The 144,179-nt window shown below is 35.0% G+C and overlaps 6 protein-coding genes across 8 annotated transcripts; 4 read left to right on the top strand and 2 right to left on the bottom strand.

Annotated features, from left to right (window-relative positions):
- The first annotated feature begins 30,042 nt into the window (after positions 1-30,042).
- On the top strand, positions 30,043-39,238 carry LOC131950662 (uncharacterized). 2 transcript variants are annotated; one of them, XM_059312878.1, is made up of 3 exons: positions 30,043-30,087; positions 33,145-34,468; positions 34,855-39,238. In XM_059312878.1, exons 2-3 carry the CDS (start codon positions 33,185-33,187, stop codon positions 38,287-38,289), a joined length of 4,719 nt encoding a protein of 1,572 aa, XP_059168861.1. In that variant the 5' UTR covers positions 30,043-30,087; positions 33,145-33,184; the 3' UTR covers positions 38,290-39,238. The 2 variants fall into 2 exon arrangements, with proteins under 2 accessions (XP_059168861.1, XP_059168860.1); XM_059312877.1 differs by having other exon boundaries at positions 30,060-30,149.
- Positions 39,239-43,704: 4,466 nt separating this feature from the next.
- Positions 43,705-56,413, top strand: LOC131950665 (E3 ubiquitin-protein ligase AMFR). Its single transcript, XM_059312882.1, has 16 exons — positions 43,705-43,831; positions 47,331-47,622; positions 47,831-47,923; positions 48,179-48,343; positions 49,273-49,425; positions 49,628-49,668; positions 49,904-50,036; positions 50,409-50,542; positions 50,665-50,775; positions 50,957-51,135; positions 51,298-51,407; positions 51,566-51,691; positions 52,255-52,326; positions 52,608-52,720; positions 53,155-53,259; positions 53,901-56,413. Exons 2-16 carry the CDS (start codon positions 47,347-47,349, stop codon positions 54,106-54,108), a joined length of 2,019 nt encoding a protein of 672 aa, XP_059168865.1. The 5' UTR covers positions 43,705-43,831; positions 47,331-47,346; the 3' UTR covers positions 54,109-56,413.
- Positions 56,414-58,796: 2,383 nt separating this feature from the next.
- Positions 58,797-59,675, bottom strand: LOC131950655 (male abnormal protein mab-31). Its single transcript, XM_059312870.1, has one exon. The coding sequence runs from the start codon at positions 59,673-59,675 to the stop codon at positions 58,797-58,799; it is 879 nt and encodes a 292-aa protein (XP_059168853.1).
- A 379-nt stretch (positions 59,676-60,054) lies between these two features.
- On the top strand, positions 60,055-62,782 carry LOC131950661 (cytochrome b-c1 complex subunit Rieske, mitochondrial-like). The gene is made up of 4 exons (XM_059312876.1): positions 60,055-60,322; positions 61,387-61,530; positions 61,668-61,970; positions 62,337-62,782. The coding sequence occupies exons 1-4, from the start codon at positions 60,124-60,126 to the stop codon at positions 62,498-62,500; spliced, it is 810 nt and encodes a 269-aa protein (XP_059168859.1). The 5' UTR covers positions 60,055-60,123; the 3' UTR covers positions 62,501-62,782.
- An 88-nt stretch (positions 62,783-62,870) lies between these two features.
- Positions 62,871-71,664, bottom strand: LOC131950659 (beta-catenin-like protein 1). Of its 2 annotated transcripts, none has more exons than XM_059312875.1 (17): positions 71,646-71,664; positions 71,426-71,497; positions 67,533-67,703; positions 67,319-67,425; positions 66,885-67,024; positions 66,620-66,717; positions 66,299-66,392; positions 65,910-66,001; positions 65,655-65,727; positions 65,157-65,215; positions 64,868-65,016; positions 64,181-64,359; positions 63,821-63,918; positions 63,651-63,731; positions 63,379-63,516; positions 63,105-63,177; positions 62,871-63,018 (listed from the first exon to the last, which is right to left on the bottom strand). In XM_059312875.1, the coding sequence occupies exons 2-17, from the start codon at positions 71,453-71,455 to the stop codon at positions 62,930-62,932; spliced, it is 1,671 nt and encodes a 556-aa protein (XP_059168858.1). In that variant the 5' UTR covers positions 71,456-71,497; positions 71,646-71,664; the 3' UTR covers positions 62,871-62,929. The 2 variants fall into 2 exon arrangements, with proteins under 2 accessions (XP_059168858.1, XP_059168857.1); XM_059312874.1 differs by lacking the exon at positions 71,646-71,664 and adding an exon at positions 71,617-71,635.
- A 79-nt stretch (positions 71,665-71,743) lies between these two features.
- LOC131950658 (zinc finger CCCH domain-containing protein 18) lies at positions 71,744-84,833 on the top strand. The gene is made up of 18 exons (XM_059312873.1): positions 71,744-71,777; positions 74,901-76,719; positions 77,076-77,111; positions 77,392-77,533; positions 77,867-77,949; positions 78,194-78,289; positions 78,376-78,527; positions 78,917-79,028; positions 79,122-79,183; positions 79,556-79,681; positions 80,077-80,172; positions 80,543-80,614; positions 81,578-81,646; positions 81,774-82,055; positions 82,196-82,419; positions 82,556-82,815; positions 82,916-83,078; positions 83,171-84,833. The coding sequence occupies exons 2-18, from the start codon at positions 74,908-74,910 to the stop codon at positions 83,491-83,493; spliced, it is 4,110 nt and encodes a 1,369-aa protein (XP_059168856.1). The 5' UTR covers positions 71,744-71,777; positions 74,901-74,907; the 3' UTR covers positions 83,494-84,833.
- The last annotated feature ends 59,346 nt before the right edge of the window (positions 84,834-144,179 follow it).

The following is a 144,179-nucleotide window of genomic DNA, read 5'->3' as shown; positions in this document are numbered from 1 at the left end:
CAATGAACAATTAAGTGAACTAAGTAATTGCTGTGTATTAATATCATACAGCACTTTAAAGCGTCCACAAACTAAAGAGGTGACATTACTGACAAGATAGACACGTGGGATTAAGCCCAAAACCAACATCTCTACAAAAATCTACGTAACGAGTCATACTATATATAGTTGGGTGGGGGGGGGGGGATAAACCTTTCATTTACTTGGGATCGCCAGTGCAGTAGATTCACACTCCTTGCCTCTTTAGTGACGTCATTATTGAAGTGAGTGTAGCATGCCACACTTGAACTTTGCCAGGTGCCACTTAGCGTGGACAGGCTATTTCTAATTCAGACGTAGAAACCAGACCGTTTTTGGGGAAATTCGCATTAGCCTTTTAGGGCAGTTGTGACGTGTTGCGCGAAATGTTGTATGTTTGATACAATATAAATCTATGACTTTAAAACACAGTTTGGAATAGTAAATAAAACAATGCATTATGTTAATTTTATATAATAACTGTATTGAAAAAAAATGACAAAAATATGGATAGATTTTACAATATTGAATATAACAAACTTAAGTAAGCAATAATAATGACTAAAAAATAATAATAACTACAGTAAATAACGAGCTCATATACAAGTTATATAGGCCCTATATATATATATATATATATATATATATATATATATATATATATATATATATATATATATATAAAGATATATATGTATATATATATATGTATGTATATATATATATATATATATATATGTGTGTGTGTGTGTATGTATGTATATATGTATAAGAATCAAGACTTTACAAGCTGCGAGAATAGCTAAGCATGCTTCTATGTTATTTATATAAAGGGGCTGGGCGCAATACACACTATAGAAAAAGTTGTAATTCCCACGACATGGTTCATGTAATGAAATTTAGTTTTTAGAAAGTCACACTTGATAAAATGTTAAGAGCCGGCAGTTTTTGGTGAATAACAAGATGCAAGTTCAACGTGCGGTGGGGGAGAGGTCATAAGCAAGAGGTCAAAGGAGAGAGGTCAGATGTAAGAGCCGGAACAAATTAAACCACTCATGAGTTTAAGGTTTGCAAATAGAGGCGTGCTGACCCTTTTAGGTGCCCGGGGTTAACTATCAATTTTGCGCCACTCCACCCAACTTGTATATTATTATTCAGGTTGACAAAAAAAGCGCCCCCTCTCCCTACTTTGGAAAGGTTGGGACGCTTTTACCTGTCTGTTATGAATGGTATCTTAGGTATTGCAAGGGTATGAGAGTATGTGTGCTGTAAAATGATTTATATCAGTAAACGTTGAAACTGTGTGATGCAGTACGTAAGGATGTGACGTGTGAGAGTCACCGAGGGAAATGATTGGATCAGTCTTCTTCATGTTTTGTTAGCGTCTAGAAGTACTTGTCTGTCGTCGTGGATATAGTCTTTGTACACGTTGTGAAAATTATCGTCCGTGTGTATTTAGCCGTGCAATAAACGATTGAAGGAACCAATGTGGTCCTGTTCAGTCATTCGTATCAGATCGTCATTGTCTATCGATCCACATTATCATACAAGGTCGACCCCGTCCTCATCTCACATCGTAAAACTGCCGTCGTCTCTGTTTTCATTTTGATGTTATACAATTGATTGGGAAAATAGTCCATAATAAGTCTATTTTCTTAATTTGACTGTGTATAGTAAGCTTTTATTTTTTTTCAACCCCGTTTGACGCCCATCCCCTAAGACCGGCGCCGAGGCTGCTGCTCCGACTGCCCTCCCCTAGCTACGCCTCTTCTAGCAGATGAGATGCCCTCTCGGCTGAGGTCATGTGATCAGATGCTATCCTTGATCCTGAAGTGGACACCATTGAGATTTAATTGATGTTCGAGGCTTACTCGTCTCTCTAGATTTATGCTGAAATTCATAAGACCACTTTTCCAAGAGATCTTTACACCATGTTCTAAGTTCAATAGTCAATTACTGATCCGGTGGATTGATAGGGTCAGGTCTGAAGAGTAGATTAATTAGTGGATTTAAAATGTCAAACCATGACTACAAAAAAAAAATAAGTTAAAAACTTTTAATCCCGTTTCCGAATTTTGACACGATAATGATGATTAATTCAAGGGTCATCCGAACGAATACTTAAATGCTTAATTAATTTTTATCCAACATAGTTAATGAAAGAAATGTATTTATTGATTATTAAAATTGTAACACATTTTAAACAATTTCGATTTTTTAGGTTACGATATATATATATATATATATATATATATATATATATATATATGTATATATATATATATATATATATATATATATATATATATATATATATATATATATTAAAATAAAATCAATGGGATTGTACTCAATACCCAAAATTTGCCATTTGTACAGACGTTTCCTAGCCTGCACACACAAGGCCTATTTTCAAACACACTTTTGCTCGAAACAGCCAACACAGTTACATTTAGTACCGTCAAATCTATGGTGAATCTAAATTTACTGACTTGTTTCTATAAATAAAGACGCCTGCTCGCAGCTTTTATTTTTACTTCTGCACTTGTCGTTCAGAATGAACGCAACAAGTAAACGAACCGGAAGTGGCTAAATCCCCCAGCTTAGACCCCAACCGTCTGCCCCCCAAGTCGGTCTTTCATGTTTGTTTACTTGGGCTGTGTGCTTTTTTTTTTTGTTTACTTTTTTTAAAAAACGAGCTCGCTGCATTTTTTAGCGTTTTGAAGACAAATGACATACAACACGACACTTTAAGGAGCATAATGTAAGGTGTCAGTCGGGGTGAGGATGGGAGGGGGGGGGTGAGGGGAGATGTAAGCAGCATCGAGGAGAACTTGCAAATAATGTAACGATGATCACATTTGTAAAGATGGTGGAAATTATGGAAAAATGTTTCACACACACACGCACACACACGCACACACACACATACATACAAAACATACTGCTACTCCCACTACAATGACCGTACAAATACTCTCTTTAATGATGTTGCGTCACAAGGGGGAAGGGGGAGTGCGGTCCCTGTCGGGTGACTCCATTTAAGGGGTGACACCAAATAGGAAAAAAACGTATAATTTTTTAACAAAAAACAGTGTTTAATCGAGGTTAAAAAATTTAAAGTATAGCGAGAGGGGTGAACACAAACCCAGAGGCGTAGCGAGGGGGGGGGCGGGGGGGGGACATATGTCCCCGGGCGCCGACCTTAGGGGGGGCGCCAAATTGAAAGTTTGAGGGGGGGGGGGTGCAAATGAAAAGTCCGAGGGGGGGGGGTGCAAATCGAAAGTTTGAGGGGGGGGGTGCAAATGAAAAGTTCGAGGGGGGGGGGGTGCAAATCGAAAGTTCGAGGGGGGGTGCAAATGAAAAGTTCGAGGGGGGGGTGCAAATCGAAAATTTGCTCCCGAGGGGGGCGCCAAATTGAAAGTATGTCCCCGGGCGCCGGGAAGGGTCGCTACGCCTCTGCACAAACCAAAAATTTCAAGTGCCCCCCCCCCCCCACCGGAGAAAAAAGTCTGAAAGAAACACTGGGTGACACCCAACCTAATGACGCCACTACTTTAACCTATTGAAAATACAAATGAAAGTAGATACACGAGCTACAAATTCTCATTATGTTTGTTGTAGTCATAACGATTTCATGTTACTTCATGATTAAGAATAAGTAAAATATGTTGGTGTAGCTTGTCATTTTTATTTATTTTAAAATCTTGGTAGACATTGAGGATTCATGCAGTGCCGGCGCCAGGTTATTTAGCGCCCTAGGCAAAACTTATTAAAACGCCCCATTTCACACAAATTAATTACTTAAACATATGTATAAGAAAACAATTAATTTAAAGTGTTATATTAATTTATTATCAATTGCATACACGTTTAAAGTAGACATCAAAATCAAATTTTACTTGCCTCCTTGGACGCAAAAGTTTGTACTAATTCCTTCAATTCCAGTTTGCAAGCGTAATCACATTTTATTGAAATTGTAGCTAATCTACACAAGTACTCCCCCCCCCCCCTCCCGGTAAAAAAAAGTCTGGGGGAAAAAATGAAAAAAAAAAAACTACAGTTCTTGTACTGTTGGCTCTCTGCAAACCTCACAAGGTGAGTTCCAGAACGGAACTTACCCGTTTTAAGCTTGACTGTCTTTAGTTAGAATTGCAAAATGTCTGTATTGTGTGATTATGTAACGATTTAAAAAAAAAAGGTTATAAATGTTCTAGATTCCAGCCTACAATTTTTTATATATGAATCCTTTAGGAGAGGGTGAAAAATATGAATAAAGACACTTAATTAGATGATTAATTTGCGACAGAAAATTTTAGACGCATTTGTTGCACGATCTCATACTAACATTAAGTTTCATTAAGTATTGCAATCAACAACGGCTACTGATGTATTTTGTTTTTCAACTTGATAATGCTGAAAACACCTACCAAAACTATTTTGTTTAGAACTTCTGCTCTACATAATTTTTACAATTGCAAATAATAACTTGAAGCTGTATGTATAAGTAAGCGGTCTACCTAAGGTGCAGGAATTTGAATGAATGTAAAGTTAAGCATCGAATTATCTCCCATTTGGAAATCCAAATACCAAATTTTTTTTCAAGGGAAATAACTTTCACAAGAATAGCAAAATTAACCAAGTGTAACTAAGACATGCTTGAAAAACACAATAAAACGCTTTAAATTTCATTACGCAATAATTATAACAAATACTTTATATTAGCTATGTAAACCTGTCAAAAGAATATATTTTACTAATTGACTACTTAACAGTAGGCTTTGTTTGAAAGTCAAACATGTTAGCTTTATTATAACTTATTTCTATTCAATATTGATGACATACAATTAATTGCAGTCTTCATTCAGTGGGAATAATTACAAAATTTTGGATCCCCTAAAAAGGGACGCCTTTAAAAAAATCAAGTTTTAATACTGGTAACTGTATGAGATATTGCTATAATTATTGATTAAATAATCTTAAAAATGTATAATTTGAAAAAAACAAAGTTTACAGTTAGTTTAAAATCCCAGCCTATATACTATTATATATTAATACTTTAAGAGTGGTAATATTGATTCCTAAAAAAACTAAACTTCGATACCTAAACTCGATGCTTCAGAACTACGTCACCACCTTACCAAACTTCATCAAGCTCTACAAACGATACTCCCTATAAATAACGATCTAACTGGACCTACTACTACACAGGGGCGTAGCGAGGGGGGGGGCGGGGTGCGGGACCGCACCGGGTGACACCATTTAGGGGTGACACCAAGGCAAAAAATAGCAAAATATATGGAGAAAAACTTGAGGGGGGGTGCAAATCGAAAGTTTGAGGGGGGTGCAAATTGAAAATTTGAAAGTTTGTCCCCGGAAAGGGTCGCTACGCCTCGGGGGGGGGGGGGGGGGGGGTGACACCATTAAGTGCCGCACCGGGTGACACCCGACCTCGCTACGCCACTGCTACTACATATTAACAGTTAACTTCGATACCTTAATAAAAAAGACTCGATAGTCCCGAACTCCTGAACTACGATACCTAAGTCCTAATCCCCTACATTCTCATTTCTCTATTACCAATCAGGACAGATTGCACTAGACCTTCAACACCACAACAGACAAGTAAAAAATACGATACTTTGAACACCCCGTCATTACAAAACTCTATACACCAGAACAGATTTCTAATTCAAAGTCAGAGAAAACGAGACTTACAAGCCGTATTAAAAACCAAAATTGCACGTGTTTTGGAACGCCCCGTCATGCGCTGAAGCGATTCCTAAATCAACCTTAAAATTAGATAACCGTTTGAAACGTTCGACATTTAAATTACGAACTTATTTAATCGTTTTCTACATCAATTATGTGACACGAAACTAAAAAGGCAAATGACTGGCAAAAAGCGCCCCGACCTTTCCAAATTAGGGAGGTGGGGGGTGCATTTTCACCATCGCGATTAAATATAGACCTACTTTTGGGGTGGGGTGCAAAAGTTGATAGTTCGTCTTGGGCGCAGAAATAGATCGCTACTCCTTTGTATATTACCATCTATCGTTTATAAAGATAATCAAAGTTATTAATTATTAGGTACTTTTTGATAATAGCAATTAAACCTTTTCGCACCCCCCCCCCATAGGGATGGCGCCCTAGGCGACCGCCTAGTTCGCCTTATAGGTAGCGCCGGCCCTCGATTCATGCCATATAGGCCCACATAAACAGCCGTGTGTTGTAAAAGATTCAGAAGTTAAATGGATAATAAATCTCACTGACTACACACACAAAGTTTGAATACATGAGTACTGAAAACTGGTAGACTATACTTGACATCTGTAAATAGGTTCAGGTAATTTGTTATGCTCAGCCCCTCCCTCCCCTTTTCAACCGTCACGTTTTTTTTCTACAAAATATCAAGACCCCCCCCCCCCCTTCACCACCACCGCCATCACCATAAGAATGTAAATTTATGAGTGAGACCCTAAAGTTGAAGTGGACATGGTACAGGCTAGGTTTGGAGCAACCAACTAACATGGGTGTCGTCTCTTGAAGAATGCTCCACTCGGCATCTCCTTAATAGAAACAGAATGACAAGGGGTGCAGGGTTTCTCCGGGGCGGAGGGGCGGCATTTAAAACTTTATGGGGCACTCTAATTTTCCAAGGGGGGGGGGCGACATTTGTTAAAGTTTAAATTTTCTATATAATCTATACACTTTTAATATTTTTATTTCATGAGGAGGGAGAAGGTGGTAGAAGTGGTAGAAGTGCTCCGGAGGGGCACTTCCTCCCCCCCCCCCCATCCACAAAATATACGTGTTGTTAGTAATTCTGCAACGGTGCACATCGAAGAAAAGAAATTAATTACTGCTATAAAAGTCGTTTCTTTCTCCAAAATCATTTCTCACATACCTTTTTCCAATGTTGAAAAATGAAAGAATGTTTTGGTAAAGAAATGTATTGGACCTGCTGGTAAAAAAAAAATGCTTCTTCTTAGACAGCGGCAGCCATCTTTGTTGCCGATGGCAACGTTTGATGCGATGGTATCTAGCTAAGACAGGACAAATTTTTTCTGTCCCACAACCATCTATCACACTGACATATTCACACGTTCACTTCAGCGGATGCAACTCGGATGCTTTAAGGCGAGATTAAATTAGAGCACGTTTAAAAAAAAAGCAAAGATTTTTTATTTTATTTTCAGACTTGTGCTTTTAATTTAGGGTCGTCCATAAATGACACTTGAACCTACAACCCCCCCCCCCCCCCCACCACACACACACACCACTGACACCACTGCAATTTTTTTAACAGCTATTTCTTTCTAGGGTATTTATAGACGGTCCATTGGCAGATGAGGATAGATAATGATAAGATTATCACCATGTATATATTATAAGAAAGTGTACCCCCCCCCCCCCCCCCGAACGAAATGGAATTTATATATAAATATATACTTTTAACAGTGACCGTTTTGTCCGACCCTCCGAAAATTTCAAATGCCCCCCCCCCCCCCCCCCCCCAGAAAAAAGTCTGGAAAAAACACTGTTTCACCTCCACCCGTTTATAGTCAACATACCTCCTAATTGAACAGTTTGTGTGTATGATCAATTGATCAAACTGATCGTTATTCCAATATTTAACTAAGCCATTCTGTACATTAATCGCCCTTTGATGTCCCAACTCAACTAGTTTAACATAAATCTTATCAATGACATTCCGATTAAAACCAGCGATAATTCTTTTTCTTTTGCGATTCGCTGAAGTGCTGTTTTTAAATTCTTGAAATTAGTAATATTTTACTGTCTCGCCAATCGCATACATCTTTAAAATTATCCAATATCCACATCATCAGTTAATGTGAAAATTTGAAGTGCTTTGTTACCCTTTAACAATGTTTGGAAACTCGTTTAGTTTTCTACATCTTAAAAACTTTTCCGTGCAGTGAAAGTTGGGTTGATGTAATTAAAAACTGATGCCGCTCACCTAAGGAAGAAAACATTTTATGACAATAAGTTACGATGAGGAGAGATACTAACATATGTAAAGTAAATTTACATCTTCATATTTCTTTAAAAAAAAATTAAGTGAAGATTTGCGGTGGGTAAATGTTCAACTGTAGAGTTCTATGGTTGTTTGGGTGCGAGGGAGGGGTGGAATTTTGTGTGAGTATTAAGATGGCTATTGTTAGGGGTCTTGGTTTATAGATAATATGTATATATATATATATATATATATATATATATATATATATATATATATATATATATATATATATATATATATATATATATATATACATATATATATATATAAATATATATATATATATATATATATATATATATATATATATATATATATATATATATATATATATATATATATATATGTATATATATAGGCTATATATATACAGAGAGAGAGAGGCTATAATAATATAGGCTATATATATATATATATATATATATATATATATATATATATATATATATATATATATATATATATATATATGTGTGACCGAGCGTAGTTGCATCTTCTGCTCGACAACGCCAAATGTAACGAGTCTATTTGCCTGTAGTGCCAAATGTTAACGAGTCTAACCACTCATTCTACACAACATCGACCACAGTATAGATACTCGAAGATGCAGGTTCGCTATTGATCCTTTTATTACATGAATCAAAGAAATGCTTCACAATAATATGATGAATCAAAAGAAATGCTTCACAATAATAGTCTGAATCAACTGACCCCCAACAGTCCTCACTAGTCTTCACATAACTGAATGCACATGTCTATCGTCCTTATTAACACAATACGGCTAACCCGTTCAATAACCAACTTGATACTGATCCTGTCACTGTCTCTGATACTCCTCTTACTGACTGACTGATCCCCCACTCTCAGCCGTCGCCTTCCTATATATCCCTTCGTATTCGTAATCGTATTCGGTTCTATCATAGTTATGTTCAATCCGAATATCTCGCCTTCCGATTACTACGCAGTTGTCTCATCAGTCCGATCAATAGAACACCTGCACTGTTACATCAGCCAAGTCGTGTCAAAGTTGACAGCGCTTGTCGTATCTTTCCCAAAATACGCCGTGGCTTTATGATCGTTATCAGTTGCATCAGACTGTAATACGTTGTTACCCATAGTATGGTAACTACCCTAGTTACATCCAACCCCGCCTTTTTTTTGTGTGTTTTCAACCACAAACAACGCTTGGCAGGTGCACTCCTTCAAAGTCAAAAGCACCGCCGTAAAAAAAAATTATTGTTCCACTCATTGTCAATGTCGTCACATTCGTAAAAGATTGACAGTTATCACTATTTCACATGTCAAATGTGTCTTCATCATATTCCTCAGACACAAAGCAGTTCTAGAATTCACATCCACCTTTTATCGTTTGGTGCCTTCACCAGTTCACTTTTATAACTTTTTGAACAGTCTGTTCTCATACCAGCGCGACCATGAAAGAATTGATGGTTGCTGACGAAAAATTTCGTATTCTTTCTGTTTCTCACACTTCTCCGCGGACCACTTATCTGATGGTCTACTGTCTCTCTGCTTCTGGGAGGAACGGGATCCTCTTTGTTGCCGTTATCCTCCACTTGTGTATCGCTGTTGTGCTGTTGATGGTGACATGGTTCCGGGATGGGTATGAGAATTTCCGTGTAAGTTTCCGGTTCCCTAATTGTCTTAGGTTTCCTTGTGTGTAACTGCTCTTCTTGACTATGACAATATTTCTTTAATTGAGCAATATTCGCCCACCGATCCGGTTTGGTGTGATTGATGGGTCTTATCTTAAAGGGGCCACCTGCTACTTTAGGCATCTCCACGACTTGCCATATCTCCTGTCCCCAGAGGTCGTGGATTTTGTTTCTGCCTAACGGGTGGCTACGCAGTAATACCCTGTCGTTCAGTTTGAGTGGCGGGTCCTTTGTCTGTACCGGCGGTTCCCTTCGCCGTGCTTCATGTTCTAGTCTTTCCTGTACTACCCTGTACATTTCTCTAATTCGTCTCATGTGTTCATTCACATATTCTAGTGCGGTGTATGAGCCAGTCATACTTTCCTATTTTCCTAGGAACAAGTCAAGAGGGAGTCGAGCCTCCCGTCCGAACAGTAACATGTGTGGCGAAAAACCGGTTGTGGCATGGGGGGTGCAGTTGTATAGATATACCAACTCTGGGAGAAAATCAGGCCAACGTTTTTTCTGTTCAGGTTCTAGAGTACGCAGCAAATCATGCATGCTGCGGTTGAACCGCTCGCACTGTCCGTTTCCTTTCGGATTAAATGTGGTTGTTCTAGATTTGTTGATCCCGTAGTGGCTGCACAGTTGGTTAATTACTTCTGACTCAAAGGCCCTTCCTTGGTCAGAGTGTAATTGTCTTGGTATGCCATATTTGGTGAACCGGTGTTCTATTAAGACCTTTGCCACTGTTTTGGCCGTCTGATCTCGTGTGGGCACCGCAACAGTCCATTTGGTGAATACATCAGTCATTACCAACACATGTTCCGTCCCATCCGATGATTGCTCCAACGACGTAAAGTCCATAGCCACAATCTCTAGTGGTTTTGTCGCCAGTAAGTGTCCTGATGGCTGTCTCATTTTGACAACTGGCATTTTCGCATGCTGACACCTAACACAAGCCTCACAATGGCGTTTGACCTCCATCTCCATATTGGGCCAGTAACACCTCCGTCGTAATATTTTGTGCGTCCTGTCCTGACCCTGGTGTCCTGCCCTGTCATGTGCCAACCTTAGCACTTCTTCTCGTAACTGTCCAGGCACCACCACCTGGTGTATTGTCCCATCTATTTGGTCATGAATTCTCCGCATGAGAACACCATCCTTTATACTGAGACGGTCCCACTGACTCAGTAGTTTCTTTGTTTCCCGACCAAACTGTTCTCTTTCCCTTCTTCTTGGGAATTTTTGTTCCTGGACGTGTTTCAACAGCGGCTGTAAGCCACTATCCGTTCTCTGGGCATCTCTTATCTCTTTGTGATTAAGGCAATTAAAATCACTAATGTCCATATGTCCGGGCTCTGTGGATATGTGCTCCACCACAGTCTGCCCGTTTTGCATCACTTGCACCCCGTGAGGGATATCTGTTGACGCTCTGACCTCACATATTCCTGTCAGCGTTTCTTCCTCATCGCCCGGTCTCTCGTAAGGATTCCTTGATAAGGCGTCCGCATTGCCATTGGACCGCCCCGGGCGATATTTTATCTCCAGGTCAAAGAGTGCCAATTCTGCTGCCCATCGCTGTTCGATGGATCCCAACTTTGCTGTCTTTAGGTGACTGAGGGGGTTATTGTCAGTGTATACCACACATTTAGCACCTAATAGATAGTCCCTGAATTTTTCAGTCACAGCCCATTTTAATGTCAAAAGTTCTAGTTTCATGGCGCTGTAATTTGTCATGTTCTTCTCTGATTCCTTCAGAGCTCGACTGGCATACGCAATAACCCTGAAACCTTGCTCTTGTTGTTGTGATAGCACAGCTCCCAGACCTTTAGAGCTGGCGTCAATTTCTAGCCGAAATGGTTTGTCAAAGTCCGCGTATCCTAATATCGGCGCCTCTGTCAAAGCCTTTTTCAATAGCTTAAACGAGTTCAGGCATTCATCAGTCCATAATTCACCTATCAGTTGTGTTTTACCTTTCTTTTTCTCCTTACTGTGTTTCTTTGTCATTTTGTTTACCAAGTCATGCAACGGTGCGGCAATTTTTGCAAAACCAGGCACAAATTTTCTATAATAGGAAGCAAAGCCCAAGAATGATCTGACCTCTACCGTAGTTGTTGGCTGTTTCCATTCTTTAACAGCTGCAATTTTATCTGGGTCAGTGGCGATGCCATCCGACGAAATCACATAACCCAAAAAACGTACCGATTTCAGACCGAAGCAGCATTTGTCTGGGTTCAGCTTTACTCCTATGTCTCTAAGACGGAGAAACACTTGTTCTAATCTTTCTAGATGGTCCTCCCAAGTTTTTGAGTAAACTAGTATATCATCCAAGTACACCAACATTATTTGAAATAGAAAGTCACTCATAGCACTCTGCATTACTCGCTGGAATGTAGCAGGCGCATTAGTTAGACCAAACGGCATACGGGTCCACTCGTACAGTCCCAGTGGAGAAATAAATGCAGTCTTATGTTGATCGTTGGGGTGCATGGCCACTTGGTGGTAGCCGCTAGCCAAATCCAAGGTAGAAAAAAATCTTGCTCCCCCCAACGCATCAAGACATTCATCAATACGAGGCAAGGGGAATGCATCCCTTCTTGTGATATTGTTCAATTTCCGGTAATCACAACACAGTCTTATCTCCCCTGACTTCTTTTTTACCACTACTATCGGTGCCGCATACGGGCTCGTGCTGGTTGTAATAATTCCCTTTTTTAGTAGATCGTTCAGGTGTGCTTTCACCGCAGAGTAGTGACTTGGTGGTAATCTTCGATAAGGTTGCGCCACCGGCTTGTCTTGTAGTAAGGGTATCTGGTGTTTTATTACTTCCGTGTAACCCAAATCACCCTCGTACGAGGCAAATATATCCCTGTACTTATTCAGCAATTCATTTAGTTTTGGGTCCTCCGTTTCCGGGAATGTATATGATCGGCCATCCTCTTTCTTCACCTCGGCCGTCACATTGACCGACCTAATTGTTACTTCATTACTGCTGGTATTGCTCAGTTCGATGCACTGTGCCGACCTTTGTACCTCGACGTTCTGTGGTACTCCTACCAGAGTGTTAGGCGGTATAAAAATTTCCTCATCCAAAACATTTGCCACTAATCCTTGAACTAGTCCATTTTCCGCTGATGTGTATGTCCGCAGTAACACGACGCCTGCCCTCAGTGCGGCGCCACATGGTTCTATCATCACATCACCATTCACGCTTCTATCACCAATTTGTAATGTGATTGCCTTGACCGTGCTTGCCGGGACTGATATCCTTCCTCTGGTCTTGGCAAACCTGGCCAACTTGGATCCCCGACCTGGTGTGGTCGATCCGACAATATTTGTAAGAAATTCTGGCAACTGGCCAAGAATATTCATGACCAACAGGCAAGGTATATTTGACACATTTGTCTCTAGGTTGTGTTTCGTAACGAACACCCCAACCTGCTTCAACCTATGTCCCGCCACCACGACATCCGCCAGAAAATAACCACAGTATGGAATGGTTAGTCCATTAGCTGCCGTTAGGCGCATGCATGTGTCAGACCTCAACCTATGGTCTTTTCCTTTCATCCATTTGGTGTAAAAATTTTCCGTAATTGTCGTCACCTGGGAGCCTGTATCCACAATTGCCTTCACCGCGATGTCCCCGATCGTAATCATCATTTCGGGACAGACTCCCATCATTTTGTTTCTTGGGCCATAACCTCGCCCCTCTGTAGCCTGACCCTGCCTTACAGAGGACGACCGTTTCCCCTGACAGTACCGTGCCATATGTCCGGGTTGTGAGCAGGACAGGCAAATTGGTCTACCGTCAGCTGTCCACTGGAGTGATGGCTTAGCAGGTCGCGGCCGTCCAACCTGTCTATGTTTTGTCCCGTTTTTGTCCTGATTCTCTGCTGTTGGCCTGCTTTCTAACCTCTCCAATCGTTGGTCAACCTTATCCAGGTGGGCCAACAGTTGAGCCATCATGGTTTCCATCGTGCCGGTCCCTGTGGGTGGGGATTGTTTCTGTTCCGGCACAGAGACTTTGTCTACCGAACAGTTCGATTGGTCCTCATCCTCGGACCTGCGGATCGCTGAGTTCCTGACCTGAAGGAAGGTCAACTGTGGGTCTTTGTAGACCTCTTCTTTCAACTCTCTCCTTAAGATCGGGGTTGCTAGCCCCTCGATGAAATGGTCCCTCAGTAGGCGCACTTCAATGTCGGGTATTTTGCCCTTTACCGCATCAAAGGCCCTGTTCATTCGGTGTGAATATTCCATCACACCCTCCGCCATTCTCTGCTTTAATCCTACGAAACCCGATAGCAGTTGCGATCCCGACCGTCTCTCCCCATAGGTCTCCATAATTAGATCCAGCACCTTATCTGGATCTGATTGGATGGTTTTATCGTGGCATTTGACCTCTGCCCTAACCGTCTCCCCTATACTGCCCATCAGCAGTCTTAATCTTTCCTCTGGTGACATGTGTCTCGAGGCCCAGGCCGCTTTGACCTCTTCACTGAACCTGTTGGTTAAAGCTGGATCACCGTCCCCGTAAAATTTGTTAATGTGGGACTCTCTGGGCAGGACCACAATATGGGTCTGCTTCTCGTCCAGAGTAGACATTATAATTTTTATTCCTTGAGTAAAAAAAGAAAAGACCTTTCTTACCGTGTGTGTATGAAAAATTTTCCTCGTTCCTCAATTTTCACTGTTCCTGAATGTCCGAATTCACACACACACGAACCACAGTTATGAACTGAATCTAGGTTGATAATGGGTGCCTAAAGCGGCTGGTCTAATTGAATCACCCTGCTCGCAGCGCCAAATGTGACCGAGCGTAGTTGCATCTTCTGCTCGACAACGCCAAATGTAACGAGTCTATTTGCCTGTAGTGCCAAATGTTAACGAGTCTAACCACTCATTCTACACAACATCGACCACAGTATAGATACTCGAAGATGCAGGTTCGCTATTGATCCTTTTATTACATGAATCAAAGAAATGCTTCACAATAATATGATGAATCAAAAGAAATGCTTCACAATAATAGTCTGAATCAACTGACCCCCAACAGTCCTCACTAGTCTTCACATAACTGAATGCACATGTCTATCGTCCTTATTAACACAATACGGCTAACCCGTTCAATAACCAACTTGATACTGATCCTGTCACTGTCTCTGATACTCCTCTTACTGACTGACTGATCCCCCACTCTCAGCCGTCGCCTTCCTATATATACCTTCGTATTCGTAATCGTATTCGGTTCTATCATAGTTATGTTCAATCCGAATATCTCGCCTTCCGATTACTACGCAGTTGTCTCATCAGTCCGATCAATAGAACACCTGCACTGTTACATCAGCCAAGTCGTGTCAAAGTTGACAGCGCTTGTCGTATCTTTCCCAAAATACGCCGTGGCTTTATGATCGTTATCAGTTGCATCAGACTGTAATACGTTGTTACCCATAGTATGGTAACTACCCTAGTTACATATATATATATATATATATATATATATATATATATATATATATATATATATATATATATAATATATATATATATATATATATATATATTTTATATATATAGGCTATATTTATATATAGGATATATATATATATATATATATATATATATATATATATATATATATATATATATATATATATATATATATATATATATATATATATGTGTATATATATAGTCTGTAAACAGTTTATAACATTTTTTTGTAAGTAAATTAAACGCATTTTCAATGAAATACTAGTTTCTCTCAGATGATTACCAAGCTAACACTAACAGTAAGAGAAGCTTGACCCGCCCTTGTGTGCTGACCTTCTAATGGCCTCACTTTAAAAAAAAAACCATAGTGCTCCGTATTTGATGAATTTGTTAGGCGTCGGATGAGTTGCGCAACAGACAGCTGAGAAGGGCGGGCGAATGTGTGTCAATAAGGGAGGCTACTCTACAAGTCTTTTTAAAAAACGATTAGCGACAAACAACAAAGTGCGTCATAGATTACGGTTGTTTGGTTTTATAAATCGTCATTTTTAATCATTCTTGTGTTTTTGGTTTGAACTTCTGTTTCTTAGTAAGGCATTTTAAACAAAATACGATCAGTGTTTCTTCCAGACTTTTTTCTCCAGTGGGGCACTTGAAATTTTCGAGGGGGGTGGGTAGACTTTCTTCGGTGGGGAGGGGGGGGGCGGACACTATTAAAAATATTTTCTATCTAAATTTCATTTCGTTCAGGGGGGGGGGGGGGGGGAGGGGGCAGTAGACTTTCTTCGGGAAAGTAGAGATGCCTGGAAGAAACTGAATATGATGCAGGTGAAGTAGATGGGATAGTGTGGACAGCACAAGGACAAACCGTTTTTACTTTCTTTTATTGGGTGGACTAAAGCCCGGGATCCAAACTCGAGACTTTCCAGTTAGCAGGGGGGGGGGGGGGACATGGGTTGGAAAAACAAATTGAAAGGTTGAGGGGGGTGCAAGTTGAAAGTTTGAGGGGGGGGGGGTGCAAATCGAAAAGTTTGTCCCCGGACGCCGGGAAGGGTCGCTACGCCTCTGGTTGTCACAGATAGATTTTGTGTTTGAGATAATTTGTTGTTCCATTGTAGCATGATTTTAAAATCCTAAATTTTTCCTATGGTTATATGTATTAGATATACACTAGTACTACATAAATAGGCACTAACTCAAAAATAAAAAAACTGGACATCTGTGGTTTATCCCGTGTGGTCTTCAAATGCTATTTTTTGGGTTTGTGATTATAAGTGACATATCTAAGTCTACTAAAAATATAAGCACGTCTATATCTAGAATCTACGCACAAGTGTTTTCTAACGACCCCCCCCCCCCCCCCCACCGCCCCCGCTCCCTTTTCAAATTTAATGAATTTTATAATTACAACAATCTTGCCTTTTTATTGCTGAAAACTAGATCAAGTTCAGAACAAATTGTCTGGATTTACCGACCCAACGGATTTGTATTAACAAGGCGGCCTTCGGCAACGAAAGACCGAATTTACAGAACTCTTGAGGCCCCGGATGTTCGCTAAAAGTCAAGGCTCTCGGCTGCAAGTGTCCACAGAGGTCTGGCCTTGAAATGAGGTCATTAGCGCGACTGTGTGGGTCATCAAGCAGCAGACAAATATGAGACGGTTTCAATGAGAGATTTGTAATGGCGGTGCAGAAGGGAAAAAATATCAATATTTGTCTTGTAGGCCTGTAGAAGAATAATGGTAAGGTATCCTTTTGGTAACCGTACGAAAATGGTTTTTATTATTTTTAAAAGTGTATTTCTACAAAATATATGACAGAGGACTGGAAGTGCCCCGTCCAATCGCTATTATTTTATAGAGATGCACCCCCCCCCTCCAGTGTTTCTTCCAGACTTTTTTCTCCGGGGGGGGGGGCATTTGAAATTTTCGGGGGGGGGGGGGGGGGAGGGCGGACTGAAGTTTTCGGGGGGCGGACACTGTTAATAGTATATAATTTCTATATAAATTCCATTTCGTTCGGGGGGGGGGGGGGAGTGCGGTAGACTTTCTTCTGGGGTGGGGGGCAAAGGCCCCGATGAGATGCCTGGAAGAAACTCTGCACCCCCCCCCCCCCCCCACCAACAATATGGGTAATACCTTTCTCTTGGATCCATAAACTGTGTGGAGAGAAGGTGACCTGATCAGTTATACATGGACAATATATTTCTTTGGACCTGTGCTTGGATTTGCAAGGCACAACCATCCAATGATCTATTATACAACGAAGCCATATTATATGAGCCCATTGATAATAAACCAATATTCATGATATAAAAGCTTAGACTATGGGGCCATCAGAGTTTATTTCAGGCATTCCCCCTCCTATGCAATAAATAAAAAATATTTTATATATACGATATATTCTTTAACCAGTGCCAAGCCTCCGAAAAAAAATATCTGAGTTAACCACTGAGGGCCATATTTAATAAGCCCAGTGATAATAAAAACAATGCTGAATGCGCATGATGTTAAAATCATCCTATTGTCTTTTAGTAATAGACTATGGAGCCATATTATATAAGCCAAGTGATAGTAAAAATAGTGTGCACGCTATAGGTCCTACTTACTAGGATGCTACATTTGTATCCACACAGTAGTTCCAAAAGTGAAGGTCACTTTTAACAGGCCTTAGAAGTTTGCATGAACTTTAAGACCAGATGAAAAACGAATTCGACGACCTTGAACCATCTCAACAGTATTTTGCTTTAAGGAACAATCTTTAGTGTTGGCATTATTTTCCTCAGCTTTTGTTTATTTCATGTACACAATATAATGTAAACATGTGTATATAATTCGTAAATAAATATTTTCTGTATGCCTAGAGGGCGATCTTTAGATGGAATTCCGGGTGTTGTTGTTCATCACGTTGACACTTGGAGCATACTTGAAAACCTTGTAATAATTGATTGCATGATGTATGCTGATATGTCGCGGGATATGGAAGATGAGTCGCTGGGTACAATACATGTTTTAATAAATAGACAATCCCAACCCCCCCCCCCCCCCCCAATCCATTCTCCCAGGCCAATTACCCGCACCCTTTAAATAGTAAATATTACAATTATACATCAACTGTTCCTTAATTTTATCGTTATGTTACAGGGTGCCTATAAGGCACATATTGTCTTGAGTAAAAATGGGTTCATATTTATTATCTCAACATTGATGTAACTGGAAATTGTAAGATGGATTAAAGTCTTAATTATAAATACGGTTTATTATCAAAGAAACGGTTATGATGGACTATAGGAAAAGTCAGGGAGGTAATCTTGGTTTAGGAAGAGGGAAAAATATATGATCTCCCTTTTCGCAAAGGAATTCCAAATTAAGCAAAGGGAAAGAACTGTTAATTTAATGTGAAAAAAAAGTATGATTAAAAAATCCAGCCAAGTTGAATCTACTACTACAAGTGCAACAGCTTAGTTTAAATGCGTCCATGAAGTGATACTGTCAAAAAGGACTTGGGTGAATGTGTGATGTCACACTTTTGCCATCTGAAAGACAATTCTTGAATCAGAATTTTAGCAGTACTTCAATTTTATGCATAAATTTGTTCTACATGGTTACAACAATTATAAGTATACCGAACAATGGTGATGATACATTTAAGTGTGATGTCATAGGAGGGAGGGGAGAAGTAGGGAAGTTAAAAATTAGCATTTTTCTCATCTGCAATGCTATCGCTAAAGACCAGGTTAGTTTCAACCAGGCTTCTGCTTCCTCTGCACCCTGTGTTGAGTGTAGCAATCAGTTTGGTGAGAGGAGAATCTAATACACATGACAATGTTTTATGGTTAGCAGGTTTATAACAATTCTAGGCAGTGTATATAACAAATTGCAAAATTTTGTGAAGATAGGAGTGTTTTTACCTCTGATTTTATCATTATGCCATAGTAATAAAGATAAAAAACCCACATGACAAACTTGACATAGCTATAGCACAACAACAAAAAACAATGAAGTAAAACCAAACTATTTTTATTAATTAAATAAACAATATTTAGACAGTTATAACATCAAGCTCCATGAAATCAATGACATTCATACACCTCCTCTTTTTGACATCACCCAATCAATCTGAAAAAAAAAACCATCAGAAAATTATCAAACGAATTAACTACAAATTTCTCATTAAACTGTAGCAAGCTGTAATACTTTGTTCAATAGTTCAATACATTGCCTATACATTTTTCCCCAAAAGCTATGTATAGTTTTCTAACAAAAATACTGCTTAAAACTATTTATATTAATTATATTAAAAATTCACTTTTTAACAATGTAAGCTTTTATTATAGCTGATGATACACATAGAATGAGCTTCCAAAAACTTACCTAACACTAAAAAAACTTACCTAACAAAAAAAAATCTGTTTTAGCCAATGAAATTCATGACAACTAAGTGAAGAATAACATGTGCAAATATGAAATCTGCAAATGACCTTTCAGGGCTTATGCCTGTAAATTCTGATTTGTTTTGAGGGTTAGACTGCAGCCTCAGGCACACTGTAAATACAAAATGAATGTTTTAATATAACTTTTTAACAATGGATTTATGACATTCATAGACCAATAAAAAGAAACAAAACATCTAAAGGAAAGATTTTAATATTTGAGTACTCAGGAAATAATGGAAAAAGTCAAGTGCAAAAAAGAATCATAAAAAGTCATTTTATTGAATGATTTCCTGACTTTTGGTTTTTTTTACTTTAAACAACCTGATTTTTTTTTCAATTTTTTACATCACTCAGTACAACATTATAAAATACCAGGCTGAAAATGTTCAGCACATTAAAACATTTTAACTGGACATAAGCAAATAGCAAGTCGAAGCTTTTCAAAAGGATGTTAAATAAAAAAAAAAATACTAGAAAATTCACAAGACTAATGTCACAAAAAAATAAAAATAATATCAATGCATAAAAGGTCTACATAGAAGTAATGTGTAACTAAACCAAAGTAAATAGCTGGTCTGAATAGAGAGCCATTGCTATCAGACACAGGTTTACAAAACATCAGCCAAATATTAAGTCTTTCATAGTTATCTTACAATTGATGTACATCAAGATCCATCTCACATATTACCACTTCAATAGATCTATCTAATAGTTTTATTTATCAATTCCCACATATTTGTAAAAATATTACTGACAAAGAAATAAACACTGAAACAATTTAATAATATAAAGCCATTATTAATTCTTTAATTTTCAGCTACTCCCTGGTGCAAGATATTTATTTTAACCAATGGGTTTCTTTGAACTTTAAGAGGTAGGCTTACTTGATCTACCTAATATTTGAAGTCCTTTTAGAAAATATACATCTAGATTCCAAAACAGTTTACTATGTTCATTGATGAACTGGCTGTGCTCAAGATTTTTAGAGGCGTATCCCCAACCACGGATTGAAATTTTTATTCTGCATTTATTCTTCACCAAAACCTAATTTTACCACCTTAGTAATACTGTGAAGGAATGGTATTATGAAGACTATGAATGAAGGAATGGTATAGGGCCTAATAGTAATACCAACAATTAATAAAAACAAAATCAAATCATTAGGTCATTAGGCCTCTAATAGGACTATAACTTTACAGTATTACAGCTCTGTTCCTGGGAACCCACTGAGATTATTTTATGGGGGCCCACTGGGATATTTCCTAGTAGATTAGCTGGCCAGTCCACCCCTGCTTATGTTTGGTAATTTTTACTGAAAACTGTAAACTGAGTAGTTCAGTAGTAATCATAAGAGAGGTTTTAAGTATCATTTTATATCTGACAGTCCAAGGACACATTAAGTAGAGTTTCAGTTCACCTATTTCTGTAAATAGGCATAAGAAAAGATAGTGATCAGTGATAGTGTGGTAAGAACTATGCCCAGCCACCTTTACTTTCTCAAAGAAAGTAAGTCAGATACTAGGGTTGTCGGCATCTGCCGAGTTCGCGGTAAAAACATGACCCGAAATCGCCCATTACTTTTTGATACCGGACCCACGAGATTTGGTTTTGCATACTAATAAGTTTTTAATTTATGGTAATTAATTAAGTTTAAAAGGTCATTTCCTAAGGTTAATTAAAAAGTAGAGTGGTTGTCCCTTAGTTTTAATGGCTTTGCGACCTGATTGCATGCTGTCTCTGCTTTGGTCTTCCCTCTGTATCAAGGTTAGTTTCAAATACATTGGAATCTCGATTTTTTAAAAGATTCCTCTAGATGAGAGTAGATTACTGATCAGACATATCTTAAGTAATTGGAAATGAAATTTGTTTTTGGATATTTTGACTCCGACATTAGTTATACCCCTCCGAACGTAGTCACTGTATGTAGGTCACGCTGCCACCATTGTTATATTTTTTCATCCCGATCTTCCTGCCTTTAAGTTTGATCAACTAATAACAGCATTCTTATGGCATGTGCAAACAAATCTAATTTTTTATTTCAAAATATATTTACATACCCATCTTTAATTTTTTCAGCTCTAGTTCTAGTTTTGCAGAATATGTTTTTCCTAAAAATCCAATTTTGTCAGACTAGACTCTAGACTGACAAGAGTCAGACCTAGATCTAGGTTACCTGTCTGTTGCTATACACTAGCATTGTGCTAACTGTAATTTTAAGTATTCAAGTTCTACTTACCCTTAGATATAGTTATATGCTGAAAATCAGAATCCATACACAATTCACACATAAAAACATTGATCTGATAACTTCATTTCACTTATTACAAAATGGCTTTTATATGGACTCTACTTCACCTGCCCAAAATAACAAGGCAGTTAAAGACACATTACAGTGTTCAAGTCATTTACTTTAGATTTCTGACTATGGAGTTCTTTCATTCACTGTATTTATATAAAATATTGCTTTAGAAACATTTTCATATTTGCGCAGCAGTTTTATAACAAAATGGCTTAAAGATGGACTCTACTTCACCTGCCCAAAATAATGAGGCAATTATATGCACATAACAGTGTTCAAGTCATTTACTTTAGATTTCTAACTTTGTAGTTCTTTCATTTGCTGTATTTATATAAAATATGGCTTTAGAAACATTTTCATATTTGCGCAGCACACAGTTTTTTGGGGTTATGGGTGGAAGCCAACACAAAAATATAAGTTCTGTATTGTTTTTATTAATTTCAACAGTATTTACAAGTTCTATATATCATTCTAGTTAAACTCTGCAAATATGAACAAAATACAACTGCAAGTAAAATAACTATGCTCAATTTATTCAGGTATACCATGACTTGTCACAATTGGCCAATGCAAAAGCAAGGGGATTCCACCCCTCACAAAAAAATTCGCCAAAAAAAACTATTTGAGCTAGACAGAAAATCTTTTTTGTTTTGTTTTCATATAGTTGAGCTCTACAAGAATATGTAATTTTTATATGATGATTAGTGTTTTTTTACCAAAATCCCTACAGATACTATTCAGAGGTAATCTATCGTTTTAGCGTAATCAATTCGGCTGCAATAGTAATGTGCGGGAGAGGTAGCTGATGAATATATTTGTTTAAATAAGTTTATTTAAGTCAAATTTTACAATATATCACAGATAATTGATTTAAAATAACAAACAGTGACCAAAACAATTTAAATAACATGAAACTAACTTTAATCTAGGTGTTTGAGATAAATATTAGTAGAAAAAAACAGCGGCCATCTTTCCAAATAAAATTTAGAGTAGTTTCCCTGGATAAAAATGTCTATTCGTATGTATATTGTGTTGACTTTGTTGTTTAATATACATACCTGTCTTGTTTAATATAAGTAAGACTTTAATTTCATTTTCAAGTGAAATGAAGGCTATTTATGTATGTACATCCAAGATCTCAAAAATTTTTGGGAGGTCCAACATTTACTAAACCCTTTTGTACTGATTAGGGGTCGTCCATAAATGACGTCACAATCGTAGGGGGAGGGGGGGTCGGTAATTTTGTGACGATGTGTGATGACGGGGAGGGGGGGTTCAGATGGTGCTACGTCACACTTCTGCTTTATACATAAGAAATGTTAGAAAACGAATTTTAGACATTATTTAGCTTTTTAAAAAACAGTTTTAATAAATTATAATAGGAATTGATTAAAATACTATATTTTGACATATTTCAGACAAGATTTTGGAAAAAATATCGATGTTTTAAAAAAACATCAACTGCAATTTTGAGGGGGGTTGAATTAAGATTATTGTGTTTTTTAAAATAGGTTCAAATTTTAATTAGTTACATTTGAATACCACATTGGGTTTTTTTTCTTCGCCTTCTGCTGTCATCAGTTTTTGATTTCTTCAGTAGTCAATGTTTACCCCTCCCCACCATCCATTATTACCAAAACAAAAACACCCACTATATGTGTCATAGCGTAGATATATAGAATTAGACTAGACGAGTAGAGGTTACTAAGGACGGTATGAACTTGACGGTAGACGATTTGGTGCGAGAGTATTGTGCGCGTGTTCAATAAAATATGTGTGGCGTGAGTGTGACGTGAGCATGGTGCGACAATGTACCGATGACGTAAGACGCAGCAGTGAAGTTAGTTGGGGGTTAGATATAGTAGAAGACGGACGTATTATTTGATATTGTGAAAATGATCTATAAGTGTGTGTTAATTAAGTTCATGTTATTTCATAAACTAAGTTGTGATATCCCACTCTAGAAAAAAAAAACTAGATCAACGTATAGTTCGTAGGAAAATTAGAATCTATCACTTATTCGTCTGTTAAAAAAAAAAAAAGAAATACGTCATTTTTCTCAACCACGTCGTTTCATCCCCCACTAAGCACAACGTCACAAAGTTCGCGGCGCGCGTGACGTCATTTGTCATTAGGCTAATGTTTAAGAAAGATACCGCGTAATTAAAAGAAAATCAAAACAGGCCCTAAATCACTATGGCGATGAGACTTTAACGACGTTTAGCCTGACAAATAGATCTAAATAACTTTAGTTCGGTGAATTATATTGGTGTTTAATTTATTACAGTGGCATGATGTTCTCCCTCTACTATACAAATTCACGTGCTTTTAATTTCTGTAACCTGCTGCCCTGAGACATTGGCTCTAAAATGCCCGTGACACAGCGGCTTCGGTAAATGCATTTAGGCTCCCGGTCCCACCTATAAACGTCTGTCCATTAAGCTCCACGCAAAACGTGTGATTAATATGTGGACATGCGCTAGTGGTGGTGTCAACAGGGGCCAAGCTCAGGTCTTAAAGGTGCCCCGCACTTCATAAAAGACAAAATTGATGTTCAGATATCGTCGGACTCTGGCGTTTTGCCGACGGCCGTACTCCTAATGCACAGTCTTGGAGGCTGTCCACTGCTAACACTATTTTATGTTAAATTCAAGCCTATACTGAGCTGTGGCTTTACATTAGCTCAGTGGCGTAGCGAGGTCGAGTGTCACCCGGTGCGGCACTTAATGGTGTCACCCCCCAGAGGCGACAAACTTTCAATTTTCGATTTGTCCCATTTTACCTGCTAGTCAATACTTGTCGAATATTGTTGACAGGAGCTACTTGGTTTGAGTAGGTAGTCCAAACTGAAATTAACTATTGATTGCAGACTTCTGGAGTGAGTATGTCATGAAAGAACTTTTAATTGTAAGGTCTATGCCACAAATTTTATAAAAATATCTCAATAAATAAAAAAGTTATGCGATTTTTAAAAAAGCAAAATTTGGTAAAAAACTGATTTTCAAAAAGTGCCATTTTTGAGAACCCATATTTTTTAAACTAAATAACATAGAAGTGTGGAAATTGGTAAAGTTGCTGCAAAGTTTGTAATATATATGCCCAATTTTTTTCAGTCATCTAAAATGAGTCTTTCTAAGGTAAAAAAATAATTGAAAATGACAAAAATGCGTTTTGGTCACTTTTATTTTCATTAAAAAAAAAATTCAATTTTTTTTTGCTTTGGAATAACTCTAAAATTATTGTGTTGGTAACATCGACGTGGAAAAATGTGTTAATTATTTTTAAAAATCACATGAGTTAAAATATTATTTTAAAAAATACCACAGTTATCTAGTGCAGGAGAAACAGAATCAAAATTTAGTAGAGTAAATGTAATGTAATGTAGTTTAATAAAGACGTGATGCCTACAAGTGATGCAGCAGTTGATGCCACATGCTTTGGTTTCTTTTCAAACCTGATAACTGCTTTGGGGGAACAGTTTTGGGGGAACATCTTTGTACGTCTTGTTTCCCTCAACCTTGATCTTGTGGAGCATCAAGAGTAAGTAATATGTTTTGGGAATTGTAGGGGGGAGGGGGGAGTGGGGTCTTTGCCTTCTTCCCTTCCCTTGTAAGTAAAGTTCTGGATAGGCCACCGTAAATGTCTCCAGCTATGGAACGAACAATTGATTTAGTGATTAATAAAATATAATTAAATTTACTACTAGCCTATTGTGTAGGCCTACTATTTGTCCTATGACTATAACTGGAAACATATGAAAAAGCCTGAAAACACCTTTTTGTTAAAAGTAATTTATATTTTATATATATTTTTAAGAGTAATTCTACTGAATGAAATTTGAAATAATCGTTGCTTGTCCCACAATGATTGAGATATCCAATGATGAAAATGCCATACTGTGGTTCTCAACATCCTATAGGACAACTTAACTGTCCTTCATTGTTACTATTATATGCATATAAAATAAATAAATAATGAGAAATACTACTAGTACTAAATCTACTTACACTTACAACTAATATAACATTTAAAACTAAGTCACAACATGTAGAATCTTAATAAATTGCACCACCATCTAAAAATTGATCTGGTATATTTTATTACGGAGACTGGCGCAGACCATTTCACATTATTTAGCAGGGGAATCAGAATCATAGTGCACAACAGAAAATAAAAAAAAATTAATCACATTAGTCCTTAAAATTTAGTGTCTTCTGATTTAAATAAATCAATAAAAATGTGTAGTTATTTTAATTATACATTTCTTTTGTGTTTCATTAATACTTTATAAGTATTTAACCTTCGTTCCCTGTAAATAATTGAGTTTGTCCACATAGTTACCAGGATTGTCTGGTGGCCATTTTGAATTTGTCGATTCATAATTTTGACGTGATAGTCCAAATAAACTGTAGTAATACGACCCTATCATTAATCCCGTTCGATAGATTTTAAAGAATTAGTAAACACTAGCATCTAATAGTTAAGTGCATCCATATTTTAAGTCCCTAGAATGTCCTGAATTAAATAGCTTCACGTCTAAACACACCCTGTGTACAAGCGTAGTTCACACGCAAGAAACCGTGGACTAGTAGAGTTCAAATTTACATTAATAACGTGTACTAATTAAACCAAACTGACATTCAAACATAAAATTCATTTATTAAAATGGAAATGAAACTTTAAAAATGGTACTTACAACTTGTTTGAAGGCTCTAGCAATGGTAAAATCCGTTTAGCATCATCGGTCGTCAACCTTTAAAACCGTTCGGCGAGCAACTTACTCGGGGCTGAAAGTCGACTCGAGGGTTATATGTTTATTGGGGGTACGGCTTCGCGACCGTAAATCAGAAATACTTGAATTTACAACACAAAGTAGTTATAAAACTGAACTTTACATCGGTGTAAAAATTGAAACAGAATTAGTTTTTTCCGTATATATATCGTCATTTAAAGTTTAAAATCTGTATTTTTTAAATGAAATAAACAAGTTTTTTTTTTCAATTTATACATCAAACGATAGCCTAGAATTCGATCTTTAAAATGACATTAAAATTATGCTTCTACGATGCTTCGTCGCGAAGCCGCGACCAAATAAAACAGTGTGGGGTCGATCGGTACACGCAAAACGGTGAAATTTGTTGACGTAACTGATACTTTTCAAACAAATATAAAACAAATTCAAACATGTGTTACACATATAAAAATACCAGATTACGACAGATAAAGACTTAAACTTTATTGACATATAATTTTTATTCTTATAGGACAACTAGAAGTAGTGAATTTTTTTTTTTGAAAACCGCAAAAACTGACCCTAAAACGCACTTTTTCGCCAGTTTGGACTACCTAGTTTGAGCCTTGTTGTCAGAAGTTATTTCATTTGGAGTCAATATAGTGCGGCCTATTTTCGTCGGTAGGCATTTAGTGGCAGGCCCTTTTTGGCGGGGATGATGTGCTGAGGTTGTTTAACACCGCTTAGTACAACAGGCTTGCAATAGTTATGAACAAATGTATGCATGAAAACGAACGCTTTATGTTCCTCATTTTCACTGAGCACAGCTTTATAGAAGATTCCAAAATAGACGTCACGCATCCCCCCCCCCCCGACCACCCTGCGTAAGTTGACGTCACATTAGCATTGCATATGTGACATCGTTTATGGGCAACCCCATATAACTCATTTTGGGTATTTGGTATCAACATTTTGACAACAAAGGTTATTCAAAATGTATATAGGACTTGACATCTACCCTAAATGACATCGCACACTTAAGGGGTGGAGTAACTGGTTTTGAGACGACGTTTTACGCGGGAAGTGGGAGGGGTAAGAAACGTGAAACGTTATGTATTTCGCCTAATACAAAAATGCTAAAAATATTTTTCATTAGAATTATGGCTTGACTTTTTAATAGACAGGGCAAAAAGGTAATTTTCGACATTACGACTATTTCGTGACGGCAAAAATGGGGGTGGGGGGGGGGGTTAAGGTGAAGAGAGGTCAAAAACGGGACGCCATTTGTGATTAAATCACTAATTAAAGGAAAAAAGCATGAAAATATTAAATGAAAATAGGAAACAAACAATAACACAAATAATAAGAATGAACTCAAACTAATATTTAAATAAACATTAGATATGTAGTGGTAGCTCTATAAAAATAGGGAGTATCTTAATGTATAAAAATTGCATCTCATAATAATAATTATAGAACTGATGTTTATTGTCAGTCAATTAAATTGTTTAAAGGGCAGAATTTAAAAAAAAAACGCATGCTTTGTATTTAAACACAAGACTAACCTATTTAACAGCAAACATCAATACATTTCCATACAAATAGAAATTAAAGGGAAATGACTCAAAATAATATTTTCTTAAGATGGCCGCTGTTTTTAATAGCAAATTTAGTATCTGTAACATCGTTGTTAAACTTTAATTTCCTGACATTTTTATTGATTTAAACCTTAAATGTGGTTTAATATTCAATTATCTTTAGTATTTTAGTAAAATATGCAAAAATATATCCATATTTAAGCCATATTTATTAGTTACCTTATCCCTACATTGCTAGTGACGGCCGAATTGATTACGCTAAAGCGATAGATTACCCTATTCAGATACTCATCAAATCAGAGCTGGGATGATGTTCTACTTTTCTTACTCAAAGTCTGATTACACAAAACCGGGATTTAAACTTTTTGCTTAGTGTAGAATTACAATTAAAAGTTAATCTAAATCTGGAATCATTCAAGTAAATAAATAATGACCTGCTAAAATAAATGATCCAACTGTAGAAATAAATCCTGATAGAAAAGAGTTGAATGGAAAGGTCCCAACCATGGCACAATAAACAAATTGGACAACGCCGGTCAACAGAACATAGACCAAGTATGCATCTATGATCTTAAGCTTTTTAGGCGTTGTGTGCATATACTCATCATAAAACTTTTTGACAACGTTTACTAATTTTTCCGGCATTGTGTAGCTTCACAATCTAAAGTGAGTAAAATTTACGGTAAGAAAGACGTGGCAGCTAACGTTTGATGTTTAGATTAGTACGGAAATGTCCGTTCTGGCAACCGAAATTTTAGGTCAATTTAATGCCAAATTCTATTAATTTTTTTCATTTGATGGAAACGAACCTATTTTACCATGAAAGGTTGATATTGTTTGCTCTTGCTTATTTATATTTTGAAACACGCGTTATACAAATTATATCACACAAGTCTATATAAGCTGGAAAGCTTAGTTACCGTTTGAATTACTGTAAACAATGTTGGATCTTAAAAGTTACTTCTATTTTTGACCGTGGGCAATAATTATTTAATTAAGTAATGCAAACTAAATTCTCTTTGTCAGAAATAAAACTACTTTAAAATAAAGCGGAAAATAAAAGTTCCACTGGAATTCTTAGAAACTTATCGTTGAAATTTTTTTAATGCATAATTTTATATTATAAGGTTCGAGCTATAACAAACAATAGTATTTCAATAAACAAAAGTTAAAAAATAAAATATAATGACCAAAATGTTTAAAAAGCACTAAACCATAAATAAAGTTTAATTGTATACGTTTTTATTGACTTTTAAAAAATAGTTTTTAGGTCCGTCGCGTCAAATGAAATGCCAGCAACACTACTAAATCTACTCCGAAAGAGAAAAAGAAACGGGAGGGCTGAGACATGTAGACTACACAGCTACAACTACAACTGGCAAGAAGCAGACTGTTTTTGAGAGGTCTGTCAAGAAATGGAAACAACTTTCTATGACTACCCTGTGTCCTGTTACTAGATCGAGCAGGAAAAAATGTAATGATGAAAACAAAATCAGATTGCTTGTCTAAAAACAAAAAATAATGTATTTCATTTTCAAAGTCTATTCATAATAAACTAATAGTTTTCAAAAGTTTTCATTTATTAAGTTGTTAATCTTTGAAACATTTGCTATTTGCAATGGTATATATGTCTATTTCTTTTAGGCATTTGCATTACAACCTCTTTACAACTTAAATGCATGAATTTAAGTGCTGCTATAGCTGGATACAACTTGCACAATGTCCAATATTGGCAATGTTAGTGGGTAACCACGTGACGCGCTCTGGCGTACGAAGTAGATCACGTGATAACAAACTTCGCCATCTTGGCCGTTCAACCAGTTAGCGCTTTTTCTGTTACAATTATTATTAATTATTAATTATAATCACTGCATTACAGTTGGTAAATATCATCCTTAAAGAAAATAACACATACTGTGGCATACATTCTTTATTTAATATTTTATTCAAAATATTTATTCGTGGTAGCCAATATTTAGAATTCTTAGTTCTCACAGTGTGTCACGAGTGGAGTATTCCCGCATGTGTGTTTTTGTACATTGTTGGTAACGGCAGGACTTAACCTTAACTCACACCTTAATAAAATAAGTTATTGAAATCTAGATCTAGATGCTAAAGCTAGTATTTATAATACAAGTTTTATAATATACAATTTGAATTTTAAACTGAAATTTATTTTAATGACTACCACTAGGACACTAGGATTTGTAACTTGTTAAAAAAAGAACAAGTCTTACAAGTCCTTCTTGCCAGACTTGAACTAGAGTCTAGATCTAGATTAGATTCAAGGCTTGATCTATCACTTACTCAATCTACTCAGATGAATGATTTAGTGAATGGCACAATAATAAATAAATAACAGGTAAAACCTTAGTTTAGCGTCGGAAATTATCGGGTAATGTTTGTTGAGTTTCGGTAACTAGAGTTACGGTAAACCATGGTTTATTTGACCATTGAAATATAAATAAATTGAAAGTTGATTGTAGTAAATTAATGTTTTAATTTTTTAAGTTTAATCGACAAAAGGAAACAAGAATAAATATAATATTAGATTTTATTTAGTACATCTATAAATTAAAAAACATATATTAATATAAATAATGAAGTCAAATGTAATAATTTAATGTTTTTGGCTTGCAGCGGATTTGCGACCATTAATTAATTAGATCTAGCTAGCTGCTAGGCCAAGTAAAAAAATCTAGATTACGAAACTAGTAAAAATGATTACAAAGATGTAAAAATGATTACAAAAAGAGTAAGAGTGACTGGAAACAGGGTTCGTACACTATTTTGAAAATGAAACAAGACCTTTGTAACCACACCATTATTTGTGCTTATAGTTATAGCTGAGAAACTTGGATGATATTTCGAGTCGTCCCTTTGAATCCCGGTCAGAACGCCCCCCCCCCCCCCCCCCCCCCCCCAACAAGAAGAGACGGTGGAGGGCTCACTGTGAGGTCACAGTAGCCCTGTCTAATAGGTTATATCATGAACTGTACAGTAACTTCTATTCCCCCCTCCTCCCTCACCTAGCCAAACAGCACCACCTACGTACTTGGGGTCACCGTGAGTTCATACAAGTTTAGATATCAGTGACCTTGGTTGCAATGAGGGGCGGGTTAGTCTAGCCCTAAACTTTTTCACGGTCAGTCAAGCAACAACAACAAAAAAGACAGGTCTTACACTCTTCCCCCCCCCCCCTCCCCCAACGACGTAGTAACTGAGAAATCAGGTTTCATCTGCGATACCCAGCGAAAAATGTCATACCACAGTCCAGACTTTTTAAAGTCGACTTTTTCCAGACTGTGTACGAACCCTGTTAAACAATGTTTAGTAGCAGAAATATTTAGAAATCTAGCTGAAACACTTAAAAATAACTAGTTATACAAAATGAGTAATAAAGCAGTATTTAACACGCAATTAAAATAAATCTATCCAAATTTTAAGCGTTCTGTATTAAAAATAAAAGATGACGCCAAATAACGTATGGTTTACAGTACTTCCGGTGAATTCCGGAAGTGTGTGACAGACTTTAGCATTGTTTTACTGTTTTTTACTGCTATATGATTCCGGAATAATAACCGACGCTAAACTAAGGTTTTACCAAATAACATAATCTTAGGTACTTAGATCTAGTACTCTTTGGTAGTTCATTATGATTAGGGGGGATTTTGGTAATCTATCGTTTTGGGTACGTAAAATCGCCCGCGGCTATTAATGTACGAAAACGTTACCTCATTGTCAAGGCTGTAATAGAAGTATATTGTGAAATTTTTGTGTCAAATATTATAGATAAATGAATAATAAACCTAAATCAATAGCTAAATATATCAATATAGGCCAGAAATTAACTTTAAACTGCAGTGTCTGCAAGCAAGATTTCCTATATAAACAGCAGCCATTTGTAAAATAGAGTGACTTCCGCCTGAATCGTGCGCTTTAAGTCTATAAAAATAAAACTTTAACAAGATGGCTGCTATAGTAAATGAGCATGGTTGCATCTGTTGGAAACATCGCTAGTCTTCATTTATTACTGAAAAGTTTTGATTCAATTGTTTAAAAACAGGTACATAAATGAAACAAGGAAACATTTTTGTATTTTTAAAACATAAATCCTCCTCAAAATGTGAAATAATTATTAAAATGTAAGGAGTCACCTGTTTTTCACATTACTAGTCGCGGGCGATTTTACGTACCCAAAACGATAGATTACCGGGATTTTTTATACCTGTGTCTGATAATAGATTAATAGAATCTTCTTAAAAAAGGGGTGTTAGGTTACTGGTACTTAATTAAAATACACACATGGCTTAATATTAATAATGTTGTCAATGGTAACCCTAATCCTACCATACTCCTAACCCTAATTTCTAACCACAAAACTAGACTTGAGATTACACTAATAGATTTAGATCAACTAACAACCTAACACACCTATTTTTGGAAGAGTCTATTATTGGGCATCATTTTACCCAAATGCTTTGGAACATCAGTATTACCAGTGTCCAATAATAGACTCTTCTGAAAATAGGTGAGCTGTAAGGTTGTTTGTAGCTTTATAATGTGAAGTGTAGGGCTATGGTCAAAATCAGGGTTGGGGCTTAGACTGGTTTAGAGCTATGTTAGGACTATCCAGGACTATTGGGTATACTGATGACATTGTCCCTAAACCTTTTTCTGGGTGTGTGTTTTAATGGCTGGTGTTATTATATATATAACTAGCTGGATAATGGTACAATACATTAATTAACCGGCTAAACTGATTTCATGAATCAAGTTATGTATTGCTGGGTCTTTATTTCTTTTTTTTTTTAACCATGCCATACTACTTTTAAAATATATAATTTTTGTTTAAAGTGTTCATTTTATATTTGCAGGCTGATCAGAATGTGAAAGTAATTCCACACAAGTTAATCAATGGCTCTAACAAATAAAATTGACTGTGACAGCAAAGTAGGAGAAAAAACAATAACTATTACTAAAGATCCAAAAGAAAGAATTTCAACTGTCAATGAAATTGATGGCAGCTCTAAAAATGACCTTCAGCAAAATATAATTATAGTTCAAAACTCAAATGAGCTAAATATTGATGAGCTTGATCCATCTCTGTTGAAGTACGTTAAGCAGGTTCTTGCAGATGTTGAAAGTCAGCATAACAACAGCACAGAAGATGGTGCTGAAAAACAACCAACAACATACATTATTGACTTAAACACTTTTACCAGGCCAATTAATACCACTCAAGATTGTTCATCAGGTTTGTCTGAAACAGTGTCACTTGATGAAAACCAAGCTCTTGTTTCTGATGACCAACCTGAAAATTCTGCCCCAGCCATTTCCAATGCCTTGGATTTGGACTGCCAGCAAGAAATTGAGATATCATTCGTTTCATGTGTAACAGATCTGAAAAATCATGAATCTCATGGGAGTGTAGAAACCGTACCTTCTGAAAGCCATCATGTTGTGCCCTCAGTATCAACCGCAATTGATTCTCAAGCTATTTCAAAGAATCTCTCATCAGATGGATTTACTAGTTCACAACAATCAACAGCTAAAAGCTTAAAAGTACCTACTTTTAAACTAAGTGCTGGTAATAATTTTGAATCTAAAGCATCTACTTCAGGTGAACACCTAAATATTGCAAAGAAGATTATAAATGATAGTAGGAAACTGTTGCCAGGAGGCAAGGTAAATTTGAATCAGGAAGTGGAAATAACTGAGGAGAAATGTGGATCTGATTCTGTAATAACTATGTACTTGTCTTCCCCAAATGAATTAAAGGATAAAATTAAAAATCTTAAGACTGATTCCCCTGTGCTTGTTATGCAAGCTGGTGAATCCTCCTCTACAATAGGAAAAGAATTAGAAGTAGACTTGCATACAAATGATCAATCTTTAATAACACAGGTACAAAATGCTAAACCTGGTACGTCATCTCTTAGTAATGATGCCAGCAATTCATCTGATGGTTCAACGAGTGATGTTGTGGCTTACCACTGTATAGAGTGTGGCTATTCAAGCCATAACAAACATTACTATAAGCAACATGTTGACCTTGTGCACAATGAAGATAGACCTTATAAGTGTCCACACTGTGACTATGCAGGCAAGAGACGACATGCTCTTTTGGAACACCTAGTCGTTCATTCAAATCAGAGACCTTTTACTTGTGACCACTGCAATGCAAGTTTCAGGAAAAAGGTAATTTTATCAATTTACTGTTATATTAATTCATTTTTTTTTCTATTTATATTTATTGCATTAATATTTAGAGGTCAACCATTTGGGACTTCGAATGGAATGGATGGGAGGTTAAATTTTAAATGGTCATTTGTTATAACTAACTTAAATGCTGCATACAACTACCAAAAATGTTACTTTTATACTTCTTTCTTACACAAAATTATGATATTATTTATATAATATAAAATCCTTTTTTTTTAAATTTTGGATTTTGTAAATGTATGATCAATCGGTTAACTTCAGGTTGTTCTAGATAAGTATTTTTTCCAAAAGGATCGATAATAAAATTTGATTTTATATTGTTTAAACATGGTGATCAACTACTTTATCTATCTTCTCAACAGGGTCACCTAACAAATCACATCAAGCTACATACAAGCCAAAAACTAATTCACTGTGGAGTTTGTAACATTCAACTGCCTGATTCTGAGGCTTTTGAAGCCCATTTACACAAGATACACAACACGGATAAACTCTACAAATGTAAACTATGTGAGCACACTGTTGTGGATAGAGAAACTATGTTGAAACATTTACATACACACAATGAATCAGCTACTTATTCTTGCCCCAAGTGCAGCGCACTTTTAAATAGTGATGAAAGCTTGATTAATCACTTGAAAACTGTGCACGATATCTTGCTTGTTGACAGCCAAATAGCTAAAGGTTGTAATGCCAATGCTGTAAACATAAATCCAGTTAAGATTGAACCTGAAAGTGTGCTGAAGCCATACACTCCTAGTATCATCTGTTCTGAGTGTGGATTTGTTTGTTCTAACAATGAGGTGATGCAAAAACACATGTGGGCACATATTAATGGACATGACAAGCACAGTAAGATTAAAATAAATCCTGATATGAAAGATCAAGACACTAGTGTGAACAACACTATGGGTGTTTTAAAGATGAATGTTGACTTAGGGCAGAAAACTTTACCCAACAATGTAGTTTACCAGTGTACTGGCTGTAGTTTTACCTCAAGTGACAATTCTGTTTTTATAAAGCACATGTTGGCCCATAAAACACAAGAAAAAAGACGCGTAGTTACCTCAGAGCCAACCAAGTTTAACCAGGCTACTTCCATTAATTCACAAACCACTCAGAAATCAAAATTATCTAGTTCTTTCACAGAAAATGTGAAAGAAAAAAGAAGTGATTCTATTGTTCCATTTATATACGATGAAGCATCTGCTAGATTTCGCTGTATTATTTGTGGGTACCACTGTGAATTTCAAAGAACAATCAAAGCTCATATTTGGAAGCATTCTGGACATCAGAGCATTGAGTATCCGACTTTTGATCAGTCAAGTAGCTCCAAATCTACATCACAATTAGCTTCAAATGAATCTGGCCCCAGGAGAGTTGGTGAACCAGAATCATCTCAAGACAATCATTACACCATTGCTCAACCACTGACATCTCATTCAGTTCCTCAGCTTCATCAGGCCAGAAATAGTGAACTTGTTCAATCAGCACAACCAGTTTCCCACACTGCCAACAGCAGCCCAGGAGAAAGCATTCATGCCATAGATAGCAACAGTGCAGCACAAGAGAAATCAACAGCAGCAAGTAGACTCCTGGAGACTATTGCCTATTCAGCTGCTCAGTCTAGAAGTAACACAGCAGCCAAAAAAAATCCTGGCTTGTTATCTCACTTAGCTTTAACAGATACTAAATTTTCCACCTCCGTAGATAATACAATTACTAATACACCTTCACTACCTTTGAAAAGCATTGAAGATCAAAATAACTCTTTGATCACCAGTTCTGATCATAACATTACTTCAAAGGTACTTTTCACCACTTTGCTTAATAATATGCAGACAAGTTACATTAAAAAAGAGAACATGCTTGATGTTGATGAAGGTTGTACAGAGCCTAGTGTGGTGGTTGAAGTTATGGACACTGTCTCTTCAGAATCTGATTTGACAGGCTTGTCTAGCCAGCATGGGAGCCCTAGAATCCTGGAACTAGACAGTGCTGGAGATATTAGGTTGTCAAATCCTTTTACATCTCATGAGAAAATGGGCAAGAATTTTGAGGCAAGTTTAAATGCTTCAGAAAGTAATCAATCAGACTCGGAAGTTCGGCCAGCTGACCCATCTAAAAACCATCACAGCTATTCTGTTAGACTAAGATGTCCCATTTGTGATCGCCAGCTGAGAGAGGATTTCAAATCCCACCTTATGATGTGTCAGAAAAAGTCAGACGATGATAAATCAAAGTCACTTAAAGTTAAGTCTAAAGGACTTAAAACATCTACGGTCAGTCAGAGATTATATGACAATGATAACCTTCCAACTGAAGATACAGACTCCACAGAGTCTTCAGATGAGCTGACTTTATCTGGAGATTCCAGTGGATTTTCACAACAAAAATCTGGTATTTGTTCTTCTCTCTTAGCTGTGATAGAACAACTAAGGGAGCGCTCACGATCTGAGAGCGAAGAAGATAAACATGGGAGTAATCTTTTCAAAAAAGGAAAAAAGAAACAACAAAATGATGAGGATAGTAATGTCGAATCTGTGGATGATCTCCAGAACATTGAAAAGATATCTGATAGTGGTAATGAGAAGTATCGTTGCAGTCTTTGTCACTACTCAAGTCAAAGAATTTGTAATATAAAGCTCCACATGAAAACACATAGGCAGAAAAAACCATCAGAATGCTCTCTTTGTGATTTTTCATCTACCTCTCCGGAAGCTCTACAAGATCATATGCTCAAGCACTGTAAAGTACGAACATATGCCTGCAAATTTTGTCCTCAGAGCTTTAACCACAAAAGTACTCTTAGAGCCCATCTGAGAGCACATAAAGATCAAGAACCTTTTCTTTGTGCTTATTGTGTGTTTGAAACAACAAACCCAATGGAATACAGAGAACACATGCAAGTGCATTCAGGTTGCTCATCCAGGCTGCGCTGCCCAGGTTGTGATCTGATTCTAAACAACAAAGAAGAATTAACCACTCATTTGCTGAAGTGTAAGGGGACCTCTAAAAAAGTCAAACCTTTAGTGAGCAGTCATGAAAAATCAGCAGTGCACAAACAGATAGCAAAGCTAGAGGAACAAATAACCTCCAACTCAGGCAGCACAAATCATGCCTGTGTTGTCAGCGGGTGCAGTTTCTCCAGCACCAGCCTAATGCGCCTCCAGGATCATCTTTCTGTACACTGCAACCCCTCGTTACTGGTTTGTAATCTGTGTGATTTCAAAGCCTTACACATTCGCAGTCTTAAGTCCCACATGAAAAGACATTCAAACGATCAAAGGTATGTGCAGCAGCCCTTAGAACAGTACAAATGTAACTTGTGTGGGTATGTGTGCCATCACCTGCCGTCTCTCAAGTCCCACATGTGGAGGCATGCCAGTGACCAGAGCTACAGCTATGAGTTTACAAATGATGTCATTAATGCAGCCATTGATCATGACACTCGGGTTGAAGCTGATGGAGAGCCTGATGACCCTGAATTATTAGACCGGGTCATTAATTCAGAGAGGCGGATACTAGAAGGAGAACTTACAAAGTGTAACAAAGGTGATGGACAGCGTCCCATATGTTGGGTTACTTTTAGGTGTTGTAGTTGTGGGTTTGAAACAATAAACAAAGCAAAACTCAACATACATATGAGGTCCCATTCTGATATCATACAGCAGGCTTTAGATCTGCAACGGAAATCCCAACCAAGTTATAAAACATCTGGTAAAAGGTTGCATACAATAGAAAATATTGCAACTGGTCTCAATATGAAGGTTGCAAGAATAAGTGAAACTATCTAAGACAGTATTTGTTGCTTCTCACATTTTTACATAATGAAAACCATTAAAAATGATGAACTTAGTCCTGGTAAATTGTGGCCAGTAAATTTTCCAAGCATCCTAAGTTAACAGTACATTGTAAATACAGCAGATGTTTATATGTATTGTATGCCTAAGCTGTTGTATAAGTATTTCAGTATTGTGTATTTAAATATTTAAAAAAATTGTTTCTCTAGTAATAGTATATGTGCAGAATCATAAGGGCCATTCATTTTTATCCTAAACAAACATGATCTTCTCCACATTTAAATGTTTTACTTACTTGTGTATGAGTATTGTATGTATTTTAAATATGTTGCTGGGATGGTATTGATCTAGTCTCAAGTTTTAAAAAGACTATTGACATCGTAAATAGGTCGAATCCTCATTTAAACTTACTGTAAGGTGTAAGCTAGAACTTCTAAAATGAAATAATGAATTATGCATTTAAAAAAAACTTGTCCCACATTGGTTGTTATATCCAGATGGATATACTACACTAATTTGACAGCTTTATTTATAATTGTTAATATTTAAGAACATTCCACTGGTTTCAATGTGGACATAATTCTTCTTAACTGTGCATATGTAGCATATATTTTTAAAAGCATTTTTCATTCAAAATACTTTTTGGAGTTGTGGGGGGTGTTCAAAATCTGCCCATTGGCATACTAAATGTACATTGAAATGTCAATTAATGTTACATGTTTCAAGAGTTTCCTAGTTATATTTGTTTAATTTCATATGATTAACTGAATAACCCAGCCCTATGTATTGGTTAATATGAAGAGTTTCTTTTTTTTTCTGTTACAATAAAATTATAATTCTACTTCTCTACTGAACATTATCTAATGCATCGATATCCTAGATTTGTCAAAGCCTGCAATCTACCCATTATGTCTTATTGGAAACATATTTTTTAAAGTTTTTTTTTTAAATATTTCCACAATAAGTATTTACTTACATTAAAAAAAATCCACAGCATTTATCTGATCTAAGATTGGCATTTTTTAATTAATTTTTTTCAACCATCACCCAAAATTTGAGCTTGATACATTTAAAAATTGTATTCACAGCTACATAAAAAATGTCTAACTTACATGCTATTTGTAAAGCCATCAACATAAAGTCATAAATATAAAAATATCTTAAGTGAAAGTGTATGCATTAAGTTTCAGTTAACTATTTGAGTTTTAATAATTCTACATTCATTTTTATCCTTTTCATTTCTGCCATTGTGTATATATAGATCTGCATTTATTTTAATTACTGCAATGAGTAATCATCTAGGAATTATATTTTACTTTTCTTTTTAGAGCTATTGAAATCCTCAAGTAATTTTTTAACAAATAAATCTGTTTTCCACTGTTTAATTTTTTAGGGTGTTTGAGGAATATTTTGTTTTTAAGAGTATAATTATCTCCCTACTTTTTAAAAACCTTAATTTGACTATATTTACGTGTGCAATGATTTTCAAAAAGTTTTTTTGTGTGCATAATACTAATAAACCAGACATTACTTCAACTTTAAAACTGAAAGCATGACTGAATTATAAAAACTATATACCTCTACTTTTTACTGTTTACTACTTAAATTTTGAAGTAATCAGAATATCTAGCATAAAGAAATATTAGTGATCCACCTAAATTTTTAGAAGTATGTATAGTTTTTTTATAACCTTTTTAAAATAAACGCTTGTGTTAATTTTTAAAGAAAAGTTTGATTTTTATTATATACTAAAATATTTATCTAAAACTGGTAAATTTACTTTAAACATTGAATTTATTTTATCATTGACTTTGACTAAATATTTAGATCTTCACCTGTTAGAATTTTATGTTTGGAAAATATTTTTTGAAAAAATATCCCATACTTGAAATGTGAAAGTGTATGTTCACAATTTTTTTTAACAGTGTAATATTTTAAAAAAATTCTTTCTTTTTTTCAGATCTGAAATATTTTTTTTACTCACTATGTGTGGTGTTATAATTAACGTATTGCTTGATGATTATGCTTTGCACTTTAAATAATTCATTTTGGATTTCAACACATTTTTTTGTAAATACCATTTGCTTTAAAAAAAATTATAGTCTTCATTTGTCTGAATTGTTTGTGCAATTTACATATATTGGTTTATACTTAACCATAGCATTAAAATTTTCAAAAAATTTAAGGTACATTTAAATGGCCTGAAGCATATGCAAATTGTATAGAATTGTGTCATCTGTCTGTATTTTAAATATAATCTCATTATTAAAAATGTTTATTCATTAGAAATAGTAGGTACTTGTTTGTTTTTCAACTAACATAAATTTCTATACATGTTTTTAATTTCAGTATCCTGGTATTTATAAAAGAAATCTCATAGTCATACTTGTTTACATACTTTTGTAGTGATAATAATCAAGATGCCTAGATACAGTAAAATATTTTCAAAGTTTTATCTATTATTTCAGTGTTTAGAAAATTAGACAATTTTATTGTTCTTATAAGTAGAATGGACAGTTATATTAACAAGAACATTGCATTGTCATTTTTTTTTTATTATGGGCTGACACTTAAAATTGATCCAGTGCTTATGTATTATCTTGTTTGAATTAACTACCTTTGGGCTATAATATAGTGTTGTGATTTAAGCATTAAATTTTAACTATAACCTTCTTGGCCGATCTTTTTCAGTTTTTTTTCAGTTTTTTTTACTTACTGATGTGATGTGTTTTGTATTGTTAAATTTGTTACAAGGGTAATAGTATTAAAAACTAACAACTTTAACCAAGTTATGCAGAGAATTTAAATGCCAATAATAACTAACTAATTTTAAGTTACAGTAACTTTACGAATCATCTGAATTTCTAGCTGAAAACTCATTTTGAAAATTTGGCTACTTACCATTTTTCAAAATGTAACCCCACCCCCCCCCCCCCCCCCCGGACGAAATGAAATTTATATAATTTATATAGAAAATATATACTTTTAAGTGTCCCCCCCCCCCCTCGAAGAAAGTCTACAGCCCCCTAAAATTAAGTGCCCCCCCCGGAGAAAAAAGTCTGGAAGAAACACTGGTCGTACCCCGTCGGGCCGATAGAGCTCACCAAACCGAACCGTCTCGCGCACGATTGTAGGAAAAAAAGTCACAGGAAAAAAAAACACAGGAAAAAAAAACACAGAAAAAAAGTCACAGGAAAAAAAGTCACAAATATATATTTGCATGATATTTGTTAATACTTTTATGTATTAAATATTTAGAGAGTGCAAATTAACTTAGTATTAATTTTAAAAAATGTAATGTGTGTAGGCTGTATACGCATTGGAATTTTTATAATTCATCTAAAAATATTTATTATGAAGTATGTAGATTGTAATTATTTTAAACTTAAGATTAGTAGCATTTAATAGAATGCTCCAAAGTCCACGTTTTTCATCGTGTTTTTTAAAAAATACCAATATTAAATTACCGTGAAATCGTAAGTTCATCTGACTTGCTGCCCTCAACTCATGGCAACAATAGTTATGCTTAGTTCAACCACCTTTACTGCCCACATTTATCACGCTCATTACATAACAAAACTTAGCATCCAAACAGAAAGCCGACAAGGTTCAAAGGCTGTCGATGACGCATAACGTCAACAACACAAAATATGTTCGGACAATGCCTTCTGAGGAGAGGCCGACCAGAGAATAGCCTACGGCAAAATGTGCCTAAATTTCTTTTATAATTAACTTTCTACCGCGTATTTAACTAAATACGTAACAAATGTTGAGATTGTTGTGTTAATTGTCTTAGACTATTTTTACTTACAATTATTATAAATCATAATGCTTTTAACGTCTATAAATAATTTATGCCATAAAAAATACAACCCACAACAATAAACATAGGGCCTACAAAATTTTACAATTTTTATCAAATTAATAAAAATATTTCTAAAAAGATTTTTGTGACTTTTTTTCTGTGACTTAATTTCTGTGACTTTTTTTCCGATAAAATTTTTCCACTGTGACTTTTTTTCTGTGACTTTTTTTCCCAGCAAAAACTGTGACTTTTTTTCTGTGTTTTTTTTTCCTGTGACTTTTTTTCCGTTCACCCTCGCGCACGATCCCCGGGGCAAGTGAGGCTCGACAGCTGGGGGACAGCAACCCATCTAGGAGGAGAGAAATTTCTAAAATCATACAACTGCTGCATTGTGTAGATTGTTCGTGGATGGACAAAAAGAAATTCAGGCTGAAATCTAAGTCAACGGCCTATACGTAGTAGGATCGACCGTGATACGATGAACAAGCTAAGGAATATGTTGCATTGCTTCCTATTCTTCAACAACAGCAGCTAGGCCCTATTTGTGTCGCAAACATTATTGAAGAAATATTGAATATTTTAAAAGCCTGCAGAGGCGCACGCACACACATACCCTCCGCATGGGTGTAGGACAAAAGGCCGACTGGACATAAGGCCGACAAACCTAAAGGGGGGTGGGGTGTTCAGAGTGTTCACGTGTTTGCAATTATTTCGTTTTTAAAAAAGCTTTTTAATTGTAATACAAATTGATCAGTATATGCCCTACCTCATCTCGAACCACTTCAATAACAACTCTAGAAAAAAAACAACGGTTTCAACAAAACTTGCAACGAAAAAATAATAATGGTGAGGGGTAAAAATCGTCCAAAAAGAAAGACGTCATTAATATGGACAATCCATTTTCTCATCTGTAAATTAAAAAACAATATATTTGTGTGTGTATATATATATATATATATATATATATATATATATATATATATATATATATGTATATATATATATATATATATATATATATATATATATATATATATATATAAACAGACCTTTTTTCTCCTGGGGAGGGGAGGATTTGATGTTTGCGTAGGGGGGGGGGGGGGCGGACTAAATTTCCAAGGGGGGAGGGGACCAGAGGCGTAGCGATCCTTCCCGGGGACAAACTTTTCGATTTGCACCCCCCTCAACCTTTCAATTTATTTTTCCAACCCATTTTGGCGCCCCCTAAGGTCGGCGCCCGGGGACACATGTCCCCCCCCCCCCCCCCTCTCGCTACGCTACTGGAGGGGACGGACACTGGTAAAAGTTATTATTTTCTATATAAAATTCCATTTTATCGAAGAGATGCCTGGAAGAAACTCGGCTCATACTTGTACCTATATTTATAAATATCAATTTATAAATATAAGTGCATCTCAAGCATGGTTTATATTTCTTAAGATTATGTAAAAATTGTTTTAAAATTAAATTCTAGTCTAACTAACAAAAAATATGGTAGCTTTTAAAGCCAAACACATTTTGGTTTTAAAAATGGAAATTTTTCCGTTTTCCCCAGATTTCTGTGATCACACGTACGACTAAAAATAAGCAAATCTGGCCAACATTATAAATCTTGAAGTTCCGGGTACTCTTATTTTTGTCAACAAAGCTTTTCGCAAGTAGTTAGACCTAGAGTCTAGACCTAGACCTAGAAGAAGCTTTTAATGCCGAGATTCTCTACTGAACAATAAGGTGCCTACCATATGTTTAAAATATCATTTATGCATGATTTAGTAGGCCTAGGCTTATACTTATTTATTCAAGTTAAAGGCCCTAGTAATTATTCGCATTTTAGAAAAATAAAATTCCTAAGGCAAGGTTTAGTTTTAGACCTTAGGCCTTAGGGCAGTTTACTGAGTTTAGTTAGTTACTTTTAGTAGTTTAGGCCTACCACTTACTTTTAATTACTTTACGTTACACGGCAAAGTTACGTTATGGTTTTCTTCGTCTTCCGTCTTACAACTCTCACATATTACATACATCATACTCATAGTAATAGTATACAACTTAGTACTAAGTACTTATACTACTTAGGGGGCCTACTACTACTACTACAGATTACACAGTTTACCTGAGTTTACCCTGCCCTATGCAATGGTCATAAGTTTAAACAAAATAGTTGAAAGTTCAGTTTGTTCACTCATGAAATGATATTAATACAATTATGGTAAAACCTTAGTTTAATGTCTGATTTTTTAAATGCTAGAATGGTATAAATAGGTATAGCAGTAAAAAACAGTAAAACAATGGCAAAGTCTGTCACACAGTTTGGAATCAACCAGACAGAAGTATTGTAATCCATACTTTATTTGGCGTCATCTTTTATTTTTAATACAGAACGTTTAAAATTTGGATAGATTTATTTTAATTGCCTGTTAAATACTGCTTTATTAATCATTTTGTATTACTAGCTATTTTTAAGTATTTCTGCTACTAAACATTGTTTAACAGGGTTCTAAGCAGTCTGGGAAAAGTCCCAAATTTAGAAAAGTGAATTTCAGACTTTAAAAAGTCTGGGTGGGTCTACACTGTTGTATGACGTTTTTTGCTGGATTGCAGAAGAAACTAGATTAACTAGATTTCTCAGTTACTACGTCATTGGGGGAGGGGGAAGAAAGAGTGTTAGACCTGTCTTTTTTTTTGTTGTTGTTGTGTGACTGACCGTGTAAATGTGTTACAAGTATTTAAAATTGTTATTTAATGAAAGAATGATCGGCCATACAAATCTTGACCTCTTTTTACTTTCTCGTATATACGAAGTATAGAGAAAGTATTGTAATCGTGCACAAAAATCAGTTGAAATTTTTACAATTTTCACCGTATTACACCTCAGTCCTTCATCACATCCGAAGAATAGAGGACTTATTTTAATCGAGCAAAAATTATCAACCCAGATTTATCAAAATTAAGAGGTTTTATGCGTAATCCAGTTTGAAGAACTGGGCTTTGCAATTCTGTCCGTATGTCTGTGTGTCTGTCTGTGTGTCTGTCTGTCTGTGTGTAAACACGATAACTTGAGTACCGTTACAGCTAGGTTGATGAAATTTCATATATAAGTATTTTATCAAAATCGTAGATCCTTATCAACTTTTGAGCGATTTCCGATAACCAGAAGTGGTACTTTTTCTACTTTGAATTTTTCAAAAGCCTATAACTTGAGTACTATTTTAGATAGATAAATGAAATTTCACATGTTAGTAAAAAATCTAATTCTCTACCTTCTGTCAAATTTTGAGTAATTTCTGTTGCCCGAAAGTACTAATTTACGCTACTTCCGATTTCTCAAAAAACTAATGTAAATTTTTAAAGTACTAATAATATTGCGCACTATTATGCACTTTTTTATTTGGCGTTCACTTGGTGTGCAATCTTTTGTCTACGAGATTTTATTCTATTTTTAAAACTTTAAGTATTTAAAATGGATTAAAAATCATGTCTATAGCCTGAGTTCTCATCCCCTGTTGTTTTATATAAGAATATTCGAGAAAGTTTAGGGGAGATCACTCCCGGTTTATTTTTTACACCCGCTATTGTTCCTTAAGTTTGTCTGAGGTTGCAGGCAGGCAGTCTTATAAAAAAATTTTGAGGTAAGCTGTAAGTGGTAGTCTACGTATAATTAAACTACCTGTATTTTCAATTCACTCTCCAAACTGTTTTTGAAATCTTTGCAAAAGCTTACGATTGGGGCTAGACTAACCCGCCCCTCCTAGAAGCTACGGTCACTGATATCTTAGCTTGTATGAACTCACTGTGAGCCCAAGTTGGTTCTGTTTGGCTGGGATGCGGGTGGGGGGGGGGGGGGGGGGGGGAAATACAGTTCATGCTATGGTGTATTTGATTGGACTACTGTGACCCCTCCACCGTCTTTTGTTGTGTGTGTGGGGGGGGGGGGGGTTCCAGTAGTTTTAATAGCAGACAAAAGTTTCTCAGCTATGAGCACAAATAATGGTTTGGTTACAAAGGTCTGGTTTCATTTTCAAAAATAGGGTACGAACCCTGTTTCAAGTAACTTTTACTATTTTTGTAATCATTTTTACTTGGCCTAGCAGCTTGCTAGATCCAATTAATTAATGGTCGCAAATCCGCTGCACGCCAAAAACATTAAACAAATTATTACATTTGACATTTTTAGATCTACTAATTTAAAACTACTATTATATTTATTCCTGTTTCCTTTCGTTGATTGAACTTAAAAAATTAAAACATTAATTTATTACAATTGACTTTCACTTTATTTATATTTCAATGGTCAAATAAACCATGGTTTACCGTAACTTTAGTTACCGAAACTCACCTACGCTAGACTAAGGTTTTACCACAATTATAATTGATTGATCATCAATGACAATAATGATAATCATTAATCACATTAACCAGGTTCTTGGTGAAATGCAGATGCAAAACTCTAACTGGTGAGGTGTTAAAATTAAGAAGAAAATGCTAAATATTAAACATAGGGCCTACCTGCAAAATTATTAGCCCCTACACAGTGTATCCACTTGTGACTTACAACGTATAATATTATACTACCTATGCAAGTGTTATACAATACATGTCTAAAAAAAAAATAGCAACAAATTAATTATGTAGGCCTATACTAATTGTTGTATAAATCTATAGGCCTAATAGTAATTAATATTCAATATCAACCGAAATAAATCAAAATTATCTTATAGGTCTGCTTGGAATACTCTCTCAATGTTTTATATCCAGACGTAATACTTTACTCACAATTTTGACCACCTCTACATAACTGATTTCTTTTAAATTTTTCACTTAGGTCAAAACTTAATGAAAATGCATTGACTTAATTAGCTATTTAGCCTAATCATCTTTAAAAAAATTAATCAATGTGTTGTTTATAAAAAAACTAATTTTCCACTCTATTAACATACATTGTTTGCTTTAATTTGGTACACAATTCTATTTTCTACTCAATTTTATTCAATTTAAAAAAAATTTTTTGAGAAAGTTTAGAGGAGCTCACTCCTGCTTTATTTAATTCACTGCATTCATCTACTAGACATAAAAAGGGCAAAACATTGCAATGATTTATACAAGTAGGCCTACAAGTGATATAAGTAGGCTACTTAAGTACTTGACTTTAAATAGTTTTTTATCAATAATGTTAAAATTGGTTTTTAGATTGCATGATTGCCAGTTATTATTCAAATAAATTTTCATTTTTCAGTTATTCAAACATTTGAATGAGTTTAGCCGTCACCATGCCTACAATATTGCTGGAAAGGATTCCACTACCCAGTCTGCATACCTACATTTCTTTTTCGGTTTTGATCCTAGCTTTGGCTTCATTTTATGCACACCAAACAGTCAATGCTAAGTTAAATTTCAATCCTGAGAAGCAGATAGTGGAAGAACTAGGTTTACCACCTGAGTTGACGAATGTTACGCTGCCATTTGCTAGAGATGAGCATTTTTATAACATGCTCTATATTATGAGAATAGAAACATGGTGTATTTGGGTTTGTATTGTTTTTACTAAAATTATTAGAATCTTTTATAATAATATTTAACTTAAGTTTCTTATATTCAATTCATAGAGTATTTTTAAGTTAGTATAACAGAATTGTAATTTTGGCCTCTGTCTGCAGAATTATTTTCTATCACATATATTGACATTTAAATTTCAGTGGCAAAATTTTATCTTTTATTTTCTCTTTTATATTTCAGACTCTTGTAAATAGCTGTTACTGTTTGCTTATTTTGTTGGGAAAACTAATTCAAAATGTTGTATTTGGCGAACTTAGAGTAATAGAAAAGCAGGTAATTTTCTTAAGAGTAGTCTTCTTAAACATCACTTTACTTTGGTATTTCCATTTTATGCATGTCATCATTTTTTAAATTATTGCATTTTTTTTTTCAATACTTAAGTGAATATCACTAGTGAACTAAATCAATTTTTTACAAATTCAACATGAGAAAATAAGGTAATTCTAAAAACAATCTCCTTTTAATAATGAAATGTAAGTTAGCCTTTGGTTAAAAATTTTTAATACTTTGCTTTTAATTATATTTCAGCATTTAAAAGACAAGTTCTGGAATTTCATTTTTTACAAGTTTATTTTCATCTTTGGAGTTATGAATGTACAGAGTATGGATGAAGTAGTAGCATGGGTGGCTTGGTTTTCCTGCTTGGGTGCCCTTCATCTCCTCACACAACTGTCTAAAGACAGATTTGAATATGTAAGGCTATGAATAGATTTTTTTTATATATATTCTAGAGTGGTGGTGTGAACATCATTCTTAGGGTCCCAGTTTTTAAAAAGTCAACTTGTTAAAAGTTAGAAATTGAGTGAAAATTAAATCTACTTTATTTTAAAGATGAATATGATATTGGTTTTTTTTTAACTCATTTCCTTCTTATGTGCATCACGAAATACTATTAAAAAAATATATTAAATTATATATTTTCTTGAGATAATAATTTCTTTATTGGATAAATATATTTTGTGCCTTTTCAATAATTAAATAAACCATAGACTTATTTTAAAGCTATATCAAAGAAAGTTGATGAAAGCTACCTCCCTTAGCTTAGGGACTGGGGAATGGTTTGAAATAGGCTTTTGTAGTTAAAGAAAAATTTATATCTAACGATTATAAAGGATATGTATTCAGGCAGCTTTTTTCTAACCAAGGTGTGTTTGTTTTCTTAATTGTTTAGGCCTACAAAATGCCCCTGTCGAAAACATGCATTTGTTTTTCAGGCCATTCATAGAGATCCCACTGCATGTGGGTATTTAGCTGAATGAATATTAATTATTTGGAAACCGCTACAAATCAAAATAAGTTTGGTTTTTAAATTTTAAATAATATCTGTTTAAAAAATAATTTGATTGTCAATACACAATTATACAATTAATTATACAATTAAAGCTCCCCATTCAGACCTAAAGATCTATAGTGCAGTCCTCGGAATATGAGGGGATAAGGACATTCAGTCTGAACTCAAGATCTTTGGGCTAGTAGCTGAACACTACCATTTGACCACACCATTCCTTCAGTATACATTCTAATGTATTATCCATTGTCACAACAAGGATTCACTGTTCAAATTATGTCATTTTTAACAGACACTTCAGTTATGATATCTTTACAATAAATTTTTTCCCCAGTTGTCATTCTCTCCAGCAACATCGAGGTCAGCTCATGTAAAACTGCTGTCGTTACTGCTGATTATATTCCTGTCATGCTGCTTGTTGTTAGCAGGCTGTGTGTGGGTGGGAATCAACATTAGTCTCACCATCTTTGCATTCATGGCAGCAGAAGTAAGAAAAGGGCACACGTTTTGCTAACTAACCTTTAAAATAAACTTACAATAACAAATATTACTTTGGAAGTTATTTGGGTAACTTAAACGTCTGAAATGTTTTACAAATTGCAATGTTTTTTTGTGTTCATTTAAATTTTTATAATGGGATAAAAAATGTATTATGATATTAATTATTCTCTTTTAATTATTTTTATCAGGGCCTTCTTCTGATGTTGCAGTGCTTGTATGTTATCATTAGGTAATATTTTTAGTTAATCTTTTAATGATAGTTTAATAGCAAGCAGGTTGGCGGATATGGATTAATGAAATCCTAGTTTGTTAAAAAAACATAACTGTGTATGCTAGAATTAGAATAAAGTAAGCATTTAGCTACTTCCAGTTTCCGCTATCTGTTTCAGTCGGTCTGGTTAATAACAAGTAAAGTCACAATTTTATAAGTTGACTATAAGTGAGATTTTACCAAATTATTTCAGGTATATCCTACAATTGTGGGACTTGAGCCTAGAAGGTGTTTGGGAAGCTAGGTCCATTTATGTGTACTACACTGAACTTGTGTTTGAGCTGGTAGCTTTGAGTGTAGACTTTGGACACCATCTTCACATGCTTGTAAGTTAATTTTGATATTGTTATAATGCAATTGTTAGGTAGTTTGTGGTAATGAGCAGAATTAGCTGTTTAAGATTATTTGAGGCAGAAATGCTTAATGTTTGTTCTACTTCTTTTGTGCTTAAATTAGTCAATATGACATGACACGATTTAAGATTTAGTACATGTCAGTTAACCATATGTTAATATTCATATAGCTGATATCACAGATAATATAGCCTAAGACTGTCCTAATGCTTACTCTAACTTCTTATAAAAGTACTGACTTCAGATTAGCTAGATAGATATGTTTGTCAATTTGATATTTATGTAAAAAATTACTTTTGTTTGATGTACACATGCTGATTTCCCTTTTCCCCCATAACATTTCAGCTTTATGGAAACATCTTTTTGAGTATGGCCAGCCTAGTCATTTGCATGCAGCTGCGATTTCTTTTCTATGAATTTCAGCGACGAGTCAGAAGGCATAAAAATTATTTAAAAGTCGTAAAGGAAATGGAATCTAAGTGAGCATTGAAATCTTTTGTAATCAGCAATTTTTAAAATATGTTGTATTTAATCACTGATTAGAAAATTATTATCATGTATGGTAATAGTTGGTTAAAGAAGTTTTATACATTTATTTCAGGTTTTGTATGGCAACCCAGGAAGATTTAGAGCAGAATGCTGATGATTGTGCCATCTGTTGGGAAAGAATGGATTCTGCCAGGAAACTGCCATGTGGCCATCTTTTCCACAAGTCAGTTAAAAAAATGAAATTCTTTTTTTATACAAAAATGTACAAATCAAATCAGGTTTTTGTTAATTTTGAAGGTAGTTTAAAAAAAAAAATAAAGTTTCCATAAGGTTAGAAGTTTTGATTAAATATGTATTAATAAAGTTAATATATTATTTAGAAATTAAATATTTTTTTTTTACAGTTCATGTTTGCGTTCATGGCTAGAGCAAGACTCATCTTGCCCTACCTGTCGTACAACACTGAGTGAATCCAGTGGCAGAGAGGGCAGAAATGTCAATGGACAGGTGGCTGCCAACTTAGCTGAAGGAATTGTAGCGCAACCCAATCAAGCAACAACTAACCATTTTTTCCACTTTGATGGTAATTTTTATGTGTTGTTATATTCTTTCATATATTGTAAATCTTGTGGAAAATATGTATTTTCACATACACTTTGTTAATAGCTTTAAAAAAACGACAACTTGTACATTTTTATTACAATGTGTTGGTCAATACAATGCCGTTATTTATAAAAAAAATTAGGATCACGCTATGTGAGCTGGCTACCAAGCTTCTCAGTTGAAGTGACACATACCAATCTCTTAACTGGTCAACAGGCCCACGCCACTCAGACTTCACAGCTTGATAACATGGTATGATAAAAATCATTAACATTGATTTTAAAATTATTGGATTGGATGTGCATTTTTTTAAGAATCAGGTTGCTTGAATTGTAAAGATTTCTTGATTTCTCACTTCTAGTTTGTTTACATACTGTTAATGATAATCAAAGTAATCAATTTTTTTTCAGGCTCGTGAAGTTCAGGTTGTATTTCCTAACATTCCACAGTCTGTAATAATGGAAGATTTGCGAGTAACTCGATCTGTGGATCTTACAATAGATAACATCCTAGAGGGCAGAGTTGCCATTCCAGCAGTAAGATTGTTTTTTTTAAATATTATTTTGTGTTTCTTACAGTGTGGTAGAGCATTCTATTACTAAAGTCCTTAAGACATTCCTGAGCTCACCTTTTGGTGATTTAAATATATATAATGGGATGGCCTGGTCAAATGATAGAGCATTTAGCTACTAGCCTGAAGGTCTCGAGTTTGGATCTCGGTTGAGACTTGTGACTGTAAGACAACACTGAGTCCACCCAGCTCTGATGAATATCTGACTTACATTGGGGAAAGTAAAGGAGCTGGGACATTCTGCTGACCACACCATTACTTCATATGGCGAGGTCAAACATCTTTCCAATGGATTACTAGGTCTAAAGAGGAACATTACTTTTTAAATACATGTAATGAGCATTCCTCAAAATTATTATAATTATAAACTAAAAAAAATGAAATTCCCTTTGATATAGGCTATTATTAAATTAAAACATTTATTTATACTAAGCAAAAAGTTAAAATATTTTTGTCTTGTTAATTTTTAAAGGCTTTATGTAAATTGTAATTATCTGGGAGTAAAAATTATATTTAAAAAAATTACAGCTCCCAAACACTGCAGGGCATCAGAGAAATGACAGCCATGGTAGCATTAGCAATTCCTCTACATCATCTGAGGTGAGTACAGCTATCTAGATTTTCTACAGTGATTTGATTTTTTTTCTAAAGCCTATATTTAGTATTTCTCTTTTATTAGTTATCATATCTCAAGAAAAGCATCTGAACTTTTACAACTGTAGAAGCCAGATAACATAAAAATTATTAGTTTGTTTTTCTAACCTACAAGGGAAGTAAGCTGCATAAAATAGAAACACTACAAAATATGAAATAATCATCTCAGGATTTTTCCAAATCTATTGATAGAATTATAAACTTTTTGAAATTTATTTACTACCCAGTTGGTAACTGCCCCAAATGAAACACCCAAACAAGCTGCCGATTCACCTGTTTCTACTGAACAAAATCTGCAACTTGATCCGAGCCCAACCACCTCAAAAACTAGTGAAGCACAGTAAGTTTCACACAGATAAATTCTTTATAATTGATCTTTTAATAAAAACTATTAAGTGAAAAATAATTTTAAAATATTTTTAAGCATTTGTTACATTTCTCATTAATTTACCCTATAAATTGTTATTTTCTTACTATAATAAAAAAGTTTCTCTGTTGAACATAGTTGCAGAATTTCAACAACCAAAATTTTAAAGATTTTTATAATTTATGCAAAAATTTTGTTTCCTATATTTCAAGTTTTTCCATTTGCTTATGAAATATGTGGGAAAATGTTTTGCTCAATCCTAATAATAATTCATGCATTATAGGGTTTAATGTAATATTAATATTGTCAGTAATTTCTTAACAAAATATTATTTTTAATTATGGATTGCCTTCTAATAAATAAAAACCTCAAGGAAACTTAATTAACCTGACTGTGCTGTTCTTTAGTGTATCCTCTCACACAACAACTGGAAGTAGGTTCTCTAAATCCGCTTCAGAGAGAATGCATATGCTGGAGAATCGTAAAACTGCTATGTTGGAAATGGCACGAAAGTGAGTACTTGATTCCCCTCTGACAGATCTTCTTTTAGTAAACACTGTTATAGTGTACATTTTTTCTTACTGAATAGATCAGCTTTGTTTATTATTTTATGTTTTGAAGATACACATGTTTTAAAATGTAGGAATTTAATAGTATAAATTTTCTTTTCCTGTTCATGCTCAAGACACCTGGGGCAGATAAAGTAGAGTTCATGTTTCAATGACCTCGGCATGTGAAGGGATAGTGTGGTCAGCACTATGCCCAGCCGCCTTTATTTTCCGTAACGAGAGTTAGGTACCCATCAGCGCCGGGTGAACTCAAAGACATTCTACTGACTCGAACCTGGATTTGAACTCGAGATTTTTGGGTTAGCAGTCAAGCGCTCTACCGCTAGGCCTCGCCTATCAACAATTATGTATATAGATAAAAATATTATACATTTCAGGCCTATATCTCTCTTAATATCAACTAACAAAGCACGCTATATTTCCATCTCTGTTACTGCAAATAGATTCACTTGCTGGTGTTTGGTTAGGTGCATTGACACTAAATACATAAATTTGTAAGGAGAGACCCAAATATTACATTAACATTTACACCAGCAGGCCTATATTTTCGTAAAAAAAAAATATATATTTTTTGTATTTGACAGAAAATATCAGGTTAAACAGGAAAAGCTGGAATCTGCATCTGATACCTCTCAGGATCTGAGTACAGGCGTACTAGATACTGATTACACAGAGGACAGTTTGTATCTGCCTGAAGCAGCAGCTTTTGAAACCATGGATAACACTCAGGCTGAGAGAAGGGCTCGTCTTTTGCAAGCAACCGAAAGGAGATTAGAAAGGCCACCAGAATGAAGCTTTCAAACAGAAATATTAATTTTGAAATACTTGGTTTGCATCTATCAACTATCAATATACAGCATTAGAAAGAGTATGCCCAACTGACTTGGACAAACCTTTGCACACCATTTTTTTTTTATGGAAAAAAAAGTGATTTGTATGTACTTGGTGAAGTACATTTGTTTAGTTCTGCTGATGTTGCTTCTACACATAGCCTACAACTAAGCATAACTTCAATTATCCAAAAAAAAAGTTTTAAAATTTGTTCTCACATATTTTAGCCAACCGGCTTGATAATTTATTTCAACTGGTTCAGCATCGTCTGTTATTCTTTAGCCCCAATAATATTCATTTAAAATATTTTTTTGGTTACATCTGCTGAAAGGTTTTGATTTCTGATCCATCTTTTTTATTTGTTAGCTAGATTTCTCACTAGAATTATTAGAAAGTGATAGTGCAATTTCTTTTTTGTTTTGTTCTATTGTCTGTGTTATAAAAATATCTTCCAAAATTATGCAGTGATTTGGGACTGTACTCTAATGTAAGTTTCCCAAAAAGTATAAACAATGCTTCAGATGTTGAATTAATATTCTGACATTGTAACATTGTATGGACAATAGATTAGCTGTGCAGAAATAAGTCAGTGTTATCTTGGAATATTTATTTCTTTAAATTAATTGTATTTGGTCATCTGTAAATTAGTTATTAAAATACCCTTTTGTTAATTTAAGTTTTCATATAACTGATTTTTTAATAATTTTAGTTCTCTAATTGATATTATGATATTAATTAATAAAAAGGCCACTTTTTTCATAGTCCCTAGTAATGTTTTAAAAAACACTTTTCAAGCTTAAACATTTTTAATACCTTTTTAAGCTAAAATAATCTCTTTGCTAATATTTTTTTAAAGTTTTAAATGTGCAATACTGATTTCAATTTATTTCAAACCAAGATTTCTTTAAAATCTTTACAGAATATTTTATTTTTAAATTGGTCTGGATATTCAGACATTAAAAACCAACAAAAGATAACATTTTAAACAAAATTTCTAATCCACTATTGCAATTTTAAAAAGCAGGCTTTTCTGTATCTATTTAAATTTTTTATTTATTTTAATAGTTTTTATTCTTGGTCCCATGGATTATCTTTTATTTTACCAGTTAGGAGATTATTAAATACAAATGATGTTAAAAAAAAAAAGTCATATTCTTATTCTCAATTCATTGAAAATCTCTTTATATCATATAAAATAGGAAAATAATTTTTAAAAAGTAGGGAAGTAATACCATCATGCAGAGTTTAAATAAAATATGTTAATCTATATATCGATTTCTACTTACAAAGGGATAATTTTTAGAATTTAAAAAAACCTTTCATGTTTCCAAGCTGCTCATGTTTCATTTTTTAAATTGTATATATTTCAAATTTCAGCTAAAATTTGATTTATTCAGTTCAAAAATATATGATTTATTATATTTTGTTATGCCATGATGATGAATTTTTGAGTTTGTAAGCTAATACCCAAGATTTAGACTTATTCTTTGTGTTATTTATTAAGTAATGTTCCATCAAAAGAGCATGATACATCAATTTGAAAAAAAAAAAAAAAACTCGTTGTACATTAAAAGGGAATCTGAATTAAAATTTAAGTTAAACAGGGTTATTTTCTGTTTTGAGATTCACTTTTATTCATCCTTTTTATGTTGAAAAATTAATGTGTTGAGACAGTTATATTAGCCCATATTTGTACACTTTAAATTTAGCAACCATTATTAAACCTTTTTTTATAAGGGGAGGTCATCAATAAATGAAGTTATGCAATTTGAGCACAAATGTACAGCAGTATCTAAAAAAGCCAGACAATACTCCCATGAAATGACCTCAAAAGGTTGGAATAAAAATTGCTATATTTTTCAGTTATTTTGCCCTTAAGAAATACAAATTAGAAATGCATGCGCTATTTTCTACCATACATCACCCACATAGCACATTGTCACACATGTATGACTTCTCTCCCATTGGAATTAGGGGCATGTGATGTCATTTATTGACACCCCCTAAACATATAAAAATCCCAATGGTGTGTTGTTTGCTGTGTAAGTAGCCACCTCTGGCCATACAAAGTCTGTGATCACAAGGCATTTTACTTTGGTTTTGGTGTAGGATTTTTATTACTTGATTTTTCTTTCATTTATTTTTGTTATCAGGTTATTTAATTTCTTTGTTCTAAAACAAATGAATAAAACTGATAATGAAGAATAGTGCCATTTAAAAGATATACTGTTGAGTTCCTTGGTAATAAAGCTGTCTTAAAAATGACTTAGATTTGAATTCTTTTTTAATATTTGTAAAATAATTAGTTTTTGCCCCTTATTTTTAATTGTAATACTCAGAACTAATAAGGAAGAAGCCACATTTTCAACATAGCTTATACAATTTTTAGAATATCACATCATTAATTTAAACCAATTTTGTACTGGTATTGCTAACATTTATAGCCCACCTGATAAAACTTAGCATTAAACTGTTCTTTTTTACTATCATCAGATGTTAACTATACAATCTAGCAAGAGTTTAGGACAATTAAGACAAACTAAAATGTACTACTAAATCCTACACATAGTGAGCAGAACATTATCCTCAACCCCTCTTCCATACATTTCCATTACACTATTTATGCCCTTTACATGGGCTGCTTTCATTAGGCTTAGGCTTTGGGTCCCATGTCCAACCTAAAGCTATCTGGCTTAATTGAGCTATTCTCATTTATAAATTATACGCCTCACATTTAGAGCATACAGGCGAGTCAAAAATAAGTTACTATGTACTAAAAGCAATATTAATAAAGATTGGCATAGAAAAAAAGCTAGCTTCTGTTGCTACTGACCATTAATATCATATTTGCTTGATGGTGAGCTTTATTTTCAGAAAGTAATAATCACCCAGCAACTTGATGAACACCCAGTCAAACCAAAGCAGAAAAAAATACACAACCTAGACAGCCTGTGATTCAATATTAACATAATGTGTTATAACTTCTCAACAGTTTGAGAATGACATCTAGTTTCGGGTTATATTTGTAATTATTTATGAAGGCTCATACCTGAATACACCAGGTTCTGAGGCACCCCTAATTTACAACCCCTCACCCCCAAACAATGGGGATAAAGTAGAGCTATATTAATTTTCATTCCGATATGACTATATAAGTAGAAAGAAGGCACTGCAAAAAACAAAATAACCAGTTAAAAATCTTTTTATTACAGGTTTTGTCTTATTATAACACTTGTATAAAAACAAAAAGAATATGTAATTTCATATTTTTAAAGCAGATAACTTTAAAGAAAGAAAGATGTTTTTACTTTTGTTAGATAAAGTAATTCTGGATTTTCAAAGTATTTAATTAATATTTCAAATACGTACAGAATTATAAGCCAATTAAAAAAAAAACCAACACTATACACACACTATACTATTATCATAAAGTTCCCTTTTTGAACCTGACAGCCCATGGGGCAAGTGATGTTGAGTTCCCATATTTCTGTTATCTGCATATTGAAAGGATTACTTAAATTTTTTTCATTATGCTGTTGCTAGTGCTAGAAAATTTTGAAAGCTTGGATTAAAAAGTTTACACAGCTGAAGTTTTAAAATAATTTTTTTAAGTTTCTTGTGATGTGTGTTTCTTAAAAAGAGTACAGTACACCAGTTTCAAAAAAGCATAACTTGAAATCTAATTTGCACAAGATGCAGCAGCTAGCATGTTCATGATGAATTCATTCTTACCATATGGCACAGTTGTTTATTATAAATAGTAAAGAATAATAAACTTCAAACACCTAGATTTTTAAAAATTAATTAAGCTAAAATGTTTGCTTGCAGTTTATCAGCCTGTTACAAAATGTATGTATAATTATTAATTAATTTGAAGATAGAAAATGATTGTGCAGTGTCTGATGTTTTTTCTTTCTCTGTTGATATTTAACTTACAATTCACTTTTGCAATTTCACAAGCTTTACTATACAGGTCTATATACCTACTTGATATTATTTTTATTACAAATAAATGTTTGAGCTGTGTCATGACATTATAACATTAACATGTCGCATACATATACATTTATACAAGGCTACAAGTTATAAATATTTTTAAAAATCTGGACACAATCAATAGTTTTTCAATCAGCTATAACAACATACTCCAAGTAAATCAATATCACAGATAATGACACTTTAACCCAAACAATAACACTAAAGGTACAAAATTTATTAGTGATACCAGTGTATGTAAAGCAGGACAAAGTGCCGAACTTGGAACTATGGAGGAAAGCTAGGCAGGAGCCTATAGGTGTGCAAATAAGAAGGAGGAAGTGGCGCTGGGTGGGTCACACACTGCAAAAGGCTCACACAAATGTTACACGCCAAGTGCTTGAGTGGAACCCCCAGGGAAAGCGGAAGAGAGGGCGCCCAAGACAGACCTGGAGGCGGAGTCTTCTTGAAGAACTGAAGCCAACAGGGATGTCTTGGGAGATGTCAAAATTAATAGCCGAGGATAGGAAGAAATGGAAGGAAATGGTGGAAGCCCTATGCTCCATAAGGAGCAAAGAGGACTAAGTCAAGTAAGTCAAGTGTATGTAAAATATGGCTAATCGCTGAGAGACATTTAAAATTGTATATTTATGATAATAGAGTGAAAATAAAATTTAAAAAGCAGGCATAAAATTAAATATATCCTTGAGAATTGCTGAAAACTGCTCAGTTTTTGGATACAAACTCCGCCACATGAATTCAACAAAATATGAACCTAACTGGTTGCGAGCAGTGCCACGCTGTCTTTTATTACGTTGTTTTGCACTGCCCCATAACTCATCAACTGTTTGAGAGTGACATCTACTGTCAGGGTCAACAAAATTATATTTGTGATTGTTTATGAAATGTTCATAACCAGCATCTCGTAATTCAATTGTCTCATACGCTTTCCAGCAATCAGAAGAAATAGTACTTTCATCTGCAACATTTTCCACAATAGCAGCCATTAAAGTTTTAACTGAACAATCAGGAATTACAATAAGAAAACACTCCTTCGTTTCTCGACATAGTCCACCAAAAACATTCTGTGGCATAAGATCACGTTCAACATTTTTTCCTTGGGGGAAAATTATTTCGTCTATTTCAACAACTTTGCTGCTTCCACCAATTTTAACTTTAGGACGTGATATCAAGGCATTAGCACATATTTCACGCATATATTTGTTCCAGTCCACAGTTGAATTATGGTTCATTTGCAACTGCAGTTCACAAAAATCAACTGATGTTAATTCTTGGCACCACAAGTAAATAAATCGAACTGCTGTAAGAAATGGAATTCGTGATCCATCAAACCAAGTGTTAGTGCGTAATCCTTTTTTTTGCCTACATTTTCTACAGCGCCAAGAAGGGGCTTTGGTACCTGTTGTATTTAAGCTTAATTTCATCTGATGATTATTTGTACAAAGCCTTTCTTTATGGATAATTCCTTTATCTTGAAAAAATTTAATGGCAGCCTCTTCATCAACTGGTAACTGCCAGATTGTAAAATCCATCTCAATGTTATTCTTACTTAGAGTAGTTCTAGCTTTAGATATCTAGATCTACTTGTGTAAAGTACTAAAATAACATCAACAAAAACAGCTGTAGGCTACTGCTGACTGTCAGTCACTGTTGTACTGCTACATTCAACATTCGCTAAGAGTAAAGAAAGAGTAACAGTAAAGAGTAAAGAAAGACTAAGTCACTAATGACTAAAGTTTACAAAGCATCACAACAATAATGAATGTATCGATTATAGAATATTTGAAGGGGATCTAGAATCTAGATCTAGACTACATGTTTGTAAAAATGGAGCTATCCTAAATATTACTAAATAATAATATCGTAGGTCTAGTAATGAGAAATGAAACAACGAATAGATAATACTACTTCCGCTACAAACCGGAAGGTTCGTCATTCGTCCTTTACCATTCAGCTCTGAACATAACAAACGTTTAAGAAATGATTTCGTTGCCCAAAAATACGATTGTTCAAGCTGTAACCAAAGCTGTTCCTAGAGGTAACCTAGCGTCTGTTGGTTTACCAGCAATTACAGCACAGCCTAAAATAACTGTTGAACAGCCCCCCAAAAAGCTCACAAGTTATACTCTTTCAAAATGTTTGTCATGGAATCCCACCAGTGCGAGCGTTTCTATGGGAGGTGAGTTTCTTGCACTAGCTGGATCTAGTCAACTAGTACTAGTGTACTGCACTATGTCACTATACTATACTAGTTACTATAGTATTAAGACTAAGTAAATGCTATTTTGTAACCAAGTTTCTTCCAGGCGTCTTTTTTTTTTTGGGGGGGGGGGGGGGGGGGGAGGGGCTTGAGGCTCTGCCCAAAATGAATTTTAGATAGGCCTAGAAAATGTGTATTTTATTATTTTTTACCAGTGTCCCGTCCCCCTGAAAATTTCAAGTGTTGTGTCTGCCGATGTCACACAAGAGAATAGTCCCTAAACCTGCTCCACCCAGCATTTCATTTAATTTGCTGGGAAACATGTTAATTGTTATGGGTGCCACTTTTCAGGGATATTCCGGATTAGCCAAATTTGAGCTATTTCTCAGTTCTTGGTTTGCAGTTTAAAAAAAATAATTTAGGGCCATTTTGAATTCGAAAATTTTGGCATTCTAGAAATCATTTCTATTATCAAGACTCAGCTGGATTTTTAAAGCTCTTTCCAGCATTCACACAATATTCACTGCAGTGTAAAGCTAGAATTAAATTAATCATTGTTGTAACATCATTTGTTGCACTGTTACTTTCATTTTCTTGATAAACAGAATCAGCGTAATATAAAATTTAACATTTGAATGCTGTAAACTATGCACTACAATGTACATTTCTACCACTTTTTACGGTTCAGGCCTACTAAAATAAATTTTAATATATTTCTATTACTATTTTCTATATTTCCTGAGATTACTGTCACTATATAACAAAATATTCGCAACATTAGTTTTATGACTCAAAAGAAAGATTGTAAATATGACTTCATGACATTGGAGGATGGGAATTTTAGAAAAAGAGAATCAGTATATCTTGCCAGAGTAGTTGTGTTTTCATTCATAGTGTTAAGTGAAGATCTTAAAAAAGCTTAAACAAAAAATTCTTGAGCTTGTATTCTTTGGATCTGAGTTAATTTTCACTCTGCTGCTGTATATCATACACTAGTTATTTACAATGTATTCATTTTATATATGTAATATTATTCTTTTTAGGCACCCAACAAGTTCGTTTGGCTCATACAGATGTGAAAGTCCCAGATTTTTCTGCCTACAGACGAGAACAGGTTAAAAGAGCTGATGTGAAAACTGAGGATTCTGATGCAACTCGCAAACTGACATCTTATTTGGTTGTTGGAGGTAGTTCTTTATTTGAATTTATGCTCAATGATTATACTTGCAGAAACTAATAAAAGTATAATAAATTTTATGTATAAATTCTTAATTAGCTAATTTGGGGCATTATTTTAATTATACTTTTTCTTTTTTACTTTCAGCTGGTGCAGTTACATGTGTATACAGTGCCAAGGCCATTGTCCGTGGTATTGTATCTAACCTTAGTCCAGCAGCTGATGTTGTAGCCATGTCAAAGGTGGAGATCAAACTTGGAGACATACCAGAAGGACGTAATGTCACAATGAAATGGAGAGGCAAACCCCTGTTTGTGAGACACAGAACTGATGAAGAAATTGAAAAGGAAGCAGCTGTTAATATTTCTGAGCTTCGAGATCCCCAGGCTGATTCAGAAAGGACAAAAAATCCCAAGTTCCTTATTCTTGTTGGTGTTTGCACACACTTAGGTAACTATTTTAAATTTTCAATGTAGAGCATAAAATAGCTTGTTACTTTTTAGTTGAGATAGTTAGGGATAATACATGGGAAGCATTTATGACAAAAGGGAAAGGGTTTTTTTAAACTGTTTATGTAAAATAACTAAGATTTTGTAATTTTTTAAAGCTTACTTTAAAGTTGTATATTTTGTTAAATTATTTTCTTTAAGCATCTTAAATTATTAAAAATTTTGCCTATATATAACCCACAAGTCTCAACTCCACCTCATTATACATGTAACTATTTCCAGACAGACAAAAATTTTCATTTTTAAGTGGCCAATTAATGTGTTTTATATTTGTAGCCTATTCTTCAACATATCTGATCCATTTTAGGTTGTGTACCAATTGCTGATGCTGGGGACTATGGAGGCTACTATTGCCCATGTCATGGTTCTCACTATGATGGCTCTGGAAGAATCAGGAAAGGCCCAGCTCCTTTAAATTTAGAAGTTCCTTATTATGAGTTCTTAGATGATACCACTGTTGTTGTAGGTTGATTGTTGTACAGATTCATTAGATTGAGGTATCTCAAGATAAATGTTCAAAATCACCCAAAAACAGATATTGTAATGTAAAAATAGAATAAACTACTTCAAAAATTAATAATTTAAAATTTGACAGCTGATCGTGGCATGTGTGTCAAGATGCAATGTACGGGGCAAAGTTATACCTTGTTTAAGAACTCTTGACATAAAGGTGTGGTAAACATGAAGTTTATTTAATTGAATACCTGTATACAAAATTTAATGTGCTTGGATTAAATAAATGATACATGAATATTTTCTTCTTTATTTTTCATTCATCTCTTATAGTAATTCAATAGCAACATAAACTTTTGATATACAATTACAATAACAAAAAACAATATAATACAAGTAAAATTTTAATGAGCTTATATTACAGATGAGATCATTACAAATTAAGTGTTAAAATTTTTCAACTAGAGCTAGTATCCTTTCTCTCTCAGCTTCTTTAGCTGTGGGATCTTTAGCATCGCCTATGTTTCCTGCATACTCTGGAGATAAGAGAAACAACCAAGTAAATGCTCTGCTGGTAAAAAATCTAATATTTTATGCCAGAGAAATTCGGAAAACAATTCACCTCTCATTATGCCCTTTATAACTTTAACAGAACCACCTCGCATGTTGAGAATCTGCATTATTCTTGTGTGAACCTTTAGGGCAAGAGTAACGAATTAGCAAAATAAAGCAAACAATATATTGCAGAAATGTATGCTTAATAACTCAGAAAATAAAGTAGTGCTTGCCATAATCCACCATTAATTATTTAGCGAGCAAATTGACACTATTTTGCTCTCGAATCATTAGTTGAAATAATTTCATGGGTTTGCAGAGGACATAAGCAATACACTTACAGATGGTGCTCCACTAGCTGAGGCCTCCAACATAATATAGTCAATCAGCTGCAGAGTAAACAAGCCAGAGTCCAAACGTTTCAGATAGAACTCGTCTTCCATGTCCTCATCCAAATTGTCTCCACTTTGTTTTAATCTCTGTTGAGATTCATCAGAAATTGTATCAACGTTGACGTAAACTTAACCAATAAGTTAAAATTATTAAAAAAAAGTTCCATCACTCATGTAAAATCAAAGGTTATCCTTCTAAGAATAGTATAAAAATATCTCACCATTTTCTCACGTTCTATTTGATCATCACATTGACGCACTTTATCCAAATACTTGAAGTGCAATTCCAAAAGTCTTTCAACCTGAAGATTATTTTTAGTATTAGCTCGATTTAAGCATTAGCATAACACTTTAGGAAGAAGTAAAAGTGATTAAAAAAAAAAGACGTCACCTTTTCATGATCATTTTCAGTAAATTTTAACAAAAGCCTCTGTCGTGGTGTACTCTGGCAATTTCTAAGCATGGATGCTATTATGGAACATATGTGCTCTGAAAAACAGATTAAAGAAAGTAAAATTTTGAAAAGAAATTTTTTTCCCCTTTAAATTGTAAAAACATTGGTAGCTCAAATGCCAACCCTTTTACTAAGTCTAAGGAATGAAATTGGTTTAATTTAAATACAAAAATTAAGAGAATTTTTAGTTTTCAGCAGTAGTAAAATATAATGGTATATTGATGATATACAAGTTTTAATTTTCACATTATACCAAGAGAATTTCTCAACAGAATGCCATAAAAACACACTTCATACCTTCCAACTCATCAGGTGCTGGGCCAGTTCTAGTCTGTTTTGGTGTTTTCATAAATAATGGAAATACACTCCGAAGCCCTAATATTTCAACAAATTTTTGACAGTTATCTAACCCTTCAATACCAGTCATTGCATGGTTTAATACTTTGATGGCACTGTTGCGTGACAACTTTTTCTCTCTGTTAGGAGTAATAATTTAAATATTTGGAATGAAATTTTAAATATTAATATTACAATCAAAAACATTTTAAAATTATCTCTTCAAAGTATTGGCACTGCTCTTTATCTCTGACAATGAAGACCAGGTGAAACAGATGAAGTAGTCTTGACTTTTTCTGATATATCAGAAAATAAGTCAGATGCCTATAATAGCTGAGTGGACAGGGATGTATTATATTGTTGAGCTCATTTACTGAATTCAATACTTTCAGTCATGACCTCTGCCATCCCACAAAGACATGAAACGCTAACATTAAATGACCCAGATATTTCATATTCTGTTTTAATGCTAAAAGTTAGAATCAATGTTTTCACAGGTATTCACATGTGGGGGCATTTTAAAAACTCTAAAAAAAAAAAAAGCAAAATATGCCCAGTCCTTGAGATGTACAAAGAGTTCTGGGTTTTTCTTTTGTTCAATAAATTTACATTCTATTACAATGTTAATATTCTGTATCAATGCTATACCTTAGCATCAAGTTCATCAGCTGCAGCCCTTCTCCTCGGAGGAATCTTGCTCTGTTTGCAGGATATGCCAGTGCAGAGCACATCGAATTAAACAAGTTCTCCATAAGCTCAATTTCATCTTTATTACTAGGGTCATGCTTCTTAAATGTCTGCAAAACCACAATAAAATGTTATGTTCATTCATTTACATTTTGTTTAATGAGCATGTTACAATTTTATTTTTTTTGGAAAAAAAAAGCGTAAACTTCTATTTGAATTTAATATTTAAAAATTAGGGAAAAGATCTTACAGCAAGCTGTTGCAACAAAATGTCAATACCGTCAAGCTCTCCTAAAAGCTGTCTGTTTTCTGCAATATTCAAAAATTATAAAACATATTATAAAACAACAAAAGAAGCTTATGTAAGTAAATTGTTAACCATTGTAGATTTACACTAGCTATAGTAAAATATAATTTATAACTATTTGAGCTGTAACTGACCACCTAAAAAAAAAAAATCAGAATTTTTTCCCCTTGCCGGTATACAAAACAAAGGTAGATTTAAGTAAAAATAATAAATTTAAAAGAAATAGGCCTACTGTAAATTAAAATTGAATTTTTTAAATCATTACAATTTTACATATCTGACTATGAAATCTATTTTAATCCCTTTTACTGTGACATAGTTAAGTCAAAATATCAATTAGCAATAAATGTATTTAAGTGAAAAAAATCAATTAAAATTCATTTCATGGATAAGATTCTAAATTAGAATAGATGATTCTAATTTGAAAATGCTTATTCCAACCTTCAGTGTCTTGCAATAATATAGCAATAATTTCACTACTGTACAACTTGTTCTGATCAAAAGGACGTTTCATCTAGAAAAACAAAAAAAAAATTAAAATGATTGTTCTTATAAAGGTAAAAAGATTTGTCAAAGAAAACAGCAATCATTTAAAAAATGCTTTTTAATCATAAGATTTGTAATATATAAAATAATAAATCAGTTCCTTAAATAATCATAAAACAGTTGATAAAGAATAAAAATTATTTTATTTACTCTCAGTCTTTTTAGGAGCCATTGCAGCAAGCCCTGCTGTGCAGCTTCTGAACACATCTCTGGCTTAAAATCTGTCATATTCTCAATGATTGCTGAACACAAATAATTAATATATGAATTTAACAGGGGCTAACAGCAAATATGAAACAAGATGTACTACTATTATGTGCAGATTAACTAATTTCTATGCAAACACTAAATGTAATTAATGCATACAGTACACACAAAAAAACTTAGATAACCAACTAACCAAATTTTTTATGATTATTAGATTTAAAATAGAAAGTTAATTGTGAAATTATATACACTTGCAACTAATAAAATATACATGATATCAGTCTATAGAATAAAATTAGCTTTTAACTGCATGAAAATGAGCTCTCCCTCACCAAGGCTGTTATGTACTCCTTCAAATTCCTCCTTCACATTCTCATCCAGTCTCTCCAAGTTATTTACTAGTACAGCAACCACTTGACCTTCAAGCTATAAATTAAACACAGAAATCTATCTACCTAGCTCATGTTATATTGGAACTGCTTGCAAGACACATTTTACATTTTGCTATGTTAAATTAGAATACTTTACTAGGAATAAACAAAACAACACAGAGACCATGTTTATAATAATAAAACTTTATCATTGATAAATATTGATAAACTAAAAACAAACGATATTAATAAACCTAAGAACACTAAAATTTAATAACTTACTAAAGCATCAATTAAAACAGAGGCAGTATCTTCATTTTCATTCAGTATGTCAGGGTCAGTTAGTTCTTGTAACAGGTCTATTACAGCAATAGAAATGTCTAAAACAAAAAATTAAAACCATTTCAAAGTTAAGTTTGCTGAAGTACTCCAATACCTTCAGTAATTTTGTATTATAAAACAGAAAGTGTTAATACATTTATTATGTCATTAAAAAAATGTCACTTTGAATTTAAGAATGATTTACAGTAGCTAAAACTGACTTTACCAGTATTTTCATGAGCAATTAATTGCAGCAAAGACTGAATACAGCGTAAATCAACCAGAATTTGATAATACTCAGGGACTGTTGCCATGACATGCATTTCATGAATTGTCTCATTAAGTTCAATTTCTGACTCCATGAATCTGCAAACACAGTAAATAGTGATTAATGTGATGAGATGCCAGGAAAGCTCTTGTCAGAAGCTTATGTCCCAGGAGAGGAGACAGGCTAACCTAACCTAATGTTTGAATTGTTTCATTTTTCAAATATATTAATAGTAAAGTCTGACGTGAAAAACAATAATAATAATAAACATTAATATATGTTCCAAAATCTGTTATTTACTAGCTCCCTAATCTAGTTGTTGGAGTGACCACACATTGTACTAGCAGCAAGTTTAAATAAACACCATAAAAAATATTATGAAATAATCTAACTTTTCTGGTAAATCTGGGAACTTAATTCTCATCTCTTGATTTTTATACACACGTTTCTCAAACTGTAGCAGCAGCTTTTTAAAACTTGTTTCATCCATAGCCTCAGCCTATAAAATAAATAAAAAGCAATTGATTAGACTTTTTCCTAATCAATAAAATAATCATGTCAACTTTAACTTTTGAGGGTTTTATTTAAAAAAAAACTTAATCTTACATCCGGTTCAGCCTCTATCATTTGTCTGATTTTCTCTTTTTCTTCCTCTGTCATTTGATCTTTGTCCAAATTAGAATTGTATGGATCAGCCCGTCTTTTCTTTCTTCTGTAGTCATCATCATCATCATCTTTTAATCTTTTGTGCTTCGAATCAAATGTTGGCTTTTCTGGCTAAAAAAAAGAAGCTTAATCTTTAAATACAAGCACTAGATGATAACTACATTATTAAACAGCAAGTCTGTAGTTGAGAAATAAAGAAATTACAGGAAGGGTAGGGGAAGGAAGAGGAGGGGAGAGAAGTGCAAAACTTTAATATTTTTTTAAGGCATGGGGGTAAATGTAAAAAAAAAACGTTATCAGAAAGTGTAGGTTTGGTTCCCCTGAGTAAGATGCTACCTGGTCCATCCAGCTAGTGGTGAGAATGTCAAAGCAACTTGGCTAATGCTAACAATGCAATACATTCATATACAAAATATATAAATATAAAAGGTTTGTATAGGAAAAGAAGTTCCAGGACTAACTCTAATAAAAATCTGAAAATTAACAGCTTGCTAAAAAATACTTGTCTATTTATTGGCACCAATGGGTTGGACTCTTAAAATATTTTTAAAACCCTGTTCATTATTATAAAAACAAGCCATTATAAAAACGATTATGGTGTGGTTTTGTATGACTTAAGTCCAAAAACCCCCAAATAATGTGTGTCTTCTAGTGTCCCAAGGCAAATGCAAACTAAGTCAGAAAATTGGGGTCAACATAAATGAAATCATACCATCAATCTTCTATTCCATTAAGTACTTGATGGTTAAAAGAAAAGATTTATAGTAGTTAACTAATTCAGTAACAGAAACTGCCAGTCTATAACATATTTAGTTAATCCAACTTATTTTCAAAAGGGCAGTATCTTTGGTAAGACCATTCTCCATTGCATGTGGTCCAAGGCAAAATGACTATAAGTGGTTGTGTTTAGAATGAACTAGATTTATAATTTATTTTATCGAGTATTAGGCCTAATAAAACAAAAGAGCAATTTAAAAAATTATTATCAATGCATGAATATCAGTAAGATTTTCAGGAGAGAAAGACCTTGAAATTCTTCACTTACTAGCCATTGAAATAAAATAATCAATTGACTAAACCAAAAAGAGTCAAGGGAAAGGTATGCACATAGGAAGCAATATATGATAAGACTATCAGCAAAATAACATAAAGTTTAAAGCATACTTTTAATATGATTTCATTTTGTTAAGATGCTTATCAATCCTAGTAACTTTTAGAGATAATATGTCAAGTTATATTAACAATTTAAAAAAAAAAAAATGACAAATTCACTTATGAAAAACTAAACACATGCCTAGTATTCTTTTTTTTAATCTATGCTGATGAAAATAGGCTGACTTTAACTTGGGAGTTCTTTTATTTTTTAGTAAAAATTACTTTGGACAGAAAGTAAATATGTGTGTAACTGACTATGCATACTAGAATCTAGATCTATATAATAATTGTTTTTGGGTACTTTATTGCACCAGTTTTAAATTTTCATCAAGAGGGGTTGGAAGCAAGTGTTTTTACTGATATGGCAATATTGAGATAAGAGCCATTTTAAAACCAAAGGTAAACATAACAATGGACCAAACAAGTGACACATACACACATGCACGATGATAGAGACAAAATGTAGCTTCCTAATTCCTTGAATAAATAAGCTACGACTATTCACAGTTCACTATGAATAGCCCTCAGAAGGTTATTTGTACACAGACTGATCAGTGTAAAGTATTTTTTCTGTGATTCTGTAAGTCTACTATTTATGCAATATGTATTGTTATGTAGGTCTAATGGGTTCAGATCTAACCTAATCCCCAAAACTATACCTAACCTCTAAACCTAAAAAAGTTCAACAAACAGTCTTTTATTTACAAGTAAAATAGAAACAAAAAAGCAAAATAAAAACTCTGAGCCAAAAGGATTAGAACCCACACTGTGAAAGCAGTATGCCTGAAGCACAACCACCAGAGTTATATGTCAGCTTTTGTTATTTGTATGAGGTTTGAGCTTAGAAAATAATATAGAAAGGAAATCGATGCTTTCAAAAGACAAAAACATGTAAGCTGATGTGTCACTTCTTTTTAGACTCTCTGACCTGGCGGGACTCTGGGCAGGTGAAGTAGAATTCACCTGTTTCTCTGACCTTAGCATAAGGGATAGTGTGGTCAGCATCATGCTCTGCCAAATTTTTTTTTTTATAAGACAAAAAAAATGTTGACTGAGGTGTGAAGTCTTTTTAGATGTGGTGGTCTCCCTTTTTGTGATGATGTGTGACATTGGGGAGAGGGAGGGGGAAAAATAAAAATCATGACATCATTTATGAATGACACCTAAACCCATGGTTATCCAAAGGATGATTGGTGGTCTAGTAAATTAAAAAAAAATAATATGATTGAATTGTTGGTTGCCTAAAAATAGCAAACTGGGAATAGAGTGTAAAGGCTATCTGTATTGAATTGCAAATATTAATTATTAATAGACTCTCAATGGATTTTTGAAAGCTGTTGACTACTGAAAATGATTATGTAATATGTGTAAAGTATGTGTTATTTCTTTGAGTCTAGTAAAACAAGTAACTAGTTGAACTAGTTGCTAAGTCCTAGTAATACTAAAGTCGTCTAAAGTACTAAGTAAGTAGGTCTTACTAAGTAGGCCTATATACTATATTTATAATATAGGCCTAATAATTATATTAAGGCTAGGCCTATATGATAGCCTATATATATTATATTTGTACATAATAGCAATAGCTAGGCTACTCTTTTTATATTTATTTTATAACTTAATCATTAACTTATTATATAGGCCTAATTTGAAGAAATTTGAATTTTTATGAGACTAACTACTATGGTTAATTTAAGTTAATAGTTTTATGTTTAGAAGTTAAGACTATTGTAGGACTGGGAGTAAAAGCACGATATAGCGTCGGTTATTATTCCGGAACTGTACAGCAGTAAAAAACAGTAAAACCATGGCGTAGTCTGACGAGCCGTTCCGGAAACCACCGGAAATACTGTAAACCATAATTTATTTGCCGCCATATTATTTTTAATTCACAAGACAATGTTTAAAAATGTGCAAGGATTGATTTTAGTTGCATTTTAAACACTGTTTTTCTAATTATTTTGTATTTCTAATTATTTTAAGTGTATGTGCTAATTATTGCTGCTACTAAACGTTATTCTACCTCTTCTTACTACTTTTATCTTTACTAACAGAACTAGAGCTAGATCTAGTTGTCGCAAATCTTCTGCAGGTTTTTTCTGTGTTTCTTAAAAAAACGTTAATTACCACACTCGGCTTTATTAATAATATTTAGATTTACTAATTGTTGCTAATTTTTTTGTCAGTTAAACATTAAATTTATAAATTAAGTTAAAACTTTAATTTAATGCACTTGACTTTATTTTTCTTTCAACTGTCAAATAAACTATGGTTTAAGTAAAGTTTAAGTTACAACAGTAACGAATGTTACCGAAACTCAACAAACATTAGCCTACTTTACATTACCCAATAATTTCCGACGCTATATCGTGATTTTACAGGACTTGGGTTGGGATAGGATTATTAACAATTGACAGAGCGTAGATGCTAGAGAGGCAGAGGAGATTAGGATTCTAGCAGGGGAGAGGGGGGGGGGGATGACTACTCGACAACTTGGGTTTTGAAAAATGTTTAGAAAATTGTATAAAGCTGCACTAGTTTAGTATAGTGTTACGTCCTTTGCAGAAAACTAACGAAAATCTAGTAAGTGAATTTGTGATACGGTAGATAGATTCTATATTAAATATTAAAATGGTAAAAGTATGGGTTTAGTTAATTTAAGTGTTCTTGTAAATTAAAACCTTAAACGAAAGTAGCTCTTCGACATCCATGTTGACAAACGTTCTATGGAAGCAGTTCCAGCACTTTTTAATCTGCGAAATATAAAGCCAAAATATTTTTTGCAATTAAAAAAAATGTTGATTAATTGCAATAAATAAATAAGATATTCACATGCGTGTTAAAATTAATAGATATAGTTTTTATATCTGACTTAATATTTCCCCCAACATGTAAGAGTACATTAGTTTAGCTTATAAAACTAAGGCGTAGGCCATTGTGGTATTCAACAACCATGCACAGGTCTATCAAGTCACATGAACAAACTTAACCAATCACAGGCTTGCAATGGCTGCCTCTACATAGAGTGGAAAGGTGTTGATTTTCATTATTTAATTTGTTTATTTTACACGATTTAGCGACTGTAAAACTAAAATAATTTGCTGGGTGAAATTTCAAGGTATGCCTTTAGCTGCTAATAAAGTCCTGCTTTAGGAAAAATCTAAGGTGATAGATTATTTGATAAGATATTAAAAACAATTTTACCCTTTTTTAAAAATGAAAATCAAAAAAGTTCTTAAAAACATTTCTGATTCTGGAAAAGTGGAAACCGTAGAATTTAAATCTAAAGTCTAGGTTCTAGATCTCTAATTTAGTAATTATTTCTAAATCTGTGCCTCAATTGTAGAACAAGTAATTCGAGATCTAGACTAGTTTATTTTTTAAAAGTTTCTAGACTAGAGTAAAGTTCCTCGTGGGATCACACATAGCAAAAAATTCCGAACTCCCGATTTTCATCAGGCGCTATTTTGTAACCGTTTCACACAGAAACAAACCGAAAGTACTTTATTACTCCACTGCCATTCTACTCTAATATGCATGAGTTATTTTGTATTCATACGCATAGTATTTGAGATATTCATGTTTTAGTGACGAACCTCCTTGGGATCAACTTTTCCCCCTTTTTTTTTTGCCTGAGATCACCTGTCCCTGCTTGGGATCACTAGCGTATTTTTTACGTTTTGATCCAATTTTAATAATTGAAATAAACATTTTACTCATTTAAACGTGTTGTTGATTGTATAATTAATTAATAGATTTGCAAAAACCAAATAAAAACACGTTAATAAATTTATTAACTACAAATTACGGATGACCCAGTGATGACTCAAGGGACGCAACTATAATAATCATAACAAAGGGACGTAACAATCACTAACAAGACAAAACGTAACATTTGCTTCGATTGGATTGTTTGTAGAGACACAAACTAGATTTAGAAGAAGTAGACGATCTAAATAATTAAAACAACAGCAAAAAAATAGAAATTATATAGGTTCTAGACTTAGCTTGAAATATAGAGCATCTAGATCTAGGCTAGTCTAGCTCAAGTCGTTGATGATCCCAACGAGGTGAAACCACCCTAATTGTTACCCCAGCTGGGATCACCCCCATTTCACATCTAAGATTATTTTATTAGCCTTATCTATCGTATGTACAGTGTCCCGCACATAAATAGAAGCTATTTATAGTTAACCTAGTTATAAAAAGCTTTGATTGGTTGGTTTTATTCATCTTATCCGGGACCTAGTGCTTTTCATACCGGGGAACTAGAATCGCCTACGACGTCATACCTCGAAACTTGAAAATTTAAAAACTCGTCTTTCAGAAGGAATAAAACAAAAGAATTTGACCTGGATATATTTAGAAATGGACATGTTTACAGCAGATATTGGTAGTTTCGTATAAAACATCCAAACAAATATTATACGAAGCGATAAACATGAATGTGATCCCACCGAGGTTTTGATCCCACGAGGAACTTTACTCTAGATCTAGAATCTAGCAGTAGAGTTTACTTAGTTTACTTGTCTATGTGCTACAACTAGAAGACAAAGTTACGAAAGTATTAGCCTGCCTTAGTAATTAAATTAGTTAGCCCAAATAAATTAGATATTCTGAGTCAACAGTCAATTCTCACTGATCTTACACTAAATCTAAAATTTAGTCTAGATCTAGATCTTCTTGAGTTTCAATTTAAACATGACTACTGAAGTGAATAGGCCTACTAAAGAGTAAAGACTAAAGACCCACATTTAATCCATCAAGCACTAATTTTGACTTTTAAGGGTGTTAGCTTGTTTTAGATACTTAGGCCTATAGGCCCTACTTATTTTATAATTTGTGACATGGCAGGCCGAAGAGGTATAGGGCCTACATTTTAAAAAATTAGTCCAAGGTTACTGGAACTAAAATAAAATTTGCCATATTGTTGTTAGCAATGGGCCTACCCTGAGGTTTAGTTTATATGTAATGCCAACAACTGTTTGGGTATTTTTTTATACTAGTGTTTGATAACGAAATCTTCTTAAAAAGGGGGTGTTAGGTAATGGGTAGTTAACTTAAATACACACATGGCTTGCTAATATCAATGCTAACCCCATCTCTAGTCCTACCATATGCCTAACCCTAATTTCTAACCACAAACTAGTCGAGATTACTATACTATTAACAACTATTTAATAAATCTAAAATATAGGCCTAATATTTTTTACGAAGTGACTCTGAAAAAGATTTTTCACCTCAACGTCTCCACCTAATTGACAAAAGATAGTTCTGCGCATGCGCAGTGACTTAGGGCTAGGGTTCTGCGATTGTAAACACATGCATGCGCAGTACCATCGAAAACATTGCCGCGAAGACATCGTAGGTTCTCTCCATTGCGCATGCGTATCTTTTTCCGGCTAGCATCACCCTATTCTTTAATAAGGCCTAATTAAAAATAAATTTGTTAGCCCAATGTTTCGAATAGGTCTATTGATCTAGACTCTGTAGTCACAGGCAATTGTCTTTGTATCTATTTGATATGGAAAATAGTAAAATGCAGAGTACTTTTGCTTGCTCTGTTCTTCTCTGCTGACTAATTCTAGATTTAAATCTATCTACAAGAACCTTATTTCAGGTAGAACTATTAATCATAGTAGGTAGTAACCAGTAGTAGAATAGGAAAGTAGCTAGACTAACTCATTGCTGATTGATGAAGAGATTATGCCTAAAATAAATGGCATACTATTAGGCTTATTGGTATCAGCCATGCTTGCAGTAGAAAGTAACCAGAGTATGCCCAATACTTTCAATTTGGTTTTGCATATTAAATAGTTATTAGGCCTAATTTATAGTAAATTAAACATTTTTCAGTGTAAAAAATGTGTTAAATAAGCCAAATTAAAATTTTCTACAGCTTCATAGAAACAATTGAGTAGTCTTAACTTAAGTGTAGCCCTTTTTGCTAAGAGTAATATAAAAAAGAAGCAATAAGAGTAATGAATGTTTCTTGTTAATGAAAACTCTTGAATAGTGATGTGTTTGCAAATGATTGCTAAGTTAGTGTTGAATAATAAACAGAAAGAGCATACTTTTTAAATGTAAAATTTAGGTCTAATGTTAAACTATTAATTGTAGTCCAAAGTTAACATTTCCTTCTTTTTGGTATTTCAGACTTTTAATGGAGAGAAGTGTGGATGAAGGTACTAGAGTGGAAGCTGGCGGAGACAGTGAGGAAAACGAATCGAGTGAAAATGTTAATTCATCCAATATAAATTTTCTTAAGGAAAATGAAGATTCTATTGAAGGGTCTCTATCCATAGATCCAAGTGACATAAAACTCAGTGATGGTACAAATAAAAATGTTGACGATACAGAAAAATTGTCCCAAAAAGATTTGGGGACTGAACTATCTACTTGTAGTCATGATGAGCTAGCAGAAGATGTAAAAAATACCTCTGACTTAGACAAAGCTGCATCTATTAGTGAACAACATGCTACTGTTGAAGATTCTTCTAGATCATCACCTCTCAGTAATAGCAATAGTGAGTCATCTGAAAGGGAGATTAATCTGGAATCATCAAGCCCTAATACTGAAGAATCTGGTCCTAGTATAGATGCTTCCCTATCTGAGCCCTTACAAAAAAGTTCTGTTGCTGGGTTTGACTCAGAAGTACCAGTGCTGCATGCAGCACCTGCTGGACCTTCAAATGACAGAGAAGACATCAGTGAGGATGAGCTGGATATTGATTCTACTGGGAGCGTAGATCAAGAGGTTACCCAGCCCCAAAATGTTGCCCCTGTTGACACCTTAGATATTCAGGGTCCTACTAATGTTGAGGTTTCAATGGAATTGTCTAGAGATACTGGTGGTACTCTTCCTGAGACACAATTGATCAATGATGATACTAGGGGCACCATATCAAGTGATGATAGAGAAATAATTGACCTGAAGCTAGAAGATGCTGTGGGTAAAAGTGACGACGACGATGATTTTAATCGTGAATCTAAAGGAGCTAGCGAAGATTTAGAAGCTGTCTCTGATGATGAGTTACCAGAAGCGGCACAAGTTGCTCCGACTTTATCAGAACCTAGCAGTTCTACAATGATTGGAGATGTAGTGAGTTCAGAAGATGAAGGGGCTTTAAGTCTAGAGAACGTGTATGGAGCTTTACATGACACCGAGCACAATTCAGTACATCGGATATCCTCCAACCTTGATATTTCTGAGGCTTCTAATAGCTATGTTAGCTCAACAGATTTACATAGGGCATTAGATAAAGAAGATTCTTTGTCACAACAAAATTCTGAGCCACTTAACACTAATATACCAAGTCTGCCTCCTTTGGAGGCTGAACCTATATCAGATGAGGAAGACATGGAGCAAGGAGATGACAATCCATCTGGCTGTGATGGTGATGGGGAAGCAGGCGAGATTAAAAGTCCAGTTCGTTCTCCTATTTCCGAACAAGGTGGACTTTTGGGTGAGGTTGAGCCTATTTCTGCAGATGAAACTAGTGATACTGATGGAGAATTACATAGCGGAGATGATGACTCCAGGCCTGGGGAGAGCGGACTAAAATCTGGCAATAACTTTGAATCTATAGAATCTGATGAAGATGGTGATTTAGAGGCCAATTCATCTAATAAACCTTCTTTAAGATCTCATTCTTCTGGTATGTTAAATGTTGAGGAAAAAAAGATTAGTAGTGATTATATGGAGAATATTTCTGATGAAGAAAACTTAGAGCAAGGGGATGGCTATAGAAAGTCTGGTAAAGTTTCTCTTAGACTCTCAGAAGAAAATTTACAACTTAGCAATTCACTTAATAAGGATATAGAATCTGAAAAAAAGCCTTTAGCTACAAACTTTAATGAACATCAAGTAGAACTTGATTATGAAGAGAATGAGGGAGAAGAAGGTGTTGGTAAAATAGAGGAATTACCTGAGCCTAAAACTAAAGATGATGGTGAAGAAGGAGAACTTGCAGAGGTAAAAAAAAAATTTCTTGTGTATCGAATTTTTGTTTCAAAATAAGATAATTTTTTCCTTTTATATATATCATTGAACCTGAACTCTTAAATATATGTACCTGTACTTTTTAGTCCTCCTTAATTAATTTAAAAATTTGTTTGGAAATAGCATATCACTTTCTGAATTATAATTATTTTTTACATAGAAAGCAGTCATTTAATCTAGCTTCAATGAGTATATAGAATAGCATTTGCTTCTTTGCTGTTTGTTTTTGTTTTTTGAATTGGTTTCATTTTGCATTCTGAGAGATCTGCCAGGATTTGTACAATATTTATTGAAAATATTAATTTAAAACTTTTACTGACATTTTTTAGGCTGCCGGCTCTGATAAAGATGAAGGGGAATTAAGTGTAAGATATTAATTTATATTAACATAGATAATCCACTTGTTTTGTCTGTAATATAATGCAGCACTAATAGTTATGGATAAAAAAAATCAGACTTATAATGTTTTAAATTTAATAGTCATTTTAAAAACACAACCTGTAATTTGCATTTATTTTAAGTTGATAAAAATATGTTTTTTTCTACCTTACACACAGGCTACACAAGAAAATTTAATTTTAAAAATCTACTTAGTATTATGGTACTAATTTGAATTTGTTTAAAATGTAATTCATTTATTTTTAGGATGATGATTGTGAGGAAGGTGAAATTAAAGAACCTGGCAGCAAAAAGCCTTTTGTTACACCAATGTGCAGGTTCTTCCAAAAAGGCAATTGCACTTGGGGCATCAACTGTAGATTTTTGCATCCAGGTGTAAATGATAAAGGTAAGCTGCTCTTTAATTTGTTTGATTTAAGTGACAAAACCTATTCAACACACACTGTCTGACTACAACAGTATTACAATTAAATTATTCTCTGATTAATACATCTTTGCAAGAGTTTATCATGAAGTGTTAGATCTTTGTTTGTACACTAGATTAACATTTTTTCCGGATTTTATTTTTAAAAGGCAGTAAAAAAGTGTTAATGTAAAATAATATAGATGCCTACAAATTGGCTTTAATTTAAAATAAATATTTTATCTTCAAATGAAAGATTCTGCTAAATTAATCGACCATGTTTTAAATTATATGAATTCAATTATTTGTATTGATCAGGTAACTACCAGATGATAGAAATACCTGGTTTCAAACCTCTTGGGATCAGATCTCGAATAGGGGTTCCAGGACCATGGCCTCAGGTTAATTTATTTTTTAATTTCATTTTTATTGTCTAACGATAATTGAACAATTGGTTAACTTAGCAATGAAATACAAATTTAAAAAAAATTGTTTTTAATTGTGGCTTGTTTTTAAATTTTCCATTCCTTTAAAAGTATTAGTTTATCTTATTAAGAAGTTTTATGTAGTTTTCAAAGCGCTATTTGAATATTGATTTATGTATTGAACTAGTTCAATAATACATTTGACTTTTTTCTGTTGTAGCAACCTGAAGTACCCATAGAACTCCCACCTCCTCCAATTCCAGACATTCCACCTGTTGAAACAGCTTGGGAAAGAGGCCTCAGGATTGCTAAAGAGGTTTGGGAGTTTCTGATTTTCCAAACATTCAAATAGTATCAAATCTCTTTCAAAACAATTGTATTATAATTTTTTTTCAATTTCAGCAAAGAAAAAAAGCAAATGAAAGAAAAGAGCTTGAACCCGATTTTGAAGAAAAATGTTTAAATTTATCAGTTGATGAGGAGAGAGAATTGAACAAGGAGAACGAACGAATGCCCAAAATCATTCCTAAAGACCCTTACTATGACCAGCAAGCGTAAGTATATATTTCAGTATTTTATAACAAAACATTGAACAAAAAAAGCCAATACCATGGGGCTGTACTCCCCTCTTTTTTTTTAAAATGGTGGTAGACTGATTAGTTTCCCTTTGTCTATGTAATACAATTTTGAAATACATTTTGCTTATGTATAATTCAAACAGGCCAATTTGAAATTTAAAATTATTTCATGTAAAATTATTTTTAAAAAAATCAATAGCAAGTTAGATTGAAATATACATTTTAGTGACAGTTAAGTTCTCAGGAGGTTTTTTTTATACGATTAGGTTGAATCATTTATAGGTTAACACATTGCATAGTCTTGCTAATGCAAATAACTTACTAGAATCAATTTGTTATAAAAAAAAATATCTTTAACCTCCCAGATTTGAAGAGGATGAATATTATAAAATACCAAGAGATCCTTGGCAGACTGGCCACTATGAAAATTTTGAAGTGAGATACCACAGAGAAAGCTCTTTTTCTCCACCATATCGGGTAAAATAATTTTCTTAAAAATTATTGCATTGTTACTTCAATAAGATGTTCAAAATAATAAAATGTTCATCTTGTTTGTGGTTGTAAATTTAGGATAAAACTATGATGATGCCACCATCAAGATACAGCCGGCCTTACAGTCCACCAGTTGATAAGTAAGTCTTGTTGATATTATTGAAGGTTAAAAATTATTTGAATAGAGCTATTAATTTATTTTAAGATCCATCTTTTGTCTTAATAGATTTTTTGCATTTTATTTTTAAAAAAATTTAAATGAAGTAATTTCATAAAACAGGTGAACTCTACTTTATCTTCCACTTGGGCCGCCAGGTCCAAAAAGGGAAATTTACCTACTTCTGAGTCATAATAATTGTAGTTGATAAAAAAGTTAACAGTTTAGGGCCATCTCTAAAGTAAAGATTTTAAGCTACAAAAATAAAAAGTTTACTGATTGTTACTTAGTATTAAGAAACTTTTTTGCTCTTTGGTTGAACTGTACACTTTACAAAAGAAATTTGTAATTCTAGATTTGGAAGAGAGAGACTAGAAAGAAGAGAACCATTTAGACCTGAACCCCCTCCAGTACCTATTACATCCCATGATTATCCATCTCCCATTAAAAGACCAGATGAATGGACTGATCCATGGCGAAGGTAAAAAAATATGTTCAAACTATTGTTATCTCTCAACACCCATTGGTGCATGTGGTATCAACAAGTTCTAGCTATAACCTCTGCCTGTTGGAAAGTTAGGCTTCTTTCTTCATGTTTTTTTTGTCATCCTTTGTTTTCTCTTGCCCTTGGTGTTCACCTGAAAGCAGTCCTAGCTAATACATCTGCTCTCAATCATAGCACATGGCCCAACCATTTCCACCTTCTGTGTCTGATAACTACTGTTAATGGTTGAATGAGTGTTCTTTTTAACTCCTCATTTGAGGTAGTGTTTTGACAGAAGATTAGAAGATTCTCAATATTTGTGTTAAGCACTTCATGATTATGTAGCTTTAGTATGAGGTTTGGATGGTTTACATGTTAAATGTATATTGCAGGTCCAAGTCTCCTCAAGCACACAAGCCCAAACCTAGAAATCACTCGCGTGGTAGAAGGGCACATAGATCTGTCAGTGATTCCTCAAACTCATCCAGGTATTTAATTTGCATTAATATACATATGTATTTATCAACTATTTAAGAATTTCATTGAAAGGGTGATAGCACATGAGCTGATTATTAAATGATTTAACCTACTCATTTTCTTTCATAAAGCTAGTCACAGGTTCATTTTCTGACACTTAGCTCCAAAAACAATATTTAAACCTTTGTTTTTTACCTCATGTTTTTTGCATTTTATTATATAGATATTCAAAGATATTGATAGCTGTATAAAATATCTGAGTAAAAATCTGGAAAATTTTGAATTTGACTTTTTAGAAAGCAGTCTAAACCTTGTACATGTAATTTCTCAAACAAGTTCAATGAATCTTTACTAAAATTTATGTGATCTAATTAATTCTAGGTCAAGTTCAGGATCATCTTCAGGATCATCGCGTAGTAGTCGTTCTTTCAGTGGCTCATCTGGCAGTTCTAGGTATTTATACTCTTACCCTTTTTGTACAGTATATTAAGCTACATGGTAAGATAAAATTTGAGCTTGGATACTGTTGAAGTTTTAAAAAATAATATTAAACTTTTGGGTAATAATGACGTTTTAAATAGCCTGCAACCGGTCCTTAATGTTTTGTAAAATTGGATAAGTTATTTTAATTATCTTACTCTTGATAAAATTATAGCTCTTAGGCCTTTAACACAATTCAATTTTCTTTTCTTGTAATTTTTAAGCAATAAATAGATACTTATCCTTTGGATATAAAATTAGTTTTGAGCGTGCTCATAAATGTACTTCTCATTCAAACAGAGTTTGGAAGCAAAACATTTCTAAAGTAATAACTTTTGTGCCAAAGAAAAAACGGTATACCTGAAAAGAGCACTGTTAAACTTTATTCATTGCTAGCTTTTTAATACAAAGTTCAATGTCAGTAGTTCAAAGTTATTGTAAAACATGCTTTGCCCCTTTGGCATTTTGTTGAAATTTATGTTAACATTTTGATCTACTCACAGTTGAGAAATGTTATTAGAGTTGTAAAACAATTGTGTATTTACTTAAGTATAACAGAAAATCAATCATGCATTATTATGTTGTTTTCAGCAACAATCTAAAAAAGATTTATTTAAAGTCTTAGTGAATTATTCTTACAACATTATCACTATTTTAAAATTTAAATTAATTTAATTTAAAAAAATGTGTTTACTTTCTAACTTTAAAAAAATATGAAATTTTTATCTATTTCTAACACAGAAACACAGTCATATAAAAAATGAATGACCCCCATTAACAATTTTTAAACCTATAATTATTAATATATAGCCTACCTTAAAAAGAACTTTTACCTTTACTGGTTAAAATGGAAATGTACAAATACTTACAATAGGGCCAAAAGAGCTTAATGTTAAAAAAGACAAAATTTTAATAACACGCATGTTTTGTCATCAGCCATTCACGATCTCCAGAGCCTGCTCCCCCTGGTGTAGATAGACATGATCATTATTTTTCTCCATCACGGTAATTATTATAATTTTTAAACATTATCATTTTAGAAGTACTTTATATTTCTGTATAGTCATGAAAATATTATTTTTTTTCTAGCTGTTATGGTTAAGTTCTATTAAAAAGTCTGAATTATTTACAGTGACCAACCCAGAAGTGCAGTTGCAGTTCGGGGTCGTGGTGGCTACAACAATTATGATCAAAACTACAGGAGAGGTAGTCGAGGCTATGATAGGTCTAGGGTTGGCAACAGTGGATACCAGCAGCGAGGAAACTATCGTGGTGGTGGTGGCGGAGGCTACTATAATAATTATGGTGGGGGAGGTGGTGGTTACCCAGAAAGAGACATGAGAGACAGGGGTAGGGATGAGAGATTAGGAAGAAGAGGTCGATCACCCCCTGACAGACCACTACCATATGTTAGGTATGTACTTTTTAAACTTGTCCATGTTACATATTTAAACTTTAATGTAGCATTTTGTAGTAACTGTAGTTACCTTTAAAATATGTTTAAAAATAAGGATGCAATGGGAAAGCTTTATGATCTTAAACCTTTTATTCTAGACCTAGGCCAAAAAGTGCTAGTAGTCGTTCAAGTTCCAGTAGATCACGCTCAAGGAGTCGTGGCAGATTCACATCTTCACACTCTAGATCCAGTTCTGGAAGTTCACGATCTAGCAGCTCCTCAAGTTCATCTGCTGGTAGTGCTGATTCTGAACATTTGTATAGAGACTTGGGACCACCAGCAAAGAACCCAAGAGGGCAACCTGTAGCCAAAAAGAAAAGGAGTAAGCAAAAGTTATTGTCCTAGAATACTAAAAAATAAAATTATTTTTTTTTTAAAATATATTTTTTCAACATTGCTTAAAAAACTTATTACATTTAAAAAAATCATTAACTGTTATTTTAAAATCAATTTTTCAGCCAATAGTCATAAAGAACATACCAAAAACATACCCATGCCTCCTCAATCTGGTCCAATGATGGGTCAACCCCACTCTCCAAAAAATCTCGACCGTATACCACACCCTCGTGATCCCAAAAATATGCCCCCTGGCCCAGTTCCAGGCAGAAATGAATCAAAATATGCAAGTCGCAATGCGCCCCAGGCACCCATTAAAGCTAAAGATCCTCTCAAAGTTGTTGGACAGAAGTCAAATATCAAGCTCACATTACTACCAAAGGTAAGTATTAGAGCTATTGTACTGTCTAATGTTACACTGAAAAATTTAAACCAGCTGTATCATGTTTTATTGTTTAAAAATATCTATTCAATCATTGTAGCAGCAGCAGTCATCTTTAGGCAACAGGCCGAATCCTCTGGACTCTCCACCTCACAATAAACGCAGATTGTCAGAGAGAGATACCTCACCTGTCCCTGCACCACCAGCCAAACGCTTGAACCTGCCACTACCTCAGGCATCATCTGCTTTGAGACTAGCTACAGGTACTTGGTTAATTCTGATCAGATACACAAGCATTATTTTTTAATCTCAGTTTAATGCAAAAATTACTCAACAATTTATTTTTTTTGTACAGAAAAAGCTTCAAAGTTACAGTTGCGTCAAGAAAGAGGCAAGTCCCCTCCTCCTGTTCCTGTACCCCAGCCTCCGCTACCACCAAACGCCCCGAGGACCAAGGCACCAATCTCCCCTCAGAAACAACCAAGTAGCTCTAAATCTCGTATCCCAGAGCCCACAGTAGCCAAAGCTGTCCCGAAAGCTCCATCAGCGAATGCCCCCACAGCAACAGCCACAGGGGCGAAGGCTAAGAAAAGCATGTCATCTCGCAGAGAGGAGCTGCTCAAACAACTGAAAGCTGTGGAAGATGCTATTGCCAGGAAAAAGTCCAAGCTTCAGTGATGTCGTTCTTGTCTGCACTCTTGTTTTAGTATGCAAGGTATGAGAGTCTATTGAATAGTGTGAAAATGGTGCGCATGTGTGAGAATAGGTCAGTGTATATATTATAATTCAGTCATTTTATGATATATTTAAGTGTTCACCGATTATTCTTTTTCCAAATTAATTTAAAAAACTTAAGTATTGTCATAACTTTTAGACAACAGTGCCTTTGTTGGCTGCTAAAGCAACTCGTTGATTATTTTATTTCAATTAAATATCTAACAGTTATGACAGTTCTTTACAATGGATGTTCTAGAAATTTGCCCCAATATGAACATCATTGGTTAGATAAAAAAATTCATTGTATATAAGTACATAAGTGTTTTGTAAGACGTATTACATTTCAGTGAGTTGGTCACTTCTGAAATGTATTGCCATTAAAATAATTATTTTCTTTTATTTAGAAAATATTTATAATGCACATAGTAGGAAACATTGATTTGTTTTATATTTTATGATTGTGACAGAATTTTAATTTACAAATTATTCAGTTCTGATTGATCTAGAATACATTTTTCTAGAATAATAGATGTAAAATTTTGCTTTTGGTCTAATACCAACCTCAAATGTACCTTGGGTTAAGGTGATTTAAATTTTCTTTTTTGACTATAGCACATTAAATTTCTGTTGCAGAGAAGTGTTTGTGTACATTGTTCCACAATATAAATAGTAGTTGAGTTATTTTCTCTTACATGTGCAGTATTTGGTGGTCCACTTGACAAAAAAAGCCATCAGTGCATTTAGTGGGCTTTACTTGTACAAAGACCTGTTCATTGTTTCTGATGCACTAGTATTATTGATTTCACCTGAAGTTTTTTTTTTTTATGGGAGCTATGCTCCCACTTAACTGGTGAATGAATGTATATGATGTGTGATTTCACCCCGGTATATGATTCATCTAGTAAATTGCACTCACACCTTTTGAGTGAACATTAGCATGAAGATCAGAAGAATGTTGAGCTCTAGTTTGTTGTTAGCTACTAAGTCACAGTTGTCCCCCTTGGGATAAGGTACAGTTTTTTTAGAAGAAAAAAAAAGCAATAGACTTTTTTAATGTTTACAAAAACCATGACCATCAATTGGTGCACCCCATCACAAAAGTGATGTAACATAAGGAACATTGCATTGTTAGGTAAAATAATTTGATTTCAAGTTAAATGTACACATTAATCTTAGAAGTTATTTATCTTAACTTATTAATTTTGGTTGTCAATAGATGTTTCTAAAATAGGTGAGAAGATGAAATTTCCAACATTTTCTTAATCTTTGTGTGATATCTTCCTGTTTCTATCTAAGAAAAATTTTAAGGAGCAACTCTAGAACTTTGTTTAACTATGATGCTTGACTATGATCTTCAGTCACCAGTCTGTATTTTGGTCTCACAAAATTGTGTAAATATAATTCATCAGACAAGTCACAAGCCACTTATGTGGCATTTTGTAGTAATAATTGTGTCCTGTGTTGAGATCTTACCTTATTGTTATAATGTTACTTACATTTCTTATGAAAAGAAACTGCAATTGTATGTTGTCATTATTTTTTTTTTTGCACCAATTTGATTTTCTCCATCTGGAAATCTCATTGTTTTAGTGTTAGTTAATGGTTGGTAGGGAGTATAGAGTTAATGGTAAATAGTGCTTGAATTGGTTTGCCCTACTCCGTTTTAGTCACCTTGTTTAAGTATTGTGAATTTTATTTTTGTGATTAGAGAGAAAAAAATTATCAAATAATTGGTTGGCAACTGGTGTTTGGGTTTTATATTATGGTTGTGTCGGCATTTGATTCAATAGTGTGCTGATGCAAATTGTTTTTGTATCAGTTTTCAAATTCTATTCTTGATAAAGATTTGACTGTAAAAATAAAAAACTAAATAAAAAAGATTTCTCAAGCTTGTGTGTGACAGTGTGTGCAAGGGGTGGAGTCGAGTGGGGAACTGTAGGGCAATTATTCTTGTAAATAGCACTTGAATTAGATCTAGTTTTTTTGTGTTATGTCATTTTAAGCATATTTTCAACAAAAAAAAATCATATGAATAAAATGTGGGCAATGCCCAGACATGAACATTCAAAATTATTTCTTTCTTAAATTAGTTAACCTTTCTGACTGGGTTCAATTTAAAGCTACTTTTTAAGAACCAAGACATTACAATTAATGGAAATTTTATCCAATTTGTAAACATTTGTTCCCCCTGACATTGAGTTAGTTGGTCATCTAAATGCACAATACTGGACAGTTCCGGTGATATCTTCGCTAAAATGCAACTTTACCAGTTAGTGCATGCTATGATCCAATGTGAGATAACCCCTTTTTTTGTATAAAAAATATTTTATTTCCGGAAATGACCCGCTTGATTTCGTCCCGAATTGTGTCGGGCATGAAACGCCCCTGAGTACTCTCCACGGTCGGGCCAACAAAGCACTTAACGATGTTGTTGGGTTGTCCCCCCTTGTCCCCTTCTCCCTGTCTGAAAAAAACAACCCCGCTTTATTTTGTTTTTAAATCTCTTCTCTGAAAAACCTGGCCAGTTTGAAGCTATCCAATTTGCCGGTGCTGAAACACAACAATAGATTCATCTTAGCCTGTCACGCTGTGTATACTTTTAATTAGGAGCTAACGCAAGCTGTGGCTGAAAGGACCTCTCTCCTTTAATTCAAATATTATCAAGTGTTTTCTTTTTTTATGGCCCACAAGCTACACAGCAAACCTCGGTGCTCAATTCTATGTTTGTTGTCGTTGTCTCTCAAAGCGAGTTTAAAGGTATGCTTTGTGTCCATGGCAACCATGCGTGGTATTTTTTTTTTACTTGCACATGTTATACACTGCCCTTCCCACATCCCCCCTCCCCCTTTAAACCACAAACCGCGAAGACAAACTAAGCTTATAGAAATAATATTTAAAAAATATTTAGATTACAAAACTGCGCTCTGCTGAGAGAGAACTTCGTATTTCTCTGCTGTTACGATCATCACGTAGCGCTTGTCAGAAATTGCGTAAACGCCCTTTGATGTGAAACTCTTCAAGCAGAAAAATAAATACGAGCTCAAAACGTGTCGAGATTTGTTTTGAACCCTTAAGACAATACTTGTTCCGTGTTTTTACAGCGCTAATCGAACAATGGTTTATTTTTTTCTCAGTGACCGTGATCGACACTCGACCAAAGACATATGCTTATACATATTACGAATCGGCTCCCTTGGGTCCATCACTTGTGGGAAGGGGGGGGGGGGGGCTCATACATGGGGAAACATCCGGCTACAAAAGTGAAGGTTTTGTGAGAAAGATGTTAACTGTAAAACTAATTTTCTGGCCAGATAGCCTACCATCTAATGTTGTCTACAAACGAATGTTTTGTGAGCAATATGTTCCCTGCAAAAATAATCTTAAGACCATATGGCCCACGACGTACCGGCAAAGATGTTCGCCGTTACACAACGTATGATTTTCTTAATGATATACCAAGAAAGATATTGCCTACACAGCTAACACTTCGGCTGAATGTTAATGACATATACCGAGAAGAAAGCCCTAAATAATTTCAAGTACAAGACTTGTGAATTTGTTAAACCACACCATTTTGAAACCTTTATTAACATACCGCTCTAGTCTAAAGCAGCTTCTCTTTTTAGAACGTTTTCTTGACTTAGTGAATCAACATAAATGACTTACAATAATAGTGACAGCAGAGCTAGATCAATATAGAATACAAAGCATATTCTTTTGAGATCTGCATTCTGTTACTTGTCTGTTATGTAAGAAATATTTACTTTTCGAATAACTTGATTATAAAATATTGCTTTGTTTTAGATTTTTAGAGTGTAACATTAAATTGATTAATTAAAAATTACCCACAACTGAAGATGACGACGAATGGAGCTAGTCTAGATTCTCTAAGCCGATCTATGATGAAAGCTACATGACAGTGAAGAGTCTAGACAAGAATCTAGTAACACACATTGCAAAATTTTAACTTTCCGGGGAAGCTACTCTAAGCGATGTGAACACGGGGTTTCCCCGCATGAAACCCGAGCCCCTGTTTTGTCCTACAGTAGCCTGCTGTTAGAGTGGATTGATTCCCTTTATTTTTCGTTTGATCAAAGTTAGTCTCTCTCCCTTGGGAAAAAATAAGATCTGGATTCACAAAAGTTAAACCCCTCGACCGATTCATAAATCTGAAGTGTTATGTTTAAAAAAATGTTTCTTGAAAGAGCTTTGCCTCTAAGGATGCGTCTCTGCACTCAATAAATACCCACTCGCCACTGGCTTATAATGTTACCCTCCCCTGTTCAATGTTTGCCGCCGTTGCACTATAATATTAGCCTCACCTGTTTAATGTAACCATCCAGTCCCTCCGTCACAAACCCCACCCCCATTAAATGCTTCTGAGCGAATGGCTGATATATATATATATATATATATATATATATATATATATATATATATATATATATATATATATATATATATATATATATATATATATATATATATATATATATATATATAAATAAATAAAAATAAAAACAAGTGTTAAATGTACCGGCTTCAAGGGGTCATCCACAAATGACGTAACGCTTTTTTGACGATTTTACCCCCCTCCCCCCCCCCCTCCGTCACACGTCGTCACAAAAAGCGAGACCCCCCTCCCCTAAAATGACGTTACACCTCAGCCTACAACCCCCCCCCCCCTCAAAATTGCTGTTGAATTTTTCTTAAAACATCGATATTTTCCCAAAATCTTGTCTGAACTCTCTCAACATAGAGTATTTTAATCAATTCCTATTACAATTTATTAAGACCGTTTTCTAAAACGCGAAATAACTGCTAAAACTCGTTTTCTAACATTGCCTTTTTACAATGCAAAAACGTGACGTCACACCATCTGACCCCCCCCCCCCCCCCAGTCACACACCGTCACAAAATTACGGACCCCCCTCCCCCCTCCGAGTGTGACGTCATTTATGGACGTCCCCCAAACATCAAACTGATGAATGCAGCTCCAAAACCTCCGTAAGAAAATCTAGTATTAGGAAATCTGGAAATTGCAATATATTTTGGCGAATAGGTTGTAAAATATTCCTGTCCCGTTTTTGAAGCATCGTCAGCCCGTCTTCACAATTTTTCTTCTACATAGATATACTAGCTTGTGGTTCCGTTCTACTCTTCGGTGGGGAGCAAATAACTCCTCGTTTTTTTTTTAAAACATAGAATGGTGCGTTAATAAACTGGATGTAGAGATTTTTTCCAAGGTTCAGTCAGAAAATGTGTTTCCCCGGCCTTCCATGTTTGATCAAACCCATGACATTCAGCACTGATCTCTGCACCGACGAAGCCCCAATGCCTATACAGATGAAAGAATGACGGAGTGACACACTACCGAGCGGGTTATATTAGACAAGGGTACGCTAGATTTAAGAATTTGTCTTCTTAATAAATGCACGACTGAGTTCGGTACTTCTTGCTTCATCCGGATGGAACTCGTTAGTTTTATTATGACTGCTTAAAATTGTTTTTTATAATTACATACTCAAGCATTTTTTTAAAAGTAATCATGATATTTTTTTTTATAGATCAATCAATCATGATAAAATATGTCACATTTTACTGGATCGAAGAAAAAACATTCGACTGTTTTACTGTGGTTGTTGTCCTGAAATGTCACCATGCCCTCGAACACCCCCCCCCCCCCCTCTCGCAGCACCTTTCCTCCACAATTATTCTTTGAACTATGGGCCAATCCCACTCGAGAATACCCAGGCATTTATTTTATATCGCATTTTATGTTCGCCTACCTGTGATTTTTACATTTAAAAATAACTTTTTAATGGTATTTGTTTTTAAAAGGAAGAAAAGAAAAGAAACTTGACAGCTAGTAGGACAGGTTAAACGAAGGAATTCACGACTGGCATTGTTTTATCTGCTTTACAATTTTTTTTAATTTTTAAATTTTTAAAATTTTAAAATTTTATTTTTATTTTTTAACATCTGTAATTTTAATTTTATTTTTTAACATTTGTAATTTTAATTTTAATTTAAAAAAAAAATTTAGTCCTATTTTTATATTTTATTTTTATTTTTGCGTTTAGACGAAGATTGTGGACTGCTCACCTGAAATTCCATGCTCAAGTCCATATAACACGTCCCTGAGTCCACTCAGCTCTTATGGGTACCTGACTCACGTTAGGGAACATAAAAGCGGCTGGGCATAGTGCTGACCACATTATCACTTCATATGCCGAGGTCACTGAATCAGGTGAACTCTACTTCACCTACCACATGAACTGCAAGGGTCGAATTGGTACTTTACAATTTTGTTTATTAGAAAGACCAGACTATCTAGACTTTTTTCCCCCCGTAAGCAGATCTTATGAAGGACGTCAAATGCAACACATTTGTCATTTTTTTTTTCAAAACACTTTTATACTTTACAAAAAAAATTAAAAAAAATATTTTTAAAGAAAAGAATAGTGTTTAATCTCTTTGTGCACTGGTTGTGCAGGGGAATTTACTAGAGATATTTAAAGCCTTTGAGCTGCTTGATTTAATACTTAAAAAACAAAACAAAAACAACTACAACAAGGGGAGGATAATAAGAATTTATGTCCCCTGGCATGTATTAGCTAGGCTTGCCTGATTGGCTTGTAGCAAGTAGAGCTGTGGAACGAGGGGTTGGGGGGGGGGGGGAGCTATCAAACGCCCACTGGATTCATACAGTGGAAAGGAGGAGGGGGTGGGTGGTAGGGGGTAGGGGGTAGGTAGTGGGTGGTAGGGGGTAGGGGGTATTCTAGGGAATTCAAAACCGTACAAAAATCCCAGTAACAGAATTGTTGCTGGTCTGCTTTGATGCTTAGAAGTTCTTGGCGAAAGATAGATCTATATTCAAAACCGAAGGGGGGGGGGGGGGGGGTGGAGGAAGGAGAAAAAAAGATTACAAAACAAAAACTGTCAAGATTTGCCAGGTGTGATGTACAGGGAAATACATTTTTTTATTTCCCCTCTCTACTCGTGATAGCATCTCAACACACATGCTTTCTTTATACCTGTGTTAGCACATAGATTAGTACCTACGTGTCTTCATTGTACATGTGTTAGCCTATAGACTAGCAACTACCTCTCTTTTTTATACTTGTGTTAGCACACACACACTAGGGCCTACATGTCTACTTTATACTTGTGCTAGCCTTCTTTAAAACCGGTGCTAGCACATCAATTAGCACCTACCTGTCTTCTTAAACCTGTGCTAGCACATCAATAGCACATATCTGTTGACATTCTCTCATACGTTCTCTTTATTTTTCTCTCATACGTTCTCTTTATTTTGTCTTGAACTTTCAGGACTGTAAACAACATAAACTTTTGGTTACCCAAAACCTGTTCAATACAAATGCTATACAAATGATTAATCTAGAATTGTTAAAGGGAGCTATGAACATCCTGGGAATGATACAAAAATTATATCAAGTGCATAGGAAACTAAGAAACATATAGTAGTAAAGTTCCCTTTTCAAACCTGACCCATGGGGCAAGTGAAGTATAGTTCACCTGTTTCTGTGAACTCTGCATATGAGGTCAGCACTATGCCCAGCCGCCTTAACTTTTTCTAACGTGAGTTAGATACTCATTATGGTGGATTCAGGGATGTTCTACTGACTTGAACCTAGATTCGAACTCAAGACTTTCGGGTAAGCCGCCTAGCGCTCTACAACTAGGCCATGTCGCCACATAAGAACCATTATATACCAGACACAAATGTTCTTAATTACAAACGTAAGCTATATTCGGTTGAATACGACACTCACTTTGGAACGTGGTTTGGAGTTGGATTCGCTTGTAGTCTGAACTTTAATCCATCTTTTGTGTTTTTGTTGTTAAATGTGTATTTATGTGTAGCATCATTAATCCTTAAAGTGAACTAACGGATCGGGTTAGTGAGGAGAAGTCCTACAAAGGGATTGTGTGAGTTACTGGAGCATTTTTTTTTACACTAAAGGTGCTAGAAATATGTGAAAGATTGGAGCTTTATATTTATTCAAGTATTGTGAGAAATATGTAGGAGATCGGACATTTAATCAAGGGGTTTCTAGAAATATATGGGGGATTAGAACTTTTTACCAGTGGTTCTAGAAATATGTGGGAGATTGGAACTTTTTATCAGTGGTTCTAGAAATATGTGGGAGATTAGAACTTTATATCAGTGGTTCTAGAAATAATAGGGAGATTGGAACTGTTTACCAGTGGTTCTAGAAATATGAGGGAGATTGGAACTTTTTACCAGTGGTTGTAGAAATATGAGGGAGATTGGACATTTAATCAAGTGGTTCTAGAAATATGAGGGAGATTAGAACTTTATATCAGTGGTTCTAGAAATATGAGGGAGATTGGAACTTTTTACCAGTGGTTCTAGAAATATGAGGGAGATTGGAACTTTATATCAGTGGTTCTAGAAATATGAGGGAGATTAGAACTTTATATCAGTGGTTGTAGAAATATGAGGGAGATTGGAACTTTTTATCAGTGGTTCTAGAAATATGAGGGAGATTGGAACTTTAATCAAGTGGTTCTAGAAATATGTGGGAGATTAGAACTTTATATCAGTGGTTCTAGAAATATGAGGGAGATTGGAACTGTTTACCAGTGGTTCTAGAAATATGAGGGAGATTGGAACTTTATATCAGTGGTTCTAGAAAATATGAGGGAGATTGGAACTTTATATCAGTGGTTCTAGAAATATGAGGGAGATTGGAACTTTTTATCAGTGGTTCTAGAAATATGAGGGAGATTGGACATTTAATCAAGTGGTTCTAGAAATATGAGGGAGATTGGAACTTTAATCAAGTGGTTCTAGAAATATGAGGGAGATTGGAACTTTTTATCAGTGGTTCTAGAAATATGAGGGAGATTGGACATTTAATCAAGTGGTTCTAGAAATATGTGGGAGATTAGAACTTTATATCAGTGGTTGTAGAAATATGTGGAGGATTGGAATTTTTACCACTGGTGCTAGAATTATTTAGGACATTGGAACTTATATTGAATATTTACACACGTTGTTCTAAAAAATTGTGTTTGTTATTGATGCCAAATATTAACACAAGTAGTTTAAAAACATGTTAATCGGAGTTAAGTATTTATATGTAATATGTAAGAGGGCATTTAACTCTTGCAGTTAGAGGTCAGTTAAGTCTTGCAGTAAGAGGTCATTTAACTCTTGCAGTAAGAGGTCGTTTAACTCTTGCAGTAAGAGGTCATTTAACTCTTGCAGTAAGAGGTCATTTAACTCTTGCAGTAAGAGGTCATTTAACTCTTGCAGTAAGAGGTCATTTAACTCTTGCAGTAAGAGGTCATTTAACTCTTGCAGTAAGAGGTCATTTGCAGTAAACATTAGACCACGCAACACTGCCGTAAAGATATTGTCGTGTGCCTTTGATGAATCTATTGTCTGATTTAAGTTTTAAACATCGCAACTAGTAGTCCTAGCCTAAAACATCCTTGGACATTCATCATAGTTAGAACCTGATTTTTTTTAATGAGAAAAAAAATCGATAAAATAACACTTTAATTGTAATTACGTTAATCTGAGCAGTTTGCGTGCGTGTGTTTGTGTGTGTGGAACGGACACGAAAACTATCAAACAAAAACAAACTAGATTTTGTGGATGTGTGTGGGGAGGGGGAGGGGTATGAGCCGTAAAAGAAAAGAAGGGAGGTTAGGACACGATATCAACACGGGGTACATGAGGGGGGTGGGGGTGGGAGGGGAGAGAAAAACTCCCGAAGCCTCTCAACCTCTAGCGACAGACAAAACTAGGGGCGTTCCAATTTCCCTTCATTTTCTGCATTATTCGGTCTAAAACCCTGGCCCCCGTATGTGGGGGTGATGTGGGGGTGATGTGGCGGTCCCGGGGCTCTCCACGTCTGCGGGGATTAGTTCGAGTTTTCGCGCCGCTGGGCATAAACACCGCTAATCCGCTCAGGCCGCCATTGTTGTGTGATCGCGGACAGTCCATTGTCGTCTGTCGTTTTTTCTCCCCCCCCCCCTCCCCACTCCCCCAGCCAACGACAGACGTTGCTACGGTTAGGTTATGCCTTCATTCTATTCCACGTGTACATCACCCCATCCCCCCCCCCTTACACCATCCAATCATTCAAACGATATGCCTTCATCAAACGGAAGATAGAACAGAGACGCCTGCAACGTTTAAGCCCTCGCTGATTGGTTGGCCGTGATGACGCTATTGTATGACTCATCGATCTGCCCACAGCCAGATTGCTATTCTAACGTGTGAGCAGCGGCGTATCTTCGGCAGGGAGGGAGGGGGGGGGGGGTTGCCGAGCGAAGCAGAATTTTACGGCGCAAATATATCGGCCTCCTGTAATGTCCTTTCTAGTAGAAGTTTATGAGCCTTCTGTAATGTCCTCTTTCGAGTAGAAGTATATCGGCCTTCTGTAAAGGCCTTTAAAGTAGAAGTATATAAGCCTTCTGTAAAGGCCTTTAGAAGTATATGGGCCTTCTGTAATGCTATGTTTCTAGTAAAAGCATATGAGTCTTCTGTAGTGCTCTCTTGCTGTAAGAATATATGGGCCAACTTTAGTGTTCTCTTGCTGGTAGAACTCCACGAGTCTTCTCTTTCTATGAGAAGTATATTAGTTTTTGTAACATTCTCTTTCTAACAGATCTGTATGATACCTGTATCAGCCTACTGTATGATACCTGTATCAGCCTACTGTATGATACCTGTATCAGCCTACTGTATGATACCTGTATCAGCCTACTGTATGATACCTGTATCAGCCTACTGTATGATACCTGTATCAGCCTACTGTATGATACCTGTATCAGCCTACAGTATGATACCTGTATCAGCCTACTGTATGGTACCTGTATCAGCCTACTGTATGGTACCTGTATCAGCCTACTGTATGGTACCTGTATCAGCCTACTGTATGATACCTGTATCAGCCTACTGTATGATACCTGTATCAGCCTACTGTATGATACCTGTATCAGCCTACTGTATGATACCTGTATCAGCCTACTGTATGATACCTGTATCAGCTGTATCAGCCTACTGTATGATACCTGTATCAGCCTACTGTATGATACCTGTATCAGCCTACTGTATGATACCTGTATCAGCCTACTGTATGATACCTGTATCAGCCTACTGTATGATACCTGTATCAGCCTACTGTATGATACCTGTATCAGCCTACTGTATGATACCTGTATCAGCCTACTGTATGATACCTGTATCAGCCTACTGTATGGTACCTGTATCAGCCTACTATATGATACCTGTATCAGCCTACAGTATGATACCTGTATCAGCCTACTGTATGATACCTGTATTAGTCTACTGTATGATACCTGTATCAGCCTACTGTATGATACCTGTATCAGCTGTATCAGCCTACTGTATGATACCTGTATCAGCCTACTGTATGATACCTGTATCAGCCTACTGTATGATACCTGTATCAGCCTACTGTATGATACCTGTATCAGCCTACTGTATGATACCTGTATCAGCCTACTGTATGATACCTGTATCAGCCTACTGTATGTTACCTGTATCAGCCTACTGTATGATACCTGTATCAGCCTACTGTATGGTACCTGTATCAGCCTACTATATGATACCTGTATCAGCCTACAGTATGATACCTGTATCAGCCTACTGTATGATACCTGTATTAGTCTACTGTATGATACCTGTATCAGCCTACTGTATGGTACCTGTATCAGCCTACTCTATGATAGGGTCCCTACCTGTATCAGCCTACTGTATGGTACCTGTATCAGCCTACTGTATGGTACCTGTATCAGCCTACTGTATGATACCTGTATCAGCCTACTGTATGATACCTGTATCAGCCTACTGTATGATACCTGTATCAGCCTACTGTATGATACCTGTATCAGCCTACTGTATGATACCTGTATCAGCTGTATCAGCCTACTGTATGATACCTGTATCAGCCTACTGTATGATACCTGTATCAGCCTACTGTATGATACCTGTATCAGCCTACTGTATGATACCTGTATCAGCCTACTGTATGATACCTGTATCAGCCTACTGTATGATACCTGTATCAGCCTACTGTATGATACCTGTATCAGCCTACTGTATGATACCTGTATCAGCCTACTGTATGGTACCTGTATCAGCCTACTATATGATACCTGTATCAGCCTACAGTATGATACCTGTATCAGCCTACTGTATGATACCTGTATTAGTCTACTGTATGATACCTGTATCAGCCTACTGTATGATACCTGTATCAGCTGTATCAGCCTACTGTATGATACCTGTATCAGCCTACTGTATGATACCTGTATCAGCCTACTGTATGATACCTGTATCAGCCTACTGTATGATACCTGTATCAGCCTACTGTATGATACCTGTATCAGCCTACTGTATGATACCTGTATCAGCCTACTGTATGTTACCTGTATCAGCCTACTGTATGATACCTGTATCAGCCTACTGTATGGTACCTGTATCAGCCTACTATATGATACCTGTATCAGCCTACAGTATGATACCTGTATCAGCCTACTGTATGATACCTGTATTAGTCTACTGTATGATACCTGTATCAGCCTACTGTATGATACCTGTATCAGCCTACTGTATGGTACCTGTATCAGCCTACTATATGATACCTGTATCAGCCTACAGTATGATACCTGTATCAGCCTACTGTATGATACCTGTATTAGTCTACTGTATGATACCTGTATCAGCCTACTGTATGATACCTGTATCAGCTGTATCAGCCTACTGTATGATACCTGTATCAACCTACTGTATGGTACCTGTATCAGCCTACAATATGATACCTGTATCAGCCTACTGTATGATACCTGTATCAACCTTGTTTAACGTTCTCTGACAAAATGAACAATGACAGCTACATCCGACAATTACATATGTGGGCTAGAGACGGGAGATTTAGTGCCGAATTTTTCTGAGAAAGTTACAAAATGCATGTCTCAGTTGTCGCCGTTTGCGTGAGGTTACGCCACTTCGGTTTAGAATGACTTCTGAGCCGGGGAGACTTAAATGGGGACGGCCATTTTGAGCTGAACTCCTTAGAGCTGTGTGAACTCAAGGTGCCACCATCCCCAACCTGGGCCATCCGAGCTAGGTGGACATGAGGGCCCCCGCCGTGTCAAGGTCCTTCACAGTTAGCGGACTCGATGGGGCCACCGACTTGAACTTCAGCCCACCAAAAGTGGATTCACAAAAGTGGATTATACACAAACAATCGCTTCGATTTTCTTCGGTTTCTTATTTTGTGACTTTTTTCCACGAGAGTAAATTATGTAGAGTGTGTAGCCAGTACATGACGTAACACCGGCTTATTGGGGGGGGGGGGGGGTCTAGACAAGGGGGACGCTGTGGGACCGCTCTAGGGTTTCCCGGCGTGGGTAGGATTTATTGTTAGAAGGTGAGGGTTGGGGGATCCCGAGGGAGGGGGGTAGGAGGGAAATGTGGAGCACAATAAAGGAAAGAAATCAAAGTTAGCTTGTGGGAAATAAAATCCGTTTGATCGATTTGTTTTGTTCCTGGTTAGAGAGGTGGCAGCACAGGTGTGTGTTACATGCAGCACAGGTGTGTTACATTGAGCACAGGTGTGTGTTACATTGAGCACAGGTGTGTGATAAATGCAGCACAGGTGTGCGCTTTATGCCGTACATGTGTGTGTTATATGCAGCACAGCTTTGTTTATATGCAGCACAGGTGTGTTACATGACGTACAGGTCTATGTTACACAAAGTACATATATTTACCACCAAGTATAACTTGTAATAATACAACCACCAAGTATATCAGTATAGGGCCGTATAGCAGGGTGTGTTTGTCCAAAGTTTAATTTCGTTCACCCGAATTATTTGTTCGACAAATGTCCCATAATGGCGTACATTGATGTAACTCTCAAGGTTTTTTTTTTTTTTTAAAGAACCCGACGAGCTGGGGGGGGGGGGTGTCAGCACAAGAAAACTCCTAAAGGTGCAATCCCCCGTAGTGTTATATAAGAATATTCGAGAACGTTTACGGGAGATCACTCCCGGTTTATTTTTAAAGCGATCGCCCATACACAACGCAAACGTTGTATCTACGGACTCAGTAAAGACAGACATATTTCAGTAAAAGTATACAGACTTCAAACACATAGACATATTTCAGTAAAAGTCTACAGACTTCAGTAAAGATAGACATATTTCAGTAAAAGTATACAGACTTCAGTAAAGATAGACATATTTCAGTAAAAGTATACAGACTTCAGTAAAAATAGACATATTTCAGTAAAAGTATACAGACTTCAGTAAAGATAGACATATTTCAGTAAAAGTATACAGACTTCAGTAAAGATAGACATATTTCAGTAAAAGTATACAGACTTCAGTAAAGATAGACATATTTCAGTAAAAGTATACAGACTTCAGTAAAGACAGACATATTGCAGTAAAAGTATACAGACCTCAGTAAAGACAGACATATTTCAGTAAGACAGACAAAAGTTCAGTAAAGACGCTCAAGCTTCAGTACAGCAGACTTGAGTAAAGACAGACAGACTTAGGTAAAGAGCTAATCGACAAGTTTTTAAAATTGCGTCTGTGAGTTTTGCGGTAACCTTTCTCAAGTTTTAACATTTAGGTTAACAAAATGGCTCGGGCCAACCAAGTGTTAATGTTTAGCATTTCAGTAGATGTAGCATAGATGGCGGCCCATTTTCCTAACTTTGGGACTAAGAGAAAGGGAAGAGTGGCTTGCCCTTGCTAGATGTCTATGGATAGTTTTCATCGATTCTTGGATGTGCGTGTCATGAAAAATTATAGCCATTGCCGACACAAATATAGGCCTACAAAAATGTTATTGGCCTCTAGATCTAGAAGGATATTCGAAAAAAAAATCTTTTTAAATAACAATTTTTGTATGGTTGAGCTCTGTTATTTTGAGCTGACACGATCTAGATTTTTCCATTTTGCGTCATCAAAGTTTCTAGCCAATCAATCAGAAGCAGCTCGCCCTTGAATCACCAGTTTTATCGGCCAATCACGAGCTTGATTATTTCTCCTCGTTCGAAATAGACGTACTGTCACTCAATCGGCCGATCACCCGAGTTCAGACACGTAATCGACGTTTCAACCAATCACAAAGCTCGTGACATACCTATGACGCTTGTCGTCGTGTTATGAAACAGGTGACAGGATTTTAAACTGAACACGTCAGTTTGTTTGTTGTTGAAGATTTTATGTCGTGCTGTTCAGAAACACGTGGCGATTTAATTAGTGGACGAACTAATCAATACGATTCGGTAATTTTAGGGACGGCAGAGTGCCTGGGCCATAAGCGTTGTTCACTGCGCTAACCCCCCCCCCCCCCCCCCCCCCCCGTCGTTTTCTACTTGTCTCAGCTTGCACGTAAAATCGAAAAGAAACGAAACGAACAAAAAAAAACCGAAAAGAAACGAAACAAAACGAAAGAAAACGAAAAGGTCTGCATAGTCTTAGGTTTTACTTTGACTAACTTGAACATAACATCGTCTTTGTATTCAAAACCACACCTCACTTGCTGTATTCCTAAACGTAAAGCCAAGTACCTTTTCCAACCTTACGGCCCATGGGATGGATGAAGTAGAGTTAACCAGTTTCAGTGACCACGGCATATGAAGAGATAGTGTGGTCAGCACTGTGCCCAGCCGCCTTTTACTTTCCCCATCACGTACTCATCAAAGTTGGGTGGACTCAAGGACGTCTACGACTCTAGACAGGGATCCGAACTTGAGACTTACAAACGCTCTACCATTCAACCACGCCGTATCCCCTTAAACCTAATCCTAACGCTAAATAAATAACTGTCGTTTCTCGGGTAAATAAAAAGTGGTGGCTAGTATAGAGAAAAGGATAGGGGAGGGGTCATTATGTTAATTTTACATTAGTAACATTCGGGAACACTCCACTAACCGGGACCGATGGAAATTTAAACATACGTTTATACACAATTTACATCGATATACATCGCCAGTGTAAAGCAAATCTTACTCCATCGTCCCTTAGTTTACTGTAACGAAACATAATTTTATGATTTAGTGATTTAAAAATCTAAATAAAGATTATGGGCATTAGAGCATATCTCCGTTTCAGGCGTTTGTCGCAGTCAAGCATTTGTTGCATTTTGGCATTTGTCGCATTCGGGAAATTGTCGCACCCAGACATTTTTCACATTTGTCACAATTGGGCAAACACCAATTCGGGCAACGGCATTCGGGTAAGTGTCGTTCGGATACTTTTCGTAGACCCCTTCATTCATTTATAGGCGTCTACGAGGTACAATCCTGCAATGTCTTCTACAGATTCTGACAGGCATTACGTCACTGCTGAATGATAGGAAATAAAATAGGATTGGTCGGGTAGGTGTCCCCAGTTGCTCATGAAAAAAATTATTCAGAAATATTAAAGTTTATTATTCTCATTTCCAAACAAATTTTTATGGAGCCATCGCTAAAACTATTTTAGCAATATTCAATTCGAAAACGCTAAAAGTAGCAAATGCAGTGACGTATTTCAAGAGTCACACTTCTTCTCCCCATGGGTAGTTGACAGTGCTGGACTGCCTGTTTCTAGAGAGGGTGGGGACAATTTTTAAAGGGGCCCCCAACCCCAGATTGAAATTTGTAATGTGTGTTTTTTTTTCTCAACGAAAACCTGAAATTTACGCTTTGGTATGAAGGGATGGAATTGGTAAAATGCAGATAGGTCAAATTTAAAAATAAATTAAAACATTAATAGGACTATTACAGCACCTTTCCTAGACACGACTTCATGACCTTAGCCTAGACATGACTCCATGACCTTAGCCTAGACATGACTCCATGACCTTAGCCTAGACATGACTTCATGAACTTAGCCTAGACATAACTTCATGACCTTAGCCTAGACATGACTCAATGACCTTAGCCTAGACATGACTCCATGACCTTAGCCTAGACATGACTTCATGACCTTAGCCTAGACATGACTCCATGACCTTAGCCTAGACATGACTCCATGACCTTAGCCTAGACATGACTTCATGACCTTAGCCTAGACATGACTTTATGACCTTAGCCTAGACATTACTTCATGACCTTAGCCTAGACATGACTTCATGACCTTAGCCTAGACATGACTTCATGACCTTAGCCTAGACACGACTTTATGACCTTAGCCTAGACATGACTTCATGACCTTAGCCTAGACATGACTTCATGACCTTAGCCTAGACATGACTCCATGACCTTAGCCTAGACATGACTCCATGACCTTAGCCTAGACATGACTTCATGACCTTAGCCTAGACATGACTCCATGACCTTAGCCTAGACATGACTCCATGACCTTAGCCTAGACATGACTTCATGATCTTAACCTAGACATGACTTCATGACCTTAGCCTAGACATGACTTGATGACCTTAGCCTAGACATGACTCCATGACCTTAGCCTAGACATGACTTCATGACCTTAGCCTAGACATGACTCCATGACCTTAGCCTAGACATGACTCCATGACCTTAGCCTAGACATGACTTCATGATCTTAACCTAGACATGACTTCATGATCTTAACCTAGACATGACTCCATGACCTTAGCCTAGACATGACTTGATGACCTTAGCCTAGACATGACTTCATGACCTTAGCCCAAACATGCACGCAGATACCGCCAAGACAGACAGTCCTAAATTACACAGGGTAAACCTTGCCAGTTAAAACTAGTTTATATCTCTATTCCTTAAAAAAGCCGGATTGAATAGCACATTAAATCAAGTTAATGATCTCCCTCTAATCCTGGCAGGTGAGGGGGTTCTTTCCCTTTGAAACTCCCATGACAAACGTGTGAATTCAGAACGAGGAACGTCACGTGTCAAATCCTGTCCCGATTTTTTAAATCGCCCACTGCGAAACGAAATTTTAGCCAAATCGTGACGAGATTTTTATTTTTGATTCTGTTTTTTTTTTGTCACCAAAGGCTAGAGCAAACACCTAAAACACTATAAAACCACATGACAGAATACAATTTTTACCTGGTATTTTTTCTAACAATCACAATTCTTTTTTTAAAATTATTCCGCTTTTAATTTTTACCCGTATATCTGTTTCGTTGTGTTTCTTGATGTCATTGTTCAAAGTGATCTTTGATGTCATTGTCTGCTGTCATTGTGTCGTGACATCGCATCTCGTCGCTTTTCGATGAACGTACATGGTGTCTTTATATCATGCCGTCATTGTCATTGTTTGTGGACAGTACATAGTGTCTTCATATCATGACGTTATTGTATGTTGTCATTGTGGACAGTACATGGTGTCTTTATATCAAAGCGTTATTGAATGTTGTCAATGTGGACAGTACTTGCTGTCTTTATATCATGCAGTTATTGTCGTTGTACTATGTCAGTTCACGCGTGTAAGTTTGTAAGTATAAGTGTGATGCCTCAATATGATGGTAGGATGGTGCTGTCAAATGACATTGCGATACGTCATCAAACCCCGTCATTGATTACGTCATACTATTCTATGTATATAGTTGATGTGAGTGTGGTATGTATAGACAAAGGTGATGCGGGTGTAGTATGTATAATGGTAATGGGGATGTAGTATGTATAATAGTGTTGTGGGTGTGGTATGTATAATAGTTGCTGTGGGTGTGGTATGTATATAGTTGATGTGGGTGTGGCATGTATATAGTTGATGTGGGCGTGGTATGTATAATGGTGTTTGGATGTGGCATGTATATAGTTGCTGTGGGTGTGGTATGAATAATGGCGATGTGGGTGTGGTATGTATATAGTCGATGTGGTGTGGCATGTCTAACGGTTATGTGGGTGTGGCATGTATACAGGTGATGTGGGTGTGGCATGTATGTAGTTGATGTGGGTGTGGTATGTATACAGGTGATGTGGGTGTGGTATGTATGTAGTTGATGTGGGTGTGGTATGTATACAGGTGATGTGGGTGTGGCATGTATGTAGTTGATGTGGGTGTGGCATGTATACAGGTGATGTGGGTGTGGTATTTATAATGGTTATGTGGGTGTGGCATGTATAATGGTGATGTGGGTGTGGCATGCATACAGGTGATGTGGGTGTGGCATGTTTGTAGTTGATTTGGATGTGGCATGTATATAGTTGATGTGGATGTGGCATGTATATAGTTGATGTGGATGTGGCATGTATATAGTTGATGTGGATGTGGTATGTATATAGTTGATGTGGATGTGGTATGTATATAGTTGATGTGGATGTGGCATGTATATAGTTGATGTGGGTGTGGCATGTATGTAGTTGATGTGGATGTGGTATGTATGTATTTGATGTGGGTGTGGTATGTATATAGTTGATGTGGGTGTGGTATGTATAATGGTGGTGTGGGTGTGGTATATAGATAGTTGATGTGGGTGTGGTATGTATATAGTTGTTGTGGGTGTGGCATGAATATAGTTGATGTGAGTGTTTTATGTATAATAGTGATGCGGGTGTGTCAAGTATAGACAAAGGTAATTTTGGTATGTCATCTACAAAGGTGAAACGACATGTATTGATCAGTCTTATACATACAGACACGACATTATATGTATGGAGTAGACTACAATGGGCCATATAGACATGATATTATATGTATGGAGTAGACTACAATGGCCCACATAGACATGATATTATATGTATGGAGTAGACTACAATGGCCCACATAGACACGACATTATATGTATGGAGTAGACTACAATGGCCCATATAGACACGATATTATATGTATGGAGTAGACTACAATGGGCCATATAGACATGATATTATATGTATGGAGTAGACTACAATGGCCCACATAGACATGATATTATATGTATGGAGTAGACTACAATGGCCCACATAGACACGACATTATATGTATGGAGTAGACTACAATGGCCCATATAGACACGATATTATATGTATGGAGTAGACTACAATGGCCCACATAGACACGACATTATATGTATGGAGTAGACTACAATGGCCCACATAGACACGATATTATATGTATGGAGTAGACTACAATGGCCCATATAGACACGACATTACATGTATGGAGTAGACTACAATGGCCCATATAGACACGATATTATATGTATGGAGTAGACTACAATGGCCCACATAGACACGATATTATATGTATGGAGTAGACTACAATGGCCCATATAGACACGACATTATATGTATGGAGTAGACTACAATGGGCCATATAGACACGATATTATATGTATGGAGTAGACTACAATGTCACGGATCACATAGACACGACATTATATGTATGGAGTAGACTACAATGGCCCACATAGACACGATATTATATGTATGGAGTAGACTACAATGGCCCATATAGACACGACATTATATGTATATAGTAGACTACAATGGGCCATATAGACACGATATTATATGTATGGAGTAGACTACAATGTCACGGATCACATAGACACGATATTATATGTATGGAGTAGACTACAATGGCCCACATAGACACGATATTATATGTATGGAGTAGACTACAATGGGCCATATAGACACGATATTATATGTATGGAGTAGACTACAATGGCCCATATAGACACGATAATATATGTATGGAGTAGACTACAATGGCCCATATAGACACGATATTATATGTATGGAGTAGACTACAATGGCCCACATAGACACGACATTATATGTATGGAGTAGACTACAATGGCCCACATAGACACGACATTATATGTATGGAGTAGACTACAATGTCACGGATCACATAGACACGATATTATATGTATGGAGTAGACTACAATGGCCCACATAGACACGACATTATATGTATGGAGTAGACTACAATGGCCCACATAGACACGATATTATATGTATGGAGTAGACTACAATGTCACGGATCACATAGACACGATATTATATGTATGGAGTAGACTACAATGTGCCATATAGACACGATATTAAATGTATGGAGTAGACTACAATGGCCCACATAGACACGATATTATATGTATGGAGTAGACTACAATGGGCCATATAGACACGATATTAAATGTATGGAGTAGACTACAATGGCCCACATAGACACGATATTATATGTATGGAGTAGACTACAATGGGCCATATAGACACGACATTATATGTATGGAGTAAACTACAATGGGCCATATAGACACGATATTATATGTATGGAGTAGACTACAATGTCACGGATCACATAGACACGATATTATATGTATGGAGTAGACTACAATGGGCCATATAGACACGATATTATATGTATGGAGTAGACTACAATGGCCCATATAGACACGACATTATATGTATGGAGTAGACTACAATGGGCTACATAGACATGATATTATATGTATGGAGTAGACTACAATGGGCCATATAGACACGACATTATATGTATGGAGTAGACTACAATGGGCCACATAGACACGATATTATATGTATGGAGTAGACTACAATGGGCCATATAGACACGATATTATATGTATGGAGTAGACTACAATGGCCCATATAGACACGATATTACATGTATGGAGTAGACTACAATGGCCCATATAGACACGACATTATATGTATGGAGTAGACTACAATAGCCCATATAGACACGACATTATATGTATGGAGTAGACTACAATAGCCCATATAGACACGACATTATATGTATGGAGTAGACTACAATGGCCCATATAGACACGACATTATATGTATGGAGTAGACTACAATGGCCCATATAGACACGACATTATATGTATGGAGTAGACTACAATGGCCCATATAGACACGACATTATATGTATGGAGTAGACTACAATAGCCCATATAGACACGATATTATATGTATGGAGTAGACTACAATGGCCCATATAGACACGACATTATATGTATGGAGTAGACTACAATAGCCCATATAGACACGACATTATATGTATGGAGTAGACTACAATGGCCCATATAGACACGACATTATATGTATGGAGTAGACTACAATGGCCCATATAGACACGATATTACATGTATGGAGTAGACTACAATGGCCCATATAGACACGACATTATATGTATGGAGTAGACTACAATAGCCCATATAGACACGACATTATATGTATGGAGTAGACTACAATGGCCCATATAGACACGACATTATATGTATGGAGTAGACTACAATGGCCCATATAGACACGACATTATATGTATGGAGTAGACTACAATGGGCCACACCTGCAGTGTGACACGCCATTTAAACGGCCTGAATGACAAGTCACACCCGGGGTTGTTGCCCTTTGTGATGAAAGAACACACATGAAACGTAGGTTTTCTAATAAATATTTATGCACACTTTATAGCTGCATTGTCTGCATGCAGATTTAAGTAAATATTGCCTTACTGCAGAATTTAAACAAAATTTATTTACTGCAGACTTTAGATCCTACTGTTTTACTGCAGACTTAAGTAAATATTGTATGGATCCAGCAAGTCAATTGACTACTTTTTTAGTTTAAAAAAAAAAAAAATTTTCGACCCAAAACCAACCGGTTTCAGCGATATAGAAACAAAGTCACGCACACGAGACGTGTTAAAACTATTCAAATTTATACAGAATAAAATGGGATTAAATCAAAACTTCAAAAAACAATCAAGTCATTTATAGAATTAAATCTCTGTATTATAATACTTAAGTCGGTGCGTGCATCATTCAACCATTTATCAGTATAGACACTTGGACTTCGTAAGAGTAGTCCAACGACCCGAATAGAAGATTTAATAAACTACAATGGATAACTTTAGGATGGGCTTCGCATTAAAAACTAAGCCTTATATATATATATATATATATATATATATATATATATATATATATATATATATATATATATATATATATATATATATATATAACATTATTACATATGAGAGGACCTGGTCGTATGGCGGAGTGTGCGACAAGGGTTCTAGTCCATAACTTGAGTCCACATAACCTCATTGATTCCACACGTTAAGGAAAGTAAAGACGGCTGGAAATAGTGCGGACAATACCATCTTTTGAAGAATCACATAAACTCTACTTCATTTATAGGCCCGAAAGGGGAACTTTACTTTGACAACTTAAATTATCTCTAAAATAGAAAGAGCAGCGAGCCAGTAGCCAACGTATACCCCAGATTTTAACATCTTCCACAGGGTACAACGTGAGAACCGCCGGAAAAGACACAGAACATGGCGGCCGGTGAAGAACAAAGTACCCGATCAATTCCCATCAATCACACGTCTGCAACCTGTGGCCGCGGTATTGAAAAAACATTGGAGATGAGGTGTTAATTTATCGCGCGCTGATTGGCTGCGGTATTACAAACAATATTAATGTAGCAGGCGATACGATTTGTGGGATTGAGACGGCTAACACCAGATGTCGCACGGCTGTTAATAAAATGTCAAACTCTAATCTGTGCTTTTCAGACCCGTACGTTTCGGATTCGATATTTTAATCAATGATGTCCATTTTTATACTTAGATGTATTTCACAATTCACGCGGGCCACCACTACACAGATTTGGGGTTTTTAATTAAAATTATTGTGTTACCATGGGCGACAGCTGTGTTAGATGATGAAATACGGTGGATTTTGTAGTGTGGTGCTAATTAAATATGGCTGGGTGTGTATGCTGCTAATGAAGGATTGGGTGGGTGTTGTGGTGCTAGATGGATTGGTGGGTGTTGTGCTTCTAATTGACTAATGTTAGGTGTGTTGTGGTGCTAATTGACTAATGTTAGGTGTGTTGGGTGCTAATTGACTAATGTTAGGTGTGTTGGGTGCTAATTGACTAATGTTAGGTGTGTTGGGTGCTAATTGACTAATGTTAGGTGTGATGCGTGCTAATTGACTAATGTTAGGTGTGTTGGGTGCTAATTGACTAATGTTAGGTGTGATGGGTGGTAATTGACTAATGTTAGGTGTGTTGTGCTGCTAATTGACTAATGTTAGGTGTGTTGTGCTGCTAATTGACTAATATTAGGTGTATTGGGTGCTAATTGACTAATGTTAGGTGTGATGGGTGCTAATTGACTAATGTTAGGTGTGTTGTGCTGCTAATTGACTAATGTTAGGTGTGTTGTGCTGCTAATTGACTAATGTCAGGTGTGTTGTGCTGCTAATTGACTAATGTTAGGTGTGTTGTGCTGCTAATTGACTAATGTCAGGTGTGTTGGGTGCTAATTAAGCATGTCTGGGTTAGGTACTGCAAATAAGTATTGCTAAGTGTGTGTAGTGCTAATTAAGTATTGTAAGGTGAAGTGGTGCTAGTTTAGTATCCCAAGGGTCTGTGTGGTGCTTATTGAGTATTGTTGGTTGTGTGGTGCTAATTAAGTATCGCTGTGTGTGGTGCTAATTAATTATCGTTATGTGTGTGGTGCTAATTAAATAACGTTTTGTGTGTGGTGCTAATTAAATAACGTTTTGTGTGTGGTGCTAATTAAATAACGCTATGTGTGTGTGGTGCTAATTAAATATTGTTGGGTGTGTGTTGTGGATGGTTAGTGGTGTCAATTTTAAATTTTCTTGTGTTATGTCCTACAGATGATTCAAGTATAATGTCAAGTTTGATATCACGTATACTTTCTTGTCATAAGTCTAACTTGTCCAGTTTGATGTCCATTTTTATTGTTAAGGATGATGTATCAACCTTTAAGTAACACCGATAAATATATTTTGATTTTTTTTTTGTATTTATGGTAAGATTTGGTAAGATTTGTAAGTTAACCCAGCGCTTCGGTTTATAAAATTTGGAAACGGAAATAGTCTCGATTTGTGCATGTGGGATGGATTTGTGTCTATACTCCCCATTAAGGAGTGGATGTATGCTGATACCCCCCCCCTGCCCCCCAGCAAATATAATACTGGCACCCACTCTGGTCACTTCTGTCAGTGGACCAAATGTGTCGACGCCCATAATATTTACAGTTATTTTGATCCTATATTTTAGTGAGCTACACCATCTTTGTACACAGTTATTTTGATCATGTCTTTTAGTGAACTACACCAACCATCTTTGTACACATGTTGATCATGTCTTTCAGTGAACTACACACCACCCATCTTTTAACACAGTTATTTTGATCATGTCTTTTAGTGAACTACACACCACCCATCTTTGTACACATTTTGATCATGTCTTTCAGTGAACTACACACCACTCATCTTTGTACACAGTTATTTTTATCATGTCTTTCAGTGAACTACACACCACCCATCTTTGTACACATTTTGATCATGTCTTTCAGTGATCTACACTATCTTTGTACACATTTTGATCATGTCTTTCAGTGAACTACACACCACCCATCTTTTTACACAGTTATTTTGATCATGTCTTTCAGTGAACTACACACCACCCATCTTTGTACACATTTTGATCATGTCTTTCAGTGAACTACACACCACCCATCTTTGTACACATTTTGATCATGTCTTTCAGTGAACTACACACCACCCATCTTTGTACACATTTTTATCATGTCTTTCATTGAACTACACACCACCCATCTTTGTACACATTTTGATCATGTCTTTCAGTGAACTACACACCACCCATCTTTGTACACAGTTATTTTGATCATGTCTTTCAGTGAACTACACACCACCCATCTTTGTACACATTTTGATCATGTCTTTCATTGAACTACACACCACCCATCTTTTTACACAGTTATTTTGATCATGTCCTTCAGTGAACTACACACCACCCATCTTTGTACACATTTTGATCATGTCTTTCATTGAACTACACACCACCCATCTTTTTACACAGTTATTTTGATCATGTCCTTCAGTGAACTACACACCACCCATCTTTGTACACATTTTGATCATGTCTTTCATTGAACTACACACCACCCATCTTTTTACATTTCCTGTGTTGTAGTTGCAGAACTTCTCTGCTACTTCAAGACCTGCGTCATGTGCAGAATCATAGAAGAAAAACAAGTTTGTCCAGAATATTCCATCAGGATTTTATTTTTACCACCAACAAGAGAAAAATAAACAAAACAATAAAAAAAATTGATAACATAAAAAAAAGAATCTAACAATGTTATTATAATCGAACACGTGTGTTTTGCCTGTTACAACCAGCATTACATCTACATTGTGTGTAAGCATTTACTTTAAAATAATGACTGTGTACAAACGTTTAGAATAACACGTTTTAAAATAATGACTGTATAAAAACGTTTAGAACAAAACGTTTTTAAATGTTGTTCTTTAATGCTCCACCATTTTATGAAACTGTACAGAGAAATGTATTTAAAATGTGAGGAAACTTGTCGGCAAATTTGCAAATAAAAAGGCCTGCAGATGAGAATTTATATACATTCGTTCTTTAAGAACGCCAGTAAGTCTTATTCGAGTTTATAAACGAATAGTTTATAACTATTTATAACTATTTATATTTAGTTGTTGTAGTGACACTATGGAACATAAGGAACACATTTGTATGTTCAGATTTATGAAGATGAGTCTACAGAGAAGAGTCGTTGAATCGGCAAATATTTCCTCATTAAAAAACATGATTTTTAGTATTTCAGCCACTGTTATTTACTATTTAAAACGATGTTAGTTTTTTTTTAAACTCGTACATCTAATTTATTCACAACAAAACCTTTTAACATCGTAAGGTACAATACTAAAGATAATTCTGAAGTATTGTATAAGCAAATATAATCCCCAAGTATGTGTCAAAGTTGCCATTGACATTATGAATGTGTCGGTTACACAAAATTACACGTGAAATTCGGGTTTGGAGAAGTTTCTCAAAGGGTTTTAAACTGATTTTATTTTAAAATATATTTTTTAATGTTTAAATACATCGATCTAGGCCTTTTTTTTCTACCTATAAGATGGGATAGTTTGACAAATTTAAATATTTTATTTTCTTCCCAGCCTGCTTTACTGAATGCATGTCCCCTACTGTAAGCAATTACCCCCCCCCCCCCCACCCCTGCAAGCAATCACTCCGTACAAAAATATTTTTTCTTTGTTAGAATTTAAAAAAAAAAACGTCACCAGTTTGTCTTTCTCTCTCTTGTAATTTTGCACTCGAGTTTATGTAAGCAAAATATAACCCAAAAAGATTTTTTTACAAGGTATACATATTTTTTTTTCTGTATCAAGTATTATAAAATTAGCAACCTCTCCCTATATAAAAGCTATATCGTCTGGCGATTACAACCATAGCAAGATAACCCTCGGCGTATAACACACAGTTGTTTAAAAACTTTGTCGCGTCTTAAACCATAGATGAGAAGTGAGAGTCATAGGATTGGAGTCGTGGCATCGGCACATTTTCGGCTGACTCCACAGCTCTAATGGAAATAATTTCCTGACTCCGGATAGGTAACACACTTTAAAACAACTGACACGGGATAGGTACAACCTGACTTTACTATATGTTGACATAAAGTCTATCCTAAAGTCTGACTTTACTATATGTTGACATCAAGTCTATCCTAAAGGCTGATTTTCTCTATATTGATATCAAGTCTATCCTAAAGCCTGATTTTCTCTATATTGATATCAAGTCTATCATAAAGCATGATTTTACTCTATCTTGTTGTCGTCGTAAAACTGCTAAAGAAATACCAAGCGCATTCGGGCTAACTATTATGGGGAGGGGGGGTAGTTTCACAAGCTTTAAAATAAACGTAGACTATTAGAAATATAAAACTGTGGTCGAGAGGTAGATCTCATTGTTGCTAACTCAAAAAGCCGGGGACAGCAACCCATTTAGGAGCGAAATCGCCAAAATCAAACAACTACAGCCTTGTAGATTGTTCTTGGGCGGACAAAGGCTATGGAAACATATCCAGAAAGAAAACCAGGCTGAAATGGAGTCAACAGGCCATATGGCGTAAAACGTATTGACATATAAAATTTAATATAATCCACTCCTTATGCTACAATGAAGAATAAGTATAAGATAAAACTTGAATTTTAAAAATTTAGAATGAAATGAATTTTTAAAAATGTCTAATTATTAAGAATATTATTTTTTTAGTTATAAAAAGATTGAATAAAAGCCAACTTCTCTAAGCAGTGATAGTCCACTTATTACATTAACTCGACGTAGTGAAGGGAGATTTACCATATGCCAGGCAGTAGCGTACGCAGGGGGGAGCAGGGGGAGCGGCCGCTCCCCCTCTGGCCATTTTCAGCAAAGTGGCGCCTTTTTGGAAACTTTTTAAACTCAAAGTTTTAAACAATGATTTCTGTTAAAAATTATTTTTGGTCGGCACATCTATGTAAATCACAAGATTTCTTTTCATGCAGCAACTAAGCAGAATTGTACTATTCTAGTAGCGTCTACATTTACAACACGTATTAACAGCTGCATCAAGTTTGTCATTCTAAAAATAACCATTATGATGCATTGCAATTTAAAAAAAACCTTAACGGGTAGTACCACTTGGCAAAAGGGGTGTTAAGTTTAAGGCAACTGTATAATGTATTTGCTTCAGAATAATTGATTTAGAAAATATTATACTTAAATCTTCACACATAATTACTTCATATATACAGTTTTAATCGTGTAATTAATTAAAAAAAAATTACAATACAGACACAAATACAACTGACGTGGCACATCTATTTAAATTTACTTATGGGCAAACTGCGTAGTGGTGGGGACATTTTGACAAGGTCAACAACGTCATCACGATGAAGTAGTAGTATTATGACAGTTTGGGCGATAGTGATTACGATTACAAATTATATGAAACAGTTACAACCCCCCTCCCCCCCATGGACCCCTCTGTAAAAAAAATAGTGTCATAATACCACTGCTACTTATTTACATCTATTTCTGAATCAGTATATATGTGTAATTGAATATGTATGTTTAGAACTGGCATCTAAAAACTGACGCTATGTTCACTCTGTTCACCACACACACACACACACACACACACACACACACACACACACCTCACCACCACGATTGTGTACAGCGACCTTAATGACACACCTAGGTATACACTGGGTTGGATAATTGACCTAAAGTGAACGGACAGTGGTGAATGAAGTTGAACCCCCTCCCCCCCCAACCCACCCCGAACTGATCTGTTAAGTACATTTGGGAAAACTCATAACGATGTACCAAAGTCCCATGCCGCCAGAATCATAGCTTTTGAATCAGGTAAAACTCTGTGAATATTGTTTTTGCAATTACCAATAAAGAGGTGTGTGATCAATACAGTGATCTAACCTATACCTGATTACTATGTTAAAAAATGCAGTAGTTAATTAAAGGATGTATGATCTGAACTAAAAGACCGATAATTTAGTTAGATGTAAGCTATTATTCCGGATGTTTTTAATAGTATTTAAAGCGTGTTTTTATACCAACCTTCATTATGCTGTAATACTTTAGCATTTATGATGACGATATATTTAATTCTGATTGTAGACAAAAAAAAATATTTGAAAACACGAAACCTGTTAAACAACTATATTACATTCTAAAGTAATAATTTATTTGTTTTGACATTTATAATTAAATATGTAGATATACCTATTTATATTAAGAGCGTGATTATTTCCCCTATTTCGCTTGTCTTAATTAATGTCCCAGGAATGTTAAATTTTTTTTTACAAGAATTACAAAACAGATTGTGTTGCGTTTATTGTTTTTGGTTATAGTATATATATATATATATATATATATATATATATATATATATATATATATATATATATATATATATATATATATATATATATATATATATATTGTTTACATTGATACATTTTTTGTTTTGTCGGCCTACATTGTGTGTTTTTTCTTATTTCTTCAAGTGCTAATAATAATTTATTTCACATCATAGCGAAGTAATGACATACAGCTAGTAATTATATATATATATACATATATATATATATATATATATATATATATATATATATATATATATATATATATATATATATAATACACGTATATAGAACGTGTTAATAATTCGGCGCCTTTTTTTGCTCATTTCGCTCCCCCTACAACGAAAACCTGGATACGCCTCTGATGCCAGGGCATAACATATTCAATTATCAAACATTTCTTTCGATATAGGCCTTCGTACATTTAAAAAAAAAAAAGTTTGTGTTAAATGTTGGCTATTCTGATGTTAAAAATGTAGTTTTATATAAAGCTGGATATTCGGATTTTTAAAAATTATTTTTGTTAAATATTGGCTATTCGGAGTTTAAAAACTTAGTTTTGTTAGATATTGGCTATTCTGATTTTAGAAACTTAATTTTTTTTAAAATATTGGCTATTCGGATATTACAAAATGTTAGCTATTTTGATTTTAAAAACTTAGTATTGTTTAAATATTGGCTATTCGGATGTTACAATACTTAATTTTGTAAAATTTTGATTATTCCGAGGCTAGATAATTGTGTTTTCAAATCTTGGCTATTCGGAATGTTTTTATGAAGAGCCTTACGCAAATGATTTGAACATTCTTTTAACATTGTCTGGTGCTACTGTAGTTTGTTGCCTCGATGTAAAACTCAAATATAATAATATTGAATTAGAAAATGATTCATCAAATCTTTTCTTTTGATTATGTTGTGTTATTTAGAGCCTACGGTAGTAGCTACCGGTAGCAGTGTAGCCTACGGGTAGCAGTGTCGTCTATTTAGTAGCAGTGTAGCCTTCGGGTAGCAGTGTAGCCGGGTGTGACCTGATAATGACGTCGTGCCAAAGTCCACCTGTGTTATCTGACGGGACTGTGGACTGTAATTAAATGTTGTTCAATCCCCTCACAAGATACACCACCTACTCTTCCAATTACAAGCATTTTTTTTGCCAATAATAAAGGTCCAAACATGAAAAGTTCGAATGCGGGTGCAAGTCAGTACTACGTCACTGAGTCCACCCAGCTGTGATGGGTACCTAACTCACGTTAGGGAAAGTAAAGGCGGCTTGTCAAAGTGCTGACCACACTTCCCTTCCGAAGTCAAGAAACATATGAACTCTACTTCATCTGCCTAATGGATCGCTAGGTCTAAAGAGGATTCTTTATTTTTAACTTTTAAACATGAAAATGTGAAGGTGTAACCAAATTAGACCAAGGTAAAGAAAATTAATCACACACAGTTTCAGCTTTAAAAATTAATTGTGTGTTATGATTAAACAATATCTAAATAGCTAATCCAGGTTTTAAGTGTAACTAAAAGTTTTATAGTTTATCCCATTACTACATTACTCAATATTTCTGTATTTTGTTGTTCCAAGTCTCTCCAATAATCAGGAACAACGGGGGTATAAATGCTCATAACTTTTCAAAACATTATAAATTAACACATTTTATCTTGATGTGAGGGTTAGGTGGGGGTATAGTTACACATTTTTAAATGTAACTCAAGTTGAAGGGGAGGTGAATGGAAATGGTATTTCAAACTAGAATGGATTGGAGGGAGCATGTTAAATAAATCTAGTTTTGTATTGTAGAATATTTACTACATCCGAGGCGGAATATCTAAGGCTATCTGGAAACGTTGCGAATTTTAAACAAAACCTTGCGAATTTTAAACAGAGCACGCAATGTAAACAGATATACACACGCAGTAACTGACGGTGTTTAGGGGTGATGCCACATTGGAACATTGCTAATCGTCAACTATAAGTCGATGCTGGGCCGCGATAGCTAAGTAAATGCCTCCAACTTTAGAAGTATGTGTATGGGGGAGTGGTTTGGGGGGGGGGGGGGTAGGAGGGAAGAGGTTAACACCAGCAAATTAAAATTGTAAAGTTGTTAGTGCAAGTTTATTTAGTAACTGTGTATTGTGTGATCTTCTCCTTGGTGTGATCTGAATGATTCATGATAAGCTGGCTGAGCACTTTCGTTGTTATGAACGTGTTTATTTATATAAACAATTACTGAGTGGTTGAATAGTAGCGTGTGCGTTGCTAACCGGCAAGTCTAGAGTTCGAATACGTGTTCAAGCTTGCTGAACGTCATTGAGTCCGCCCAGCTCAGATGAGTACCCGACTCACGTTAAGGGAAAGTAAAGACGGCTGGGTAAAGTGCTGACCACACTATCCCTTCCTATGCCGAGGTCGCAGACTAGGTAAACTCTGCTTCACTTGCCCCATGGACCGTCAGGTTCGCAAGAAGAACTGTACTTTACCTTACAAGGTCCACCTGTAACTCATGTATTGCTCTAGCAGACGACACGCTGATGGGTCTTACTTTCACACGCCGGCTTTCTTGAAAATATCGCTACTCTCTTTTCACATGTCTCATTCAACACTTAAAAACTCTGCGACGCTCTATGTTTAGTGTTTTACATAAACAATTAACAGCAGGATACAAAGTTTATAATGTGCTGTATTTCTGCAAAGCTATTAATTATGTTTGACATTTTTTTGTGTCAGTTTCTTTATGTCAGAAAATTTCCCTAAAACGTATTATTATTACTTTCTTGTTAACTAAACTCTAGTACCTCTCTACCAATTCCAGAATTCCTGTTTCAACCTGTTTCAACGATTTGATTTCTACAGTACGTATCGCAATGTTTGGCCTAGAGTAGGTTAGTAACAGTCTCCTATATTTAACATGGAAGTCTTTGGTCTGCTTCACCACCTTCTTCCCCTGAGACTTGTCCAATGTCTACTTCTTCCATGTCCAGACACCAAACTGCCGTAGCCCATGTCCAGACACCAAACTGCCGTAGGTCAGTCTCCACGTTATCTGTTCGTCTCAGCCTTGGCCTGGCTTTAGGTTTTCTTTTTCGTCGTCGGCTTTTGGAAATACACAACTTTCTATACAAACTTATCTTTTAAAAATTGTATTCCTACAACTAATATAGGGTTTTTGTACATTTTATAGCTCATATTATGTAGTAATAAATTTTAAAAAAAAAAGTATATCAAAACATTATGAGATGTTATTCGTCGTTGTTGTTTTAATTTACCCAGTCATGTATTAGTTACAATGTTGACCTACTTTAGCTGAGGGAAAAATAGGTACAACGGTTACTTTTTTGTTTAGATTTTGGTGACCATCGACTTGAGTTAAAACAAAGTAGATATCTATGTCTTTCTTACGTTTAGATTGTCGCCCTTGAACGAATCGAAGCCCTTCCCAAGGATTGTAGTGCAGTTGACTGATGAAATTTAACTGACTGCTTGTGTTAATTAATTTTTGGCTGCTGAGAGTTCTAATAATATGGCTTAGTTTTGATTTAAATGTTTAGGAAAGATAAATATAATTTCAATAAAATATTTTAACTGTAAATTTGATTACTAATTTGACAAATAGTTATTTCATTTTAAAAACATTTATGCTGTATTTAGATTGTACTAGAAAAAAAAATTGTGTAGTACTAGAATTAACGCTCTTCACTGTGACTGAAAGACGGAGGTCCTAAATCTTTTAAATGGCTTTCTGGAAATTTTGACTCGGTACTTTTAATACCACAGTGTGACAAGACGACCACTTGACAATATACAGACATATATATATATATATATATATATATATATATATATATATATATATATATATATATATATATATATATATATATATATATATGTCTGTGTGTGTCTGTGTGCTGTGTGATTGAGAGGGATATTTATATACTGATATTATAATTACTTATTTCTTGTTCGCTGCCGTTCGATAAGCAATTTAGTCATTAGTATTGGACAAACCTACACTCTACACTCTACATAGATGTGTTTCTTAGTTTCTTGTATGTTTTAGTCACTAGTGTTGTACAAACCCCTACAATCTAAATAGATTTGTTTCTCTTGTATGTTTTGTTTATATGTTTGTTATTTTGATATTTTGATTTGACTTTGTATGAGGCGAAACTGGTGTTATGTTGACGATCAGTCTGTATGCTACTTTTTCTTGCGGTGTAATGCGTTTACTGTGTAGGTTTCTAAAAATATCTTTTAAGTCTATTGCTTTGTTTACCTGACTCATCTAGATCTAATTCCAATATTCAAGAGTGGCGCTTGTTGTTTGATTCGAGTGGCATATAATATGTGTTGTGTTTTCTCCCCGATAATGTTTTTGTTCACGTGGAATGTTGCCAACGTTCTCTATAAAAGCTGCCTATATCATTTGTCACGCAATGTGATATTGTGATGTTTAATTTTAGAATGTTTCTTGTTTTTGTTTCTCTGTAGTATTGTGCTAATGGGTGATTGTGAAGCTTTATCCAAATTCTATTTAAATATTTTAATGGGAATGTATTTTGTCTGAATGTCATTTAGCCCCATTCCTTCATTTAATTTGCTTTGCATTGAGGATTTGTGGATGTTCCTGATTGCGTTTTTAACAATAGATTATCTTATTTGACCTTTTTGATATAAAGAAATGAGTTGGTTGATGTGGGGTTTGTTGCTACGAAAGTTATTTTGGAATAATGTATCTGTTCACTAGTGCTCTCTGGCAAAGATTGTTGTATTGCAGTATTGGCATTTTTCCAGATTATGATTTATTTTATTGTTCAGTATGGTCGGAGTTTCTTGGTCGTCTTTGGTCAAGTCGCTGGTATAAGTAATCCCGTAATTTCTGAGTTTGTTATTGTGATATCTATTTTGTAATTATCTTTACCTCTCCCATTTACCTACCCTCCTGTACTATTGATTTTTCTTTACTTTTTCCCTCTCTCAAAAGTCGTAATTTCCTATCACCATGTATGTTTCTGTTTGTACTAAGAAAGTTGTGTCGTCCGCGTATTTTCTCGCCTGCCGTGTTTTGAATATGCAGATCTTTAATCTAGTTGTCCTGTCTAATGTTTTCTAGGCGGGGTTCTAGGCTAAGGATGTATAGTAGGGGAGATAAAGGACAACCTTGTCTAACTGATTTCTGTATGTCAAATACCCTTGTGATGCCGTTGTTTTATAATAAATGGCTGTGGCCATGGTAGGTAGTATACTAGTTTGATTCATGTTTTAAAATAGGGTCCTAGGTTGTCAGCATCTATTGTTTTCATTAACCATGTATGATCTATTCTATCAAAAGCTTACTGTTGATTTATACTATGCATTGATAAGTGCGAATCCTTCAGAGTGCAATAATGTAGAATGTCTATAATTAAGTGCACGTGACAATGCATCTTTCAATCTGGTATGCTGAATTGCTGATGGGAGTGTGTTAATTTAGGGATGAATGGTTCAAGTTTCTTAATTTTAAAAAAAGCTTATCTGAGTTATTTTATACTCATTTTTTAGTAGAGATGTTGATCAGTAATTTATAATTTTTGTTCTGTCCGTGTCGTATTTAGCAATGTAGGTTGTATATTATTATGTTCTGTTAAAATCTGTTTCGATATCCTTTTTTAAAATGTAGGCTACTTATTGAAATGCAAATTCTAAAATGTGTAACCGTCTGAGTATCTATCTAGTTTTAGTTCGGGGTTTGTATTGGAAATTTCATATTTTTAACAGGTGTGTTGATTTATGCTTTCATTTGTTATATTCCCCTTGTTATCTTTTATATATCTTTCGTGTTGTAATGATATGTCTCTTTATACTACGCTGCCTACTGTGCTACGTAGTACAGCTCCTAAGTGAATAGGTGTTTGTGTTTTGTTTTGTTTTGTTCCGATTCCGCATTAACTGTTTTCTTTTTTTAATGCGCTACGGCTTATTAAAATGTGTTTATTTGTAAGTATATTAGTTTTTCCACACTTTTTCTTTATTTTTCTCCTTAATAATTTTGTTGTGTATTCGGTTTTACAGTTTTCCTCATGTTTTAGCGCTGCTGTGAATTGGACTATCTCTCTGTATTCTGAAATTCTGATGCTAGTTTCTATTTATGCGATGTGATCAGCTGTTCTCTAGAAGAGTGTTGTAAAGTTTTCAGGATGTACCCTTTGTTCTGTGTATCGGGCTGATTTGTAGTTGAGCGATAACTATTTTGTGGTCTGTAAATGTAAGTGTCTGAGCGAGGTGTTTTACTTTGTTTACCGTTATACTTTCAGATGCGTATATTCTGTCTAGTCTAGCTGCGCTATGGTGTGTTCTCCTGTAGTGTGTTGTTTCAATTATGAGTTATCTAGATGTGTCTTCTTGTATGCGTCTGTCCAGCATTTGATTTTATAACGTTGTTTAATTTGTTCTTTGTCCTATTTTGTCCTGTCATTTTCCAGTCGTCCTATCAAGTCTGTGTCATCGGGTACCATAGTGAGCTCACGCGCTAATGGTATCTTATCTTTGTAATCGGTGTTTACAAGGTCATTGTAAAAAAGTTTTTGTTTTGGTCTGTCTATTCCTATTACAGCTATTATGATCTATCAAATCTACAATTAAACAATATAGTAGTGTGGACATAAATACTATTAAGATTTGAACGATATTCTATCCCAGTTTTCTATCCTATGCTAATCCCAGTTATAACACTTGCCTCCTTCGTCTCAAAAGTTTGTATTAATTCCTTCAATTCCAGTTTGCAAGCGTAATCACATTTTATTGAAATTGTTGTTGAGTCCACGAGTCTACTTTGCACTTTACGACATAGCCCCCCCCCCCCTTTTGGAAAATTTTAAGTGCCCCCCCCCCCCCCTCACCCGGGAGAAAAAAGTCTGGAAAAAAACCCCACTAAAAAGTTCTTGTAGTGTTGGGCTCTCTGCAATCCTGCCAAGGTGTGTTCCAAAACGGAACTTACCTGTTTTAAGCTTGACTGTCTTTAGTTATAATTGTAAAATGTCTATATTGTGTGATTATGTAACGATTTTTGTTTTTGAAAAATAAAAGGCTATAAATGTTATAGATTCTAACCTAAAATTGTTATATATGAATCCTTTAGTAGAGGGTGAAAAATATGAAAAGAAAATTAATTAGATATTTAATTTACGACTAAGACTATGTCTACTAACAATAAGTATTGCAATCTACTAAAACTACGGATGTATTTGTTTTTCAACTTGATAATGCTAAAAAAAACTACCAAACTATTTTGTTTAGAACTTAAGCTCTATATAATTTTTACAATAGCAAATAATAACTTAAAGTTGTATTTATCTGTAAACGGTCAACCTAGGATGCAAGAATTCGAAATAAATGTAAAGTTAAGCAACGAATTATCTCCCATTTAAAAATCCAAATGCCAAAATTTTATTCAAGGGAAATAACTTTCACAAAAATAGCTAAATTAACCAAGTGTAACTAAGACATGTTTGAAAAACACAATAAAACGCTTTAAATTTCATTACGTAATAATTCTAACAAATCTTTTATATTAGCTCTGTAACCTTGTAAAAACAATATATTTTACCTATTGAATACTTAACTGTAGGTTTTGTTTGAAAGTCTAAAAGTTGTAGCTTTATTATGACATACTTCTATTTAATTTTGTTGACATACATTTTAATAATATCGCACTGTGACCAGTATTTCGAAAAATTTTGGATCCCCAAAATAAAGGGACGTTAAATATAAGAAAATTATAATTTGAAAAAACAAAGTTTGCGGTTAGTTATAAATTCCATCCTATTTAATATTATATATTAATACTTTAAGAGTGGTAATATAGATTCCTAAAAAAACTAAATATTTTTCAACTAGAGAACGCCAATCTTTCTTTGTAGTGGGTTCCGTACTGAATTGAAATCATCTAACTTACGATAAACTCGACTACTCGATATACTCTACTGCATTCACAATACATATCAAACTTTAATACCTAAACATAACTAGAATCGATGTTCCAGAACTACGACACCAACTCGTTTAACTTCACCACGCTCTACAAACGGTACTCCCCATCAACAACGGTTTCACTGGACTACACTTTAACTGTAAATATAATTCGATACCTTAATACCACAAGAATCAATCATCACGAACTCCAGAACTGCGATACTTCATCAAATGCATTCTCATTTCTCTATTACCAATCAGATTCCACTAGACCTTCAACTACAAAACAGCCGAATAAAAATTATGACACTTTAAAACTTCGATACTTTATACCTACGAAACCATATCAGCAACAGCCTTCCGCCGTTACTCCCAAATCTAAACGATTCACCAAAACTACCAAACAAGTACAATACTTTGAACACCTTGTCATTAAAAAACTCTATATACCTAAACAGATTTCTAATTCAAAGTCAGAGAAAATGAAACTTACAAGCCCCATTAAAATTAGATAACAATTTGAAATGTTCGAAATTTAAATTACGAACTTATTTAATCGTTTTCTACATCAATTATGTGACACCAATTAAAAAGGCAAAGTGACTGGTCAAAAGCACCCTGACCTTTCCAAATTAGGGAGATGGTGTTGCATTTTCACCACCGCGAATAAATCTAGGCCTATTTAGAGCTAATTTTGGGGTGGGAGTGCAAAATTGATAGTTCGTCCTGCTGAAATATATGGATACTCCTTTATAAAAGCTATTAATAATTATTTTATTAGGTACTTTTTGATAATAGCGATTTAACATTTTGCGCCCCCCTAGGAATGGCGCCCTAGGCCAGGGGTCGGCAACCTGCGGCTCGCGAGCCGCATGCGGCTCTTTTGATATCAAGATGCGGCTCTCCATCTCCTTGAACAAGTACTAATAATCTTAATAAAAAAATAAAATATTTGAAATAAAAAAAATGTTAGTGGCTCTTTAAAACCAGGGAAATTTTGAAAATTGTAACTTTTGGCTCTTCCGCTTCAAAAGGTTGCCGACCCCTGCCCTAGGCGACCGCATAGTTCGCCTTATAGGTACCACCGGCCCTGTTTGTCTGCACTGTGTGTCCGTGTATGTGCATTTAATTGTGTTTGTTTACATCGTGCATTTAATTGTGTTTGTTTACATCGTGCATTTAATTGTGTTTGTTTATATCGTGCATTTAATTGTGTTTGTTTACATCGTGTATTTAATTGTGTTTGTTTACATCGTGTATTTAATTGTGTTTGTTTACATCGTGTATTTAATTGTGTTTGTTTACATCGTGTATTTAATTGTGTTTGTTTATATCGTGTATTTAATTGTGTTTATTTACATCGTGTATGTAATTGTGTTTGTTTACATCGTGTATTTAATTGTGTTTGTTTATATCGTGTATTTAATTGTGTTTGTTTACATCGTGTATGTAATTGTGTTTGTTTACATCGTGTATTTAATTGTGTTTGTTTACAACGTGCATTTAATTGTGTTTGTTTACATCGTGCATTTAATTGTGTTTGTTTACAACGTGTATTTAATTGTGTTTGTTTACATCGTGTATTTAATTGTGTTTGTTTACAACGTGCATTTAATTGTGTTTGTTTATATCGTGCATTTAATTGTGTTTGTTTACATCGTGCATTTAATTGTGTTTGCTGTTGAAATTACTCTGGTTCCTCTTCAACTGAATTCGGTACAGTGTTGAGAGTTTTTGCTACCTTTATGCTTAGTGTCAGTTCATCTGTAACTGTAATAATAGGTTATTGAAAAAGAAAGATGTCAATGTTTTTGATTAAATATTATGTTATTTTTGAGAGGCTGTTGTTTATGTAAAGTGTTTTGTCCCTAGCCCCCTCCCCCCTCCCACTCTGATGTCAAAGTTGACATATTCTAACTACTTGATTGTTTTCTAACAGCTACTTCTGGACGGCGGTATGGTGATGGCATTATAAGGCCTGATTTACTATCGCTAGTTGACTTCTCATTGGGCCGTTGTCTGAGCGGCATTTTTATTTCTTGATTGTGATTTCAGCTGAATGCTAGTCTATATAACGGCTGACCAGGAACCTGTAACCGATGTACTCACTGTGACTGTATAACGGCTGACCTGGAACCTGTAACCGATGTACTTACTGCTTGAGTGGATAACGGCTGACCTGGAAGCTTTGATATACTCCCTGGACTGTCATTGATGCTTTCTTTTTACTTTCTCGTATATACGAAGTATAGAGAAAGTCTTGTAATCGTGCAAAAAAAAAAATCGAGATTTTTGTAAATCTCGACGTTTTACATCTCACCGATACGGAAAAACATAATTTTGCAATCTTGTCCGTATGTCTGTGTGTCTGTGTGTGTGTGTGTGTGTGTGTGTCCGTGTGTAAACACGATAACTTGAGTACCGTAACAGCTAGGTTGATGAAATTTCATATATAAGTATTTTATCAAAATCGTAGATCCGTATCAACTTTTGAGCGATTTCCGATAACCGGAAGTGGTACTTTTTCTACTTTGAATTTTTCAAAAGCCTATAACTTGAGTAGTATTTCAGATAGATAAATGAAATTTGATATGTAAGTAAAAGATCTAATTCTCTACCTTCTGTCAAATTTTGAGTAATTTCCGTTGACAGGAAGTACTTATTTACGCTTGTTCCGTTTTCTAAAAAAACGCATGTAAATTTATAAAGTACTAATAATATTGCGCACTATTATGCGCATCTTTATTTAGAGTTTACTTGGTGTGCATTTCTTTTTTCTACGAGATTATATTCTATTTTAAAAAATTTGAGTAATTAAAATGGATTAAAAATCATGTCTAGAAGTCTATATCCCGAGTTGCCATCCCCCGTAGTGTTATATTAGAATATTCGAGAAAGTTTAGGGGAGATCACTCCCGGTTTATTAGTTTTCGTCGTTATGTTTGCCGAGGTAGTTAAGTCATCCAACATATCATTGTATGTTTCGTTGACTGCTTCTAAATATAATCTTCCTCCTCATCTTTGTGTTTCTGTGTCTTTCTAGCGTCTGTTGTCGCTATTGTCTCCACGTCTTCGGCCTCTACTGGGGCTCCTGTTAATCTCTCGTTGACTTGTGCTATTGTTGCCATAGTCTCGTCTGATTCTGTTTGACTGTGTGTATCTTCTACAAAGAACATCTTCCACCAATCTGCGCCTTTACTTTCCGAGTGTTATCGTCCAACTCAGAAAATACCACAGCAGTCATTCTTTAAGACTTCTCTACTACTTAGACACGCCCATATTTCTTCCTTTTATTCTACATCTGAGGCTCAATTGCAATGTACTTGCTACTCACTAATTATACGCCACTAATGGGACGGCGTGGCCTAGCGATAGAGCGCTAGACTGTTAACTTGAAAGTATCGAGTTCGAATCCGGGTTCAAGTCAATTGAACGTCCCTGAGTAAAGGCGGCTGAGCTGACCACACTATCCCTTCATATACCGAGATCTCAGAAACAGGTGAACTCTACTTCACTTGCTCCATGGACCGTTAGATTTGAAACTGGAACTTCAGTTTTAATTGCAGGCCATCTATAGCGCGAGTCTTCGTGTTCTCCCATATCTAAGGCAGTTGCCTCTCTGTGCTGTAGTGGTAACACTGTTGTGGTAACACTGTTGTGGTAACACTGTAGTGGTAACACTGTTGTGGTAACACTGTAGTGGTAACACTGTTCCAATCTCGCTTTCAGCTTTAGTAAAAATTACTTTCTTTTAATCGCCTCTTTTGTCAGTTCCATATAGTGTTGTATACTCTCTAAATGTTCTTCATGAACTGCCTTACATTTGGTTTGATAGATTTCCTTGAATGTAGATATTGAATCATCCCCGACTGATTGGTTTTAGTATGGCAATGATGTCGTCATCGCTAGCCTTAGACGGTAGCCATTTCAGCGTCCGTCTGTATCCTGACTTAACTTAGTGTGTTGTAGGGACATTTTACACCCTGGATCTCAAACCTGCTGGGGGAAGTAAATCACAATGAGGATCCCTAATGTGAAGTTTATCTGAAGGATTATTTGATCTAACGTTAACAAACCATTCACGCTCAGTCTAATCGTTACATATGCCTTCATATTCAGCACGCGAAAGACTTTTTCTCGTTCGCCAGCAGTGAAGGTTGCCGTAGAATAAAAATCACGTCAGTCTTTTGCGCATGTCCTACAGAGCCAAACTTTAGTAAGAGAAGCTTGGTGAATTTTTTTTATTCAGACCTGGCTGACTAATTCGTGGGACTCCATGGGCCTACATCACACCCAGGAAACAAAATTACCCAGGATACAGCTGAACAGAGGCGTAGCGAGGGGGAGGGGGTGCGGACCAAGTGACACCATTTAGGGGGGTGACACAAAGGCAAAAAATAGCAAAATATATAGAGAATAACTTGACGGGGGGGGGGGTGCAAATCGAAAGTGAGGGGGGGGATGCAAATCGAAAGTGAGGGGGGGGGGGTGCAAATCGAAAGTTTGTCCCCGGGTTTGCCGCACCGGGTGAACATAATAAAAAGGGAAGAAATTACAGTACCCACAGCACAAAAAGTTGTCCAAATTTTAAAAGAATGTCTTTCAACACATGAATAGGGCCTGTAAATATGTCCCTAACTTCTAGTTCTCGAACTTGCCAACTAGTGTTTGTTCAAACCAAATGAGAAATTTTTTTATTAAATCAGTAAAATTGTTAAGAAAAATTACTTCTGTTATTGTTTAGTTATTTAAAATTGTAAACAAAGATGCAGGCTAGTTTAAAGAAAAATATAGCCTGCGTTAAATTATGATTTTTTAAAAATAAGAAGCTAATTTAATTAGTTAATTATTGTTTGTTAATAAACTAGGCATACAGGTCTTAATTTGATTCTATTATAAGTAAAAAAAAAAAATATAATTGCTGCATTTTGAGTTGGCCTAATCTTGGTATTTTAAAATCTTGAAGCGAGGCCTAGAAACAAATATCCGTTATGTTTGTTAGGGGTCATCCATTTATGACGTCCACAATTTTCTTTTAAATTTTGGACACCCCCGTCCGTCCGTCCGTCCACAAAAATTCACTTATTTCCCTTATAAAAGTCCATACGCGTCCGCAAAAAGCAAATTTTTCGACCCTCCCCCTCCCCCCCCGTGTGGACATTATAAATGGATGACCCATTATATTGTATGTGTGTGTGTGTGTGTGTGTGTAGTTATGTATGTCTGTGAACACGATAACTTGAGTAACGTTACAGCTAGGTTGATGACATTTCATATTTAAGTATTACATCAAATGTGTAGCTCTGTAACAACATTTCAGCGATTTCCAATAAACGGAAGTGGGACATATTCTACTTTTAATTTTTTAAAAGCCTATGACTTGAGTAATGTTTCAGACAGATAAACGAAATTTCAAAAATAAGTAAAAGATCTAATTGTCTGCCTTCTCTCAAATTTTGAGTAATTTCCGTTGACCAGAAGTAATAATTTACGCTATTTCCGATTTCTAAAAAAAACGCATATTATGAATGTATAAAGTAGGCCTACTAATATTCCGCGCTATTAATTGTATTATACACACATTGTTTGCTGTTCACTTGGTGCGCAATTCTTTTGTTCTACGAGATTCTAGTCTATTTTAAAAAGTTTAAGTAATTCAAAATGGATTAAAAATCATGTCTATAATTATTAGTCTATATCCCGAGGTGCCATCTCTCACAACTGTTAATCGAGAAAGTTTAGGGGTGATCACACCCACTTTATTATTTTAGAAATTCTATAGAACACTTTACAATTTTTATCTTAAAACTTGATTAACCTATAAGAAAGGGGACGTTATTTCAATTAATAGAAATTAAATTTAGTGAATGGTTTTTCAATTCACATACCGTTCTACATTATTTAAAAAAAAAATTCCAAAAAAAATAAAAGAACAATATGATATAATTAAATTGCATTTGTTTATTCTATTAATTATTTCTTCACTAAACAAACTGTTTCTGCTTTAATTTTGAATTTTATTATTTTGTTAAATGTTTTTAATTGTATCCCTTGGTAAATTTTTTTTGCGTTCTCAAGTACACGGGAGGTAATCTAATATATTTTGTAAACTCAGATCAAATTTTCTCAATATGAAAAAATAAGAATCGATAACATGATTCAAGAAGGGTGAAAGGTTGAAGAATCGTCAACATGTCAAAATATTTTTTTTTTAAATCGTTCTGACCAGAACTGCTGGACACCAAATACTTTAATTTTAAAAAAATGCATGCATATTTTAACAAACTGTTTGAACTTTTAATCCTATTGTGTTGTAATCCTAATGTATATGAAATCTAGATCTATACAATACAATTTTCTCGACCTAAGCTTACAAAATTTACTTTATCTATTTAAATTCTAGATCTCTAGATCTACATCTAGAGATTCTAGATCTAGACTAGATAATCTACGCACAAAACTAGACTAGACTTATCTACTGTAAAATCTATTCCAATAATAATTTCAGGCCTTAATTATTTTATAGAAATCTTTGTATGTTGAGCTATGGAATTGGCTAATTTGGGATAAAATTATGTTTTAAATAGCTGAGACGATAGTGTACTTAATACCATGGGTTCGAGACCCACCAAATCAAACAATTTTTTTTTTAATATGTGAATCTTTCGATTTTAGACTATAAAGAAAGGAACTACTTCATTCAAATTTGATTTAGATCTAGAACTATAGATCTACTCATCAAGACGTACGCTATGAAATATATACCATTTTATCCGTCAAACTAATACAAATTACTTAAAAACAACATAATGACCATTGAATAGCCAGATTTTTAACGGAATCATTTAAGTCACTTAATCAGTGTGTGCCTGTGTTATGGTTTTTAGCTAATTAGTTATTTCTTTGCTTTGTCACTAATATCGTTCAGCGTGTAGTAAAGCACATTGCGTTTTGACCAATAACTATTTCATAAATTATTTTTCACAAACAAGTACAACATTTTAAAATATATAGGCCTATAATTCACGTGAAACGGGTACCGATGGCTAGTTATATATACCGTGTAGGTTGAAATGCTGATGGCCAGTAGCCTGTGTTAAACGCCTTTCCTCTTTCTCAGAGGCGTAGCGACGGAGTGGGCTGGGACGGGGGGGGGGGGGGGGGAGTGCGGACCGCACCGGGTGACGCCATTTAAGGGGGTGACACCAACGCAAAAAAATAGCAAAATATATACAGAAAAAAAAATTACCATTCAAGTTTAAAAAATTAATTAAATAGAGTTAAATCTTAAAACAAAGGCGTCCTACGGTGGAGAGAGAAACCTTAAAACGCAAAGCTAAGAACCATAAGCACAACTGTAACTAGTGTGGTAGCAAATTGTTTGAGGTTTTCAATCCTCTGTTAAATGTTGGGAGTAGCGTCTGGTTACATAAGTGGTAGAAATGAACGATTCTTAAATGTTGGGAGTAGCGTCTGGTTACATAAGTGGTAGAAATGAACGATTCTTAAATGTTGGGAGTAGCGTCTGGTTACATAAGTGGTAGAAATAATCGCTTCTCAACCCAACTTCAACCTGCCTCTTGAGCAGTGCTTTAGCCTATAATGACAGTATACAGAAGCGCCCTCAGTGAGGGGGCAGGGATGTGGAAAGGTGAAACCAAACTGGGATGGTAGTGGCAGTGGCACCGAATTGCCTTAAATTTTACTACATCATACATCTAGTCGTTGGGGGATGAATTAGACGAAGTTATCAAAATAGACAAATACTTGACCTATTGAACTATATTCCAAACTGATTTCTCAGTCCAAAGGTGGTTTAATGTCCATTGTCTAAGCTTTTAACAATTATAAGTTGAGGTGTTTATTTATTTTTTATTTTTTTCAAAGCAGGTTTGATGGATTTTCATCTGATATGGTAGAGAAAGCTCATAATATATAAATAAAAGGACGCGACTAGATGTTAAAATGTAGGTTTTCTCACTTTCTATGAGACAGATCGTAGAATCTTAAGTGGTTATCCTATATGATGAATAGATTACAACCAGATAGGGCAGAGGGGGATGGGGGGGGGGGGGAGTGTGTGCTGTTTCGCCGAAATTTTAAGAAAACAAATTATTTCAAGTATTTCTATTTACGTATTTATAATTATTACGTCTGTTTACAAATACTGCACACATTTTAAAATAAATTTAATACCAGTAAAGCAGTTCTGACTGTTGATGACTAATTTCGAGTTGTTTAAAATCTGTAATTTCTGCTAGAGAGAAAGAGAGAGAGAGAGAGAGAGAGAGAGAGAGAGAGAGAGGGAGAGAGAGGGAGAGAGAGGAGGTGGATTTTTTAAGGATAGCATCGTTCTACAACTAATCCCTTGTATTTTGAAAATCTAATAAACAATCACGTTTGGATGCTTGATTCGTAACACCTCCTCCTTCAACACCCCGTCCCCAACACCGCCTCCCTCAACACCCCATCCCTAACACCTCCTCCCTCAACACCCCATCCCTAACACCTCCTCCATCAACACCCCGTCCCTAACACCTCCTCCTTCAACACCCCATCCCTAACACCGCCTACCCCTACACCCCAACACCCCGTCCCCCAACACCCCCTCCCCCAGCTTAATATACTCATACACATACCGTCACGTTTCGTCTCGTGTAGTCACGTATCACGTTCTCTGTCACATATAGTGTCACATATTATGTCACGTATCGTGTTTGGCTATCAAGATTTCCGCTGGTTTATTTTACATGTCAAACTAAAGCGGTATGGAATTTTTATTCCAGGGGAGGCTACCAAAGAAAAATACGTTAGTATCAAATCCTGAGTTAACTCCTTTTGACTTAAAAAGAATAAGCAATTTTGTTTAAAATCTATCTTTCAATTGATCCCAAATCGTGTCAAGTTTAGATCTAGTACTATGAAAAACATAGTGGGAGTAGTCGGATAAGACTGCCCACTTATTTCGACAAAAAAATAATTAATTCATATGGAAACGAATCTGTCAGCTAGAAATTTCGCTCGTGCGTTTCGATCTACGACGACATACAGACAGGACGAGGAAGCAAGTTAAATTAAAGCATGTACCAAAAGATTGTAAAAATAGTCACAAGAAATAAGACAAACGTTCAGCTAAGAACAAAAAAATAGGATATAGAATTCATAGTAACATCTTAACACATAAATTAAGTCACATGTTCAGAAACGGGCAAAATATAAAAATAATTTTACGGACTAAGTCCTATAGCATCATGTAAAAATATATTATAATAAAATCACTAAAAACTGTGTGATATAAAATACATAATAGCGAAAACCTTTCTATTTTAATAATTAAATAAAAACAAAATTCATGCCACCTATAATGGTGTTTTATGCCTTATAGCACGAGTTCAGTGAAAATAAACTCTTCAGATAAGTGTATGTTTTATTATTTCGTCTTCGACCATGTTCTTACAGATTCTTGCATTGTCGGCATTTTTCATATTTTTCATATTCATTTCTTAAAGCCAGTAATGAAAGATATACTTTTGTTTGAAATTTTGTTGAGATGTTTTGATCGAAGGCAGATTTAAAACAATTCTTATCGTCATTTATGCCGCCTTTTAAGGTTGATTAGTAATATAATATCACAACACAAAAACAAAATTGTAAGACTACCGTACTTTACAGTTGTCGCTTGCTACTTTCTCGTATACGAAGTGTAGACGAAGTATTGTAATCGTGCGAAAAAATCAAAATCGAGATTTTCACTAATCTCGACGTTTTACAAAACTTAGCTTTGCAATTTTGTCCGTATGTCTGTGTGTCTGTCTGTGAACACGATAACTTAAGTACCACTACAGCTAGGATGATGAAATTTAATATGTGAGTGTTATATCAAATTTCTAGTTCTGAATCAGTTTTTCAGCCATTTTCGGTGACCAGAAGTACTTTAAGCTATTTCCGATTTCTCAAAAAAATGCATAGGTATTTATAAAGCAATAATCTTGTTGCTGTTCACTTTGTGAGAACTTTTTTTTTTCTAAGAGATTCTATTATATTTAAAAAGTTTAAGTAATTAAAAAAATAAACCGGGAGTGATCTCCCCTAAACATTCTCCAATAATTATTCTTGTATGACACTACGGGGGATGGCAACTCGGTATATAGACACTATTTTAAATCCATTTTTGATTGATTAAACGTTTTTAAAATAGAATAGAATCTCGTAGAAAAAAGAACTGCGCACAAATGAATGCCAAACAATCTGTGTATAATAGTGCACAATATTATTAGTACTTTATTAATACACATACGTTTTTATAGACATTGGAAATAGCGTTAATTACTACTTCCGGTCAACGAAAATTACTCAAAATGTGACAGAAGGTAGAGAATTAGATATTTTACTTATTTGTGAAATTTCGTATATCTATCTGAAATAGTAGTCAAGTTAAAGGTTTTTGAAAAACCAAAAGTAGAATAAGTCCCACTTCCGGTTACCGAAAATAGCTGAAAAGTTGATAAGAAATACAAATTTGATATAATATTTATATATGAAATTTCATCAACCTTGCTGTAACACTACTCATGTTATCGTGTTTACAGACACACATACACACACACACACACACACACAGAGAGACATAAGGACAGAATTGCAAAGCCCAGTTTTTCCATAGAACGCTAAAATTTTGATAAACCCGCATTTATTATTTTTTCCCGATTAAATTAAGTCCCCTATGCTCCGTCTATGATGCAGTACTGAGGTGTAAAACGACGAAAACTGTCAAAATTTCATGCGATTTTTGTGCACGATTACAATACTTCCTCTATACTCTGTATACGAGAAAGTAAAATGGATTAAAAATCATTTCCATGTCCGGCGTTCCACCCCGTAGTGTTGTATAAAAAATTCGAGAAAGTTTAGGGGAGATCACTCCCGCTTTATTTTTTTTATTAGGCTAGTACATTAAACGTCCATTCGTTATGCCATTTGAATTATTCTACGGTTGTTTTGTTTGTATGGTAAGCGTTCCAAACGATCCAATCGATGGTTCAGGCTAGTGTTACGGTTTAGCTTAGAAAATGTGGTTAATAAAACAGATAAAAAATGTTTCTACTTTTCGCACACGACCAGAGTAGCGATAATAAAGGAAATAGCATGGAAAATACATTTTCTCCATTATTGAGCAAGTGAGAGTTGATAAAAGCTATTTTCTAAAACTTACTATCTTTTACTTAGTTCACAATGTCTGTTTGTTTGTGGGTTTGTAGCTAATCTTTTACACATTTTAGCAGTCAAATTTTTTAAAAATTAAAGTTGATTTTATTTTCTAATTTTCAGCTTGTAAAAGCTTGTTATTAAAAAGTGTTTTTTTTTTTAAAATATGTGTTTTATTTTCGAGTTTTAAAAATCATTTCACTAGTATTTATATAGGGAATCGGCAGATGAGGTTCGATATCTGGGGCCAGCAACCTATCTACGAGAGAATACGCCACAATCAAACAACCGCAGCTGGTGGCTTGTAGATTGTTCCTGGTTTTTGTCTTGAAATTTAAAACATTTATGAATGAAACGTATGTTAAAGACATTTTTTCGCACAAAAACAAATAAATTACCCCCCCCCCCCCCACACACACACAGACACAAACATACCTGAACGTGTATAGTAATAAGCTTTTATATACCTTTGATGTAAATGTAATGATGCACCACTATTGAAATAACTGTAGCGCGAGGGTCGTTATATTTTATAAATTGTATATTATTTATTGAAAAGTTTGGACAATCTGGTAGGCACATCTTTAAATAAAGGCCTAAAAATTATTTTATATACGATACGTAATAGTATGGTCTACTGAGATTAAAAATACACCGGTTCTAAGATTTTGCTAAACCTGTGTAATTCAATCCTCTGAATGTGTGCTTTAAAGCTCTAACATCATAGTAGGCTTATTTTATTTAGCTATCTTAGTTTTTTTTTCAAATTATTAAGCTTAAAACTATGTCAAGGTTCATGTCACATTGCATTGTCATCGAATCTTGACACGTGTCATGTTTGACCCAAATCTGTTCGATAGAAGTAAGTAAAATTTTATTCGCTAGTTCCCACCCATGAGAAAGAATAAAATGAATGTAAAAGTTTAATCTTTTAAGAAGTTATGTAATAAAATATTCAAATAAGTTTACTCTGGAACATTCGATTTTAACCTAGACATTTTTTGTCAACTACCTTTGAAATACACAATTTGATGGACTATTTTATTTAGGCTACCTTGTGCTATAAACTTAAGGTGAGGTTTTGTTACGTAAGATATTTATTTCTTGATTTTCATTGTATTCGTTGTATTTTTTAGCGCAATTTCCATTCTGGAGAATTGCGTTTATTAACCCGTCATTTCTGGATGGATGGATGGATGGATGGATGGATGAATGTGTGTCCGCAGCTTTAAGTCGTATCTCCTCCTCAACGAAGCAATATCGATGACTAGTTCCAAAAGCAATTATGTTAAGCAAGTTACGAGGATGAACATAGGCCATAAAAATTCCGAGTTTCTTTCATGGATTTCCCAGAAAAGCCAAAAAATCTCGAAAAAAAGCAGTTTTTGGCCCATATCTCGGCAACCAGACCACTTAGCGACTTGAAACATGTACCAATCGATTCCTGTCATAATTTAGAACAATATTGCCGAAGAAAGTTTTCAAACATATTCTCTCGTTCGGTCACAAATTTTAAAATTACATAAACACCTACAAACCGATTGTTCTTCTAGCTTGAACGCACCCCAACATTATACGTCAGAGCTATTTTTAGATAACATAAGGAAATTGCGCACAAATGTCACTAGACTTTTTTAATTAACTTGTTTAGTAAGTTTCGGTTTTAAAATAAATAAAATTCAATTCAAAATCAATACTTCAGTGAGCATGTTCGGTATTTTTCTTTAACATTTACTATTGTACAGCAGGATGACAATGTTTATTTTTTCCTTACTAGCTGGGAACCAGAGAAACAAAAATAGTATTATTTGTTTCCTGCAAAAGTAACACGACAGATACTAAAGCATATTTTAAAATCTCACCAGCTTTAAAAACACTGCACACTTTTTGAGAGCCCAACCTGTGAGATGCCATTCCTGTTTACGAATTTCAAACAACTTTCACAACATCAGCTACAAGATTTAGGTAGGGGATGACTTTAGGTAGGGGATGACTTTAAATGTGCATAAGACGTCAGATCGACGGGAAAGACAATAGCGTTAACAGAAAAATTAACGAGTTCACGGAAAATAATTTCATTAATAGAAAGACAATTACTTTGACAGAAAGACAATGCATTTATTGTAAGACAATTACGTTGACAGAGTAGCAATCACATCTATAGAAAGACACTCACATTGAGGGAAAAATCAAAACAAATAACTATAAAGTGAGATTAAAAATAATAAAAGTGCTTATACAATCTCTTTCGCTTTAATTATTGTAACCGTTTTCATTCCTATAGATCTTACTTGATCGTCCTTCAAGTTTTAAACTATTTTTTTAAAGTTTGCAAATAAATTAAATAAAGTTAAAAAAACTTTGTATATTTGTTATAAACACGTTTTGTCTGTTTACAGGAAAAAGCATTGTTTTAATAAACGCGGTAAAGTATAAATCATTATTCCTAGGTATAAAAGATACTTCTTAAAAACTACAAATTAAATTAATCTAAAATACTGAATACTTATTTCTGCTTAAATATACAAGGTATGGTGAATTAGTGACTGGACAAGGTAGCATTTCATCATGGACATGGGCATTGTACAGACTATATTTAGTGTGAAAATTAACTTTTTTTTGGAGTAAATTACTTTAAAAATTAATTAATTGAAAACTGTCGCATTAGTCAAAGCTACTTTAAAAAAAAAATAACTGTATTTGATTTAAAGAAAAGATAAGGTGAGAGTATAGTTAAAACTATTTTAATGATTTGTTACCAACTGTATTACAAATAAAGGCAGACAAATGCAACTTCGCGATATTCTTTTCTATGTAGTAGTTAAGGAAACGCGGGGTAACTAAATGATTGAAGAAAGGTGTAAGGTGACTGGATGACTGATGTAAGGTGACTGGATGACTGATGTTAGGTGACTGGATGACTGATGAAGTATGCGTAAGAGGGCTAAGGATACAGGTGTAAGGTGGTTTGATGACTGAAGAAACATGTGAAAGATGACTGATGACACCAGATGACTGATGAAGTATGCGTAAGAGGGCTATGGATACAGGTGTAAGGTGGTTTGATGACTGAAGAAATATGTGTAAGATGATTGATGACACAAGATGACTGATGGCACAAGTGTAAGATGACTTGATGACTGATAAAACATGTCATAAAACAGATTACCATGACGGTTGAAACGTAAAATGTGACTGGATGACTGAGAAAACAACAGATCACAGAATGACCGATGTAACAGTTGTAAAATGACTGAGAAAACAGGTGCAAGATGACTGGACGGCGCCACATTCGGGTGTTGACTTTAAGGCTCTCTGATAAAATTATGTATGAAAGATTCCTCCATTATGAGAACACCTTTCCTACATAATTCTCACAGAAACACCTCTCATTTCTTCCATATACAGGGGCGGCGACTCCGTGGATCTGAGGACCATTAACTTGATATTTCAACAACGGTAGTATTGTAGACTTGATTTTTTAGCAACTCCCTTATTGTAGACTTCATAATTCAGCAGCTTCCCTATTGTAGATTTGATGTTTCATCAACTTCCCTATTGTAGATTTGATGTTTCATCAACTTCTCTATTGCAGATTTTATATTTCATCAACTTCCCTATTGTAAATTTGATATTAAAGCAACTTCCCTATTGTAGATTTGATGTTTCATCAACTTCCCTATTGTAGATTTGATGTTTCATCAACTTCCCTATTGTAGATTTGATGTTTCATCAACTTCCCTATTGTACTTTTGATATTCAAGCAACTCCCCCCTATTGTAGATTTGATGCTCCAGCAGCTGTAGACTTGACATCAAACAACCTATCCTATAATAGACTCCATGTTTTAGAATCTACCCTGTCCCACATCTGACGTTGACCATCCATCATCCAACACCCACAAATCAGTAACGTGCTGCGCGTATGACGTCCCATTAATCTGTAGTAATGGGGAACTTTTTTTTCGCTAACAAGAACTAGATATTGATTCCAGACACACACAGAGAAGTCTGGAATCTATTAACGTGCAGACAGGGTGTTTTCTGAGCTGGAATTACAGATGGCATTGATTTCTGTGTGATCGTTTATATCTGAATCTATTTCAGATGGTATTGATTTCAGTGTGATCGTTTATATCTGAATCTATTTCAGACGGTATTGATTTCTGTGTGATCGTTTATATCTGAATCTATTTCAGACGGTATTGATTTCTGTGTGATCGTTTATTCCTGAATCTATTACATATGGTATTGATTTCTGTGTGATCGTTTATTCCTGAATCTATTACATATGGTATTGATTTCAGTGTGATCGTTTATTCCTGAATCTATTACAGATGGTATTGATTTCAGTGTGGTATGGTCGTTTATTTCTGAATCTATTTCAGATGGCATTGATTTCAGTGTGATCGTTTATATCTGAATCTATTTCAGACGGTATTGATTTCTGTGTGATCGTTTATATCTGAATCTATTTCAGACGGTATTGATTTCTGTGTGATCGTTTATTCCTGAATCTATTACATATGGTATTGATTTCTGTGTGATCGTTTATTCCTGAATCTATTACATATGGTATTGATTTCAGTGTGATCGTTTATTCCTGAATCTATTACAGATGGTATTGATTTCTGTGTGATCGTTTATTCCTGAATCTATTACATATGGTATTGATTTCAGTGTGATCGTTTATTCCTGAATCTATTACAGATGGTATTGATTTCTGTGTGATCGTTTATATCTGAATCTATTTCAGACGGTATTGATTTCTGTGTGATCGTTTATATCTGAATCTATTTCAGACGGTATTGATTTCTGTGTGGTTTGGTCGTTTATTTCTGAATCTATTTCAGATGGTATTGATTTCTGTGTGGTCGTTTATATCTGAATCTATTTCAGACGGTATTGATTTCTGTGTGATCGTTTATATCTGAATCTATTTCAGATGGTATTGATTTCTGTGTGGTCGTTTATATCTGAATCTATTTCAGATGGTATTGATTTCTGTGTGATCGTTTATATCTGAATCTATTTCAGATGGTATTGATTTCTGTGTGGTCGTTTATATCTGAATCTATTTCAGATGGTATTGATTTCTGTGTGATTGGTCGTTTATTTCTGAATCTATTTCAGACGGTATTGATTTCTGTGTGGTATGGTCGTTTATTTCTGAATCTATTACATATGGTATTGATTTCTGTGTGGTAGTTTATTTCTGAATCTGTTACAGACGGTATTGATTTCTGAATCTATTATATATGGTATTGATTTCTGTGTGGTATGGTCGTTTATTTCTGAATCCATTTCAGATGGTATTGATTTTTGTGTGATATGGTCGTTTATTTCTGAATCTATTTCAGATGGTATTGATTTCTGTGCGGTATGATCTTTTATTTCTGAATCTATTTCAGATGGTATTGATTTCTGTGTGATTTGGTCGTTTATTTCTGAATCTATTTCAGACGGTATTTATTTCTGAATCTATTACAGATGGTATTGATTTTTGTGTGATATGGTCGTTTATTTCTGAATCTATTACATACGGTATTGATTTCTGTGTGGTATGGTCTTTTATTTCTGAATCTATTACATACGGTATTGATTTCTGTGTGGTATGGTCTTTTATTTCTGAATCTATTACATACGGTATTGATTTCTGAATCTATTACAAATGGTATTGATTTATATGTGGTATGGTCGTTTATTTCTGAATCTATTACCGATGGTATTGATTTCTGTGTGGTAGTTTATTTCTGAATCTATTACAGACGGTATTGATTTCTGAATCTATTATATATGGTATTGATTTCTGTGTGGTATGGTCGTTTATATCTGAATCTATTACCGATGGTATTGATTTCTGTGTAGTATGGTCGTTTATTTCTGAATCTATATCAGATGGTATTGATTTCTGTGCGGTATGGTCTTTTATTTCTGAATCTATTTCAGATGGTATTGATTTCTGTGTGATTTGGTCGTTTATTTCTGAATCTATTTCAGACGGTATTTATTTCTGAATCTATTACAGATGGTATTGATTTTTGTGTGATATGGTCGTTTATTTCTGAATCTATTACATACGGTATTGATTTCTGTGTGGTATGGTCTTTTATTTCTGAATCTTTTACATACGGTATTGATTTCTGTGTGGTATGGTCTTTTATTTCTGAATCTATTACATACGGTATTGATTTCTGAATCTATTACAAATGGTATTGATTTATATGTGGTATGGTCGTTTATTCCTGAATCCATATCAGAAAAGCTCCAATGTTGTAATGAAACGTCGCTAATTCGGCGAGGCATTACGTCATAACTTCAAGTGGCCAGAGGTCACCGAACAATATGACTGTAACGCCGCTGACTTAGGTGACGCTTGACTTAAGTCATCCTGAAAAAAATGTCTGCTTTGTTGCTTTGTTTCCCACTGTATGTTGTTGTGTACAGATTGAAGTAGGAGATTCAAATGGTGAGGATAATGTGAGATACTAAACGTGCTAGAGATATACAATATTGTATCAAAAAGATCAAAGTTTTAAAACCTATGGTGGTATTTTCACTGGAAATGTTTTTCTGGGGACTGGTCTCAGAATTAAAGTATGCGATGTCAGATTGGGGGGGGGGGATTGGTCTCAGAATTAATTACGCGATATATAATCTGGGATGGTCTCAGAATTAAAGTACGCAATATCTAATCTGGGGTTGGAAACCTCTAGCTTGATGCTAAAATTTAAACACATTTAAAACATGCAAAATTGTATGCAAATAAAGCAATAATTCAAAACACCGAAAATTTGACACGTTTTTGTTGGAATTTTTTTTCCAAAATAAATATTTATAAATAATATTTATTTTTAAGTGTAGAGTTTTTTTAATCATTTGTGGTGTTGAACACTTGAAATATGATATAATAAATAAATAAACAAATATAAGACTAAGACTATAAAATTGTGCAGTGAAAACATGAAGTAAATAATCTGGGGTTAATTGTTAGTAAACGACGCAGTTCATGTCAACAAATTTGTTCCCAGAAAAATGCGCAATCGGAACATAGGAAAACTGCGCAACGGAAAACTACGCAAACAGAGGAAGGCGCAAATATAAACTAACAATACTAACACACCTTAATTTTGAGGAAATGTGTTTTATTATGCTACAGTATACACGTAGTCACTCTTTTTGTGCGCAGTTTACCGTTGCGCAATTTTCATGTCACCAAAACAAATTAGATATCAAGCAAAACGCACCAGTTAATAACTTAACACCGTTCACGGCCAATCAACTCCTGCTCGGAAGAAATGGATACGATGCCACGACCCCCCCCCCCCCCCACCCCCCGCCCCAACGTCAACGGCCGGCTAATTTATCTCAATCATCAGGCGTCATCGTCACGGTGTGGAGTCAAGAGACAGTATCCGACCCAACGAGGCGTGACCGACAGCGGAAACACGTCGACTGTAGATACACGTCATTCACCGCGCATGAATGACGGGGGGGGGGGGGGGGGGGGGGGTTCGGGCAGGCATCTCGGGGACATGGAAATTGAAAACCTGATTCCTCAAATCTAGAGACTTGGATGCTCTATTTAAGGAGAGCGCATTTAGCCACCGACCTGCCAACAAAACATGACCTAATGACCTACCTAAACCACCATAGTGACCTACCTACAGCAACCCGGACCTATCTACCTGTCTAGAGCATCTTACCTAGTGACCTGGTTACAATAGCGACATGGCATCTTTACGACCAATAACACAATGATACACGGACCATGTGAGTCACTAACATAAGAACCTTATTTAAATTACACAAAAACATAATGCGAACATTATTTCTCCCCAATTTCTTTCTAAATTTATTTAATAGTAATAGTAATAGTAAATTGCTATTCTATTAAAATGTTAATATTTTTCTAAAGGCCAACGTAAAAAAAAGCCACTGTGTCTACTGTTGTTACCGTTTTAAAATAGTTTATTATTATTGTTGTTATTTTCATTATTATTATCATATTATTATCAATTATTATTATCACTATTAATATCATTGTTATCATTATTATTATAACTAGTATTATTACTACTATTTTTATTATTATAACTATTATTATTATTACTATTATTATTATAACTATTATTAATATAGTTATTACTATTTTTTTGAATTATCATAATATCATTATTACTATTATTATTATTGTTATCATTATCATTATTATTATCATTACTATTTTTATTATTATTATTATTATTACTTTTATTATTATTATCATTATTATTTTCATTATTATTATTATTATTATTATTATCTATATATATAATTCTCTTCTGGGAGCCGTTAGAAAACAAGCTGCAAACGCGCCTTGCAATCCCCTCTCTTCCTCTCTGTCGTTACCACCCCTACCCCCCTCACACTGTCTGGTAAGCTGTGGTTCACGCTAAATAAATGTTTACATTTTACAATCGTAGAGCTGGGTTTGGTAACTGCTATTAGGGGCAGATAATTTAGTTTGAAACGATTTTAAACTTAGAGGAGGTAACTAAGAAGAGGCTGCTTTAACGGGGGGGGGGGGGGGGGGGGGGAATTTAGTGTTGTAAAGCAAATATTTTCAGTGGCAGCATTGGTACTGTCGAATTCACAAATTATGAATTACTGAAAAGTAGAAAAAAACAACTAAATAGCGGCGTATGATACGCCGCGGGTCGGCTCGTATATATATAATTCTCTTCTTGGATATCTTAGAAAACACCAAACTGTAAGCGCGCCTAGCAGCCCCCTCTCTTCCTCTCTAAACATATCCCTACCACCCCCACCCCCACATGGTCTGGTTAGCTGTAGTTCACGCTAAATATTTACAATCGTAGAGCCGGGTTTAGTGACGGCTATTAGGGGCAGATAATTTAGTTTGAAACTATTTTAAACTTAAGGGAGGTAACTAAGAGGAGGCTGCTTTGCTACTGATAATGTTTTAAAGCAAATATATTCAGGGGCAGCATTGGCACTGCCGAATTCACAAATTATGAATTATTGAAAAGTAGAAAATAAAACAACTAAATAGCGGCGTATAATACGCCGCGGGTCGGCTCGTTATTATTATTATTATTATTATAACTAGTATTATTATCATTATTATTATTATTATCATTATTATCATTATTATTCTTATTATCATTATTATTAGTCTATCCTCAGCACTATCCCATCTCAGTAAAAAAACGACCCAAACTTGCTACTCTGTGACCACCCAACAACTTCGCCAAACACCTTTCATTTTCTAACGCCACCGTCAGATTTTCAACTTTTTAAACTAGAACCCAGCGTTCGCTAGAGAACCAACTCAAAACAGTTAACCAGCCGTTGACCTAGATGCATAACAATTAGTTTCATTCCTTAAAAAAAAAATTAAAATAAAAAAACCAACAACAAAAATCTTAGACCCCATCATCCTCTTTGCCCCAACCGTTTTAAGCTGAGGGTGGCCGGAAGAGGCTTAGGTCCCACGTGACTGCTCAGAAAATGGAGCAGTCCAACAATGGACGAGCCTATTGTCTAGGACACAACAGGGGAGATAAGTGCTTGTGTTTTTTTTTTTTTTTAAAGCTTTAGCAAAAAAAAAACCACGGGTGTCTCGTCTAGGTGTATAAATTTTCTTTGTCTGCGCCCCAACACACTTTGCACACCGAGCCTGCACCAAAGTGCACGCTATTGAAATGTGCAGCGAGCTAGCTCATATAAAGTTCAAGGTGAAATCTCTTACCCCAGGTATCCTAAATGACACGGCGTCTCCCGCTAACTGTGCCAAATGTTTTTTTTTTAAACTAAATTTAAAAAAATATAGGACTAGGGAAAACGCTTTCGTGGGAATATTTCTAAAATTTAAATTTATTTATTTAAAAACTTGACTGTAACAATTGATTTGCCCTACTTTATCTATAAGCGTATAACATAAACAGCACTAGGACTTAGCACTGCGATTTTCGCAAATTAAATCTACTTTCGTGTTATCAATAAATTAGAGTACATGATTAGTGCAAATGTTTAATTAGTAACCACCAAGTTGTGTTGGCGTCTGCAGGTATTTTTCTAAGAAATTTACATGCGTATTTTATGAAGAAACGAATACATTTTATTCTCCTTATCAGGACCTGGGACAGGGTCCATTAGATGCTGAAAGTATCGATACTGTTCAGGGTCCGTTAGTTATTGAAAGTATCGAACTGTTCAGGGTCCGTTAGTTATTGAAAGTATCGATACTGTTCAGGGTCCGTTAGTTATTGAAAGGATCGATACTGTTTAGGGTCCATTACCCATTGAAAGTATCGATACTGTTCAGGGTCCGTTAGTTATTGAAGGTATCGATACTGTTCAGGGTCCATTACCCATTGAAGGTATCGATACTGTTCAGGGTCCGATAGTTATTGAAAGTATCGATACTGTTCAGGGTCCATTACCCATTGAAAGTATCGATACTGTTCAGGGTCCATTAGCTATTGAAAGTATCGATTCTACTGAGATATGACAAGAGAACACTGGTAGGTTTTAGCACATACAGACAGCTGACAAAAATTGGCGGCAAGTTGATATGGTATGGGCTATTTGGGTAACAGAACATTCTCGAAACATGTGCCAGAGTTGATCGAATAAGTCAGAGAGAGGTAACAGTTGTGGTGTGGTTGTAGAAACACGCTTTTGGTTGTTTTAACATCAACTGATACCAGTCTGTCCCTGTAAGTAAAGGCGTAGACATGGAGGAAGGGAGGCAGCAAGAGAAGATGTCCTGTCAATAATTTATAAGGACAGCGTCGATTTTTCTAGACCAGGGGTCGGCAACCTTTTGGGACAGAAGAGCCAAAAGTTACAATCTACAAAATGTCTAAATTTTTCAAGAGCCAATAACATTTTAACCATTGTGGGGCTGGACCTAATGCCCAGCGGCTGTCAGCTGTCCATATACGCTCTATTCCACCTATTTTTCATTGTTTTTTATTTTGTTTAAAGTTGTTTTTTGTTTTTACAGTATAATATTTTTTTAGTTTAAAAAAATATAATTATTATGGAACTAGAGAGTCGCATATAGAAACCAAAAGAGCCGCGTGCGGCTCGCGAGCCACAGGTTGTAGACCCCTGGTCTAGGAATTTATTTATTCGATCAAAATTAGTAAAACAAGCCCAAAATAGGCTAAATGAAAGGATCATTGAAATTTGAAAGGGAACAAAATAATAATAAAAATCGTCTGTTTAAAAATTAAGTACATGTGTATTAAGTTATTGGTACTAGTTTATCATTAATAGCCAAACCTAATTAATACCAACACTAACCTAAACCCTTACCCTAGATTAAACGCTAAACCAAATATTGCAATAATACTGGCAACCTCACACACTTACTTTTTGAAGTCTGAATTCGGAAAAAAGCAACACTCCCAAAATTGAGTGGAGTATCGACGCTTTCTTATGGGTTCCCTCCCCTCCCACCCCCGAAAACTTGGGCTCTCCCTTCTGTAGCTAGTGCTGAATATTCACACTACAAAAACTCCCTAATTCTAGGTGGGTTTTTTTTATACTTGAGTGTCGTTTTAAAGTTTTTTTAAGTGCTGGAAATTTAATATCAATGCATGGATACTTTTAATTTATGCCATGCATGAATACAATTTCTAGTTTATGAATAAATTAACGTTGAATGAATTTTTACTTGAAAAACATTTACGTTCTAATATCAAACGCTAATTCAGTTTTGGCG

Source organism: Physella acuta, unplaced genomic scaffold (genome assembly GCF_028476545.2).
Source record: "Physella acuta isolate Inbredline_101_S28 unplaced genomic scaffold, ASM2847654v3 ptg000775l, whole genome shotgun sequence".
NCBI classification, from domain to species: Eukaryota; Metazoa; Mollusca; class Gastropoda; family Physidae; genus Physella; species Physella acuta.
The sequence above is the reverse complement of the archived record's forward strand: the minus strand, read 5'-3'. Positions and strand labels throughout refer to the sequence as shown.

Excerpts from the sequence above, each read along its gene's own strand:
- LOC131950662 (XM_059312878.1), top strand. The coding sequence starts at position 33,185 with ATGGCTCTAACAAATAAAATTGACTGTGACAGCAAAGTAGGAGAAAAA. Across the intron at positions 34,469-34,854 it reads ATGCAAGTTTCAGGAAAAAG|GGTCACCTAACAAATCACAT; the intron begins GTAATTTTATCA and ends TCTTCTCAACAG.
- LOC131950665 (XM_059312882.1), top strand. The coding sequence starts at position 47,347 with ATGAGTTTAGCCGTCACCATGCCTACAATATTGCTGGAAAGGATTCCA. Across the intron at positions 49,426-49,627 it reads TTGCATTCATGGCAGCAGAA|GGCCTTCTTCTGATGTTGCA; the intron begins GTAAGAAAAGGG and ends TATTTTTATCAG. Across the intron at positions 50,543-50,664 it reads GTAAAGGAAATGGAATCTAA|GTTTTGTATGGCAACCCAGG; the intron begins GTGAGCATTGAA and ends CATTTATTTCAG.
- LOC131950655 (XM_059312870.1), bottom strand. The coding sequence starts at position 59,675 with ATGGATTTTACAATCTGGCAGTTACCAGTTGATGAAGAGGCTGCCATT.
- LOC131950661 (XM_059312876.1), top strand. The coding sequence starts at position 60,124 with ATGATTTCGTTGCCCAAAAATACGATTGTTCAAGCTGTAACCAAAGCT. Across the intron at positions 60,323-61,386 it reads TGCGAGCGTTTCTATGGGAG|GCACCCAACAAGTTCGTTTG; the intron begins GTGAGTTTCTTG and ends TATTCTTTTTAG. Across the intron at positions 61,531-61,667 it reads ATCTTATTTGGTTGTTGGAG|CTGGTGCAGTTACATGTGTA; the intron begins GTAGTTCTTTAT and ends TTTTACTTTCAG.
- LOC131950659 (XM_059312875.1), bottom strand. The coding sequence starts at position 71,455 with ATGGATGTCGAAGAGCTACTTTCGTTTAAG. Across the intron at positions 63,919-64,180 it reads AGCACCTGATGAGTTGGAAG|AGCACATATGTTCCATAATA; the intron begins GTATGAAGTGTG and ends TCTGTTTTTCAG. Across the intron at positions 63,178-63,378 it reads CAGCTAGTGGAGCACCATCT|GTTCACACAAGAATAATGCA; the intron begins GTAAGTGTATTG and ends CTTGCCCTAAAG.
- LOC131950658 (XM_059312873.1), top strand. The coding sequence starts at position 74,908 with ATGGAGAGAAGTGTGGATGAAGGTACTAGAGTGGAAGCTGGCGGAGAC. Across the intron at positions 80,173-80,542 it reads GATTCCTCAAACTCATCCAG|GTCAAGTTCAGGATCATCTT; the intron begins GTATTTAATTTG and ends AATTAATTCTAG. Across the intron at positions 82,056-82,195 it reads AGACCACTACCATATGTTAG|ACCTAGGCCAAAAAGTGCTA; the intron begins GTATGTACTTTT and ends CTTTTATTCTAG.